This window comes from Heterodontus francisci, chromosome 27 (assembly GCF_036365525.1).
Source record: "Heterodontus francisci isolate sHetFra1 chromosome 27, sHetFra1.hap1, whole genome shotgun sequence".
Classification (NCBI taxonomy): Eukaryota; Metazoa; Chordata; class Chondrichthyes; order Heterodontiformes; family Heterodontidae; genus Heterodontus; species Heterodontus francisci.
The window spans coordinates 40,134,653-40,278,831 of NC_090397.1; the positions used below are offsets into that span (position 1 = coordinate 40,134,653).

The 144,179-nt window shown below is 42.6% G+C and overlaps 1 protein-coding gene across 1 annotated transcript; it reads left to right on the forward strand.

The window, feature by feature from the left end:
• Positions 1-24,332: 24,332 nt before the first annotated feature.
• On the forward strand, positions 24,333-89,641 carry panx2 (pannexin 2). The gene is made up of 3 exons (XM_068059734.1): positions 24,333-24,558; positions 79,734-81,137; positions 89,256-89,641. Exons 1-3 carry the CDS (start codon positions 24,333-24,335, stop codon positions 89,639-89,641), a joined length of 2,016 nt encoding a protein of 671 aa, XP_067915835.1.
• The last annotated feature ends 54,538 nt before the right edge of the window (positions 89,642-144,179 follow it).

Genomic DNA, 144,179 nt, shown 5'->3' on the forward strand with positions numbered 1-144,179 from the left:
ATATATTGATTGAGGGGATAGCAAAAGAGCAGGCATACTGACATCCTGGGAACAGGCAACCTATATTGCTACCATTGTGCCACTGCCACTCCAGTGAACCTGGGCACAACACTTTCTCTTATCTGCGAGAGCAGGCTGCAGACTGGAGTGACTCCTTGAAATCCCCTCTCTATTTGTTCGACCAGTCTGTTCAAGGTTGAGGCCAAACCCTGCATGGCAGCCATTTGAGTTTTCACCAAAGCTGCAAACGGTGGTGATCCTTTTGTGAGAGCCTGGCTGCAGCATCCCTGGAGGTGATTACAGATGTGTTGGCTTGAGCATGTAATGCATAACCTGAGAGGTGGAGTAGAAGTGAGAAGGAATGAGGATAGGGAAGTGATGAATGTAAAAGCAAGTAGGTGTAACATGAAGTGAGGAAGGACTGATGGAGCTACGGGCTGACAAGTCCCTGGGTCCTGATGGGCTTCATCCTAGGGTCTTAAAAGAGGTGGCTAATGAGATAGTAGATGCATTGGTGTTAATTTTTCAAAATTCACTAGCTTCTGGAAAGGCTCCACCAGACTGGAAAATAGCAAATATAATCCCTCTAGTCAAGAAGGGAGAAGGCAGAAAACAGGTGACTGTAGGCCAGTTAGCTTGATGTCTATTGTGGGTAAGGTTTTAGAATCGATAATTAAGGAGGCTATATCTGGTCGCTTAGAAAACCTCAAGGTAATTGGGAATAGTCAGCATGGCTTTGTGAAAGGGAGATCATGTTTAACCAATTTTGGAATTCTTTGAAGGAGTAACATGTGCCGTGGATAAAGGGGAGCACGTTGTCGCACTGTACTTGGATTTTTAGACGGCATTTGACAAGGAGCCACATAAAAGGTTATTGCACAAAGGAGCTCATGCTGTAGTGGGTAACATATTAGCATGGATAGAAGATTGGCTGGCTGGCAGAAGACAGAGAGTATGCATAAATGGGTCCTTTTCTGATTGGCAGGATGTGACGAGTGGCGTTCCGCAGGGGTCAGTGTTGGGGCTTCAACTTTTTACAATTTATATCAATGACTTAGATGAGGGGAGCGATGGCTTGGTAGCTAAATTTGCAGATGACACAAAGATAGGTAGGAAAGTATGTTGTGAAGAGGACATAAGGAGCTTGCAGACCGATATAGATAGGTTGAGTGAGTGGGCAAAAATCTGGCAGATGGAGTACAATGTGGGGAAATGTGAAGTTGTTCACTTGGACAGTAAAAATAAAAAAGCAGAGTATTACTTAAACAGAGAACGACTGCAGAATTTCGAGGTGCAGAGGGATCTAGGTGTTCTAGTGCATGAGTCACAAAAAGTTAGTATACAGGTACAGCAAGTCATAAAGAACGCTAATGGAATGCTATCCTTTATTACGAGAGGAATTGAAAATAAAAGTAAGGATGTTATGCTTCAGTTATACAGGGCATTGGTGAGACCGCATCTCGAATACTGTGTGCAGTTTTGGTCTCCTTGTTTAAGGAAGGATGTAAATGCGTTGGAGGTGGTTCAGGTTTACTAGATTGATATCTGGAATGAGCGGGTTGTCTTATGAGGAAATGTTGGACAGACTGGGCTTGTTTTCACTGGAGTTTAGAAGAGTGAGGGGAGACTTGATTGAAGTATATTAGATCCTGAACGGTCTTGACAAGATGGATGTGGAAAAGATGTTTCCTCTTGTGGGGGAGTCCAGAACTAGGGGGCACTGTTTTAAAATTAGGGCCTGCCCTTTTCGCACAGAGATAAGGAGAATTTTTTTCTCTCAGAGGGTTGTGCGACTTTGGAACTCTCTGAGTCAGAAGGTGGTGGAGGCAGGGTCATTGAATAATTTTAAGGTGGGGGTAGATAGATTCTTGTTAGGCAAGGGAATCAAAGGTTATTAAGGGTAGATGGGAGTGTGGAATTCAAGACACACAGGTCAGCCGTGATCTTATTGAATGGTGGAGCAGGTTCGAGGGGCCGAATGGCCTACTTCTGCTCCTAATTCGTATGTTTGTAGTGGTGGGAGGAGACGGTGGTTGCGCTAGTGGTAGTATTTGAGAAGGGAATGTTGTTGGGATGTGGTGTGAAGAGAGGAAAGGAAGAGGTCATTGTGTTTGGAATGCGAAAGAGAGGTGTTGTGTGACCTTGTGATTATATATTGAAGGATGTGATGGGTGTGGGGTGATATTGAGTTTGGTTGGGAAAAGTGTGTAAGAAGTGTTAGGTGCTTCTGAAAGAACTCGAGCATGAAGCGGTGAACTCAGATTGCTGCTTATGCTAGGTCATTGGACTTCTTTCTAAATTGAATCCATGGCTTTGGGGTGATGCTGATGGCACTGACCCTGTCAGCCATTTCTACCAAAGCCTGTACAACTGCAGTCCTGGGAATGCTTCTGCAGCTTGAGGGAAAAAGGACCTCCCTCTTTGCCCCCACTTCCTCTATTTGGGCCGCCAGGGAGGCTTATGAAAAGCAGGGAACAGACTTTTTACTCATCTAAGTGGCAAACAAATCCTCCAGAGATGCATTATGGCAGAAAATTGTATGCGTGATAATTGGTGGTAGAAGTCGCGGGTTTGAAAGATGCCGTTTAAGGAGCCTTGGTGCATTGCTGCAGTGCATCCTGTAGATGGTACACACTGCTGCCACTGTGCATCGGTGGTGGAGGGAGTGAATGTTTGAAGATGGGGTGCCAATCAAGCGGGCTGCTTTGTCCTGGATGGTGTCAAGCTTCTTGAGTGTTGTTGGAGCTGCACCCATCCAGGCAAGTGGAGAGTATTCCATCACACCCCTGACTTGTACCTTGTGCCCAAGGCTAAATATTGTCCAGGTCTTGCTGCATTTCTTGCAACATCCGAGGATTCGCGAATGGTGCTGAACATTGTGCAATCATCAGTGAACATCCTCACTTCTGACCTTATGATTGAAGGAAGATCATTGATGAAGCAGCTGAAGGTGGTTGGGCCTAGGACACTACCCTGAGGAACCCTTGCAGTGATGGCCTGGAGCTGAGATGATTGACCTCCGAGAACCACAACCATCTTCCTTTGCACTAGGTATGACTCCAACCAGCGGAGAGTTTTCCCCCTGATTCCCATTGACTCCAGTTTTGCTCGGGCTCCTTGATACTCAGTCAAATGCTGCCTTGATGTCAAGGACAGTCACTGTCACCTCACCTCTTGAGTTCAGCTCTTTTGTCCATGATTGAACTAAGGCTGTAATGAGGTCAGGAGCTGAGTGGCCCTGGCGGAACCCAAACTGAGCATCAGTGAGCAAGGTATTGCTAAGCAAGTGCTGCTTGATGGCACTGTCGACGACACCTTCCATCACTTTATTGATGATTGAGAGTAGATTGATGGGGTGGTAATTGGCTGTGTTGAACTTGTCCTGATTTTTGTGTACAGGACATACCTGGGCAATTTTCCACATTGCCTGGTAGATGCCAGTGTTGTAGCTGTAGTGGAACAGCTTGGCTAGGGGAGCAGCAAGTTCTGGAGCACAGGTTTTCAGTACTATTGCCAGAATGTTGTCAGGGCCCGTAGCTTTTGCAGTATCCAGTGCCTTCAATCGTTTCTTGATATCACACGGAGTGAATCGAATTGGCTGAAGTCTGGCATCTGTGATGCTGGGGACTTTAGGAGGAGGCCGAGATGGATCATCAACTCGGCACTTCTGGCTGGAGATTGTTGCAAATGCTTCAGCCTTATCTTTCGCACTGATGTGCTGGGCTGCCCCATCATTGAGGATGGGGATATTTGTGAAGCCACCTCCTCCAGTTAGTTGTTTAATTGTCCACCACCATTCATGACTGGATGTGGCTGAACTGCAGAGCTTAGATCTGATCCTTTGGTTATGGGATCGCTTAGCTCTGTCTATCGCATGCAACTTATGCAGTTTGGCACGCAGATAATCCTGTGTTGTAGTTTCACCAGGTTGACACCTCATTTTGAGGCATGTCTGGTGCTGCTCCTGGCATGCCCTCCCGCACTCTTCATTGAACCAGGGATGGCCCGTCGGCTTGATGGTGATGGTAGAGTGGGGGGTATGCTGGGCCATGAGGTTACAGATTGTGGTTGAGTACAATTCTGCTGCTGCTGATGGCCCACAGCGCCTCATGGATGCCCAGTTTTGCATTGCTAGATCTGTTTGAAATCTACCCCATTTCGCACGGTGATAGTGCCACACAACACGATGGAGGGTATCCTCAATGTGAAGATGGGACTTTGTCCCCACAAGGACTGTGCGGTGGTCACTCCTACAGATACTGTCATATACAGATGCATCTGCGGCAGGTAGATTGGTGGGGACGAGGTCAAGTATATTTTTCCCTCTTGTTGGTTCCCTGATCACCTGCCGTAGACCCAGTCTAGCAGCTATGTCCTGTAGAACGTGGTCAGCTCGGTCAGTAGTGGTGCTATTGACCCACTCTTGATGGTGGACATTGAAGTCCCCCACCCAGAGTACATTCTGTGCCCTTGACACCCTCAGTGCTGCTTCCTCCAAGTGCTGTTCAACATGGAGGAGTACTGATTCATCAGCTGGGCGGGGGCGGGGGGGGTGCGGTTGTAGGTGGAAATCAGCAGGAGGTTTCCTTGCCCATGTTTGACCTGATGCCATGAGACTTCATGGAGTCAATGTTGAGGACTCCCAAGGCAACTTCCTCCTGACTCTATACCACTGTGCCGCCACCTCTGCTGGGCCTGTCCTGCCAGTGGGACAGGACGTACCCGGGGATGGTGATGGCTATGTCTGGGGCATTGTAAGGTATGATTCGGTGCGTATGACCATGTCATACTGTTGCTTGACTAGTCTGTGGGACAGCTCTCCCAACTTTGGCAGAAGCCCCCAGATGTTAGTTAGGAAGACTTTGCAGGGCTACTGTGCTGAAAGACAGCAACATAATCTAAGTGCATTCCTAACTGCCATTAGTACTATGCACAGGTTCTTCTTGTCCGCTAATCTGCTGGCTGGAGAGTTTACATTAATAGGGAGGAGCAAGGCAATGGAGTGATTTGAGGGATGTGAACTTGTCCATGGACGCAGTCACAGTGCAGCACAGGGCCTGCAGTGTGAATACTTATGGAAGAATCTAAAACTGGCAACAAAGCCTCAATTGTCAGAGGCTGCATAGGAGATGGCCCTGGAGCTGCCATGTACTCCAAGGATGTTCTCATGCTTCCAATTCCATGCATTAACACATCACATATGTTGGATGTGGACTTCGCCGCACTTGTCACCATGTGCAGAAGCTGCTAAACAATGCACGTATGAAATGTATGAAAGAGCTGCAACCTAAGATGATATTCACTGCTACTCATTCTTAATGCAAATGCAAAAGGATCTAAAATCTTACGGGTGTAAATATTATGAAAGTGTTATATTTCCTCATGGGAAAGGAGACACTTAACAGAAGGCAAATCACTGCTATGAGGGAAGGACCTGCTGCGGTTCAGGAAGTCATCCCATTTTAAAAACCGGCATAGGTGCTCCAACAATGCAACTGAATAGTGGTGGCAGGTGGTGGTGAAATGGGAAAGCAAGTCCCCACTGAGGGTTTGTTCCCCTCTTTCTTTCCTTTCCCCCAGCACTGTAGAGGATCTAGAACTGCCATTCCAGTGGAAGACATAAAAATGGACAAACATAGTTAGGTCCATGTATATACATACTTGCATCATGACTGTCATCTGTGCAAGAAGGTCCTGAATATTGATATTTTCAGATACTTTAACCAGGAATGGGAAGGAATGAAGGAAGGGGAGCAACAAAATCTCTAGCCAATACCTATGCAGTCATACAAGCAGGCTTATGTATATGGCAGTCCACTGTGGAAGGCACTGGAATCCCATTGCCAAATGTCTTAAGCACAGTGAGAGCATTTCTCATGAATGCTTGACTGTTGCTTTGTTGACATTGGGAACAAGCCTTTCTTTACAAGCTGTAGATGCCAGTGAGTTAAATGGAGGTAACCATTACACTGAGATTCATTGGCTTTATTGGTGCCCAGAAGCCTGCTCCTCAATTGGTATGCTGAGGGAGTGCACAGCAGCAGCTGTGTAGCTGGCATAGGCACAGATGAGGCTGCTCTTTCTCAGGGCATTGGCACGTATATAAAATCTAGGCTCTGGTTTGAATAACAGCAGGGCAGAGCACCAGGCATCCCTGTAGGACTTTTTAGCCACTTATTCTGATTCGGACACGAAAATTACATGAATAATGGAGTGCACTCAAACTTCTAGATTAAATATTCAGCTTTATTATGTTAGCTCAAAATATATCAGAACATACAATAAAAACCTATACTGTACGATGGACTATTTAGCATGAATAATAAATTGTTCGAAATATGAAGCAAGTGAAATACATACAATCCTCCGCGAGCAACCAAGTTCACGTCAATTGTAGTCTTCTAGACTGACCAGGTCACTCCTTCCCTCCAGTTGCAACACTGGAGTTTTTCTAACTTTTTTTCTACCTTTATTCAGGGAAGGACAAGATATCATACTGACAGTGGCTTATGGTCCAATTAATATTCGTTTTAGGCCAAATGTCCAGTTACATGCTGAGTTGTTTGTTTGAGAAAGCCCGCCCTGACAGCGCTGATCTTCTTTAACCATCTTTCAGTAAATTTCCATGTTGGGGGTGCGTGGGGGTGGTTCCTTCCCCTCCGATATTCAGCTGGACTCGGCTGCATTAGCATTCTTCCAAACGAGTTTGTGTCTTTAGCCCGTCTGGTATTGTTAGTTGCTGGTGTCGTATCTGAAGTGGTCAAAACTTGTTAATTCTCAAGGTCTGTTCCCTCATTTCAAATGCAGATGTTTCATCATTGAACATCATGGCTTTGTTCAATTTGATAGCATTGGCTCAAAAAACAAGATTACTACAGAATACTACAGTTCAGCAAGTTTTAACAGAAACCACTGGTTTTTCCCATTGAACTGTCCTCCGCCTCTCAAGGCATAAGAACATAAGAAATAGGAGCAGGAGTAGGCCATTCAGCCCCTCATGCCTGCCCCGCCATTCAATAAGATCATGGTTGATCTGCCCCAGCCTCAACTCCTCCTTCGGGCTTGCTCTGCCTATTCCTCACCTCCCTGATATTTCAAAAATCTATCTACCTCCAAGGCATGATGATAATTTGGTTAAGCTTCAGCATTCTTTTAGTAAAGGTGATAAAGAAAATGTTTTAACCTCAGCGACTTTTTAAAAATTCCTTTATGGGATGTGGGCATCGCAGGCAAGGCCAGCATTTGTTGACCATCATTAATTGCCCTTGACAACTGAGTGGCTTGCTCAGTCATTTCAGAGGGCAGGTAAGAGTAAACCACATTGCTGTGTGTCTGGAGTCACATGTAGGCCAGACCAGGTAAGGATGGTAGATTCCCCTCCCTAAAGGATATCAGTGAACCAGATGAGTTTTTTTTATGACAATCGATGATAGTTTCATGGCACCATTACTGAGACTAGCTTTCAATTCCAGATTTTTTTTATTAATTGAATTTTTAAAATTGCAGCAGCCACCGTGATGGGATTTGAACCTGTGTGCCCAGGGCATTAGCCTGGGCCTCTGAATTACTAGTCTAGTGACATCATCACTTCTTGCTGAGGAACAGTTCTGTAAGTGCTGCTTGTACTCTGATACCTGACCAAGCAACCACCATTCATGTGTGAGGAATGACAGTGAGTGTAAGCAGGCTACTTGGCCATGGTTTGATCCTATCCTCTTCTAATGTGCACACGTATAGACTTTTGTAGTGATCAGTGGGAGCGATAAGAAGGCCTATCGGGGGCAGGCTGCAGTGACCGGGCCTCTGGCACGGGGTCCTGCACTGTGGCTCAGAAGGGAAGGAGAGAGAATGGGAGAGCACTAGTCATCGGGGACTCGATGGTGAGGAGTACGGACAGGCGGTTCTGTGGGCGCAGGCGAGACGCACGGATGGTTTGTTGCCTCCCTGGTGCCAGGGTCCGTGATGTTTGTGATCGCGTCTTCAGGATCCTTAAAGGGGAGGGGGAGCAGCCAGAGGTCGTGGTGCACATTGGCACCAACGACGTAGGAAGGAAGGGTGGCACAGATGTTAGAAGTGAGTTTAGGGAGTTAGGCTGGAAGCTGAAAGCTCGGACGGACAGAGTTGTTATCTCTGGTTTGTTGCCGGCGCCACGTGATAGTGAGGCTAGGAATAGGGAGAGAGCACAGCTGAACACGTGGCTGCAGGAATGGTGTAGGAGGGAGGGCTTCCAGTTCTTGGATAATTGGACTGCATTCTGGGGAAGATGGGACCTGTTCAAACAGGACGGGCTGCATCTGAACCAGAGGGGCACCAATATCCTGGGAGGGAGGTTTGCTAGTACTGTTCGGGAGGGTTTAAACTAGTTTGGGAGGGGGATGGGAACCGGACTTGTAATCCAGGGACCAGTGGGTCCACTCAGAAAGACAAAGAGTGTAGTGAGGTATTGGGGAAGGTAGCACTGTCACAGAGGACAGATGGGCACGGAGAAGGGTTAAAGTGCGTATACTTCAACGCAAGAAGCATCAGGAATAAGGTGAGTGAATTGAAGGCGTGGATGGGCACTTGGGACTACGATGTTGTGGCCATCACTGAAACGTGGATAGGTGAGGGGGAGGAATGGTTTTTGGAGGTACCTGGTTATAGATGTTTTCATAAGATTAGGAATGGTGGTAAAAGAGGTGGGGGGGTGGCATTGTTAGTTAGAAATAGTGTAACAACTGCTGAAAGAATTTTCGAGGAGGATCTGCCGACTGAGGCACTGTGGGTTGAGGTCAGGAACAGGAAAGGAGCAGTCACCTTGATGGGAGTTTTCTATAGGCCCCCCAATAGCAGCAGGGAGGTGGAAGAGCAGATTGGGAAACAGATTTTGGAAAGGAGCAGAAGTCACAGGGTAGTAATTATGGGGGATTTCAACTTCCCAAATATTGATTGGCAACTCTTTAGATCGAATAGTTTGGATGGGGTAGTGTTTGTGCAGTATGTCCAGGAAGCTTTTCTGACTCAGTATGTAGACTGCCCGACCAGAGGGGAGGCAATATTGGATTTGGTACTAGGTAATGAACCAGGGCAAGTGATAGAGCTGTTGGTGGGCGAGCACTTTGGAGATAGTGATCACAATTCTGTAGCATTCACTGTGGTAATGGAGAGGGATAGGTATGTGCAACAGGGCAAGGTTTACAATTGGGGGAAGGGTAGATATGATGCTGTCAGGCAGGAACTGAGGAGCATAAGTTGGGAGCATATGCTGGCAGGGAAGGGCACGGTCGAAATGTGGAACTTTTTCAAGGAGCAGATAGTAGGGGCCATTGATAAGCATGTCCCTGTCAGACAGGGAAGGGATGGTCATGTGAGGGAACCGTGGTTGACAAGAGAGGTTGAGAGTCTTGTTAGGAAGAAGAAGGATGCGTATATAAAGTTGAGGAAAAAGGGCACAGGCATAGCTCTGGAGGGATACAAGATGGCCAGGAAGGATCTGAAGAAAGGGATTAGGAGAGCTAAGAGAGGGCATGAAAAATGCTTGGCGGGTAGGATAAAAGAAAACCCCAAGGCCTTTTACGCGTATGTCAGAAATATGAGGATGACTAAGGGGACCGTAGGTCCGGTCAAGGACAATAGCGGGAGACTGTGTGTTGAGCCGGAAGAGATAAGTGAGGTTTTGAATGAGTACTTCTCTTCGGTATTTACGAATGAGAAGGGGTGTATTACTGAAGAGGACGGTGGGAAGCAGACTGGTAAGCTCGAGGAAGTGCTCGTTAGGAGGGAAGATGTGTTGGGGTTTTTGAATAACTTGAAGATAGACAAGTCTCCCGGGCCTGACGGGGTATATCCAAGGATGTTATGGGAAGCAAGGGATGAAATTGCAGAGCCGCTGGCAATGATCTTTTCATCTTCTCTGCTGACGGGGGTGGTACCAGGTGATTGGAGGGTGGCAAATGTTGTGCCCCTGTTCAAGAAAGGGAATAGGAACAACCCTGGGAATTACAGGCCAGTTAGTCTTACTTCGGTGGTAGGCAAGTTGATGGAAAAGGTGCTGAGGGATAGGATTTCTGAGCATCTGGAAAGACACTGCTTGATTCGGGACAGTCAGCACGGTTTTGTGAGGGGTAGGTCTTGCCTCACAAGCCTGATTGAATTCTTTGAGCAGGTGACCAAGCAAGTGGATGAGGGTAAACCAGTGGATGTGGTGTACATGGATTTTAGTAAGGCATTTGATAAGGTCCCCCATGGTAGACTTATGGAGAAAGTCAGGAGGCATGGGATAGTGGGGAATGTGGCCAGTTGGATTAAGAATTGGCTAACTGATAGAAGGCAGAGAGTGGTCTTAGATGGTAAATACTCAGCCTGGAGCCCAGTTACCAGTGGCGTGCCGCAGGGATCAGTTCTGGGTCCTCTCCTGTTTGTGATTTTTATTAACGACTTGGATGAGGAAGTCGAAGGGTGGGTCAGTAAATTTGCAGATGATACAAAGGTTGGTGGAGTTGTGGATACCGAGGAGGGCTATTGTCGTCTGCAAAGGGACTTGGATAGGTTGCAGTGCTGGGCTGAAAAGTGGCAGATGGAGTTTAACCCTGAAAAGTGTGAGGTCGTCCATTTTGGAAGGACAAACATGAATGCAAAATACTGGGTTAACGGTAGGGTTCTTGGGCATGTGGAGGAGCAGAGAGACCTTGGGGTCTATGTGCATAGATCATTGAAAGTTGCAACTCAAGTGGATAGGGCTGTGAAGAAGGCATATGGGGTGTTAGCGTTCATTAGCAGAGGGATTGAATTTAAGAGCCGTGAGGTGATGATGCAGCTGTACAGGACCTTGGTAAGGCCTCATTTGGAGTACTGTGTGCAGTTCTGGTCGCCTCATTTTAGGAAGGATGTGGAAGCCTTGGAGAGGGTGCAGAGGAGATTTACCAGGATGTTGCCTGGAATGGAGAATAAGTCTTACGAGGAAAGGCTGAACATTCTAGGCCTCTTCTCATTAGAAAGGAGAAGGATGAGGGGTGACATGATAGAGGTTTATAAGATGATCAGGGGAATAGATAGGGTAGACAGTCAGAAACTTTTTCCCCGGGTGGAGCAAAGCGTTACAAGGGGTCATAAATTTAAGGTGAAGGGTGGGAGATATAAGGGGGATGTCAGGGGAAGGTTCTTTACCCAGAGAGTGGTCGAGGCATGGAATGCCTTGCCCGGGGAAGTTGTTGATTCAGAAACTTTAGGGACTTTCAAAAGGCTTTTGGATAGGTATATGGATAAAGGAGAATGATGGGGTATAGATTAAATTGTCCTTGACAGAGGACAAAGGATCGGCACAACATTGTGGGCCGAAGGGCCTGTTCTGTGCTGTATGTTCTATGTTCTATGTTCTATGTTCTAACGAGTCTCAGCCAGTTTTCACCTTTCTAACCCAAGGATGTTGACCCACTTGCTCCGTCATAATTCCCCTTATGTATTAAGTAGCAATATCAACATATTTCTCTTCTTTCACCAATCAATGCTACAACCCACGCATGTGCCTGTGCTTTATTTTCCCGATTACAAGTATTTATATTTAACTATGTTTAATTCTAAAACAAAGCCAAGTACAGTAGGACTGATTTCAATCGTTCACCTACTAAATAAATTTTAATTCTACATCAATTAAAATCTGATTGTTATGCTAAAATGACTTTTATTACATATTGTAGTAAGGAACAATGTAACCAAATGCATCTGTATCTATATTCGGTTCAGTGCAGATTAATTTATATTATGTTAAACTCTTTCACAAAGTAAAAAATAAAATGTAACTTCATAAAAATATGAATATATTGAAATTTATGCAGTGAAAATCAATTTCAAGAACATGGGGCACATTTTAAGGTAGCGCCTAAAATGGGCACAAAGGGGCGGGACACTGGATATTCCTGTCCGAACCAGCTGGCACGCGGCACGTGCCAGTTTGAGGCATGTACCTCATTTCTATAATGCGTGTGAGCTGTCAGCACTACTCGTGCTTGTAATTGGCAGTTTATGCTTGGGTGGGGGGGGAGTGTGGGTGGTGCAGGGGTGTGGGCAGAGGAGATCCAGCAGGGTTCCTGCAATATAAAAGTAGCCTGCACCTCTTAAAGGGGAAGTGTCTTCGTCCAAAGGTGGATGTCAGTGTTGCTGTTGCAAGGAAAATTGGGTGCTGCCACAGCAGTGTTGCTTCCTCCCCACACCAATCACCCACTCCCCACTCCCACCCACCACTCTCCCTTCCATTTCTCGGGCAGTACCATAAAGGTCTTGGTCGAGGAGGTGACCAGGAAAATAGCAGTGCTGTTTCATGCAGAGTGCCCTGCCAGACAGTGGGCAGAAATAGCAGACCATACAAATGCTGGGAGTAGGGGAATTTTCACACCTCACAAGGGGTGGAAGAAGGTCGAGGGGATTAAAAATTAAAGATCGCATAATACTAACCCCAACCTGCCTGCATACACTCATACTGATGTTTTTATGGCGTGTGTTGTGTGCCGTGGCTGCGTTCTGCTCTCGAGAGGCAGAACAGTTCATTACAATATTTAAATCAGGCTGCTCCAATGCAATTGGGAGTCTGATTTAAATTTAAGGCTGGCCGGCAGAGTTTCCCATGGAAACCCTGCAGCTTAAAGTCTTCCATAGGCATATAAATAATAACAGGATAGTGAAAGGAGGGGTGGGGCCAATTAGGGACCAAAAAGGGGGTCTATGCATGGAGGCAGTGGGCATGACTGAGATATCAAATGAGTACTTTGCAGTTGTATTTACCAACGAAGAAGATGTTGCCAAAGTCATAGTGAAAGAGGAGGAAGTTGAGATACTGGATATGATAAAAACAAAATTGATAAAAAGGAGGTATTAGAAAGGCTAGCTGTTCTTAAAGTTGAGAGGTCACCAGGACTGGATGGGATACATCTGAGGATGCTGAGGGAAGTAAGGATAAAAATTGCGGAGGTACTAGCCATAATCTTCAATTCTCCTTTGATACCAGGGTGGACCGGAGAATTGCAAATGTTACACTCTCGTTCAAAAAAGGTGTAAGGACAAGCCCAGCAACTAAGGTCAGTCTGTTTAACCTCGGTGGTAGGAAAGCTTTTAGAAATGATAATCTGGTACAAAATTAACAGTCACTTGGACAAGTGTGGATTAATTAAGGAAAGCCAGCATGGATTTGTTAAAGGCAAATCGTGTTTAACTAACTTGATTGAGTTTTTTGATAAGTTAATTGAGAGGGTTGATAGGGTAATGTAATTGATGCCATGTGTATGAACTTCCAAATGGCGTTTGATATAATTCCACATAATAGACTTGCCAGTAAAGTTGAAGCCCATGGAAGAAAAGGGAAAGTGGCAATATGGATATGAAGTTGGCTGAGTGACAGGAAACAGAGAGTAGTGGTGAACGTTTTTTTTCAGACCAGAGGATGGTATACATTGAGGTTCCCCATGAGTCGGTAATAGGATCACTGCTTTTCTTGATATATATTAATGACTTAAACTTGGTGTACAGGACACAACTTCAAAATTTGCAGGTGACACAAATCTTGGAAGTATGAACTGTGAGGAATATAGTGATAAACGTCAAGACATCATAGACAGGCTGGTGGCATAGCTGGACACATGGCAGATGATATTTAATGCAGAGAAGTGTGAAGTGATACATTTTGGTAGGAAGAGCAAGGAGAGGCAATATAAAATAAAGGGTACAATTCTAAAGTGGATGCAGGAACAGAGAGACCTAGGGGCATATGTGTAAAAATCATTGAAGATGGTAGGGCAAGTCGAGAAAGTGGTTAAAAAGACATACGCCATGCTGGGCTTTATACATAGAGGCATAGAGTACAAAACCAAGGGAGTTATGATGAAACTTTATAAAACACTGGTTCGGCCTCAACTGGAGTATGGTCGCCAATTCTGTGCACCACACTTTAGAAAGGATGTGAAGGCTTTAGAGAGGATGCAGAAAAGGTTTATGAGAATGGTTCAGGAGATGAGCGACTTCAGTTATGTGGATAAAGCTTGGGTTGTACTCCTTAGAAGAGAAGGTTAAGAGGAGATTTGATAGAAGTGTTCAAAATTATGAGGGGCCTGGACAGAGTAGATAGAGAGAAACTGATCACATTAGCAGAAGGGTTGAGAACCAGAGGACACCGATTCAAGGTGATTGGCAAAAAAACTAAAGGCAACATGAGGCAAAACCTTTTTACACAGTAGGTGATCAGGATTTGAAATGCACTGCCTGAGAATGCAGAGGAGGCAGATTGATTCGTGGCTTTCAAAGGGGAATTGGATAAGCACATGAACAAAATAATTTGCAGACCTATGGGGAAAAGGCAGGGGAGTGGGACTAGCTGAGTTGCTTTTGCTGAGAGCTGCCATGGACACGATGGGCCAAATGGCCTCTTTCTGTGCTGCAACCACTCTATAATTCTATGATTCTAAAAGACAAAGATACTACAGTAAAGATTTCCACCCACCCTCACCTCAAAATTTTCTGGACTTCTCTCTCTTCAATAGACATTATGACAAGCCCACTGACTCCTACAACTTCTAGGATTATACTTTTGCATGATCCTGTAAGGACTCTACTCAGTTCTCCTCTCAATCAATGTTCCCTCTCTGTGCAGCAGTCCAGAATTTACCATGCAAGGGTCAAACAGGCCATGCACAAGGAGATGTGCGCAACTGCAGACATCTTAAAGGGACTGAGCAGTGCAACAAATGAGTCCTGCACAGAGAAAGGTCTAGTAAGCCACTCAGTTGCAAAAACAATCACCATTTCTCAAAAGCAAGGTCCTTAGATATGGGCCAAGGACCAGATCAACCCTATTGAAACCCACGGACAGGTTAAGGAGGAATTGCCAAATTGACCAGGATACTCTAAGTGCTGTTGAGAGTGTAGAATTCAGATTGGAGAAACTCACATAAGGAATGGTGGGAGATGTGGGCAGGGATTTGGCTGGCAGTGATCCATTTTCATACTTTAGAGAAGGAGATAAAATAAGTGAGCATTTAGAAACGCATGTGTTAATCAAAAACAAGGAGAAAGATTTGTGAAATGCAAGCTGGCTTTGCTAAATTTAATAGATTATTTGAAGAAGTGACTGATTGGATAGATCAAGGGATTGCAATAAATATGTTGTGTATAGATTTTTAGAAAGTGCCTGGTCAGATGTCTTAGAAGAATCTTATTAAAAATTCAAGCATATGCTACATTGAGTACCTTTGTTATCAGTATATACACGTTTTTTTCTCTATATATTTGGACTCCGGCATTGGAGGCATAATATCAAAATTTGATGATTACACAAAAATATGGGGTTTGTCAATAACAAGGAAGACAGTGAAAGACTTCAGGAGGTCATGAAAAGGTTAGTGGAATGAGAAGACAAGTGACTGATATAATATAGCCCAAATTGTCCTCATAATACCATGCACACATATTATCTCGATCATTTGTGGCACTCACAATTATGTGGCTGAAAACCAACCTTGCTCATTAACACTGCTCCGACTTGAATTCAAAAAAATGCAGAATGTGAGATTCCTCATTTATGCCCAGTTTGAATGGGTGTAAACTTGCATTCAAAGTGTAGGCACAGCAATGCCTGAAGTCATTATGCTGGTGTTTTATACTGATTTTTAATAAAAATTCTTATTCTTGACCTTCACTGTAATGCTTTTTTGTGCTATTAGAACATTAGAATAAAAAGAGAAAAGATTTTACAGCTCCCTTTCTTAACACGATGGGAGTTAAATTGATCTGCATACAGCCCGTCTTTCAGGTGCTGCATGGCCTCCCATGGTTGGAAAATGGTGTTCCAGATGCACCCAGACACCTCCAATGGGAACTGCACAGGTAGCAACACAGAAACCTGAGATGATGCACTTTGGTAGGAAAAATAGAAACATCACCTACAGCTTAGAAAATAAGAACTGAATAGGGTAGAAGAGGAAAAGAATCTAGGTGACTAAATCATTAAAAGCAGAATTGCAGATTAACAAATCAATTAAAAATGCAGCAAAACACTGGGATTTATTTCTAGGGTATAGAATTCAAAAGTAGTGAAGCCATGTAAACTTGTATACATCTCTGATCAGGCCACACTTCAAGTACTATGCACAATTCTGGTCTCCAGACTATAAAAAGGATGTAAAAGCCCTGGAGAGTTTACAAAAATGATTCGCAAGGATGATACCAGACCTGGGAGATTACAGCTATCAGGAAAGATTGAACAGGTTGGGGCCTTTTTCTTTAGAAAAGCGAAGACTTAGAGGAGACCTGATGGAGATCTTTAACGTTATGAATGTATAGAACAAAGTAGATGCAGAGAGAATGTTTAAACTTGTGGGAGAATCCAAAACTAGGGTCCATAAATACAAGTTAGTAACTAATAAATCCAATAAGGAAGTACAGAGAAATTTCTTTACTCAAAGAGTAGTAAGAGTGTGAAAGGTGCTACAACAGGAAGTGGTTGAGGCAAATAGCTTGGTGTTATGAATGTTGGCCCTCATAACATGATTATGTCTTAAAAATTGTGATTTTTAAAAGTTCAAGCTGGAATCCAGAGTGTTAGGTGACCTCACCTCCACTCTGCAAAAGGTTACCAGGACAACAGAAAACACAGACCAAAGACTGTCTTCTGAAAAACAGATTCTGCAGGACTAACACCTGAAGAACAATGGCTTTGTCCTCCTAGACAACCCTCCTAGGGTTGTAAAACAAGGAGGCAGTAATTGGGAAAATGCAAATGAGCCAGGCAGTTGTTAACGCCTGGGGACAATTGAAAGGCTCAAGTGGCTTTGTGAACCCAAACTTCTGGTCTCTGCATTTTGGAGCAGAACAATGAACTATTGACTTTTGAGTCCAGATAAATTTAACTGACTTTCTGAAGGCAAACAGGCTGCAAGAAGGGAACCTTGAGGCAAGCTGTAAGAGTAGACACCCAGTGGTGGCAGCTGGAGAGAGAGAGGGGGTGGGGGGGACCTGCTCTCTGAAGAGATACCACAAAAGGCTGTGAAGACTTGAACTGGTTTTGAGAGTGAAAGGTTAAAGAGGAATAAAGGACCTACAGAATCACTGGAAATCACATTATTCACAGATGTCTGGGTCAGAAGTGCTTAGAGAAGCGAGGGGAAAGAATACTGATTTTTAAGAAGTCTGGTAGATCCAACCCATTGCAACTGAGAGGAGTTTGTGACTTTTAATCGTAAAGGATTTCATCATCAAAAATAACTGTGTAATGCATAAGTGTGGTGTGAGGTTTTCAAGTGTTTGAATAAGTAAAGAAAATACCTTCATTTATAATTTGGGGTATCAGGTACTTACAAAGTACTATTTAGTTAATTGAGAATTTTGTTTAGTTTAGTTGTTATAATAAAAATCTGAAAACATGAAATCTTGTAGTGTAATTTATTAAATTGGTCTGGGGTTCATATCTCGTATTTTGCACGTTAACAATCTCACAGAGGTTGTAACACTGAGATGCTTTCAAAAGGAGACTAGATGAGTTCGTGAAAGAAAGGGGAATAGAAAGATATTCTGAAAGGCTGAGATGAGGTAGATGGAATAGGAGGAGATTTGTGTGGAGTATAAACACCACACAGACTAGTTGGGATGAATGGCCTGTTTCTATGCTGCATGCTCTATGTAATTGGTAGCATAGTAAAAGTACCGATGGGAGCATAACATTACAGAGACATTGATGCATTAAGTGAGTGGGAAAAACTGTGGCAGGGTGCCAGTGCCTGGGTTCAGGACATCTCCTCATGCCTGGAGAACTTGGAATCAGGGGAAGGATCCAGTTGTTGTTCACAGAGGAACCAATGAGATAGGTAGATCTAAGAATTTAGAAGATTGAGAGGTGATCTCATTGAAACATATAAAATTCTTAAGGGGCCTGTGAGGGTAGATGCTGGGAGAATGTTTCCCCTGGCTGGGGAGTCTAGAACTAGGGGTCACAGTCTCAGAATAAGGGGCCAGTCATTTAGGACTAAGATAAAAAATATCTTCACTCAAAGTGTTGTGAATCTTTTGAATTCTCTAACCCAAAGTGATTTGGGTGCTCAGTTGTTGAGTATATTCAAGACAGAGATTGATAGATATTTGGATATTAAGAGAATTAAGGGATTTCGAGATAGTGTGGGAATGTGGAGTTGAGGTAAAAGATCAGCCATGATCTTACTGAATCTCGGAGCAGGCTTGAAGGAACAAATGGCCTAATGCTGCTCCTATTCCTTATGTTCTCACGTTCTTGGATGGATTTCAACACAAGAAAATGTGTGGTCATCTATTTTGAACCAAAAAAAGATAGATCCCAGTATTTTTTAAATGGTGTAAAGTTAGGAACAGTGGAAGGCAAAGAGATTTTAGATTCTATGTACATAGATCACTAAAATGTAGTCGTCAGGTACAAAAAATAATCAAAAAGGCTGATAAACATTAGCCTTTCTTACTAGAGGGCTGGAATAAAGGAAATAAAGTTTTGCTACAGCTGCACAAAGCCCTGATCAGACCACATTGGGAGTACTGTGTACAGTTCTGGTCACCACCACAGCTTAGAAAGGATACATTGGTCTTGTAAAAAGATTGGAGCGCAGATTCACCAGAGTGATGCAAGTGCTCCAAGGATTAGATAATAAGGAGCAATTACATAAACTAGGCTTGCATTTCCAGGAATTTAGAAGGTTAAGAGTGTGTTGAGGTTCCTAGGATTTTTAAAGCAATTGTTAGAATAAGAAAGCGAATCTTTTTCCATTGGTTGGGCAGACTAGAATAGGGGCACATAATCTTCACACCGGAGCCAGGCCATTCAGGAGGAAGTTAGGAAACACTTCTTCATGCAAAATGTGGTAGAAGTATGAAACTTTCATCCACAAAATGCAGTAAATACTATTTCAATTAATAATTTTAAATCTGAGGTCGCTAGATTATTTTTCTAGCCAAAGGTATAAAAGGATTTGGAGCCAAAGTGAGTGGATGGAGTTAAAGTACAGATCAGCCATGATCTCATTGAATGGTGGAATAGGCTCGAAGGGCTGAATGGCCTACTCTTATTCTTACAATCAGGTGAGGCGGGGTCACAAAGCTGCCCTCTTGTCCGTCTCCTTCTTTGACCATGGGAGGGTTTATTCCTTTTTAAACAGTGGATGTGCTTACCACTTCAGTGAGTGCTTTACCTTTTACCTTTGTTATGATCATAAAAGAACCAATCAGACAGATTTTCTTGAGTTTAAACAAGAAGGAGGTGAGTTTATTGGACCTAACCAAAATCCCAATCTAAATAAAATAATAAAACTATACACTTTCACTCACATACACGAGAAACACCCACACACAAATAGATTACAGAGTGATGAGGAATAATTTGGATTGGATTAGAGTGCAGAACAAGTAAAAATAATATACAGTCTGTAGGGTCTGCTAAGTCAGTTGTCTTTTGGCTGTTGTTGTGGTTCCAAAGTCTCTGGCTGGTAGAAGTACTTTACAGCTGGCCCACCTGGTTCAGGTTTTTCTTGGAGACAGTGACATAAGTGGCTTTCTTCCCCAGTGTCTCTGTCTGTAGCAATGGTAGACTTGGATGGTCTGCAGTCAGAGACAGGTTTCAAAACTTGCAGTATATCTGTGGAAAGAGAGACACACAGCCCCACTGGGGTCCTGTCTGGTTAGGACTCAAAGCTTATCTGTGTAACAAAACTCCAAGTTTTACACAGCCTGGGGAGTCTGTCACATGGGGCTGAATTTTACCCTCGGTGGATGGCAGCCGTCCACCGACTGAAAAGTCGGTGGCGAACCAGCCTCCAACTGGCCTGGGGATCTGGACCGCATTCTACAGTCCCCAGGCCTTTAACTGGTTTGAGGCAAGACTTCCACCTCATTGAGACAGGAAGTCCCGCCAAAGGGAGCTGCTGGCCAATCACCGGAACCAGTGGCCACTGGTGGGACTACACCCAGTCATCAGAAGGAAGATGAAGGACAGCCCTGGAATGAAGGTAAGTTTTTGGGGCCTCGCCGGGGTTGATTAATGTAGGATTAGTATAAATGGGTGGTTGATGGTCAGCACAGACTCAGTGGGCCGAAGGGCCTGTTTCAGTACTGTATGACTCTATCTGTCTCCAATTCAATGTCCTGGAATGTGAGTTATTTCAATGCAAATTTTGGCTGCCAGCTTTCCTTTTTAAAGGTTTAAAGTAGATGAATTAAAAATCCTCATTTGGCATAGCATGTTTTCTTGACACTATCTTCCTGTATTGAGAGTGTAGATGAAAATTATTTCCACTGGTGTGGGAGTCCAAAACAAGGGGTATAACCTTAAAATTAAAGTGTGGCAGTTCAGGGGTGCTATGATGAAACACTTTACACAAAAGGTAGTTTAAATATGGAACTCTCTCCCCTACTAACCATCCCCCATCCCAAATCCCCTTTGTACAAATCACACACATTACCACCCTCTGTTACAGACCATCAAAGTGGTCTTGCCGCATTGCTGAAATAAAAGCCACCACAAAACAAGAATTCCAAACCAACTTTATCCTATAAACCATCAAATATTGCATACAAAAGTCAATTAATCATCCTTGTGCATTCCCTTTGTGCCTGTCTTGAAGGTGCCTTTATCTGACCCAGTGCTCTTACATAGTGCTTCCAGAATGGCTGCAGCATGGCTGATGGAAGGCTACTGACTTTCAGTGGGAGAGACCGCAGATGGCCCTGCAGGACACCCTCAAGCAGCTCTGAGCAAAGAAGGCCTGGCTTTGGTCTGCACTACCTCAGCATGGGTTGCAGCAATCTGTCTGACAGGCGACTGGAGGGGCATTGGCGGATTGGCAGTAGTGGGAGCAAGAATGCTGTCATCCTGAGAGAAGACAGCAAGTTCGTGCTCCACAGAGTCACTATCATTCCCCGAAGCGGTGCCTCAACAGTCCTAGTAATTTGCTGGAGTACAGGTTGCTGACTGCTGTGCGACCCTTAAAGCCCCTTTCAGCTATAACAGCAGCTGTCTGAGCCAGCTGGGCTTGCAATAAGCTGAGATTTCATGACCTTAGTCTGAGCTTCCACTGCAGCATGCAGACATTGGGTGGCTTCTGCTTGTGCTGCAATGGAAGCTGCAACATCGTCCTTCAGACCCTGAATCATGGTCGGGTCTACAGTGTTCTGATGGAGTCCACATCCATGCTAGAAAATATGGGCTCTAAGCTGTGTGCAAAGCCTTATGCCAAGTTGGAACTGGGCTCCTCTATGCACTTTAACAGTGACATTAGGCAGGCCAGCCAATCAAAGTTCCCTCTAATTTTCTTTTGGACTTCCAGTGATTCATTTAAGTGCACAGTCCCTTTAAACATTTTTTGTGTGGCCATGCATGTGCAGTAACTTAAAGGGGCCAACTTGTGCACAGTGTGCACGGGGCCTTTTGGGTTGCGACCATGCAGAGGATGCGACCATCCTCTATTAGCAGAACTCATGTGCGACCTCATTTCTGGGGAGCTGGCACCTATGTTACCCTTCCTCCCTGCCCTGGCTGCAAGCTGCTTGTGCCCAGTGTCTCACCTCATGCAGATTCTGCTTCTATGCTTCCCTATAAAGTATGTGCCTCAGGATGACAGCATTTGTGCTCCAACCACTGCCACTTCACTCATGTCTCTGCTGTTGTCTGGCAGCCAATTAGCTCAGACTGCTGCCACCCATGCCAGGGTGTTGCAGTCCAAAGCCAATATCTGCGCTGGTGGCTGTGAATATGAGATCGAGAAACAGTGTTTCTTCTTCTTCAGTGTCCTGCTCCTCTTGCACTTCATGCTCCCACATCAGTGCTTGACCAGGTGGCAATTCTTGGATTTCTGAAAAGATAAAAGCACAAGGATAGGGTTGGGATGAAGGAAGCGGGGAAGGAGGGGAAGAAAGAGGTGCATACTTATACCATCTGCAGCATGTAACTCAGAAGAGATTGTCGGATAAGGGGAAAGTGGGATGTGAGAAGATTAGGTAGGAACATACTGTCATCCTCTGCTTCAGCCCTGCTGCTGGCGATGGCCTCTGTCGTGGCTGCTCCAATGACGGCCAGTATCATCTCCTCAATGGGGGTGAGGGCATGAAGCTGTTCCTGTCCCCCACGAGTAAAGTGCTGCTGCCTCGAGTTATGAGCCACCTTGTCCTGCAAGAGAGAGGAAGGTTTGGCAGTGAGTGTGGTGTAATATGTTTGGGTGATATGCCTGTCATAGTTGAAAAGCTGGCATTGTGTATAAGCTGAGATATGGGTGTCAGGCTTGCAGCAGTGCTAAGTATTGAGATGAGGCTATGAAGTTGTGCTTGCTCGAGACTGTTAGTAGGTGAATGAAGGGGTGGTGGAAAATGGAGCATTTTATGAAGCTAATGGTTCACTTGTAAGGATATGGTGTTGGAAGATGCATTCACTGACCTTGATCATTCACGTGAAGTCATTAACTTTCTTCTTGCCCTACATCTAGGTCCTTGGGGCTAGACTGAGGGCATTGACCACCACAGCTACCTGTTCCACTGCCTTCTTAGTGCCTGTCTGGAGGGCCTCCTAGCCCCTTGAGGGAAGAGAACCTTTCTCCTCCTAAGTACCTCCTGCAGCAAGGCCTCCAGTGCTCCATCGGAAAACCTTGGAGCATGCTCCCTGGCCTGTTGCACCATTTCCAATCTTCTTTCTGCTCAGAGACTTCTGTAATCAATTCTGGCATCTGCTGCAGCCAGAATGCATTTCACTTTTTTAAGTGCCAGCTAGCTTTAAGTGGTGCTCGCCCCACACAAACGTAGGCCCCCCGGTGAGGCGAACAGCCACTCTCAGCAGTGCACTTAGCATGCCAGTGTCATTGAAATTAGCAGGCTTCTTAAAGTTTGTGTGCTGCCTGTTTTGCAACGAAAGGGCGCGGGTTAATCACGCATCGCGATCCCGTGCCCATGTTCGAATCTAATCCAATTTGCCCCCAAAATCTTTAAAGAATTCTTCTTTTTAAAATACTTGCATGGCCAAAGTGAATATTATAGCTTTAAGAGCTGTGTCCCACACCACTGTGAATACTGATAAAAAGGTGGGAACTGTGGATGCCGGTGCCAAATTTTCGAACCGAAATCTTGATGCGACTATCAGACATTTGAACAGCAAACATGCAAATTCATTTTTGTTTGTAAAATAAAATACTGTTTTAACGTCAGAAATGTGTTTCTTGACAAAATAACATGAAAGCGAAAAGACACGTCATGAGTCAGGCATGTTGTTTCCTGGAGACCAACCTGATTGCGTTTTTCACAAACGTGCTGCATGCGATGCTGAAGACTCCAGCAGCCATCTAAGATCGCAGCCCAAATCTCAGCGAGCATTTCATGGGACAGCATCCAAATGATTTGTTTGAGGGCGCACAGCACATGGGGAGCCTTAAGCCGCGGATGATTTACTATCTGATGTGAAAATAGACCTGAACCGAGCCTGGTCTTCTGGATAGCTGCCTGTCCAGCTGGGGAATGGCAGTTTCGCTGCAGTTTCACGTGTTTACCCCGCGATCCACAATGAATGGACAACACCCGCTGCGATAGAGCTGGCTATGGTGCTGAAACCAGTTGTATTCTGCAGCAGGCTTCCCTTTGCAGTTGCATTTGTTCCTGCTGCTTTGCACATCCGTCGCCGTTTGTAGGTATTTCCCCCAGTAATTCTGATCGGCTTGTTGAAAGTTGTCAGATCAACAGAGGGAACACCGCAGAAGGAAAAATGCATCATGCATTTCTGAATGATGAGGGCAAATGGTAAACTCGTTTTCTCAATGTAAATTCGAGTCACAACGGTGAAGACTTGTTCAGTCCGATTCATGAAAGAATGTCACCGCTGAAGATTTGAACCCCAGTTTTAACATTTCTAATCTTACCGACTCGGTGAGTGAAGGATACTTTATATTAGCCCATTTTTAAAGTTCTATTCATAACACGTAGAACAGTTTTTTCTTTTTTGGATAATATGTTGCCATAAGGAGCAGAGGATAGTTGGATTTTCTTTCCACACTTTTGTATGTTCATATAGTCAATACATATAATGTTTCACTTCAATTTAGTCAATGAAAACAGGGAGGAAATGAGATATACAATGTTCTACTTCAGCTGAATGACCTGGGATGTGCCTTGGTGCAATGATGTAGTGTTTTCCGCTAATTGGCGGATGATCTCAGTGCTAATTCTTTTTCCTGCTATTTGGCGTGTGTCACAATCTACATCTATGAACATGATGCTTTTTCTTAATATGTTAACAGAAAGCGATCTTTTGGGAAATCAGTCGCTTTCGAGCAGAGGAAGATCCAGCACAAGCCGGTTGTGGGGATCATATCTGCACTCAGTGACGAATGCACAACATCATAGATCACCAACCAGACATGGCTACTGCGCTATTAGCTGGAGAAAAGCTTAAGGAGCTGATCCTTCCGGGGCAACAAGATGAGAAAGGTTCGCCCTTTGCAGCCTTCATGGTTCAACTAAAGCTAGAACTCCCCTTCGACAGAGTAGTGTCCATCGGGACTGTTATTATCCCCATCCTCTTAGTCACATTGGTATTTACTAAAAATTTTGCAGGTAAGAAGATCGAGAAGTACACAAACTGTCATCATTGACAATCATTTTAAAACTGCTACACTAGGGCGGCATTCCCGGAACAAGTGAGGCCATTTCTCATGTATATTTGTGGTTATGCATGACGGAAGGTCCAGCAAACCCAACTGCAATTGCAGTTTACTCTTCTCTCTAATCTTATGCCCTTTGAGACGCTTTGCTCCGTCACACCCCCTGTTATTTAGAACTTTTATTGGGACTCTTTATTGTTGACATCTGACCTTCAAAATGAGCAGACCGTGGCAGTGATGCCCCTTTAAGGAGTAGGATTAAACGTAGACGACTGCATTATACGTTCTAAGCGCCCATGAGCCCGCCCTATCTAAAATGAAACAGTTTTAGAGGATGTAGGCTGTGCTTTAGTGCGTTTTTAATAGCAAGCTACTGAAACGCACAGTCCATCAAAACATTTCTTAAATAATGTCTTAGTTTCTTTGATTTTAAATCCCCGGAGCCAGTTTTACTTTAAAGGGGGATGTCTTCATGAAAAGTCTTTGCCAAACCTGTTTCTATTTGCGAAAGGTTAAACCGGAAGATCCGTGAGTCATTTTTGTTCTGATAAAATTGTGTGTACGTATTGCATTTTCGAGCAATTGACATCATTCTTTTATATGTTTGCAATAGGAAATAGGATTGCAAAACATTTTTAATGAAAAGTAACCATTTAAACACTAGCAAATTTACTCGTTAACTAGGGTAAGGAATCATGTACTTCTCCCTTGAGGGACTGTTTGGTTCAAAACTTCTAAGACATTTTACTGAGATTTGTAAACTTAAGGTTTTTAAAAATAAAATTTAAAGGCCACACAAAATAAAACAAATTTTCATCAATTCACTCCGCTGAAAAATAAGTCTACACTATTTAGCAGTTACAGTTTATACCAAGAACTTAACCTGTTTAAAATACCTCTAAAATTGCATAGGAAATCTTTCTGCAGTTCTGCACGTTATGGTATTAAGCAGTGAAAATCTACCCCTCAGTACAAACATTTATATTTCTTTTCACTGTCTATTTCTAAAAAAGACAAGAAAACTCTATAAGATAAAAACATATTACTTTAATTCTAAGTTTGTTTCATTTATTATTTTTAGTTTTGTAAAGTTTGTTATGAAGCCAATCATTAAACCTCCAAACAGGAAAGCAGTCCATCATTTAACCATTAATACTCAAGCAATAAACTTTTAAAAGAGGAGGGTATGATTACACACTGGTTAACATATTTGTATTGATTTTGTATGTTTTCTTAGCCTGTTATTTACAGGAGAGTACACTGATAGTAATGTTGTGCATTATTTTTACAGACATTTTACATGTTTCTGGGACATGGGTAATCCAGTCGAGACAGTATTTATTGCCCTGAGGGCAGTAACAATTAACCACATAATGCGGAACTAGACAGGAGTAGCAGATCCCTGTTCCTCAAGAATATTAGTGAAACAGTTGGATTTTTACAACAACTCACCAGCTTTCATCGTCATTTTCTGGTGATAGCTCACATCTTAGCAGATTTATTGAATTCAGTTTCATAACATGCCATGCTAGGATTTGAACTCACAATGAACTTCAGGGTAAAGGCAACATGGGGTGGGAGGCAGCAGTTGGATGCACAGGGACTATCTTACTGTTCCTGCTGCATTATTAGGGTTGTTCATTTTATTTGTGCTGGTGTGCTTATATTTTTCAGCTAGCTGCTCATGTGCAGGGGTGTTTGTGGAGTTAATGGTGGGTATTTGTGTGCATCTTGAGGAAGGGGACCAGTCTGCCTGATACTTTCCCAGCTCTTGTTGTTAAATGTACGTCATGATCATCAAGTTACATAGGTCCCACAGGTGGTTAATTTGCATGTTTGTGGTGGGAATAATAATGTAAAATGAAGCATTGCTACCTGCTTTCAGGTTGGTGATTCTGATTAGTGTAGGATCAATGAGAGTGGAGATTAAGCTGTTAAGTATGAAAGTAGGTGAGAATAAATCAAAGCAAATGGTTTATCTATGTATATGTTCTAAACCTAAGTAAGATTTGTTAATTGGTAGAAAAGCAAATAATCTATTGGTGGAAAAGTAGAGATTGTCAACTTGTTCCATCATGTGGTTTATGGAATCAATTGTGATTTATCAAACATAAAGTGGTATTCATTAATTGTTATAATTAAAACTTCAGGATTCTATTTGTGAATTTGTGGGCATAAATAATATTTTGGCTGAGAATTGATTCTATGCAGTAGCCCTTGAACCAATAGCTGCATTTTTCTGCCCAATGCATCTTGTGGCAGCAGTAAATTTTCATCGTATCCTAGTATATGAACAATGATTATTGTTACGTGCCAGAATGCATCGAAAATTAAGCTGTTGACCAAACAAAAGTATTCTTTTGTGATGCGGATGGCATAAATGTTTGGAGAATGGCAACTGTATCTAAGTAAAGCATTCAGGAGGTAAGTGGAAGATTCATAGTCAAAGGGGCTATGGTCTGAAGCATCTCTATTGTGGAACAATACTGGGCCGAATTTTCTGGTTGATGGCCAAGTCCTATTGCTGGGGCCAAATGCAAAAGCTGACCCTGCTCCAGCAGGCAGCGAGATCCTGGGGTGGCATTTTGCTGGTGGCAGCCAATTAAGAGGCCAGCCCCCAAGAACTGCCAGCCTAATCAGAGGGCGGGCAGATCAGCAGCCTAAGCAGCGCCACTGCGAGCTGTGGCCATTGCTGAGGCTGCACCACCAGGGAGAGGCCACCTCAATGGCGGAGCACCCTCAAAGAAAGGCAAGCTTGGTTGGGAGAAGTCAGTGCCTGGAGATCAGGGTAGGGGTGGGGAGTCGTGGTGTATCGGTGGCACCATTGCTGCGGGGGGGAGGGGGGGGGGGAGGGGGAGGCCATTGCAGCTGGCGGCCCTTCCATGGATCATGGAGCATCCATCAAGGAGGGCTCCCCCACCCCTGGGACCCACTGGGAGGTTGCCAGGATTTACCTGGCAGTCTCCCCATCCAGTGGCAGGCCCTTTCGATGCAGGGCAAATGCTCACAGGGCCGGGAATTGGCCTTTAATTGGCCACTTAATTGGTTCAACACCATCAAGGTTCCTGCCACTGGCAATATGCCATGGTGACGGGAAGATGTTGGTCTCCCCTCCCAAGCCTTTTCCTGCCATATTGCCAGCCCTCCCACCTACCAGCCCGTAGCCAATGGGCTGGGAAAGTTCAGCCCACTGAATCTAGAGGACTGAGAAAAGAGTTACTAAGTAGCTGAACACATTTTCTAACAGTAAAAGGGAAACAGTATGTCGTCTGGAAAGGTTTAATGATTTGGACAAAGGAAGCAGAAGATTGTATTCACTCATCAAGCAACCAGAAGAGGTCCTGAACCAGAGAAGGAACTCGCACCAGCTGAGGGGAGGGTGAGTTACTCAGCTTGGTAACCTGGGAATGGATTCGAGAGTGTGAGGCGAGAACACATTAGCTGAGTCTGGTAAGTATCTTCCCAAAGTATATGTCTCTGTAGACACATATTAATTGGACTGTTGTGAATTTTAAGCAAATGCATTTATCAGCTTTTGTTTGATGCAGTAGTATGCTACTAATAGTCATAGATTTTACATCTAATTATGAGATACTTGTGATACCTTTATTGCCTCCACAGATGCATTGGGTCAATTGGAATGATGCAGTAGTTCCCTTTGCAACATACAATGCATTGCAAAAAATGAACACCTTCAGAAGCACCTGTACAACAAGCACCAGCACAGAGCCTGTGGTACCTGCTTCAGTACAACTGAATGCTATACTTCTATGTGAACAGTTAACTGACATAGAGGATCTAACAAATGCCTATGGAGGAAGATTACATTCATTTCAGGTCATGAGAACTAAGTTATTGACTTGCAAGTTTCTATTGAACACTTACAGCATTACAGACTAAAGCTGCATCACTGAGCTTTGGGTAGCGCTGGACTCCAGAAGGCTGAAATCTAGTTAGTTTATATTAATTAACATAATGGCTGGAATAAAATCCTTAGTAACACCTAGATTTAACAATTAACTTATGCTAAATGTATCAAACCGTTCAGACTCTGACTATAGTCGTCAGTTGTCGCAGCAGGCTTTGTGGCTATGGGAGAGGTATTGCAGTCCACTGTGCAGTAAAGCCTGGGACATCAAACACAAAGTGAAGTCACATATTAGTAATTTATTGTGAGGCCTAGTTTGAGCATATTATTCCTGCAAAAACTGCTCCAAGTCTTTTCTTTTCCAAGGAGATGGTTGAAACCTTTCCTGCCCTGATGTACAGGCATCAAGTGCTGTTTAACCTTCCACCATCCCTGCACCCAACATTCTGCATCAAGATATGGAGGCAAGGTCGTCTGCTGATACTGCAATTTGCAAGGATCAGAAACAAATAGGCACTCAATTTCTAGCAGGTAAGACTTGGAAGTATAAAATATTGCTGTGCTTTTGCTGTAATTTTAATAAAGATATTTTCACATCATTTTATTATTGCCTGATTTACTGAATGGAGATTGATCTATAATTGGGTTGAAAAGAAATATATTACTCTCTTCATTTTGGTTAATTTTATATTGCGTTCGCTCAGGATATGGTGATAAACATGCACAGCTGTATGTTATATGTGACTACAAGTATAGTTTTATTGTTTGTTGTCCAGATTGTATGTTCTTAATTCATATTACACATTGAAGTTGTCAAGACAGTTTGTTGGCTGTGCCTTTAGATGGTCATTTGGGTGGGGTGAGGTAAGAGGTCTTGGATTGTGTTACTCTCATTGCAGGGTACTGGGGAGTAATGGAAATAGTTGCACCCATTTCTGGGGTGAAAACTGAAAGCTGTGGAGGTGAATATTAATTTGCAATCACAGATGCTCCATGGAGGTTCAGCAGATGGAAACTTTTAGTCGTCCTGGGTGGCTGCCTGTACATCATGCTCACCTTATTAAAATTTTCAAGTAAGGGCCATTCAACTGGTGAAGGACCCTTTTCCCAAATTGGATTGTGGGACTGCCAAATTTGCCTTTGTGCTGTGCCAGCCCTCAATTCCCCATCTCTTATCCAGACCGTCAGATGTTTGGTTTGTTGCTTGACGTAGAGGGATATCACTTGACTGTTTGCCTCATGACTCCTGACAGGAGCCTGAGAAAAGATGCTAACTAGGTTACAATGAAAACCATAAACCAATCAGTGCTCTGATTAAGGAAAACACTGGCATTCTAAAGCTGAAGCTCCACTACCTGGACACATCTGGAGGATTCAGTCATTAGAGTTCCAAGAAGGTGTCTAGAATCATTGCAGTCTGCTAAATTCTCCACAACTTTGCCCTACTAAGGGAAGAACCCATGGAGCCACTGCAGGATGAAGAAGTGGAGGAACAAGATGCTGGGGATGACAGGAACTCGAGGATGAACAGGAACAGCAAGGACCAGAAATGATGCCAGCTGTCGTAGCTCTGCAGATACAAGTCACCAATGAACATCTTCCATTTAATCACCCTCCTCCCCCCACCCCACCAGTACACCAGCAGTCCTTCCAATTATCGCAGCCACTCCTTATACCATCTGGAACAACACCAAAGCAAAGAAACTGCTGGACATCAGCAAATTGATTCATAACAGTTTATTTCATGACTCTTTACAGTGAAGTTTGAAAACTAAAAAACATTAACCTTGTGCAAGCCCCTAGTTCATGTGTTTCATGCTTAGCTGCCTATTCTAGTGTTCCTATGAGTTATTTCCCCAGTGGTAACAGATGGACAATCTCAAGGGGTGAGGGAAATATTTGTGGGGACAGTAGCAGGTGCAGAGTGTATACTGATGTTCACTGATGTGCTGTTTTGAGGAGAGTGATGAGAATTGGGGGAGGGAAAGCTGGTCAGCGCTAGGGCTGCTGGTTGTGCAGAGTTAAAGGGAGATTAAGAGAGGTGCAAATAGGAATCTTACCGTAGCCGCTCAAGTCATGTCATTGAATTTCATGTGGCAATGCAGCCAGGTTATTGGGTACAGTGCTTCTTGCAATGATCTGCTGTGCAACCTCTGCCTAGATAAGTCCCCAGGGCCTGATGGGATCTACCCTAGAATACTGAGGGAGGCAAGGGAAGAAATTGCTGGGGCCTTGACAGAAATCTTTGCATCCTCATTGGCGACAGGTGAGGTCCCAGAGGACTGGAGAATAGCCAATGTTGTTCCTTTGTTTAAGAAGGGTGGTTAGGATAATCCAGGAAATTATAGGCCGGTGAGCCTTACGTCAGTGGTAGGGAAACTATTAGAGAGGATTCTTCGGGACAGGATTTACTCCCATTTGGAAACAAACGAACTTATTAGCGAGAGACAGCATGGTTTTGTGAAGGGGAGGTCGAGTCTTACTAATTTGATTGAGTTTTTTGAGGAAGTGACGAAGATGATTGATGAGGGAAGGGCGGTGGATGTTGTCTATATGGACTTTAGTAAAGCCTTTGACAAGGTCCCGCATGGCAGACTGGTGCAAAAGGTGAAGTCACACGGGATCAGAGGTGAACTGGCAAGATGGATACAGAACTGACTCAGTCACAGAAGACACAGGGTAACAGTGGATGGGTGTTTTTCTGAATGGAGGGATGTGACTAGTGGTGTTCCGCAGGGATCAGTGCTGGGACCTTTGCTGTTTGTAGTATATATAAATGATTTGGAGGAAAATGTAGCTGGTCTGATTAGTAAGTTTGCGGACAACACAAAGGTTGGTGGAGTTGCGGATAATGATGAGGATTGTCAGAGGATACAGCAGGATATAGCTCGGTTGGAGACTTGGGCGGAGAAATGGCAGATGGAGTTTAATCCGGACAAATGTGAGGTAATGCATTTTGGAAGGTCTAATGCAGGTGGGAAGTATACAGTAAATGGCAGAACCCTAAGGAGTATTGACAGGCAGAGAGATCTGGGCGTACAGGTCCACAGGTCACTGAAAGTGGCAACGCAGGTGGATAAGGTAGTCAAGAAAGCATACGGCATGCTTGCCTTCATCGGTCAGGGCATAGAGTATAAAAATTGGCAAGTCATGTTGCAGCTGTACAGAACCTTAGTTAGGCCACACTTAGAATATTGCGTGCAATTCTGGTCGCCACACTTCCAGAAGGACGTGGGGGCTTTGGAGAGGGTACAGAGGAGGTTTACCAGGATGTTGCCTGGTCTGGAGGGCATTAGCTATGAGGAGAGGTTGGAAAAACTCAGATTGTTTTCACTGGAACCACGGAGGTGGAGGGGCGACATGATAGAGGTTTACAAAGTTATGAACGGCATGGACAGAGTGGATAGTCAGAAGCTTTTTCCCAGGGTGGAAGAGTCAATTACTAGGGGACATAGGTTTAAGGTGCGAGGGGCAAAGTTTGGAGGGGATGTGCGAGGCAAGTTTTTTACACAGAGGGTGGTGAGTGCCTGGAACTTGCTGCCAGGGGAGGTGGTGGAAGCAGATACGATAGCGACGTTTAAGAGACATCTTGACAAATATATGAATAGGATGGGAATAGAGGGATACGGACCCCGGAAGTGCAGAAGGTGTTAGTTTCGGCAGGCATCAAGATCGGCGCAGGCTTGGAGGGCCGAATGGCCTGTTCCTGTGCTGTACTGTTCTTTGTTCTTTGTTCTTTGTACTGGTGCTGGGAAACGTATCTTAGTAGCATTCTGCCATCTGAAGGAAAAAGCAGCTCCTTCCTCCTGGTCACTGTAGTGTTTGATTGATCAGGATTTGATTGTATCAGTCTGTCCACTTATCTGTGTTCACTGTGCTTGATTGCTTAAGCCTATGGGTGGAGCCTCACAGTTAAAAGTGAAACTAAAAGACACAGCTTGGATCTTGTACAGGAACACACTGACTGCAATGAGGAGACATGTACTGAAATTGTGTAAGAACTGATATAGTTTACACTGCTGTAAATAAACCAGATGGTGATTTACTATAAGTGTGATATCTGCATTGCTCTTAGATCAATCAGTTATACATACTAAATCCAGCAACCCGGCTTGAACATAACAGTCACCACCTCTACCAGTACTTCCAAAGTTGCATCAGAAAAGCAGACGGCCTTCCAACAGCACTTTTATCTGCCAGTTCATCTGCACAACTTTTATTTGGTTGACAGTAGCCAAAATGCAGCTACCCTTTAAGAGATGCAGGTTGCCTTTAAATGGCATTACAGACGCCTGATTTCCCACCCACTCTCAATCAGTGAGCTGCCAATAAACAGCACTAGTAGGATTGACAGTTTGCCAATCTTAATCAAATAAAGCAAAAGCAGCAATTTCACTCAGTTTAGATTAGATTAGAGATACAGCACTGAAACAGGCCCTTCGGCCCACCGAGTCTGTGCCGAACATCAACCACCCATTTATACTAATCCTACACTAATCCCATATTCCTACCAAACATCCCCACCTGTCCCTATATTTCCCTACCACCTACCTATACTAGTGACAATTTATAATGGCCAATTTACCTACCAACCTGCAAGTCTTTGGCATGTGGGAGGAAACCGGAGCACCCGGAGAAAACCCACGCAGACACAGGGAGAACTTGCAAACTCCACACAGGCAGTACCCGGAATCGAACCCGGGTCCCTGGAGCTGTGAAGCTGCAGTGCTAACCACTGCACCACTGTGCCGCCCCTGTTTCTGGTGCTATTTGAATTTTTCTCCCATGGTCTTGCCATGTGGGATGGCACATATATCTGATATTTGCCTCATTCCATTCTTCCATTTAGATTACCATGTAAGTGTTTAACCCATGTTTATAAAGGGAATGTTGTGACTCCTATTTCAATTCCAATGACCTTCTGGCCAGCCTGACATTTTCTACTTTCAGTAAACTTAAGCTCATCCAAAATTCTGCTGGCCGTATTCTAACTCACACCAAGTCTCATTCACTCACCAGCCCTGTGCTCACTGACCTGCACTGGCTCCCTATTCCTGAATGCCTCCATTTTAAAATTCTCATCCTCGTATTCAAATCATTCCATGGCTTTGTCCCTCCCTACGTTTTTAGCCTCCTCCAGCCCTATAACCTTCTGAGCACTCTACACTGGCCATGTCCATTCTCCCTTTGTTCACCCACCATTGACTGCCGTGCCTTCAGCTGTCTAGGCCCTAAACTCTGGAATTCCCTCTCCAAATCTCTCTGCCTCACCACCTCTCCCTTCGCCTTTAAGACCATTCTTTGATCACCTGTCCTAATGTCACTTTCTCTGACTCAGTTTTTGTCTGGTTACTCTCCTGTGAAGCAGGCGTGTTTTACTGTGTTAAAAGTGCTCTATAAATGCAAGTTGTTGTATGGCGGATCTTTTTTTTCCTGCTATCGGTGAAGATTGCAAAGCCATGTGTCAGGGGTCTCATTCCTAAGTGAGCAGTCCTGCAAAGTCTGGAAGATTGAGGCCTGTCATAATCTTTGATATCCTGCATGATTGTTCAGACAGTAAAATTTGGGAGCCCGTGTATTGGTACACTTGTCTTCCAACAGCTATCTGTCTGTATGCCCTGTATAGTATGGTGATCATATTTACAATAAGCCCAACAAGTTCTAGATTTAAAAAAAATACTTCTGTGCTAAGAAAAACTGACTGATGTATAAATATATATAAAGATCATCGAGTTCTGTTTTTATGTTACAGCTGCTCGGTATAATTTAATAAATCATTTTAAAGGGCATTGTTATAGGAACAGGAGTAAGCCATTCAGCCACTGTTCTGCTATTCATATGATCATGGCTGTTTGTATTTAAGTCCCCCCATCTTGGTTCCATACTCTTTACTACCCTTGACGAACAAAAATCTATCAATCTTAATTTTGAAATTTTCAATTGACCTAGCCCGAACAGCTTTTTTTTGGCAGGGGAGAGAGATTTAGATTTCCACTACCCCTGTGTGAAGAAGTGCCAGATTTTATGCCTGGTTGCCCAAGTTCTAATTTTAACGTGATGCCTCCTTGTTCTCAATTCCGTTATGAGTGGAAATACTGGATGGCCGCATTCTTCCCCACGCTGAACTCCATCTGCCACAGCTTTGCCCATTTGCTTCATCTGTCAATGTCCTTTTGCAACCTTCTGGTCCCATCTGCACTATTTACTGTGTCACCTACTTGATGTCATCAGCAAATCTAAGTATATGACTCTCTAATCATTCATCTAAATTACTGTGAAAAGCTGAGGCACCAATACAGATCCCGAGGGGACACCATTAGTCACATCCTGCCAATTGGAATCATACCCAATATCCCTATTCTCCGCTTCCCATCTTGTAACCAATTCCCTAACCCATGTCAGGAGATAGCATCTAAATCCATGTACTCTTATTTTTGTTAACAGTCTCATATGTAGAACCTTTTTGAATGACTTCTGGAAGTCCATATATAGGAAATGTTTAGATACACCTTCATCTATTACATTATGTATTTCCTCAAAGAATTCACCTAGGTTCATTAGACAAGCTTGCCCTTTGCAAATAAAAACAAGAAATGCTGGAAATACTCAGTGGGTCTGGCAGCATCAGTGGAGAGAGAAGCAGAGTTAACGTTTCAGGTCAGTGACCCTTCTTCAGAACTGGCAAATATTAGAAATGTGAAAGGTTATAAGCAAGTAAAGTGGGGGTGGGGCAAGAGATAACAAATGAGAAGGTGTAGATAGGACAAGGTCACAGAATAGCTGACCAGAAGGTCGTGGAGCAAAGGCAAACAATATGTTAATAGTGTGTTGAAAGACAAAGCATCAGTACAGATAGAGTGTTAACGGACTGAAAATTGAACAGCCGCAAGTACAAACATGAAAAAAACAGTGGGTAAGCAAACTGAACAAACTAAGATGAAATAAAATAAAATAAACACACAAAAAATATATAAAAAAAAAGAAAAAAAAAACTAAAAATAAAAGTAAAATGGGGGGCCCGTCATGCTCTGAAATTATTGAACTCAGTGTTCAGTCCAGCAGGCTGTAGTGTGCCTAATTGGTAGATGAGATGCTGTTCCTCGAGCTTGCATTGATGTTCATTGGAACACTGCAGCAATCCCAGAACAGAGATGTGAGCATGAGAGCAGGGGGGAGTGTTCAAATGGCAAGCAACCAGAGGCTCAGGGTCCTGCTTGCGGACTGAGCGGAGGTGTTCCGCAAAGCGGTCACCCAGTCTGCGTTTGGTCTCCCCAGTGTAGGGGAGACCATATCGTGAGCAGCGAATACAGTATACTACATTGAAAGAAGTACAAGTAAATCGCTGCTTCACCTGAAAGGAGTGTTTGGGGCCTGGGATAGTGAGGAGAGAGGAGGTAAATGGGCAGGTATTACACCTCCTGCGATCGCAGGGGAAGGTGCCATGGGAAGGGGACAAGGTGGTGGGGGTAATGGAGGAGTGGACCAGGGTGTCACGGAGGGAATGATCCCTTCGGAATGCTGACAGAGGAAGGGAGGGGAAGATGCAACTGGTAGTGGCATCACGCTGGAGGTGGCGGAAATGGCGGAGGATGATCCTTTGGATATGGAGGCTGATGGGATGGAAAGTGAGGACAAGGGGAACCCTGTCGCGGTTCTGGGAGGGAGGGGAAGGGGTGAGGGTAGAGGTGCAGGAAATGGGCCTGTCACGGTGGAGGGACCTGTCACAGTGGGGGGGATTCCTCGGTTGAGGAAAAAAGAAGACATATCAGAAGCGCTCTCATGGAAGGTAGCATCATCAGAGCAGATGCGTCGGAGATGGAGAAACTGGGAGAATGGAATGGAGTCCTTACAGGAGATAGGGTGTGAAGAAGTGTAGTCGAGGTAGCAGTGGGAGTTGGTGGGCTTATAATGGATATTAGTAGACAGCCTATCCTCAGAGATGGAGATAGAGAAGTCGAGGAAGGGAAGGGAAGTGTCAGAGATGGACCATGTTAAGGTGAGAGAAGGGTGGAAATTAGAAGCAAAGTCGATAAAGTTTTCCAGTTTGGAGCGGGAGCAGGAAACGCACCGATTGTCATCAATGTACCGGAAAAAGAGTTGGGGGAGGGGGCCTGAGTAGGACTGGAAGAAGGAATGTTTGACATATCCCACAAAAAGACAGGCATAACTAGCACCCATAGCAACACCTTTTACTTGAAGGAGGTGAGTGGAGTAAAGGAGAAGTTGTTCAATGTGAGAACAAGTTCAGCCAGGCGGAGGAGGGCGGTGGTGGATGGGGACTGGTTGGGCCTCTGTTCAAGGAAGAAGTGGAGAGCCCTCAAACCGTCCTGGTTGGGGATGGAGGTGTAGAGAGATTGGATGTCTATAGTGAAGAGGAGTATTTCCAGCATTTCTTGTTTTTATTTCAGATTTCCAGCATCTGCAGTATTTTGCCCTTTGCAAATCCATGCAGGCTCTCTCTGATCAGTTTATATTTGTCCAATGTTCTGTCACTCCAATAATAGATTCTAGTAACTTCCCTACAATAGACTCCACTGTGTGGAGTTTGCAAGTTCTCCCTGTGTCTGCGTGGGTTTCCTCCGGGTGCTCCGGTTTCCTCCCACATGCCAAAGACTTGCAGGTTGATAGGTAAATTGGCCAATATAAATTGCCCCTAGTATAGGTAGGTGGTAGGGAAATATAGGGGACAGGTGGGGATCTGGTAGGAATATGGAATTAGTGTAGGATTAGTATAAATGGGTGGTTGATGGTCAGCACAGACTCGGTGGGCCGAAGGGCCTGTTTCAGTGCTGTATCTCTAAACTAAACTAAACTAAACTAAACTAAACAAATAAGCCTATAATGTCTTAGTTTATCTCTCCTAAGCTTCTTAAATAATGGAGTGACATTAGCAATTTTCCAATCCAAGGGGTCAATTCCTGAATAAAGAAAGTTTGGAAGATCATGACCAGAACATCTATAATTGTCTCCCCAACTTCTTTTAATACCCTGGGATGAAAACCATCAGGCATTTGTTATGGACAGGTAGGAAATGGCATGGCTGGTTTCCACTGGTCATCTCCCAACTGACCACAGTTTTGTTTTAAATTAGTGTTTCTGCCCCTGTGTTTTGTTGCCCAAAATAACAGACAGTGACAGGTTTTCTTGTGAGTTTAAAGCCGAAGATTAAATATTTATTAAACAATAATGACCCGAAATGTTCACAACACCACCCACACCCGCATTCACTCTCTCAAGCACACTCAAGAAAAGATAGAAGGTAAAGGCTAAGCGGCATTAAGAACTCAAGATGTAAAAGTCTGTGGTTTTCAGGAAAAACCTTCGGGATCCTCTTTGATGCTAAGTTTTAAAGTTGCAGGCATGTGAGCTGGTTGTCTTGCCTTTGCTGGGTTGCTGAAGTCTCCTGGCAGTCAACACTTCAGTTCAAAGACAGTGCAGGTATCTTTTAGTTCAATTTTCGCAGGTGGAGGAGTTGTTCAAAAGGCACTTTCTTACTTAGCTGCTGCAGTTGATTTCCAACTCTTCTAAGCAGAGTTCAAATGTCTTAGCCGGAATTGATCTCTCTCTTTCTGTCTGGTGCTGGAATTAAAGATGGCTTTCAATGTTCTCTCTGTGGCTGGAGATCCCAAACTGATGGTCTTGATGTTCTTCTGACCTGAATGACTGATGACTCCCTTAGTTCTCCAAAAAGGTTACCTTTAAAGGTAAATTCATAAAGTGTTACTTTCACCCATGGGCTTTAGGTTTTTGGTGCCTGAGGGGCTATACAATGGCTTCTGATTGTAGCCCATTTTGTTAAGATGATGTCTGTTCACACTCTATTGTGGTAACTGTAGCTGGAGACATAGAGTCTGTGAGTGTCTTAGTTTCAGCTCGTTTTGTGGATAGTTCACACCCATGTGTGATGAGCTGTCTTGTTTCAATACAGACAGGGTTAATCAGTTTTAGTTCTTAGCAGACACAGATGTGTATTTTAGTGCAGGAGATGGTATTTGTCATGTGACTGTGTACTCCATCTTGTTGAAGGCAAAATGTACTAGTCTTTTTAAATTATTCCAATTTTTTTATAACTCCTCAGTTTAATTTTGTATTTTCATTGCTGCACTTCTCGTGAGCGTGACGTCCTGGAGATTTATTTACCTTTAGCGTCATTATTTTCTTTATTACTTTTTTTTTAACTTATTAAATCTAGTAAGTTTCTCCTCTTGATTTATTTGTATTCATCCTCATATCTCTGCTACTTTATCCTCATCCTTTACTGTGAAGATCAATATAAAATATTTAGCAAGTCTGCTATTTCTTGATGTTTCAATTACACCATCACCTGTGCTTGTCTTTAAAGGGCTCACATTACTCTGAGCCGCCCACTTTCTCTTGTAAAACCTTTGGTATTGTCGTTTGATATCTCTCACAAATTATTGCTCATATTCCCCTTTTGTAGCTCTTACTACTTTCTTTGTATTACTTTGCTGTTCTCAATCTGCGGGAGCTCTACTGTTCTCTGCATACATATAAGCCCTTTTATTTTGCTCCTCTGTCTTCATTTGTCAGAGGAACAAATGCCAACAATAATAGAAAGCCAAGGAAAATATGCATGTTCAGATTAAGGATACTAATGCAAATAAAAGGCCGAAAGCTGACTAATGATCTTTTGAAAGTTAAGCTCAAATGCTATTATTCTAATGTAATAAACATTAGAGATATACATTGCCAATGAAAATTGATGCATTGGCATAATAAATTCTTTATGAGCAAAAGATGGAGAGAAATAAAGCTGACAAGGTTTAGAATACTTAATAATATGACTATTAAAGTACATAGAGGAGTGTTGGTTATTAGTGAGGAATTAAATTAGTTAATGATCGGGTGGGGAAAAAAGATGGGATGAATGGTACCATGAGCACCATGAATCCTATGATATAAAATTCTATGAATTCTTCAAAGATCAAGTAAAATTGGCTTGGGAATCTATTACAGTACAAATACCTGTTGTCCAGAAACTCGAAGAAGTAAGGACCATATTACCTATGTTTACTCTTTTTTTGCAAAAATTGATAGAACCATAAATATTTAAAGAACAAAAGGAGGCCATTTATGTCTGACACCTTTTTATTAAAGCAATTCAAAATTAATCTCACCGTCTTGTGCTCTCCCCAAAGCCCTACCTTTGCCTTAGCTACTCCCTAAGCAAAAACATGCACTGCTGCAACTCTCTGCGTAAAGGAAATTCTGCTAACTTCTGTGTTCAGTCTGAGACTTTTTAAAATCTATTAAATCTCCTCTTGGAATTCTCTACTCTAATCAAATAGTCCCAGTGTCTCAAGACTCTCCACTATAACTATAAACCTGATTTTAAACTTGATTGAGATTCAGGCAGGTGGCGGCAAGGGGTGGTGGTTGGGAAGCTGTGGGGGTGAAGGTGAGCAACAATCCCTATCCCTCCACCAACCTGGTCAGTGGAGGCCTGACGATTTTAATTTCTGGGCCTCAACCGCATGCCACTGGTGAGCTGCCCTCCTGAAACATTAGCAGCGGGTGTGGAGGTTGAGGGTGGCAGGACACCACTGGGAAGGCTCATCAGCAAGAAGCTATGTCATACAGGATTGGGGGGGGTGGGGGTGGTTTCAGTACGGTTTCACTGGAGGGAAGAGGGAGGAGCCTAGGGCAGGTGAGGCCTAAACTTTCCTTGTGAGGCCTGCAGGAGTACTCCAGCTCCTGCTGGTTCCATAAGGAAAATAAATAAAACTTACATTAAATGACCTCTTCTGGTCCCGGATCCTTTTCATACTGCCTTCACCTGGCAGGAAATCCACAATGATTTAATGCTCAGGCCAGGTTAAAATTGTAATCATGGCCTAAGGAGGTCATTGAATTCTGATTTGCATCTTTAAAGAACGACCCCACCAGCTGCAAGCGGGTGTCCACCCTGCTTGTACAGAAAAGCAGATCAAAATTAAAGAAGGCAGGATCTGTAGGCAGCAGAAAATCACCCAGCTGGTTTTACCTGCCTACCCAGTTTCTGTCAGGCAGATAGGGTTAAAATTGCCCTTCATAGTTTCTCATTCCTGGATATGTGTTGGTACAATAACCTGTAGAAAGTCTGAAGTAACCTATGCTTACCACCGTCTTGAAAATTGCTTCAATTCAAAAATGGGTTCGGGAAAACTCACATAAAGTGGGGAAAACAGTTTTTGCTTGTTAGGGTCTTGGTTATGGCTAAACATGCACAATTATGTGGAAAGCGGGGTGGAGGAATGCAGTGGGCGGTAAAAACAAAAACTAAGTACTGAGCTGCAGGCCACACAAAGAATTAGTCAGATGAAAGAAAGCTACACTGCTGTATAAGGTAATGTCTATGGATGCTGTTTATATGCACATCTAGAAGGCATTCAATATGGTGCCACACAAGCGACTGTTAGAAAAAATTAAAGCATATGAAAATAGAGGCAACCTATTGACATAGCTAGGGAATTACTTAGAAGGCAGGCAGCAGAGAGAGAGAGGGGGATAATGGGTATGCACTCTAATTGGCTGGATATGACTAGAGGTTCCCCTATGGATCTGTACTGGCAGCTCAGCTTTTCACTATATAAATGACTTAAATGAAAGATTTGCGAGTCATATATCTAAGTTTGCTGATGACATCAAGTTAGGTAGCACAGTAAATAGTGTAGATGGGAGTCTAAGTTTGCAAAGGGGCATTGAATGAACTAAACTGTGGCAGATGGATTTCAAGTGAGGAAGTGTGAGGTTATCCATTTTGGACCTAAGAAATATAGATCAGAGTACTTTCTAAATAGTAAAAAGTTAGGAACTGTGGAGGGGCAGAGAGATTTAGGGCTCATGTACAGAAATCACAAAGCTGTGGACAGGTACAAAAGATAACAAGGTTAAAAACAAGCTAATTGATATTAGCCTTTATCTCAAAGGGGCTGGAATATAAAAGGGTTGAAGTTATGCAACAATTGTATAAATCTCTTGTGAGTTGGTATCTTTTTTATTATTTGTTCTTGGGATGTGGGCATCACTGACAATGCAAGCATTTATTGCCTATCCTTGTTTGCCCTTGAGAAGTTAGTGGTGAACTGCCTTCTTGAACCATCGTAGTCTGTTTGGTGTAGATACACCCACAGTGCTGTCTGGTAGGGATTTTGACCCAGCATCTATGAAGGAATGGTGATACATTTCCAAGTCAGGGTCATGTGTGACCTGGAGGGGAACTCCAGAGTATTGCATTCAGTTCTGCACATCAGTGAGGATATATTCACTTTGGAATGACTGGAGCACAGATGCATTAGAATGATAGTGGGGCTAAAAAGGATAAATTATGAGGCCGGGTTGTGTGGATAGGCTTGTATTCCTTAAATATAGATGATTGAGGGATGATCTAATTAAGGTGTTTAAGATGATTAAAGACTATGATAGGTTAGATAGAGGAAAACTATTTCTTCTGGTGGGGAGTCCATAAGAAGGGGCCATAACTTTAAAATTAGAGCTAGTCCAATTAGATATGATGCAAGAAAACACTTCTTCACTCAAAGGATAGTAGAAATCAGAAATCACACTCTTAAAAAGCTAGGCCAATAGAAAAATCCAAAACTGAGATAGATAGATAGATTTTTGTCAGGTAAAGGTATTAAAGGATATGGAACAAAGGCAAGTGAATGGAGTTGAAGTACATACCGGCCATGATCGAATTGAATGGCAGAACAGGCTGTTCTTTTGTTGCTATTTCAAAATACCACTAAAATATTTCACCTGAGCGAAAACAATGCAGAGAAGTTTCTGGTGCACTTCACAATTGCATTAACCATTGTAAAGTTTCTTAATGCAGAAGAAGAGTCTGGCTCAGGAGCACAGAGGGTACAGGAGTTGCATGAATTTCAGAACAAACAACCCAAGTTTCAGTTTTACTGTAATAGAGATAGCTACCTGGTCATGTCAGAAAAGCAGAGAGAATGTGGCAAGAATGCATCACATGGTCCACAAAAACCAGTAGAGATGGTCAACCATCTGCTCTGCACGACCAGTAATAGTGACGGTCACCACTGCCCTCAACTATGTGTCAAAGGATTCTCAAGACATCCCCAAGCATCATTTAGGAGTCGAGTATTTTTCCATGCTCTGCTCCATTAAGGAATCAACCGAAACCTGACATTCCAATATCGCTAAAGTATATGAGAGTAGATGTTCCAAATGTGAGGTGGGGAGGGAGACAGAGATTAGCTGCCTCAATTTCAATACCTCTAAAGTGTAATGTGACTAGATGTTTGCTAAATTGAGGCAGTTAATCTTGTCTCCCTCCCTCCATCCTCTCCGCCCTCTTCCTTCCCATGCCTCTCCCCTGTCCCCAGCATGCTGTGGTGTACAAATGTAGCTATTTGTTTACCTATGAGCAATCCAAAATTGGAGGATTGCTATTCCATTGCGGCGTAAATAGTATGGAATTCCTCTCAGAAAGTAACACACATTCATGCAGGATTCCTAGGTGGTGTGTATGATATGTTCATTCCAGGGCAATCAAATAAAACACAGCTGTTTAAAGGAGAAGGAGGAATGAGTAGCTAGCTGCTTCCAGCTATGGCTTTGCAGTGCAACCATGGATGATGTCACTGCACAACCAACAAATAATCAATATACCAAGGCACAGGGTTAATGCACTGAGCAGATGCTAAAGCAATTTTGAGTCATTTAGATTCATTACAGGGATCTTTATCATATACTGCAGAGAAGCTCTATAAAATTAAGCAGTATGTTGCATAAGGGGGATTTCAATGGATTTTAATGAAGAGCAATTGCAAGCTTTGGAAAACCAAGAAAGCTGTAGTGTGCAGCAGCAGGCTAGAAACTGCAAGATGGGAGCCAAGTGTAAGGTATCAAGGCCACCAACAGTAACCTGGAGGTGCAGTTAAAGAGGTACGTTTGAAGGAAGCTTTTGAAAGTGGAGGGATGTAAGTGACAATGTGAATGAGTTTACAGAGAACATTCCACTGTGCAAAGGCATAGTGGCTGAAGACTCTGCCAAAATTCTGGAGAAAAGTGAGCAAGGACATGAGTGTGAGACATAGTACAAACAAGGATATGGAGCTGCAGGGTTCTGAAGGAGTTGTACTTTGTATAGGGCAGAACTTATGGCAGCTAGTGAGAAAATCATTAGAGAAATCAAGCTACGAAGTGACTACGATCTAGGTGAAGGTTTCAGTCGTGACAAGGGAGGGATGTAGGTAAATTATGTTACAGGGCTGTAGCCCATTTCTTTCAATGTGCTCTGTGAAACAGATACTTTCCACATGGTCATACTAACAGATCTGGAACTGTTATAACACTGCATATTTTATTTTAGCTAAGAACTGCATTAGGTGTATTATTTTGTGTTAGCAACCTTTTTCTTAGGCTAATAAACTCTTAATGTTCTTCCACATGAAATCCGAACTACCTTCCACAGGAAGAAATATGTAATATCAAAAATTAATGGTGGAAATCTTCCCAGTCCTGATTTACCTCTCATTATACTTCTCAATTGGCTAAATTTCAGATGTTAATTGAGCATAAGTGTGCATAAATTATGGCAATGGAAACCTGCTTCACTGACAGCTTCATCTGAACTAGTTGAGGTTATGCTGCAGGGAACATCACTGCCACCAAAGTCAGGCGCCACCTTGCCTGTCAAGATTAAACTGACAGAGTAAACACAGTGCCATCAAGCCCTGAAAACAGATGAGTTCCACATGGAGAATTCAGCCTGTCTATCATTTTTAAGGCATTTTTCTAATGAAAGTACATACTATATATATTTCAGTTCATTGAAAGGGAGGCTTTATAAACCTAAAGAGCCCACTAATAATCTGCATCCTTATGTTTGATATGGTGGAAATGAATGGGTGTGCTTTATATATGATTTGGCATAAATGGTTTGTAAATCCAAAGTGCTGTTAGTGAGTGCCACATGTAGAAAAGAGTTTTTTTTTATTCATTCATGGGATGTAGGCGTCACTGGCCAGGCCAGCATTTATTGCCCATCCCTAATTGCCCTTGAGAAGGTGGTGGTGAGCTGCCTTCTTGAACCGCTGCAGTTCATGTCGGGTAGGTACACCCACAGTGCTGTTAGGGAGGGAGTTCCAGGGTTTTGACCCAGCGACAGTAAAGGAACGGCGATATAGTTCCAAGTCAGGATGGTGTGTGACTTGGAGGGGAATTTGCAGGTGGTGGTGTTCCCATGTATTTGCCGCCCTTGTCCTTCGAGTTGGTAGAGGTCGCGGGTTTGGAAGGTGCTGTCTAAGGAGCCTTGGTGCATTGCTGCAGTGCATCTTGTAGATGGTACACACTGTTGCCACTGTGCGTCGGTGGTGGAGGGAGTGAATGTTTGTAGATGGGGTGCCAATCAAGCGGGCTGCTTTGTCCTGGATGGTGTCGAGCTTCTTGAGTGTTGTTGGAGCTGCACCCATCCAGGCAAGTGGATAGTATTCCATCACACTCCTGGCTTGTGCCTTGTCCATGGTGGACAGGTTTTGGGGAGTCAGGAGGTGAGTTACTCGCCTCAGGATTCCTAGCCTCTGACCTGCTCTTGTAGTCGTGGTATTTATATGGCTACTCCAGTTCAGTTTCTGGTCAATGGTAGCCCCTAGGATGTTGATAGTGGGGGATTCAGCGATGGTAATGCCGTTGAATGTCAAGGGGAGATGGTTAGATTCTCTCTTGTTGGTGATGGTCATTGCCTGGCACTTGTGTGGCGCAAATGTTACTTGCCACTTATCAGCCCAAGCCTAGATATTGTCCAGGTCTTGCTGCATTTCTACACGGACTGCTTCAGTATCTGAGGAGTCACAAATGGTGCTGAACATTGTGAAATCATCAGCGAACATCCCCACTTCTGACCTTATGATTGAAGGAAGGTCATTGATTAAGCAGCTGAAGATGGTTGGGCCTAGGACACTACCCTGAGGAACTCCTGCAGTGATGTCCTGGAGCTCAGATGATTGACCTCCAACAACCACAACCATCTTCCTTTGTGCTAGGTATGACTCCAGCCAGCGGAGGGTTTTCCCTTTGATTCCCATTGACCTCAGTTTTGCTGGGGCTCCTTGATGCCATACTCGGTCAAATGCTGCCTTGATGTCAAGGGCAGTCACTCTCACCTCACCTCTTGAGTTCAGCTCTTTTGTCCATATTTGAACCAAGGCTGTAATGAGGTCAGAAACTGAGTGGCCCTGGCGGAACCCAAACTGAGTGTCACTGAGCAGGTTATTGCTAAGCAAGTGCCGCTTGATGGCACTGTTGATGACACCTTCCATCACTTTACTGATGATTGAGAGTAGGCTGATGGGGCGGGAATTGGCCGTGTTGGACTTGTCCTGCTTTTTGTGTACAGGACATGCCTGGGCAATTTTCCACATTGCAGGGTAGATGCCAGTGTTGTAGCTGTACTGGAACAGCTTGGCTAGGGGCGCGGCAAGTTCTGGAGCACAGGTCTTCAATACTATTGCCGGAATATTGTCAGGGCCCATAGCTTTTGCAGTATCCAGTGCCTTCACACGGAGTGAATCGAATTGGCTGAAGTCTGGCATCTGTGATGCTGGGGACTTCAGGAGGAGGCCGAGATGGATCATCCACTCGGCACTTCTGGTTGAAGATTGTTGCAAATGCTTCAGTCTTATCTTTCACACTGATGTGCTGGGCTCCCCCATCATTGAGGATGGGGATATTTGTGAAGCCACCTCCTCCAGTTAGTTGTTTAATTGTCCACCACCATTCACGGCTGGATGTGGCAGGACTGCAGAGCTTAGATCTGATCCGTTGGTTATGGGATCATTTAGCTCTGTCTATCGTATGCTGCTTACACAGTTTGGCATGCAAGTAGTCCTGTGTTGTAGCTACACCAGGTTGACACCTCATTTTGAGGTATGCCTGGTGCTGCTCCTGGCATGCCGTCCTGCACTCTTCATTGAACCAGGGTTGGTCTCCTGGCTTGATGGTAAGTGTAGAGTGGGGGATATGCCGGGCCATGAGGTTACAGATTGTGGTTGAGTACAATTCTGCTGCTGCTGATGGCCCACAGCGCCTCATGGATGCCCAGTTTTGCATTGCTAGATCTGTTCGAAATCTATCCCATTTAACACGGTGATAGTGCCACACAACACGATGGAGGGTATCCTCAATGTGAAGGCGGGACTTCGTCTCCACAAGGACTGTGCGGTGGTCACTCCTACCAATACTGTCATGGACAGAAGCATCTGCGGCAGGCATATTGGTGAGGACGAGGCCAAGTATGTTTTTCCCTCGTGTTGGTTCCCCCACCACCTGCCGCAGACCCAGTCTAGCAGCTGTGTCCTTTAGGACTCGGCCAGCTCGGTCAGTAGTGGTGCTACCGAGCCACTCTTGGTGATGGACATTGAAGTCCCCCACCCAGAGTACATTCTGTACCCTTGCCACCCTCAGTGCTTCCTCCAAGTGGTGTTCAACATGGTGGAGTACTGAGTCATCAGCTGAGGGAGGGCAGTAGGTGGTAATCAGTAGGAGGTTACCTTGCCCATGTTTGACCTGATGCCATGAGACTTCATGGGGTCCGGAGTCGATGTTGAGGACTCCCAGGGCAACTCCCTCCCTACTGTATACCACTGTGCCACCACCTCTGGTGGGTCTGTCCTGCCAGTGGGACAGGACATACCCGGGGACGGTGATGGCAGTGTTTGGGACATTGTCTGGAAGGTATGATTCCGTGAGTATGACTATGTCAGGCTGTTGCTTGACTAGTCTGTGGGACAGCTCTCCCAACTTTGGCACAAGCCCCCAGATGTTAGTAAGGAGGACTTTGCAGGGTCGACAGGGCTGGGTTTGCCGTTGTCGTTTCCGGTGCCTAGGTTGATGCCGAGTGGTCCGTCCGGTTTCATTCCTTTTTATTGACTTCGTAGCGGTTAGGTACAACTGAGTGGCTTGCTAGGCCATTTCAGAGGGCGTGTAAGAGTTAACCACATTGCTGTGGGTCTGGAGTCACATGTAGGCCAGACCAGGTAAGGACAGCAGATTTCCTTCCCTAAAGGACATTAGTGAACCAGATGGGTTTTTACAACAATCGACAATGGTTTAATGGCCATCATTAGATTAGCTTTTAATTCCAGATTTATGAATTAATTTCAAATTCCACCTTCTGCTGTGGTGGGATTCGAACCCATGTCCCCAGAGAAATACCCTGGGTCTCTGGGTTACTAGTCCAGTGATAATACCACTACGCCACCACCTACCCCATGCAGTTGCAGTGGTGTATATTCCTGTAAAAATACCATTTGTTTTAAAACACCACTCTGCCTGTTTTAGGCCGAGTTGGCAACAGAATTATACATTTCCAAAAGAAGAATGTTGCTTTGGGTATCTCATTTAGTGAAGTTTGGGTGAGAAAGCTTCCTAGAAGTAGGTCATCCCAGGAAGAAGGGCGCAGCACTAAGGCTGGTATGTGCATGCCCATGTAAGTGTAATGTGTTCAGTAATTCAGCATATAATGCAGTATCTAGGCAGTAAGAGAAAATATCCATGCAGTGTGTACTGGGAGTATTACTAATGTTATCACAGGTGTTTTCTTCACAGATAAAGGATTCTCATTGCATTCATTGGCAGCTCATAGGAGAAAAACATAAGAACACAAGAAATAGGAGCAGGAGTAGACCATATGGCCGATCGAGCTTGCTCCACCATTCAATATGATCATGGCTGATCTTAGGCTTCAACTCCACTTTCCCATCCGCTCGCCATATCCCTTGATTCCCTGAGAGACCAAAAATTGCTCTATCCCAGCCTTAAATGTATTCAACGATGCAGCATCCACAACCCTCTGTGATAAAGAATTCCAAAAATTCACAACTCTTTGAGTGATGTAATTTCTCCTCATCTCAATCCCAAATTATCGGCCCTGAGACTGTACCCACGTGTTTTAGATTCCCCGACCAGCGGAAACAATCTCTCAGTGTCTACCCTATGCAGCCCCTTCAGAATCTTGTATGTTTCGATGAGATCACCTCTCATTCTTCTACACTCCAGACAATATAGGCCCAATTTACTCAGCCTCTCATCATATGACAACCCCCTCATCCCAGGTACCAATTTAGTAAATCTTCACTGTACTGGCTCCATTGCAAGTATATCCTTTCTTAAATGTGGAGACCAAAACTGCACACAGTGTTACAGATGTGATCTCACTAAAACCCTGTACAACTGAAGCAAGACTTCCTTATTCCTGTACTCCAATCCCCTTGCAATAAAAGCCAACATGCCATTTGCCTTCCTAATTGCTTTGTGTACCAGTGTGCTAACTTTCTGTGTTCCTTGTACAAGCACACCCAAGTCTCTTTGAAAATCAGCACTTACAAGTTTCACATCTTTTAAAAACTATTCTGCTTTTCCATTCTTATGACCAAAGTGAATAATTTTACACTTCCCTACATTATACTCCATTTGACATCTTTTTGCCCACTCACTTACCCTGTCTATATCTCTTTGCAGCCTCTCTGTGTCCTCAATACAGCTTACCTTTCCACCTACCTTCAGCAAATTTAGATACATTACTCTCTGTCTCTTTAAGTAATTAATACAGATTGCAAATAGCTGAGGCCCCAGCACTGATCCTGCAGCATTCCACTATTCGCTGCCTGCCAACTTGAAAATGCCCGGTTTATGCCCACCTGTTGCTTTCTGTCCATTAAACAATCCTCTATCCGTGCAAATAGATTACTCCCAACTCCATGAGCCCTTATCTTTGCCTATTAACCTTTTGTGTGGCACCTTATCAAATGCCTTTTGGAAATCAGGGTATACTACATCTATTGGTTCCCCTTTATCTAACTGGAGTGTCTCCTGAAAATGCAGAGCATGCGCAGAGCAATTGTGGACGTCATCAGTGCATCTGAACGTTTGCCAGCTTGCCAGTATCAATGCACGCACTGACGTCAGGTGTAATAGCCGCGATCGCACCTCCATTCTCCCCAACAGTATCCCACTCCCGACTACCCGCTGCTACATCCTGCCTTGCTGCTTGCACCCCCCCCTCCCGCCACTAGCTTACCGCGTTGGCCGCTCACTCTACTCTTAAGCGCTCACTCCTTGCTTGCTTCCCACCCTCCCCCCCCCTACCCCTGAGCGACCGGCCGAGGGGGGGAAGCGGGGACCGAGTGGCCGAGGAGTGAAGGGATGACACAGGGACTGAGCGACCGAAGGTGGCGAGATGGGGACCAAGCAGCCGAGAGAGGGAAGCAGCGAGGTGGGGGGCGAGCACAGTCGCCGGAGGAAGTGCAAAGAGAAACGGCGATGGCGGGAGGGAGCAGGGTACTGTTGAGTTGGGATGGAGTTGGTGATCGCAACAATTGAGGGGCTTTAGGTTTAATTCATTTTCTGTATCAAATTGAGCAGCGCCATCTTTATTATTGGCAGCTGCCTGAGGCACCGAAGACATTTATGTTTCAGTCAATGAGGCGATATTTGCGCATGTGCCAGTACTGCGCCACCCAATGGTTACGTTGTCAGAAAACGCAGACTTATATACTAGTTACATCCTCAAAAAACGTAAATAAATTTATCAAACAGGATTTCCCTTTCGTAAAACCATGTTGACTTCTTTTAATCATACTGTGCTTTTCTAAGTGCATTGTTAAGACTTCCATAATAATAGATTCCAGCATTTTCCCAACGACAGATGCTAGGTTAACTGTCCTGTAGTTCACTGTTTTCTCTCTCCCTCCTTTTCTGAAAAGCGATGTAATGTTTGCCAATTTCCAATCTGATGGGACCATTCCCGAATTTAAGGAATTTTGGAAAATCATAGCATCCACTATCTCTGCAGCCATCTCTTTTAGAAGCCCAGAGTGTAGGCTCCACAAATTACATATATGCATATCCATGTCACCCATATAATAAAGAAAGGTTCACTTGGTGAAAGTAACAGCACTTTTGACGAGGGAGAGTCACCAGAGGTGACTTCAAAGAGACTCAAAATACTGAGTCAACTAGAAATTGCACAGTGAAAGTAAACTGATCATGAGGGACGTGGGCCTACTTATTGGAGTAACCAATGGGCAAGCCTAAAGTTTGGAACACCATGATGTAAGATAATGCACCCAGTGTACTATCAGGGCGAACCACTTAACAATATGTTGGCCTGGAGTTTCCTCTGCCTTTGCACTCAAATCCACCTGTAATCTGGATCCATACACATCACATGGCTTAAGAGACTGTGGAATTTTCAGCATAAGTGAGTTACGTACGTAACTAAAATACGCCCAAGTCTCCTCAATCTTTTATGTCTACGAGCCTTCCATCTGAGCAAACCTCCACTTACAAAACTAACCATGCTCTCAACTCTCAAATACGAGTATCCCCCTATTGCACTTGTTCAAGAGTTATTATTAATATGCATATTTAGTAATGCATCAAAACTTTAAGAAATAATTAGTTAATCCTTTAAGTAGTCCTAAAACACCAATTTCTCAGCTATTGCAACATAAAGGATGAAGTAGAGTAAAACATTCCTTGTACAATAAATATTGTCACTAATTGAAACATCATGCAAACTATGACAAGTCTGTAAACATGCTCATGATGATGCCTTATTGTTGAAATGCAGTGAATTAGTCAGCATGTAGACAAGATGGACATCACTCCTCACAGGATAATCACAGTGTCTTAGATTAGCAGCTCGCTAGTCAATTCTGTTTGTTGCTATGGTGATGGCAGTGGGGCCTGTTTCAAACGGGCCAGATGTAGTATTCTTGTCCTTCTGTCTGATGTGTATAGCATGTTGGTCAACTGTTTTTATTTATTCATAAGATGTAAGCACCGCTGGCAATTCCAGTATTTATTGCTCATCTCTAATTGCCCTTGAGAACATAGTGGTCTGCTCAAACTACTGCAGTCCATGTGGTGAAGGAACTCCCACAATGTTGTCAGGTAGGGAGTTCCAGGATTTTGACCCAGTGATGATGAAGGAACAGCGATATATTTCCAAGTCAATGTGGTGTGTGGCTTGGAGGAGAACTTAGAAATGGTGCCTGCTGCCCTTGTCCTTCTAGGTGGTAGAGGTCACGGGTTTGGAAGGTGCTGTTGAAGAAGCTACAGTGCATCTTGTAGATGGTACACACTGCAGCCATGTTACACTGATAGTGGACGGAGTGCCAATTTAGCCAGCTGCTTTGCTCTGCACGCTGTCAAGCTTCTTGAGTATTGTTGGAGCTGCACTCATCCAGGCAATAAGTATTCCTTTACACTCCTGACTTGTGTTTGTAGATACTGGAAAGGCTTTAGGAGTCAGGAATTGAGTCACTCACCACAGAATTTACAGCTTCTGACCTGCTCTTGTAGCCACAGTATTTGTATGGCTGGTACAGTTACGTTTCTGGTCAAGGGTGACCCAGCAGGTTGTTGATGGTGGGGAATTTGGAAATGGTAATGAATTTGAATGTCATGGGGAGATGGTTAGATTCTCTCATTGGAGATCGTCATTTTCTGGCACTTGTGTGGCACAAATGTAATTTGTCACTTATCAGCCCAAGCCTGAATGTTGTCCAGGTCTTGCTGCATGCTGGCAAGGACTGCTTTATTATCCGAGGAATTGCGAGTTTAACTGAACACTGTGCTATCAGCAATGTGAACATCTGACTTCTGGCCTTATAATGGGTGTTAGGTCATTGATGAAGCAGCTGAAGATGCTTGAGCTTCGGAAACTACCATGAGGAACTACTGCAGCGATGTCCTGGGACTGAGATGATTTGTCTCGAACAACCACCACCATCTTCCTTTGTGCTTGGTATGACTCCAGCCAATGAGGAGTTTTCCCCCAATCCCCATTGACTGCAATTTTACTGGGGCTCCTTGATGTCACAATAAGCTAAATGATGCCTTGATATCAAGGGCAGTCACTTTCACTTCATTTCTGGAATTCAGCTTTTTTGTCCATGTTTCAGCTGAGGCTATAATGGGGTCTGGAGCCAAGTGGCCCTGGGGAAACCCAAACTGAGTGTCAGTGAACAGTCACTGTGCTGATGGAAGGTGTCATTGACAGTGCTTTCAAGCAGCACTTGCTGATGCCTTTATCAATGGTAGTACTGTGCAGTTATAACAGCCAGATGTTTAGCCATGTTCTCAATGACTATACATGAGGTATATTCCAGGCATCTGAAGCACTGCTTCAGCAGCACAAAGTCCTGCAGAGTTAGGACTTTAGGCTGACTATGCACCTTATTGTATCAGACTCCTGGGCTGCAGATCTAACGCAGAGGTGTCATGAGTCATAACTGAAAAATATAGATCATATTACAGCATATTGCCTCTCTCACTTGGAATAGCTAGGCAATGTTACATTAGTGCAGGCTGAACGCATCAGTGATCCTCATGGGGGAACAGGCACAGATATGAATAACATTAGGTCCATTCTCACATAACTCCAGGCATTAAGGAAGTGAAAGTTATTTTGATTTCTTTAATGCCATGACTAGGTTGTCCGAACAATCAGTTAATCCTTGACTCCTCCCTGGAAGAGTCTTTCTCCCACTGAGACTGCAGGTGCTAACTGGTGTCAAAAATTGATAGATTGGTATATGGAAATTGTTACAAAAGTGCCTCTGTGTTTAGTTATGTATATTTTTTGAGGATTCATTTTTAATAGATTGAAGAAAGTTTAAACTTAGGGGTTTCAAAGGGGGTCATGTAAAGGCTACTTGAGTTTGAAAAACAGTCCCTGGAAATGTTTTTTAAAAGGGACACTGAGAGATATTGTGAGGAAAACAAGACTTTCTGGGAAACCACCTGACTTCCAGCTCAATAAACAAAAGAGAACTTTGGACACTTGGAGAAGTTGTTTACAAAGAAGTGACAGGTCAAGATTGATGGAGGTTAAACAGTTAACCTCTTGTTGTAGATTTTGCTTTTGAATTGTTTTGAGTCAGGGTTGAACTGTATAAAAAGGTAGAGAACTTCCAAGGAGAGAAGAGAACTTCCAAGGAGAGAAGAGAACTTCTAAGGAGAGAAGAGAATTCCCAAGGAAGGAGAGAAGACCACAACCCAGCTCAGCTTTCCAGCACCTCTCTAAAAGATCTTGAGAAGTCCACTGTGTCAACTCATCTCAAATTCTGTCTTTGAAGAAAAGCCTGCTAAATTAATTCTCAATGCCGCCTGAAAAGAATTGTTCTAAAAGTTCCTAGTGACCTGTCTACGTGTACTCGGAGGCCAGACTGTATGCCAGTTTAGGAACACAACATATCTCATCTGTTATTTCTTCAAGAATGAGCAAGTATTCAGCCCAAGTTTTTTTTTGTCTGTAATAGAGCTCCAAAAACAAAGATCCCTTTATTTTTCTGGTTAACCAGTATATATGTGTGTGTGAGTGCGAGGGACTAAAGTAAAAAGGGAACTTTAATATTTCAGTTGTGTGTTTATGCTTTACTTCATTAGTGGTTAAGACATGTTTTATAATAAACTGATAATTTTGTTGTTTATTAAAGAAACCTGGTTGGTGTGATTTATTCTGGGGTAAAAATAGAGTCTATGATTGACCGTATCAGTAACCGGGAAACTATTTAAATATATGTTGTGACCCGTGGAAAAGTGGAACTAGAATAACCAGTGCACTCCTCCCACCTCGGTCGTGACCTAATACAATACTTCCTAGATAGGGATGAAAACCTAAATAGCAGCACATCACTCAGTTGTCCCCTGTTCGTGTCTGGAATCTACCAGTGACACAGAAATGTTCACTGACAGTTGCTCAGATAACTCTTCATTAAGCAGATAGGCCAGTTCCATCACTACCTCCCTGGAGATGTCCTCAGCCTGGCAGTGCACTGCTTCTTTATTAGTAACCGAGTGCTGAACCTGAGCCTGAAGATGCATTCCTGTGAGTAATTATTGCAGGCTTTCCAGGAGTAATCTGTGCAATCTTCACTAACTGTATCAATGCTGCAAATATTCTTGATCTTCAGCTATTCAGCAGTAACATCTTTAATTTTGCTGGGGAGAGTAGAGTTCTGAGCCAGGTTGGAAAAATGGATCGCATAAAATAATTTATTTCTCCCAGCAGAAAAAGGCACCAATCAGAATTATTGGCTCCTAACAAGACAGTGAGCACTAACTATTGTGTTCACAGGATAGAAGATTGCAAATAGTGTTAAAATAACCGGCAGATTTTAACTGCCCTCATATGATGGAAACTGAGCTGTGGGCTTGGGGTTTGGGGGCAGATAAAATAACAGGAGTCAGTTACCCACACTGATCCTGCTTCCTTTCTATCATGTCCCCATATTAACCTGTTCTTTTGAGTAGGTGAGCAGACACCTGCAAAAAAGAAGTGGGGTCCAGTTTTAAATATGCAGATCAGGTCTAATGATATCATTAGGACTGAATCTGGATAATCAACCAAAGGCCTAAGAGAGTGTCAGCATTTCCATCAGGCAAAGCTTGCTGTCACCTGGATCCTGGGATAAAATAGGCCCAGCGATTAAATATTACATTTATTTTTCAGACTTCCTTTCAGGGCAGGAGGGGCAGGAACGCTGACTCCTGATTTGAGATCAAAACCCATCTCCCGAAAACTGGCCCCCAGTAAAAATTAGGGCTGTTGTGTGCATCTTTGGTGTATCTGTTGCACAACCATAACTTTCCTTCATGTCCTATGTGGCATTTACAGGAATCTTACCTTGGTACTTTTTTTCAAGTCATGCTACTTCCCCTAGACTTCCTATCAGTAGTGGACATACTCCATGATTTATCTTCCCCTAATTTTTCCTGCTGTCTTGTTGCTGTGGTGGGGTGGGTGAAGCAAAGGGGCTTTTTCTTGCAACAAAAACTTCATACCAATTTTCCAATATGTAGTCTGTGAAGTGGCTTTTGCTCAGCCATCTTGCTTCTCCACAGGTGAATTCATAAACTATTCTTCATTTATAACAGCTAGGTAGCTCGCTAAATGTTTGAGAAGTCTTGAAGAATTCTCATTATACCGGCAACATTTTGTGCAAATGCTGTTTTCATCATAGATCATCAATAATTAGCTAGTTATCCTTTTTTTCAAAGAAAGAGTAAAATACAGCTCTAATTGCCTGTTAAAAAAACTGGGTCAGATTAAATACAACCTGGGTCAGATCAATGAAAAGGAAGATGGTTCTGTTTCATAATTTCAGCACCTCCTCAAAACCCCACCGAAGGACTCGAGACTAGTAAATGTGATCCCACTCTTCAAAGAAAGGCATGGTATTAACTGAAGTATTTCAAAGTAGTCAGTCTTATATTGGTTGATTTGAAAAATCTAAAGAGCATGTCATGTGATAAGAACATAAAAACATAAGAAATTGGAGCAGGAGTACGCCATTTGGCTCTTCAAGCCTGCTTCACTATTCACTAAAATCATGGCTGATCCTGTACCACAACTCCACCTTCCTGCACTATCCCCATATCCTTTGATTCCCTGAGCATCCAAAAAATTATCAATCTCTGTCTTGAATATACTCAATGACTGAGCATCCACAGCTCTCTTGGGTAGAGAATTCCAAGGATTCACAACCCTTTGAGTGAAGAAATTTCTCTTCATCACAGTCCTAAATGACCGAACCTTTATTCTGAGTCTGTGATTCTAGAATCCCCAGCCAAGGGAAACATCTTCCCGGCATCTACCCTGTCAAGCCCCTTAAGAATTTTATATTTCAATAAGATCATTGAAGATCATTCTTCTAAACTCTACGGAATGTAGTCTACTCATTCTCTCCTCATGGGACAATCCCTCAACTCAGCAATCTAATGAACCTTTGTTGCACTCTCTCTAAGGCAAGTATATCCTTCCTTAGGTAAAGAGCCCAAAACTGTATATAGTACTCCAGATGTGCTCTCACCAAGGCCCTATATAATTGCACTAAGCCTTCTTCACTCTTATACTCCAATCCCTTCATAGTAAAGGCTAATATACCATTAGCTTTCCTAATTGCTTGCTGTACCTGCATGTTACCTTTCTGTGATTTGTATACAAGGGCATGCAAGTCCCTCTGAATTACAATATTTCCCAGTCTCTCACCATTTAAAAAATATTCTGTTTATCTATTTTTCCTAATAAAGCAGATAACTTCACACTTCTCCACATTATATTCCATCTGCCACATTTTGCCCACTCACTTAACCTTTCTATATAGAAGTCTGTATCCTTTTGAAGCCTTTTTGCTTCCTCCTCACAGCTTACCTTCCCTCCTAACTTTGTATCGTCAGCAAATTTGGATATATTACACTCGGTCCCCTCATCTAAGTCACTGATATAATCATCGATAGCTGAGGACCAAGCTTTGATCCTTGCAGTATCCTACTAGTTACAGCCTGCCAACCCAAAAATGATATGTTTATTCCTACTTTTTGCCTTCTGTCCATTAACCAATCTTCAATGCATGCTAATATATCACCTCCAATCCCATGAGCCCTGATTTTAAATATTAGCCTCTTGTGTGTCACCTTATTGAATGCTTTATGACAATCCAAATACACTACATCCACTTGTTCCCCCTTATCTATCTGCTAGTTACAATTTCAAAAAACTCAAACAGATTTATCAAGTACAATTTCCCTTTCATAAATCAGTGTTGACTCTGCCCAATCATATTATGATTTTCTAAGTGTCCTGCTAACACATTCGTAATAATAGATTCTAGTGTTTTCCCTACTGCTGATGTCAGGCTAAATGATCTATAGTCCTCTATTTTCTCTCTCCCTCTTTTTCTTGAATAGTGGTGTTACGTCTGCATTCTTTCAGAAACTAGGAAATTCTCAAAACCAATGCATCCAGTATTTCTGTAGCCACCTCTTTTCAAACTTTAGGATGTAGGCCATTAGGTTTAAGGGATTTGTTGGCTTTTAGTCCCACTAATACTCCAGTACTATTTCTTTATTAACATTAATTTTTCGAAGTTCCTCAATCCCACTAATCTCTTGGTTCCCCGCTATTTCCAGAATGTTTTTTGTGTCTTCTGCTATGACGAAAGAAACAAAGTGTTTGTTTCATGGCTCTGCCATTTCTTTATTCCCCATTATAATTTCTCCTGTATCTGCCTCCAAGGGACCCACATTTACTGTCACTAATCTCTTCCTTTTTATATACCTTTAGAGCCTTTTACAGCCTTTTTATGCCTCTTACTAGTTTATTCTCCTATTTTCTCTTTATCATTTCTTGATCATCCTTTGCTGAATTCTAAAATCTACCCAATCTTCAGACTTATTACTTTTCTTTACAACATTATAAGCCTCTTCCTTTAATCTAATACTATCTTTTAATGCCTCTTGTTGGCCACAGTTAGGCCACTTTTCCTACAGTGTTTTTATCCCTTACGGGAATGTATATTTGTTCCAAATTCAGAATTAATTCTTTACATGTTTGTCATTGCTTATCTACAATCATGATTTTTAATCTAGTTTCCCAACCTGCCTTTGCCACCTTATCCCTTTTACCTACATGGTTTGTTCAGATTTAAGGCTATAATTTCAGAATTAACTAAACCACTCTCAAGCTCAATATAAAATTCTGTCATATTATGATCATTCTTCCCTAGAGGCTCCTTTAATAAAAGGTTATTAATTTCATTGCACAACACTAGATCTAAAATAGTCTGTTCCCTAGTTGGTGTCTTTACATACTGATCTGAAAAACTATAAAAGGACGTTATCAGTATTCATTTCAAATTATGGAAGTCAAGTAAAGTAGCCAGAGTGGTTCAAAAAACGATAGGTCATGCCTCACAACCCCACTACAATTCTTTAATGGTAACTAAATGATTAAATGAAAAAAGACTTGTAAGAATATAGTGCCTTATCGTGTCTCTAAGAAATGTCTCAAAGAACTTCACAATTACTTTGATATACAGCCACTGTTAAGTAGGTAAGAAAGCGCTACCCATTGGCTGTAATTTAATTTATTTTGTTTATACTACACTCTATATTTTAAACCCAAGTAGGTTGAAAAATATAAATTATATATTTTAAAAGTTCAATAAATACAGCAAGTAGTATGAGCAAATGGAATAATCCTGGGGTTAAGGATTAGAGAATCAGGGGAGGGAGGTTCAAGGGCTGGAGAGGCTGCCTGTGATTTTCTGTCATTTACATGAAGATGAAAATTTAACCTATTTCTTTACCTTCTATGGGGTCTAACAAACCTTGTCTTAGATTAATGTTTTGCACTACTGTCCAATCCTCTGATTCCCACCTCCCTCTCCTTTTCTCTCTCTCCCTCCCTTTGAGAAAGTGTTGCTATATTACTAGGCATTGTTCTCAAATTTGTAATGTTTTGTTTGTTTTGATTCTATTCAGAATGTTGCTGTATAGAAATTTTGACTGAGTAGGCAACATAAATTGGACCCAGTTAAAAAGGCTGGATCTTGTAGACCTTTGGCCCTCTAATTTAGTTCAGCAAGAGAAATAAAGCACTCTTGGCAGATTTAATTTCTGACAAGGACAGTGCTCCTATAATACACTGTGAAGTTGCATTGGAACTGTTCTTTCATTCTTTGGAACTGATTCATGTCTGCAGTGAGTATGAATCTTTCATATTCATGAGGAACAGTTGTTACATGCCATTGGTGCAGAGTCCTATATATAGAATTTCTGACTGTTATGCCACACAAGTGGATAGTAAATAGTTTGTGAATTCATCTGGACTACTGGCAACAGAAAATGCCAGCTAAGAACACTACATAATTATAAAATGATTGTTCACTTAGTACATGACTGTTTAAAACTGAATGAATATCCCTGTGCCATCAGCATCTTGAATTTTTTAATAAGAATTTCTGACATCTGTATTTAGAGAACAGACGCAACATTCTATTTAGCTACATAGTGACTAGAAATGAATCTCTTAAATATGGTGACAGGATTATTGATAAAAAATAAGGTATTAAAAGTAATGTTTGTACTTTTTATATATCACTGCGTTCTTCTAAAATTCTCCATCCTAACAAAGACTTCTCTTCGCAATGTTCTTACTGTATAACAGAAGTAACTTGTTTGCCACTATCTTCCACTGCTGGGAACTGAGTTTGCTTACTGTGTACTGATAGATACTCAAGACCATCTAGGAGTGGGGCACATACACAGCATATCTAAATATTCACAAATTACAGTGGATAATTGCATCAAAAAATATGTACACCCCATGTACTTCAACACTGAATAAAATTCATTCACTTTTAGTAGTCCTGCACCCCGTCATTCTTTTATTGCACATGTGTTTGAAAGTAAAAGTGAACAGAAGATATACAGTCCTTAGCAAAAAGCTGAATAAGTAAAGCAACTTTGAAATAAAGTTCAAGAAAATGCTGGAAATGCTCAGTAGGTCAGGCAGCATCTGTGGAGTGAGGTAGAGCATGGCTACCTGACCCGAACCCGACGGGACCCGACGACATGTGTCAGATTCCGGTCAGGTCAGGTCGCTCTTCCGGGCCCAGCATTCAGGCTCGGGCCGGGTTGGCCATACTCTATCACCACCTCCAGTACATGGCTCCAATGTTAATGTACTTTTTGGACTTGAAAGGTTGTTTAGTTACAGTTTTTTTAAGCTTCTGCAGATAAGCAGCAAAGTGAAAAATGGAAGCTAGGTTGACTGATGGTCGGGTCGGATCGGGTCGGGCGCGGGAAAAAATGAAAGGACTCGGGCTCGGGTCAGATGTGGTTCTGTCGGGCTTAGGTCGGGTTTCATTTGCAGACCCGAGCCGGCCTTTAGAGTGAGGAACAGAGTTAACATTTTAGGTCGATGGGGTTATTGACCTGAAACGTTAATTGTTTCTCTTGTCCACAGATGCTGCCCGACTTGAATATTTCCAGCCTTTTTTGTTTTTATTTTAGATTTCCAGCATCCGCGGTATTTTGCTTTTTGTTTTTGAAGTAAAGTTCCTTGGTTGCAAATGCAGCCATTAGAAAACAATAGCGCCCAATCCTAGAATTCACTTGAATAACCAGACAATGAGACTCTCACATATCTGTCTTATTGGCCCTGATGTTAACCTAACCAGCCTGGCAAGTTTGAGTTGGAAGCCCATTTTATACCCTACCCTATTTTGTGCTCAATTGACTTCGGTGTTTATGTTTTCATGATGTGCAACAGAAGACTCTTCAACACTTTTCCCTTCTCTTATTGCTGTGGGAATAACTGTGAATTCTTGTTCTTTATTCATCTAATAAAGGCCATATCTGAACGAGAGCCCAAGGCTCAATTTCTGCTTGTGTCCCCTTCTTCTTCATAAATTTCTCATTATTTGCCTTGACCGAGCACAAAGCTATGCTTTACCTTTCTTTCCAATTTTAGACATAAGACCAATCTTCAGAAATGCACATAGTTCATTCGGACTTTTCCACCAGTATTGCATCACTTTTTGCTCAGGTCTACTTATTTGCTAAAAGTTGTAAATCGAGGAAATTGTGGATTGAGATTGTTTCTCCTCAAACTATTTTACATAGCAGAGATGTAATCCATCTTGGACAGTTGCACAAAATGGCCATAAGCGAATTAGCAGCTCCTTTTATACTCTGCCCAAGGAAACTGAGTTGCGAATTCGCATCGCCTGATTTGTACCACCACCCAAAATAAATCTCACCCCCTTCATATTGAAAACTATGAATATTCTTTGGGTTAGATTGAATTTGTATGTGGATGATTGTGGATTCAATTTGCTAGTTTTTTGGGATCAGGTGATATTCATGTGGGTTCATCAGCTGACTACAAATGTATCCTTGTTATCCAACTTCAGTGTACCATTGACAGAGCCACAGAGAAATCTATTGCATGGACTCCTATCTTCCTAGAATAAGAACAGAACCTGACCCAGACAACTGTCGGGTCTTCAGCCTTGCACCAGCATATGTTCTGAAGGACGTATCTGCCAGATTGGGACTGTGGCAGGTGATGCGGGAACCAACATGAGGGCAAAATCCCACTTGACCTCATCCTCACCAATCTATCTGTCGCAGATGCATCTGTCCATGACAGTATTGGTAGGAATGTCCACCACACAGTCCTTGTGGGGATGACGTCCCGTCTTCACACTGAGCTTACCATCCATTGTGTTGTGTGGCAAATGGGATATATTCAGAACAGATCTAGCAACTCAATACTGGTTATCCATGAGGTGCTGTGGGTCACCATCAGCAGCAGAATTGTATTCGACCACAATCTGTAATCTCATGGCTTAGCATATCCCTCACTCTACCATTACCATCAAGCCAGGGGATCAACCCTGATTCAAATGAGGAGTGCAGGAGAGCATACCAGAAGCAGCACCAGGTATATAGGCATACCTAACAATGAGGTACCAACCTGTCTAAGCTACAACACAGGGCTACATACATGCTAAACAGCAGAAGCAGCATGTGATAGAGCTAAATGATCCTACAACCAACAGATCAGATCAAAGCTCTGAAGTCCTGCCACATCCATTGTGAATTGTGGTGTACAATTAAACAACTAACTGGAGGAGGAGACTCCACAAATATCCCCATCCTCAATGATGGGGAAACGCAGCAGGTCAAGGCTGAAGCATTTGCAACCATATTCAGCCAGAAGTACCAAGTGGATAATCCATCACAGCCTGCTTCTGAGGTTCCCAGCATCACAGGTGTCAATCTTCAGCCAATTCGATTCACTACACGTGATATCAAGAAACAGTTGATGGCACTGGATACTGAAAAGGCTATGGGCCCTGACAACATCCTGGTAATAGTCCTGAAGATTTGTGCTCCAGAACTAGCTGTGCCCCTAGCCAAGCTGTTCCAGTACAGCTACAACACTGGCATCTACCCAACAATGTGAAAAATTTCCCAGGTCCAGGTACTGCCCCATCAGTCTGCTCTCAATCATCAGCCAAATGATGGAAGGTGTTGTCAACAATGCTATCAAGCGACACTTACGCAGCAATAACCTGCTCACAGACGCTCAATTTGGGTCCACCAGGGCCACTCAGCTCTTGACCTCATTACAGCCTTTGTCCAAACTTGGACAAAAGAGCTGAATTCAAGAAGTGAGGTGAGCATGACTGCCCTTGACATCAAGGCAGCATTTGACTGTGTGGCATTAAGGATCCCTAGCAAAATTGAAGTCAATGGGAATCGGGGGAAAACTCTCCACTGCTTGGTGTACCTATCACAAAAGAAGATGGTTGGTGGTTATTGGAGGCTAAATCATCTCAGCCTCAGGACATCGCTGCTTCTCAGGGTAGTGTCCTGGGCCCAACCATCTTTAGCTGCTTCATCATTGACCTTCCCTCCATCATTTGGTCAGAAGTGGGGACGTTCGCTCATGATTGTACAGTGTTCAGTACCATTCGTGACTACTCAGATACTGAAGCAGTCCGTGTCCATATGCAGCAAGGCCTGGACAACATTCAGGCTTGGACTGATAAGTGGCAAGTAACATTCGCGCCACACAAGTGTCAGGCAATCACCATCTCAAACAAGAGAGAATCCAACGATCTCCCCTTGATGTTCAATGGCATTACCATCACTGAATCCCCCACTATCAACATCTTGGGGTTACCATTGACCAGAAACTTAACTGGAGCAGCCACATAAATACTGTGGCTGCAAGAGCAGGTCAGAGGCTGGGAATTCTGCAGTGAGTAAGTCACCTCCTGACTCCCCAAATCCTGTCCACTGTCTACAAGACACAAGTCAGGAGTGTGATGTAATATCTTCCATTTGCCTGGATGAGTGCAGCTCCAATAACATTCAAGAAGCTCGACACCATCCAGGACAAACAGCCAGCTTGATCGGCACCCCATTCACCACCTTAAATATTAACTCTCTCCACCACTGGCACACAGTGGCAGCAGTGTGTACCATCTACAAGTTGCATTGCAGCAACTCGCCAAGCCTCCTTCGACAGCACCTTCCAAACCCCTCTACCACCTGGAAAGACAAGGGTAGCAGACACATGGGAACACCACCATCTGCAAGTTTTCCTCCAAGCCACAGGCCACCCTGACTTGGAAATATATCACTGTTTCTTCACTGTCGCTGGGTCAAAAACCTGGAACACCCTTCGTAACAAATGGACTGGAGCGGTTCAAGGAAGTGGCTCACCACCACCTTCTCAAGGGCAATAGGGATGGGCAACAAATGCTGTCTTTGCCAGTGACTCTCACAACCCATGAAAGAATTTTTTTAAAGTTAAAATAATGCAAGCCATTCTGTAGGACATATTGGCAGAGTACCATATAGTAATAACTTATCAACAAATAGCCAACATGAATTTAGAAATGGAAGATCCTATCACAGACAAACTACTCTTTGCGGTTGTCACAGATAATGTAGATACCGTAAGTACACTGGGGTTTTCAGCAGCTTTTTGATAAAGTCCCATATGAGAGGTTTCCAATTAAACTGCTAGCCGCAGGGATCCAGTGTATAACCTGGTGCTGAATAAGACGTGATCAGAAGTAGGAAATTGACATGTAGGCAGAATGGAATTTAAAATCCAAGAGGTACCCTTCCGCTTGTTTGCCAAACACATCTATTTTAACACGGCTTTTTCTTGGCTATCTAACTCAGGTAAGAGGAGCCTCATAAATATATACAAATCAGGGTCCTATCACTCAGATAAGACCTCAATCCCATTTTAATTGCCCACTGATATATTCAATCCTCTTTCTCAACAGATATTGATATTGATCCAGTGACCTTTCAAAGGTATCAATTAACTGTGAACCAATTGCTCTTTGCTGGTAATCTGTTCCACAGGTCTACTGTCCCGAAGGGGATGTTCTCTTAAACTCTAATGGTATAATTTGCATATTTTGTACCAAAATGCTATTGTTTGTGGAACATTTGATATTGAAGCAGTACTACATAGTTGGAGATGCCGTCTTTCAAATGTAACTTTAAACTGAGAACCCATCTGGCCTCTTAAGGAGGATGAATTCTATTACACTATTTGAAGATGAATGGGGGTGTTTTACCAGCAACCTGACGAACATCTATTCCTCCAACTCTATCACTAAAAATAGATTATCAACTCATTTATATTGTTGCTATTTGTGGGAACTTGCTGTTTTCAAATTGGCTCTTATATTTGTCTGCATAGCAACAGTTACTACACTTCAAAGATACTTCATTGGCTGTGAGAAGCCCATTGGAATTTTAAATGAATGTGAAAGGCACTGTATTAAATGTAATTACTTTCTTTGTATATAATAAATCTATTTAAAGGCCATCCCACTGAATCTAAATGGTAGTACCAAAATGAACAATTTTAAACATTCAGAAATGAGATACAACATTTGCAAATGAGTCGAGTGCTGTTTCTGCTGACTGTAGACTTTGAAAAAGAGTAAGTAGAAAACAGAGAAGAAAATCATATTTTGGAGGACCACTATATTTATTCAGTATAAGACATGTACATGTGGACTACCATCCTGCATTGGCAAAAATCACTAACAATGTTTTCAAAATCCAACCAGATTGTTGAGTGTAAAAAATATTGAATGGTGTTAAAAAGTATGAGATGGTTAAGGTATAGCTGGAAGGGTATCACTATCACCAAAGCAACAATCTCTTGTAGGGAAAAGGTGACACAACTCTTCAAGTTGGAGAGAGAGAAAGGGACCAGGTTGGACTGCGAATCTCCAGTAGCTCAAAAAATTCTAATATCTTTGAAATTAAGCATGGATATATTTAAATTGCCACAGGTTACTACTACATATAAATCATAATTAAAATGCACATATTTCTGTAAATAAAATCTTTACACATCTTAAAAATGAAGGCATTTTTTAGACCAAGGTATCACAAAAATTCAAAGATCTCACACAGTTATATTCACAATTTTTTGTACCCATGCAGATAATGTTCAACCTTCCAAAATGTCTGGATCACAAGAACCTAGAGACTACTTTGTGGTTTCACACAAGGCTGAGAGTCAGAGTATTTCACTGACCTAAGAACAAAATTCCCGATTACAGGACACCTGTATTTGAAAAGCCAGAATGTCAATAGTATAAGTGTTACATTATAGAATAATCTGAAACAGAAAAATAAACTTTTTAAACCCTTCCTCAAACTTTTTACAGCTGCAGGGAATAGTGAAGTCCTAGTTCAATTTTCTGTCTAAACTGGCTTCCCGCTGCAACAGATGCCCACAATGAATAAGAGCAAACAGCCAAGCAGATTGGCTCACATCCCCTATTAAACTTACTCGTCCAACCACCTCAGCAATGTTGCCTGTCAGACCTGTGAAAAGACATCAGATGCAGGATCTGTCAAAACTATGGTGGCTGAATTGCCTCATAACTCATAAGACAGACCATGGGGAGTTTCTAAGCTCTGCTGCTTCAGTCTGTTGCTCTAAACCAAACAGTATAGAGCAGCTGACATTTACAAGACATGCTCATCAGCCACACATTGAAAGAAAGTAAAATTATCTTTATACCTTTCTCCATATTGTATGCCAATTAAATTTGTTAAAAAACTGAAATACGAGAATCCTATTTGTATTTTAACTAATATAGAAAATATAGAAACATAAGAACAGGAGGAGGCCATTCAGCCCCTATATAGCCCATTACCGATTAAAAATCTATTGATTTCAATCTTGAAAATTTTAATTGACCTAGACCTTTTAGGGCAGCAAGTTCCAGATTTCCACTACCCTTTGTGTGGAAAACTGCTTCCTAATTTCACTCCTAAATGGCTTAGCTCTAATTTTAAGATTATACTCTCTTGTTGTGGATTCCTCCACCAGGGGAAGTAGTTTCTCTGTATCTAGCATTAATTACCCTCAACCTTCTAAACTCAAGGGAATACAAGCCAAGCTTGTGCAACCTGACCTCCTAATTTAACCCTGGTATAGTTCTGGTTAATCTGTGCTGTGCCCAGTCGAAGGCCACTATATCCTTCCCAAAGTGCACTATCCAAAACTGAATGTAATACTCCAGATAGGGAATGAGCAAGGCTCTATACAACTGAAGCTTAAATTCCCTTCCTTTGTAATTTAACCCCCGTACATGCATTATTCTGGGAAATATTTGAAGTAACTTTCAAAAGTAATATGAGTGAGAGCTTTGTGGATTGTTGTACACTGAGAAGGTTCTGTAAATAATGGTATATTTGTAGAGGGAAAAGGGAAGATGTAGGCAGGCTTGTTAATGAAGATTCAAAGTTAAGTGAAGGTCTTCTGTATGAAGATAACATCAATGTTTCTTGCAGTCAGCAATGGATTTCTCTTCACGGCCTCTTCAGGCATCTGTTGCTCCAATCACTGCTCATGGGCATTTTCTTACTCTGGGCCTCCACAGAGAGGCATTTTTCTGAGGCAAAGTTGTGCAACATGATCACTGAGGCCCAAGTTGATCAATATTGTATGGAGTCTGTTGATAGCGTTAACAGCTAAAGTTGGTCACCTATTGAATTGACTTTGAATTTGTTTTGCAAAGCAAGATTACTAATTTAATATTTAATTACTATCAGTTTTGTAATGTAAATTTACACCTAATGCATTACTTACAAAACTGATAGTAAGCCAGCACTAAAATGTAAATCTTGCCAAATAGTGGGACAGCAATGGTTAGTGTGGAAAGTAAGGAGAAATTACTCTTGACGTGACTCTTGTCATACTTGATATGGGATTGACTGAAGCTGAGTTGGGAGCTGAATTTTCGAGGGTTCCCGAAGGCAGGAACAGAGTGCTGTGCGAATTTCAAGGCACTAAACCCAGTGCCGGCAATAATCACCAGGAGGGCAGGACAGGAATCCCACTCTCCTCCAAACTGTGGCCAATTAAATCAGTCAAAAAGCTCGTTAAGAGCTTGTCAAGGGATGACCTTTAAATTTTTAAACAAGCAGACAGGTAGCCCATATCTTCAGCTGAAGGCAGGCGGGTAAAGAGTGGGGAGCCAGTGACGGCTGCCCCAGGGCACCACCCCAACCCCATAAGAAGGTCACTGGGACAAAGGGGGAATGGGCACTTGGTAAGGGGATGCTCTTGGTGCCGCACAGGTGGCAGGGAGAGCAGGCACTCAGCGTCCAATCTTTGAAGGGGGTGAGCACCACCACCCCCCCCCCCCAGCATCATGGGGGCAGAAGAGCAGGGGGCATGGCTGCCAAGGGCAATTGGGCAGCCACTTGCCCAGACGGAAGGCTCTAACTGGCAATGGGGGCCCAACTGTCAGATTTTGAGCCCAGTGGTGATGAGGGGCAACATCCTCTGCAGGAAAGGCAAAATCATGGGCATCAGGAGGGCATGGGAGAGGAAAGAGGGGCAGGAAGGCAACAGAGGTCAAACCCTCAACACGGGATCTACTGCCGAAGACGGAGCTACCTGGAGATGATCGCGAACCAGTGCTTCAAGAAACTGCAGCTCTCCAGGCAGATAGTCACAGTGCCCTCGTAGCCGAAAACCTCGCACCTCACAGCGCAGGTCACCATAAGCTGCCAGTGGCCATCAAATTCACTGTGGCCTTGAACTTTTTCACTTCTGCCTCCTTCTAAGGATCAGTTGTGGACCTTAGTTGCATCTCAAAAATGGCTGAACAACACTACTTCTCACTGGTCACTGACACCCTCTTTCCCAGAGTTGGACAGCACATTCATTTAACGAGAGGCACAGCCTTGCAGGGACAGAGGGCATTGGATTTTGCCTCCATCGCTGGATTCCCCCAGGTGCATGGCATCATTGATTGCACCCATGTGGCCATCATGGCACCCAGTGACCGGCCAGTGAGATCCATCAACAGGAAGGGCTTCCACTCGCTCAATGTTTAGCTGGTCTGTGACCATAGCAACAGCTTCCTCCGTGTATGCACTCACTTTCCTAGTAGTTGCCATGACTCCTTCATTATCTGCCAGTCCAGGCTGCCTCAGGTCTTCACTTCAACCCCCAAAGTGCATGGATGGATCCTGACTCCTTTATGGGAGCCCCAGTCAGAAGCACAGAGGCGATAGAACCAATCCCATCTGCTCAGCAGACAAACCATTGAACAGGCTCTACGGCCTCCGAAGATGCGATTCTAGTGCCTGGGCCGGTCAGGTGACACCCTCTAAAACCCTTCTACAATGGTCTTGATCATTGTGGTGGTCTGCTGTGCTCTCCATAACATGGCCCTTCAAAGAGCTTTGGATCTTTAGGATAGTGAGTCCCTGGAAGGAGACAGCTCAATGGGGGAGAAGTAGGAGGTGAAAGAGGAGGAGGAAGAGGAGGCGGAGGGAGATGACGCTGAACAGAGGTGTCCCTGCTGCACAACGAAGTGGCCTCCTCCCGCCACCCTCCAGGAAGAGGACCTCCTTCCTCTCCCTCACAGCCTCCAGCATTTGATCCAGGTCAGCATTGATGAAATGAGGGTCTGCCCTGTCCCAGGTACCAGACCTCTGCTTCCCCTGTGACATCTTGCTTCCCTCTGGTGCTGTGGAAGGCTTTGAGAGAAACCGCAGATCTCTCTCCCAGGACAACCACCAGCCTCCGTGATGGCTACCATGGGGTGTCTAAATGAGTCCCACACCTCATCTGACCTGCCTCCTTTCCCATGCCCACTGGCTCTAAGTGGACAGGAAACCCATCTCTATATTAATTAAGGGGGCTTACTGCTGTTTGAATGGCATTCAGAATATTAGTAAAAAGTAAACCATCCCTTTAGGCCTTTAACATTAAGAGACAGTCCAGTGAGTTACCTAGGATCTTTCTAAACTTTAATTTTAAAGTTTAAAAGCTTTGCACCAGTTAAAGTTAGAGTGAAAATGATCTGAAGTCAAACTCTTAAAAACTTAAATCATACTACAGAGTTTGTATGTAACTGACACCGTTGAGAATAGTTTTCCAACTGTTACAAAATTTAACACTAATTAAATTTATAATTTTCTTAAGATCGTAAAATAATCAATTAAACTCAATCATTTCAAAATAATATTTAAGGTTTTTTCTTCACAGCCCTAAGAAAAAACTAATATACCTTTTAATTCAATTACATTCTGAATGTTGCCATTAAATACTATAACACTGCCCCATTGGAAATATACATAGAAACTCAGGAATGTTTCTTTTTTTATTTTGGAGGCGTTTGGAAGAACTCCAGCTAGTACTGGAAAGGCACAGCAGCCTAACTAGCAGTATTAAGAGTTCCAACTAAAGTGTTGCTTTCTCTCTCCCTCAGATGCTCTTAATCTCCTGGCAGTTCCCATATTATGCATCTTTATTTAAGTTTCCAGCACATGCAGTTTTCATTGTTTCTATACGTTTGCCATGTGCAGATGTGAGAATTAAGGAAAAATACTGCAAATCTGTTGGTAATCTTCCTGCTGGAAAAACAATAACTCTCTCAAACATTTATCAATAAAATTGATTGGCAAATATAGCTGTATTTTATACTTTCTCAAGTAAATGTGGTATTTCCTGATTATGAAAATTCACTGGTTAAACAATGTTTTGCAATAAACCCATAATTCCATTCCAGTCCAGTTACTGTGCCTTTTAATACAAGCAGCAGGAGAGATCAACTGTCTAAGGCACAAGTGTCAATTATCTCCTCAACCATGTCACATGATTAACAGCAAATGACCTTAATATGCATTCTCCTTCATTTCTCAATATGTTGGTCCTGGATCTATTTTCAATGTGTATGAGAATGGTTCCAGGGATGAGTATCTTCAGTTACCTGGATCGATTGGAGAAGCTGGGGCTGTTCTCCTTAAAGAAGAGAAGGTTGAGAGGAGATTTGATAGAGGTGTTCAAAATTATGAGGGGTCGAAACAGAGTAGATGGAGAGAAACTGTTCCCATTGGCGGAAGGGTTGATAACCGGAGGACACATTTGATGTGATTAGCAAAAGAATCAATGATGACATGAGGAAAATCTCTTTTATGCAATGAATGGTTATGATCTGGAATGCACTGCCTGAGAGGGCAGTGAAGATAGACCCAATTTCAAAAGGGAATTGGATAAACACCTGAAGAGAAAAAATTTGCCGGGCTACGAGAAACAGGCAGGGGAGTGGGATTAGCTAAATTGCTCTTGAAGAGAGCTGGCGTGGAGTCAACAGGCCAAATGGCCTTGTTACAGACAGGTAGGAAACGATAGTGGTGGTTCCCCTTTCCACCTCTCAACTGACGGCAGACAGTGTTTTTATTAGAATTGTATCTTAACCCTTGGGCATTTTAATGGTCAATAAACAGACAAATGACAGGTTTTCTTGTAGGTTTAAAGAAAGATAAATATGAAACAAAACCTGAAAATTTGCAACTCCACTCACACACACACACACACACACACACACACATACACACACACACATACACACACACACACATACACACACACACATGAGAGAAGATAGAGATTAAAAGCTAGCATGCATTTAGGTCTGGTGTTTTTAAAAAGAGTTTGTTGTGAAATCTTGTTTGTTTTCCTGGGAGGAAAATGTAAACAATGCGGGCCTGTTCTTCCTTTTCTCCTGGTTCATTAGAGTTAAGCTTTGGAGAGTTTCAGGTGGATGGTTGCTTGGCTGCAGATTTCTTTGATTAAATCTCAGTTACAGTCCGTTGACGAAGATCCTGCTTCAATCTCTCAGATGGGGAGTTTTCAAAGGTCATCATTTCATCTCTGTCTCTAGGTAGCTTATAAAGATGGTATTTGGCGGGATCGTCTTGGCTGGAACAGATCTCTCTCCGCTTCCTGGCTGCTGGCTTCCCAGCTCTGCTTTGGCTTTCTGCACAGAAAAGTCTCTCTTTTTTTTAAAAAACCTTATCCGGCTTGGGGTTTCTGTCAGGTGACCAAAGTTGCTCTCCCCTTGTGTTTTCATACAATGTCTGTGAATGTGTGAACATTGTTAGAAAATGGTGTTTGAATGTTTCTCATCTTGCTAAAGTGGTGTTTGGTCATACTTATTATCCTGAATTTGGATCTGGAGACTCTATGGGCTGTATTTTACCAGCTCCCCGACGTTGGGGATCGTGGCGGGGGGGCCTGGAAAATACCACAGGCCTCGACGCTGGGAAGGCCCTGTCCTGTTTACTGGCAGCAGTGAGGCTTCGTGGCGGCATCCTACCCCACCACCCCCACCCCCGGCCGCTCTGTGACAGGACCATCATTAAAATATTTAAATCTATTTAAATTACTGAATTAATACTTAACTCGCCGTGACAACAGTCCTGCTGCAATATTCCAGCCAGTTTCCAGAACTCCCATGCCTTTGGATCTCCATTCAGGGATCCGAGGCAGAACTGGTTGGGAGAAGGGAGCAGGTAAGTTTTCAGGGCGGGTAGGGGGTGCGGGGGAAACCATTGCAATTGGTGGATGGGATGGTGGTAAGGGGTTGAAGGTTAACGTGAAGAAAGTTCGGGGGGGAAGGTTGGGATCGAGTGTTTACTTTTTTGTGGGGGGAGAGGGCAATTAATAAAGTGTGTAGTCATTGGTCGGTGGGAGAGGGGATTGAAACTTTTAATAAACTTTTCCTTTTAGTTTTGCAAGTCAGGTAACTTTAAATATTTAAATTTAAATGAAGGGCTGGAAGCTTTTGAAGTTCGCCGCTGAGATCCACAGCAAAGCTTTAAAAATTCAGGCCTATGAGTGTTCAGGTCATTGTTAGTCCAATTGGTTGAAAAAGGTAGCCATTAACATGGAATGGGGCTAGTAGCATTTCTAGTGCTTTCTTCAAGGCTGGTCCAGGCATGATGACGACTTCAGTCTCCAGCAGTCTGTGTATATTCATCTGACCTCTTACTCCATTTTGTGTTGTAGCAAAAGTGTGTCCAGTTTTGGAGGTTAATTCATTAGTTCATTTTCATAGTTCATAATTGCTCATTACGTGAGCATGACAGCCTCCTTCTGTGCTGTATTCATTCTATGATTTGAGATATTTTTGAATAGCAAAGAGGGGGAAGAAGTGCTTCAATCTACATAGTATTCTTGATCAAAAGTGCAACGTATCTATAGCATTGCTGGATTTCATTGTTACTTTCGTGTAGAACTCTAGGAAGCTGTTATTTCTGTTTTTCTAAAGGATACAGTCAATTTTTCTGACATTGTTGAATAATGAAAGATTTTTTCATTTTTCAAAGTAAGTACCTTTCTCATTTTACTTGCTATTTTGTGATTACAGTTTTGTTTCTGGTGCAAAAAGGTTACTGCAACCTTACAAAATGTGAAGGCGACATGCCTTTATTTTTCCGGTCTCGTACACTGGAAGTGCTCACAGACACTGGCTGTTGTACAGCCTTACCAAATCGGTCATATATGATCATTCTAAATATTGGCATGTTTTTTGAGACTGGAGGGAAAGCTTACCTGGGATTTTCAGGTGATGCGAATTTGAATTCAGTGGGAACGAATCAATAACTGCACTGAAAGGCATGTCCTTGATAGCACTGCAAGTGAGTAGAAGAGCCATATGAAATGTCTCAAGTTCAATCTCCAGGCTGCACTGAGTTAGTTCATCTCAGTTTGGGCTGACTTCATCCCTGTAATTGCAAGGGAACACTGGGCAGGTAGCTGCTGTGTATTGTCATTCAGCAATCCCTGCTGGAAGTGTTATGTGTGTGAACACAACAGTATCAGGGTTAGCTGTGATGTTCCCTGTAATAGCCTACTGGCCCTTACTGACAAACCTCATACGTTAAGAATGGCAAATCAACGATGAACAGTGCTGCAGAATTGTACCGAAGCATAGTGTCATGCATCAGTATGGAAGGGTAGAAATTGTGAAGAGAAGTTTAAAAAATTGCAGAAAGCACATCACATTGCGGGTGAGCAGGGTGTATGTAAGCAAAGGGAGAAAAGGCTACAGAGCTTAGGGGCCAAGTTTTCAAAGCCCGCAGGGGGCAGGAACCACTGTGAGTGCAAATTGAATATCATGTTCCCGGAGGTCGGCACTTGCTCTCATCTCCTGCAGAACGTGATGTTGTTTTTAAATTGCAACAGACAGGGAAAGTACGCCCGTGTCTAATTAATTGCCTGTTGAGCTCATTAAAGAGCTCATTAACAGTCTTCTCAGTTTCAGGGAGCAATTTTTAAAGGCTGGGAATGGGGAAGACGCCATGGTGGGGGACACAACAGGGTTGTGAAGACGTGAACAGTGTGGAGGGCCATGAGGACAATGGGAAGGGCTGACTGAAATAAAGTAGAGGCAGCAAATAAAGCTCAGCTGCTTCAGATGTGCCTCAGAGTGGCTCTTACTGCAGCTGGAAGAGTTGAATTTCTCAGTGGTGAGTGGCAGGAAACTGGAGAGGGATGTGATCAGCAGCCCAGCTGAGGGAGTTCAGATAGGAACAGGCCAGGATGATCTGTGGCAAATGCAACCTCCTGGAGAGCAGAGCAGCACAGTGAGGGGGCTGCAAGGGGAGGAAGGCGCTACCGAAGATATCAGGTGCAGAGCCTAAGAGTCAGCTACCTGCAAATGGCAAAGCGCCAGTGCCATAGGAGGCTGCGCCTATCCAGGGAGATGGTCTCAGCCCTGCGTGCTTTGATCCACAATGACCTGAGGCCTAACGGGTCCCATGGCAGTCCTCTACCTACAGCCGTCAAAGTCTCAGGTGCCCTGGGATCAGCTGTGGACCTAGGTGGCATCTCACAGTGGGCATCTCATCAGGCCATCAGGCAGGTCACGGATGCACTTTTCAGGAGGGCAGAGACTACACCCACTTTGACATAGATGGGCCTGTACAGGCACAGAGGGTACTGGATTCAATCTCCAGATCCTGTGTGACATCTCATTTCCCTCTGGTGCTGTGGAAGGCAAATCTCTCCCTCACGGCAACTAGCAACTCAGTAATGGCTGTCTTGGAAGTCGAGACTTGATCTGACCCACTGCCATTTTCAATCCCACTGGCTCTAAGTGGACAGGAAACCTGTCTTCATGCCAATTAAGAGCTTTCCCGCTTGAAAATTGCAATCTAAATCAGCTTCCCAGAGGTGGCAGGTTTCAGACCAAACACCAGACCCAGTTCCTGTTGCCCACCTCCACTTTGAAAATCTAGCCCCTAGGTGTCTCAAAAGTCAAAAATACAGGAATAAAACAGAGGAATTATGTACAGAGAAAGGAATAGGGAGAGGAATACAATATGTGTGTTGGCTATTCCCAGCTGATTGTTCAAAAGGCCATTACAGGATGAAAGTAAACAATGAAGAGATTGACCTTTACAGATGAAACCATGGAATCATTTTTCTATTCTTTTCATTTTGGCTAAACTATTTGGACATTGGTAGAAATAAGGAAGTATTTGTTACTCCCAGTTGGGCACGGTGAGAATATTAGTTTATATGGATTTTTCCACACTTTTGGGCTCCATTTTGTGGTTAAATCAATATTTGGGTGTGTTGGCCCTGATTGTTATACAAATTTTAAATTGATTTAACAGAGTGCTGATAATGCATGAAGCCTTAATAATTTTCTTGGAATTATAAGTACCAGACCTCCAATCTACATTTAAAAATGCAATCCTAGTCTTTCTCTATTTTTTTTTATTCATTCATGGGATGTGGGTGACACTGGCCAGGCCAGCATTTATTGCCCATCCCTAATTGCCTTTGAGTGGCTTACTAGGCCATTTCAGAGGGCATGTAAGAGTCAACCACATTGCTGTGGGTCTGGAGTCACATGTAGGCCAGACCAGGTAAGGACAGCAGATTTCCTTCCCTAAAGGACATTAGTGAACCAGATGGGTTTTGACAACAATCAACAATGGTTTCATGGCCATCATTAGACTAGATTTTTTAATTCCAGATTTATTAATTGAATTCAAATTCCACCTTCTGCTGTGGTGGGATTCGAACCCATGTCCCCAGAGCAATACTCTGGGTCTCTGGGTTACTAGTCCAGTGACAATACCACTACGCCACCGCCTCCCCCTGATTTTTATCTGGTTTGTAACTGGTTTATGCAAATTGTTAGGTGTTTGCTGGTTCTACAAATAAATGTGTCTGATATAGATTTTTTTGTATGTGGTTTACTCATTTTTAGCTTCTGGCTTGTACACATTGATTTTTTTTTGCAATGTACATGATTTTCATGTGTTTCTTTGTATGATTTGTTTCTTTTTATTTTAAAAACAAATTCATCCCCTATGCTTTGTGAAGTCAATATAAATATATATTTTCTTGAACTATTTTAGTGATATTTCTATTGAAGTCAATGGAAGTAAAAATTGGGAGTGATATAAAATGGGCTGCTGACTTGCTGACCCATTTACACAATCACACAAAGTCAAGATCTAGCCTAGTGTGTCTGAGGGAAAATATAGCATAAATTCTGGGAGTTGAAATTAACATTGAGGTTAATCTTTTATTTTTGTTTCTTCTCTGCCCAATTTCCCCTCCTCCTTTCTCTCCTGAAGTCAAGGTCCAATTTCATACACACCAATCAGTACCTTACCCGAATGAGCAATGTTCACATGTGAACTCTTACAGTGAATGTTGGTAGGTTATTCAACTACAAAGAGTTGACAGCCAAGGCTGATCCTGCTCTCACTTGCATACATGGGAACTTCCAGCAAAGGAAACTGTATAGCAATTAGAAGCAGGAACCCTATCTGATTTTCCCCTCAAAGACTTATGGTGTTGAAGCCAATTGTTGCACCTAACTATTGGCCTGGTTGAGATTACATAATTCAGCAGACTTTGCATCTTCCTGGTCTACACTGCCCAGTTACTCACTGGATAAACTCCCTTATTCATCAAAGGAAACATGTGATTAATTTTTTTAACATTTGCCCTTTCCACACGTTTAAGAATTCCAGTGCTAATGATTTGTTTTGTGAAAAATCATCCCAGTAAATAGAAAGAATTATGCAAGTATCTTATCTCAGAAATTAAATATAAAAGCATTTCTTGTCAGTGAGAATAAAAAATAATTTAATATGCTGATGCAACTTTATCAATCACAAAATTTTATTTTATAAAATACCACACCAGCAGTGAGGAAGCATATAATATGCATTACAGTCCCACATATATTCACAAGAAAGCACTACTTCCTTCTTTAGAATTTACATGATCTAACACACAATAGAATTGCAAGAATGAAAGGGAAAATATACATCAATTGGCATCTAATGTGCATCAGAAAACATTTTGGTGCTTTGATCTATCATGCATTCAAGCGTGCATCAATGGTGACTCCATTACACTCCTCAATAGAAGCACTAAACAACCAATGGAAACTAATAGACTGGTAGGCAACACTTATTTTGAATTAATTATGTTGTTTGTCTAAAACAAAATGGGAAAGCAGATAGGAATTCTCAGAAGACATATATGCCTTCCAGTAATATCGCCACTGGTGTATATTATTTCACAACTAATTCACCTGCTTCTGTTCACTGCTGCATAATTAATAAGTACTGCGGTGCAAGCTGCTTAACATCCCATAATTCTACAAGAATTCCTGTTGCTGCAAAGTGCAAACTAATGATTGCATTAATTGTTACCACAATATTCATTGCTACTCAGCAAAGGCTCCGCAAAACAAACAAGCAAAATTTTATTAGCATAAAGGATGATACTATATATCATGTCTAATCTCTATTTGATCACCATAGCTTTCATATAACTATAAAAATGTGAAATATAATTTTTCACTTTACAAAATCTAAGTACATTTAAAAATGCCTGTGTACTGATTGGGCTACTTTATGAAGTAACCAATTTGTTTACATTTTTCTTTGCTGGTGCAATTAAACTTTAAAACAAAATTGTCTTCTGCTTACATTATGCAACTTCCCTATCCAAACAGGCGGCTGACTTTCTCTGAGATCATGCTAATGGTGCACTGAAACTAAACAAAGATTGCACAACAGCAGTCTTCAATTCTTTCTCTGACTTTTTTGTCGCTCCTCATTGTCAAATGCTTGGTCTCCCATAATGGCATTAATGGGATCATTAACTCACCAGGTGGAGGATTACTGGATGAATGTCCATCCTAACATTGTGCAAAGAATTACAATGGAACTCTGCAACTTTGCTTCATTTGTGCTAAGTTGTTTCTCTTAAATGTAAATGAAGCAGTTACCACACAATATATTTACTCAGAAAATACATTTTTCTCCTTATTTACACTTTTATTATTACTTTATTTATACAATCTTATTATTTATTTTGGGATGAATTAGCTTAAACCAAAACGTTATTCATGAGAGAAGAAAAGCTGGTAAAATTTGTGCCAGCCAACTCTTTCCTAACTGCTCATTTTGCTGCATGTCACATTGTGTCCAGGTGTCATCACATGTGTCATCTGACTGTGCTGCTCTAATGACTGTCTAAAACTGGCAAATTGTTTCCTTAAAAGTCAAAAATCATTAGCCAATTCTATGAAGTAGCTTTTCATTTTCACAGGGTTAGATTTTAGAAAATTCACTCAAATATTAAATTGTACTAGCAACATGGTCCACAATTTGAACTTTATTTGTGATGCCCAAAACATGTACGATGTTTCCTTTCATTAGCGATTGTGCATTGTACTCATATCATCCTGTTGGAGAGACTATAACCATTTTTCAAGGTGCACTGATCTTGATTGCTGCATCACTCACAAAATTACTTTGGAGCCAGATAATATTGGTGTTTTACAGCTATTTAATTAAAAATACATTTTTGAAAGGAAAGCACGCTTTACAAACATTGGTTCTTGCAGCGGAGGAGAAAATTGAGGTATCCAATTTCAAATGGCCCAGTTTAAAAAAGAATTTCCAGATTAAATTATACACAATGCCAGGACAAAACATCACTCATCCCAGCTTACTACACTTTATATGCTGCAGTTAAATACTGAATTGCTGTTCATGTTATATATTATAACCATGAAATACCACACAGTTCTAGTCAATTTTAAATATCTATGTCGTATTTCTAATTAACATATTCATTATTGACATTTTCCAGAAACATGATTATTTTTGTGCTTAACGCCTACCTCTGCAGATGAATTCAGAAATACGCAGATCTGGTTAATTTGTAGTAATTTGGTTGACGAAAGACGCATAAGCATAATGCTACATTCTATGAACCACACATGCAGAGAGATCTCCTTTGCCCTCACACTTTCTTAAAGTTTTTGATTGGCTTGGAGCTGTAGGCACAAAGGTAGGTGATTTATTTTTCACTACATGTCGTCTTGGTACCCCCAGAGTAGAAGCCTTTCTGTGCACAGTGCCTGGACTTTAATGTGTATATACTTGCTGACAATCAAGTGAAGGCTTTCCAGGTTGTCACTAGCTTAATTTTAATTTCGCCTCGTTTTAAAGGGTTCTAATTTTGGACTTTCTTAAGATATTAACAACCAACCGACTTCTTAGGTAACCTAATTTAATCACTACACTCCCCTTTTTAATAGCTTAGGACTAGTTAAGCTATTTACCAATGTCTACTTTCTTGCGTACTCTATTAATATTCACCTATGTATGATGACAAGATTTGATGTTACCTGACTAAAAGGCAGCCCAATTGCACTTGGTATGGTGGCTAATTCTTGGTTGTTAAAAAGTCCTTGCTTCCTTTTTAATTCTGGATAATTTACACTATGGATCACTTTATACCACAGAAAGTCTGCCTCCTAACAGCTTGGTGTGGTACTATGTAGACATCTACTTTGAAGGATCTGTGTCATGATTGCGTACATGCGGGGATGAAGATCAATTGCAGAGATGTGACCCTCCATAACTGTTAGATGTCAAAAGTATTTCATAACCACATATGAAATTTTGTGTGGGGAAATACTGAGACAAATATCAAACCATGTAAATTTGTAATGATCTAGTGCTCAATCATTCACGTTTCCCCAACGTTTAGAGGAGTTGTTCGTAAATACCTTTATAACATTAACTATTCTTCAGAAAAGATGCTAAGTTCAGCAAGTTTCCCTAGGTTCTAGCTCTCGGAATGAAGACTAAAAGCCAGTAATATCCCCAAATCTGGGAAAACAAGCAAAACATTTTAGCAACGAGGATTCACTAGTGCATCAGGAAATAATTTAGCGTTTATTAAGAGTATGTTGCTCTAAATACAGAAAAGGTTTTTCTAAACCTTTTTAAAAGGTTAAGTGTACACACAGTTTCTTAAGACCAATTAAGCCACAATCTAAACGACTAAGACTTGGCAGGACTGCAACAGAGGGAAAGTAGACCTTTAAAAATCTCTGTGACAGGGCAGAATTGAGTAGAATCATTTAAAAATTGGCTTAAAGGCCAGATGTCAACATTTGGAAAATGAAATGTAATATAATTGATGGAGTTATTTAAAATATTTATTTTACAGAGCACATTTGACAGGTTAAAAAAAAACAACCGTGACTTTTCTCTCTGTTATACAGAAGAATCGATATATTGTTACACGCCGAACAATTTCACCCGTGACCAGGCTTTATACGCCCGAGGATACTGTTGGACTGAGCTGAAAGATGCTGTCCCTGGCATTGAACCGAGTCAGCGGCCATCCCTTTTTGAGCACAAGTTCCTGCCCTACGCATTGCTCGCCTTTGCCGGTATCATGTACATCCCTGCTCTTGGTTGGGAATTCCTGGCCTCGACCAGACTAACTTCGGAACTGAATTTCCTGCTTCAGGAGATAGATAACTGCTATCACCGAGCTGCCGAGGGACGCGCTCCTAAAATCGAAAAGCAGATCCAGTCTAAAGGAGCGGGCATCACAGAGAAAGAAAAAAGAGAGATAATTGAAAACGCAGAAAAGGAAAAGAGCCCGGAGCAAAACCTTTTTGAGAAATACCTAGAACGGCGAGGGCAAAGTAATTTCCTGGCCAGGCTTTACCTGTCGAGGCAGTTGTCAGTTGTCTTTCTAAGTATCATCCCAATTACATATCTATGTACTTACTACGCGAATCAGAAACAGAATGAGTTCACGTGTCCTTTAGGGGAGCCTCCAGACATGTCCAGCAGTCAGATGCTGCATGTCCATGTCAATTGTAAACTGCCTTCGGTACAGATGCAGCGCATTATCGCCATAGTAGACATTGTTCTGCTGTGCATCATAAACCTTATCATTTTGATAAACCTAATCCACCTTTTTATAGTTAGAAAATCCAACTTTATATTTGATAAACTACACAAAGTTGGAATCAAGACGAAAAAACAGTGGCAGAAATCGCAGTTCTGTGACATAAACATTTTAGCTTTGTTTTGTAATGAAAACCGCGACCATATCAAATCATTGAATCGCTTGGATTTTATTACAAATGAGAGCGATCTGATGTATGACAACGTTGTCCGGCAGTTACTGGCAGCTCTGGCCCAGTCCAACCATGATGTTACTCCAACCATGCGGGATGCCGGGATCCAGACAATTGACCCCAGTGTCGACCCAGCTGACATAGATGCCAACGAACAACTTATTATAAAAAGGCCCAGGAAGAAAATGAAGTGGATTCCAACCACAAATCCACTGCACCAGCCTTTTAAAGAACCTTTGACTGCCTTGAAGTTTGAAAACAATAAAGGAGAAAAACCCAAACCTGTGAGACGAAAGATAGCAACCGATAGCCTTGCAGCTCCTCTCCTGGACAATAAAAGTGAGGGAAACATTACTGCTAACAGCGAGAAAAAGCATAGTCGGCACTTGTCTTTGGATGTTCATCCGTGCATTGTTAGCGCCAAAAAGACCACGTCTGAAAATCAGGAAAGTTGTACATCTAAGAGTCAAGAGGGAGACTTCTTGCACTCAGAAGACAATATGTTGGCACATGTGGCATCTCCTATCAAAGGTGAAGTGTGAGTTTACTAAATACTAATTTAGCCAAAATAACCTTAAAGGAATGGATAATTGGAGAGTAATGTTTTGTTACTTGTATTACATGGAGTTTGTGTTTCTGCACCCTGATATTATGCATATTTTATACACCATACTTTGTTGTGCAAGTTCCAGATCCCAACCTAATAGGGCTTTAACAAAGAGATTTGCAATGAGACAGCAGAAGCAACACACATGGATGAAGTTGTGGTGCATGACATTTACAGAGGCTGGAGTTGTAGTGAATAATGAGGCACTAAACTGACCCACTTAGGTGAACAATGCCTGCATCAGCAATTGCAGAGCTAAAAATGATGATACAGATTCCAAACCTGCGCCAATAAGAGTGTCCCTTTTGTACACAAAGTAAATTATAATTCTTTGAAATAAATTATTTTTATTCTTACACACTGAATGCTATAGCATTTGACAAATTAATGGTAGTTTGCAGTACATATTCAAGAAATATACAATTCAATGTATCTGCAATGTAAGGGAAGTGCCAACATTACAACATCTGGTTGTGGGTAAATTTTAATTGATTACCATTCAAACAGACAAAACGTGTACTCTTCATTTCCAGAAATGTGTATTTTCTCATAAACATGTCATTTGTGATAGGCAATTCTTCATGTTAAAGTTTCTTTTATTTGTCATGATCAGTATCCATGTTGTGAACATTATCTAAATCAGGGTTGTCCAACTTTTTCGGGCGGAGGGCCACATTACGATGTTTGGTCGGCCTGGGGGGGGGGGGAGGGGGCGCGGTGGTGCTGTGAGCAAATTTCAAAATTAAAAATTTATCTTACTAATAAAAACAACAACAAATGTACATTTTTGTGAAGAAGCTTTAAATGAGAAGACTAATTTATTGACTTACTTTCTATATTGAAAACTGATTTAGTGACATACCTGGCATTGTTTTTGCTTGCACAAGTAGTCAGTGTCTGCCTGCACACATCTTGTAGCGATACAGAATATTCCGGATAGATATCTATCTGTCAGGAGTAATTTTGATCGCTCTCTCTGTCTCTGTCTCTCTCTCTCCCTGTATTTCCCCTTCTCTGTGTTGTTCCCCCCTCTTTGTGTGGTCCTTGCTCTGTGTCCCCCCCACCCATGCCCCCGTTCTCTCTCTTGCTTCCTCTTTCTATCTGTCTCCCTCTCTGTCTGTTTTCCTCTCTCCCTCTGTCCCCCCTTCTCTCTCTTGCTCCCTTCTCTCTCTGTCTCTCTCTCTCTGTTTTCCTCTCTTTCTCTCTCTCTCTGTTCCCCCTCTCTGTATCTCCCCTTCTCTCTTTTTTTCCCTGTGTCTCTGTTTTCCCCTCTCTCTCAGTCCCCCCCTCTTCCTGTCCCCCTCTCTCTGTTTTCCTCTCTGTCTGCTGCCCCTCTGTATCTCCCCCTTTCTGTTTTACCCCCCCCCCTCTCTCTCCCTGTCCCCCCTCTCTTTTACTGTCTACCTCTCTATCACCCCCCTCTCTGTATCTCCCCAAAAACACCAAATCTGTCCGACGTTGGGAGGTGTGTTCCTGCTTTGGCAACTATCAGCTGTGAAACTAACAGCGCAGTGTTTTTAAAAAGGCCGCTCTCCAAGAAGACGACAAAGGGAAATTTCCTATCTCCAGTCAGGGAGCTCTGGTGAGGATGAGGAACGGGCCCAGGTACAGTTTACACCCACGAGCTGGATAGAAACCTTTGGCGGGCCAGATCCTGGCCTGCAGGCCATGTGTTGGACAACCCTGATCTAAATCATGACCATTGATATTATCTGTAAATGTTCTTCTTCCCCATTAAGTGTGTTATTTCTTTTGGTTTTCTTTGTTGCATTTGGTTTATTTTTTGCTTTCCTAGATTGACGATCATATTATGCAAAATTTCAATTTTCTTGCAGTCACAGTCCACCCAAAAAAATCTACCCAATCAGATTCCAGCAAAAATAAGATAAGCCACTGAGATGGTTCCTCACCCACCTCACTATGCTTAAAGATAAAACATTTTAGACAACAAGTATATAGAGAGTTCACAGAACAATCAGAAATGTACTTATAAGCTTGACTCACAACAACTTCTCATACCCGCTCCACATGCAACACAACACACCCTTCAAGTTACTGACCATTCAGGTCTACTGATACCCCCGCTCCCCCATATTACATAACCTCTACCCGATAAACTGACTCTCATGTCCAGAGACCTGATGTGAGAAACATCATATAAACAAGCAAAATGTGCACACACAAAAGTCAATTTCTGATGAGCCACCATGTGACTTTGACTCCAATGGATATGCAAAAGAAGAGGCTTCTCTAGTCATATAATATTCCGTGCACTCCTGAGCACTCACAGCACTCCTTCACACTGCATCAGCTTGATGTGCTTTCTCTGTGCCACACCATGAGCCTCATCCTTCTCCCTCTTGCTGTCCATGCTACATCAGTGGCCCCAGCTTGCTTCCCTCCAGTGCTGTTTATGGTGCATTAGGAACTCTGCCCTGTTCCTCCATCAACCACCCAACCCACTCCCTTTCACTGTGAGGTCTTCTTCAAAGAAAAGAAAATTACTACAGATTTGAACAGGAGAAAGAGATTAAAGAGAAGAAGATGGGAGGAGAAGAAGGAAAATAGAACAGAAAGTGAAGAAATAGGACACAGCAAACGGATGTGAAGAAGAAAAGAGAGAAACAGAGGAGGAGAAGGAGAGCAAAAGAATCATAAGGCCAAATTTTTATTTTTGGACAGGACTCCCATCATCGGGATAATTTCTGGGTCCCAACCTCACACAGCACTAGTGTAACATGCATGCCATGCTTTTTGAATAGGTCAATTAATGGCTAGAGGGCGTGATCATTGTCCAATTAAGGATGGTACACGGGTTCCCAATGTTGAAGGACCAATAAAGGAACCCCTTAATTGCTTTAATTGACTACCCACTGCTTGTGTTGCTCCTCCAGCCCAACCTCTTTGAAAATAGTCCATAGGCAGGAAGATGCCGACAAAGCAGCACGCTGCTCTCCCATGGCAACTTTTCTGCCTGCCCACCTCTGGATCCACCCCCATTGGGCTTTGAAAATTCAGCCCTTAGAATCATAAAGTAAAGAAGGAGGCCATTTAGCCAGTCATACCTGTGCCAGCTCTGTGTAAAAGCTATGCAATTAGCTTCACTTCCCGATTGTTGTCCCATAGCCCTGCAACGTTTTTCATGTCAAGTGTATGTCCAATTCCTTTTTGAAAGTTATTATTGAATCTGCTTCCACCATCCTTTCAGCGAGTGCATTCCAGATCACAACAACCTGCTGTATAGAATAAAATCTCATCTCTCCTCTGGTTCATTTCCAATTACCTTAAATCTGTGTCCTCTTGTTACCAAACCTCCTGTCAGTGGAAGCAGTTTCTCCTTATTTACCCTTTCAAAATTTTAAACACTTTTATTAAATCTCTCCTTAACCTTTTCTGCTCTAAGGAGGATAATGCCAATTTCTCTAGTCTCTCCACATAACTGAAGTCCCTCATCCCTGGTACCATTCTAGTAAGTCTTCTCTGCCTTGACATCTTATCTAAAGTGTGGTGCCCAGAATTGGATACAATCTGTCAGCTGAGGCCTAATTAGTGTTTAGCATAACTCCCTTGCTTTTGTACTCTGCAGCTATTTATAAATTCCAGAACTCCATATACTTTTTTTAGCAACCTCATTAACTTATCCTGCCACTGTGGCTCTAAGACAGAAGGTTGTGGATTCAAGTCTCACTCCAAAGACTCCAGCACTTTAGGACATCCTGAGATTGTGAAAGATTTTTCTTACCCACAGATTTATGAATATGAACCTTCAGGTCTCTGTTTCTGCGGCTGCTTCAAAATTGTGCTATTTGTTGATATAAGAGAAACAGGAAAGACAGAAGGCAGAAAAAGCAGCAATGTGAAGGAGAGTGGAGAAACAAAGAACGGAACAAAAGTGGAAGAGGATCTAGAGGAACAGAAAGGGAAATCAAAAGAAACACAAATGAAGGAGGAGGCAGGGGAATAGAGATTTCTTTTGGAAGCTTATTGGGATCTGAATCCAGAGCTGGAGGAGTAGAAGAAGGCTATAAACATTTTTGGTAAAACCCAACAAAAGTTTCGGAACCACAGATTCGATCAATGACAGGCCTGTTCTAACCTTGCACAACAGTGCGTCACCGATGATCGGACTTCTAACTTTTTAACAGCAGCTCTGTAGCCCAGAGAACAGGACGAAAAGGGTTAGTAAGGGAGACTATGGGGGGGAGAGAAATGAAGATAGTCCCTTTTGAGCAGGCAGCAAGAAATGAGAGGAAAAGGTAGCATGATGTGGACAGATAACATGTTGCAGGGCAAGATTCTGTTGAATGGGGACAAAGGTCCTATTGAACTGGAATTATGTTGTGGGGGATGGGGGCTGAGGCACAGTTTCCATTAGGGCTTAGGGCCCTTGTTATAAAACTTACCAATGTTGCAGAAGATCCACTAGTGGGTACAATACATTTTGAGCACAGGTCAAGGAAACATTTGAAAATTATAATGTAACAGCTCTGGTTTTGCAAATAAAAGAGATATTGGACTTTGTTGGCCCATGGCGCTGGCTCACACGCATCAACAGCACAGAGCAGGGTTGCACCAAGCTTTAAATTGGAGTCCTTTCTCTTAATTTGAATAGGTTACTGGCACATAGAAAAGCTGGTCCCGATTGCATGGACTATAGCGTGCTTGATTGAGTAATGCAGAAACAGGGCAGGCAGCAACTCATTATACAAGGGTGCACTATATGGTGCTGGCAGAAAAATGGACTAATTGTTCACATTGGCACAGGTAGAGGTACATGAGCAACTATGCTCCATTTAATTCTGTAAAGCTGCAGGTCCTACAGTAGAATGTGCAGCAAAGAAGAGTGGTCCTATTTGGTGCTGAGTCAATGCAGTCACACAACTTCCTTCTAACAACCTGAAAATAGGGAAGACATGCAGTGGCATCATTTTTTAAAGTTTGTTCTCAGGATGTTGGCATTGCTGGCAAGGCCAGCCCTTATTGCCCATCTCTTCTTTCCCTTGAGGAGGTGATAGTGGGCCCTTGCACCTGTTACCCTTGTCCTTCAATGTGATGAAGGTCGTGGATTTTGGAGTTGCTACCAAAGTAGCTCACAGTGTGCCCATGGTGTAAGGAGTGGATGTTTAAGCTGGTGGGCGAGGTGCAGATTTTTGGTTTGCTTTGTCCTGGATGCACATCTTGAGCTTTGTTGCAGCTGCACCTAGACAGACAGGTGGAAAATATTCCATCAGACTCCTGAATTGTGGTGGTGGAAAGGCTTTGGGGAGTCAGAAAGTGAGCCACTCGCTGCAAAATATCTAGCCTCTGAGCTGCTCTACTAACCATGCCAAATATTTTGCTGGTCCCATTGAGTTTCTGATCAATGGCGATACCCAGGATGTTGATATTGGGGGATTCACCGATGGCAATGCTATTGAATGACAAGGGAAGATGGTTTGGCTTTCTCTTGAGGATAGTCATTGCCTGGCACTTGGTGACATGAATGTTACTTGTCATTTATCAGTCTAAGCCTGGACATTGCATAGATCTTTCTGCAAGTGGACAGTTTATTCTCTGAATATTGGGAATGGAGACGAACACTGCTATCATTAGTAACAACCCTACTTCAGAAATAATGGTGGGAAAGCCATCAATGAAGCAGCTGAAGATAATTCAGCCAAGGGCGCTGACCTGAGGAATTCATGGAGCGATGTTCTCTGCTCTTGTAGCATTGATGTAGTTCAGTTCTTGCACCCATGTTTGTACATCGGGTCTGGAGCTAGGCGGTTCTGACAGAATTGGGCATCAATGAGCAGGTGATTGGTGACTAATTGCCACAGATAGCACTGGTGATTGCTCCTTCCATCACATTGTTGATGAATAAGAGTAGACTGATAGTATGGCAATCGGCCAGGTTGGATTTGTCCTGGTTTTAGTGGACAAGACATAACTGGGCGATTTTTCACTTTATCAGGTGGATGAGTTGTAGCCGTACTGAAACAGCTTGGCTAGAGTAAGGTGAAGCTCCATTTAATCCTTACTAATTTTTGTGAGACCTATCAAGCAAGGAACAATCCTAAGTTGGGAACCGCCACACCTTCCAGGAGATGCTATTTGAAGCATTCTCCACAATCATTGCATTTTTGTATAGACTTTCATTTTTCCGAAGTTGCATGGTGCACATTCTTGAAAGATGATTTTAAAAAAAAAAATCGTTCTTGGGATGTGGGAATTGCTGGCAAGGCTGGCATTTATTGCCCATCCACAGTTGCTCTTGAGAAGGTGGTTGTGGGCCTTCTTCTTGGCCATCAAGGGACAGAAAAGATGCTACGGTATCCAAGCCAAGGTTAGGCTGTCTCATTGAGGTCATAGGTACAGACACTGTTCTCCTAAAAGTCATCTACTTGGTGTATCTTCTCCTTCAAACAATGTGGGCATTGTGGAATGCCTCACAGTGAAGGCACCACGACTGTTTCCTAGATTATGGTCACAGTGTATTCTGGCTAAATCTAGTTATGAGTGGCTAAACCAGTTATGCATCAGATACACTCAATTCTGCACCCTTTGGACTTGAGGGAGTCATGATAGAGGCCATACTCAGGGGAATAACTGACCTGGGAGAGAGTAAAGGTTTAACTAGGGATAGGATCATCAAAGATGGAGGTGAGAGAATGGTGAAGCAAATTGACAGATGAATAAGTATTGTGGTAAATGGAAGGCCAAGTTGTAGGCTGTTGGGAGTTTACAAGTGTTGATGTAAGTGATTTGGGGAGAGTTTTTCTCTGGGCTGGATGCAGAATGATGTGGCATTGAAAGGGATAGGGGAATGTTTGTGGTGGTGGATACAGGAAGAAGTGGTCAGAGATAGCCTTGTCAGCGATGGAGACCATGGAAGCAGAGAGGCCACAAATGATGACAAGACCAAGGGGGTGCCTATGAATATGGACAGAAGAATTCATATGGCAAAAGAATATCTCCAATCAGGACAATTTCTAATAGAGTTTTAATGTACTTAGATGGGAATTTTTTTTTTACTGTAATCTCTAACCCTGTATTTTCCTTTAATTTTTACAGAACCCTTTCTCTGTGTATCAACAGTTTAATTTAATATACCTAGGCCAAGATTTGGGACACATTTTATGTTCTCAGGTTTTGGCAATGGTCAGAATTTGCAGTTGTAATGACAGTGAAACTGTCAGCACTCACCATCATCACTGTGTAAAGCTTTTGGTGTCTGCACAAGTGCAGTTAAAAATAGAAGTCCAGAAGTTGCTGCCACTGATACTTCGCTCCTCCATAAGGTGCTCTGTTGCAGCCTTTGCAGATGTAATCAACACAGAATCAGTGATTTGATGTGAACTTCAACTTTTTAAGCACTATTCTCGCTGTAAAAACCATTGAAGATGTAAAGCATTGTACAACGAAATGTATTTGAGTTTTTAATGGTATAACTACTGATGAACAACCTCACTATCCCTGAAAAACTAATTTTAATTACAGGGACTGTCATTCTTTTAAATTCTTTTAAAGCTTGCTTATGATATTTCCACTTCTACCTTAATCCAATATATATGACCCAATCTTCATTTCACTTTCTGTAAAAGAATTGAATTATAATCCCTTCTTTTTACTTCCTGGTTTGCTGTCTGTGAGAATTTTTCAATCTGATTGGGTGCTCAGCCTGCTTGATGACTTTACTGTTCCTGGATGCACAGATTCCCAATAGGTGGCACCAGTTTGAAAGTCACTTCATAATATGAAAAATTGATGCTCTGGAGCCCGTTAAATCCTTTGGGCAGCTTTCTTCAAGGTTAGCAACAAGCACCATATCTTTGTCACTGACTGCAAAATCCAGTGTTATGTAAAAAGCTGGTGTATGTCACTTCCCTATAATTTGAAGTAAAGAACAAAAAAAGACATGCTCAATGGGTTGTGCAGTATTAACTTATAGCTTTTGGTTATCTAAATGCAGATTGTAATGGTTTAAAACAATTACAAATGTTGAAAATGTTTTATGCTTGCTTTTCATGACTATCTGAACTCTAACAAGTTATTTCTCATAGATAGTAATCTGTCTGAAGGAGGTGCTACAAGCAATATTAAATATTCATCAGAGAGCTGCCTGACACTACCCGTCAGTAGAGCTTATACTACCAACCATAGGAACAACTTGCCTACTGTAGCAGTTCCATCCAATCTACTTGTAGAAAAGGATGTCTGTGAAACAAAGTCCCAGTTCAACCGCAACCCTACCTATCCCCTAATCAACATCCAGAACATCCCAGCACTCTATGAAGACCACGAGGATGAAGCATTTCCCTCCAGCTTGCTAAATGCAAAAGTCACTTCCTCCGCTAATGCAGAAGATCTACCTACACGTTCACCTGAGAAGATATTGCTCGCTACTTTTGAAGACCCTATAGTAATGGTTAGCACGATAGAATATTAGCAAATTAGATATGCAGTAGAATTAGTTCTTTCATATGGCTGATATTACATCTTTGGAAGATGACATTGGCACAAGTACTAATCTCTCCATCTGTTTAGGTAACAAAAATATAAAGCAAATAGTGTTCTGAATGTGTCCACATGAGCTTCATTAGATGCAAAATTGCTAATGGGCATGTTTTCTAAACCAGAAAGATTATCTTTAAATCAACAAACTCTCGAGATTCAACAAATTTTATGGTGCTTGGCTTTACTAATTGTAACTTGGGTTTAAAAATCTATCCTAAAACTGCCAGTAATGCGATACAACAAAGAAGTGATGGAATAACCAAACAAAGTTTATAGTCAGACAGTTAAAGGAGTGTAATTAGCAAGGTCTTGCTGTCAGAAGGCATGAGCATACCAGTGCTGTTGAATAGATACTGACACAGAGAATAGAACAAAGCACTCTTCACTGGTTCGTTGTTCGAGATTATACCAATAAAGAACCAATAAATGTTTACACAATTTATTTTTACACATCTTTTAGTAGTATATCACTACATTAGCAGGAAAACTACTTCATTGCACAAAAATGCAATAAACAGTAATAAGAATCACAAAACTCCAAAGCAGCTGTAACTTATTTACTTTTTACTTCTACTTTTAAGGATTTTTACACTTTGGATTTTATTTCCTAAAAAATGTATCTTAATCAGTAGAGAAACACTAGATTTCTGTATTCCATTTCTTATGAAACATAAATAGACCTGTTGTATAAGTAAAGGATAGCAATAATTTTTGTCAATATATATTTATTGTAAATATTGCAGTTCTAATTACCACCATTAGTATAACATACAAGTCTTGGTCATTGCCTCTATAATTGATCTGATGATAGAGATAGAGATACAGCACTGAAACAGGCCCTTCGGCCCACCGAGTCTGTGCCGACCATCAACCACCCATTTATACTAATCCTACGCTAATTCCATATTCCTACCACATCCTCACCTGTCCCTATATTCCCCTACCACCTACCTATACTAGGGGCAATTTATAATGGCCAATTAACCTATCAACCTGCAAGTCTTTGGCATGTGGGAGGAAACCGGAACACCCAGAGGAAACCCACGCAGACACAGGGAGAACTTGCAAACTCCACACAGGCAGTACCCAGAATTGAACCCGGGTCGCTGGAGCTGTGAGGCTGCGGTGCTAGCCACTGCGCCACTGTGCACACACCTTTGCTGTGCTGAGGTGCACTTGGTTTTCAAGTGGCTCGTCCAATATAGTAATTCACTACTTATTACTATGTCAACCTTGGCTCAGTTGGTAGCAGTCTTACCTCTGAATCACAAAGTTTGGGGTTTAACTCCCACTATAGGGCTTGAGCACACACATTCTGGTGCAGTATTGAGGAAGTGTGGAAGTGTTACCCTGTTGGATGTGCTGTTTTTTGGATGAGATGTTAAACTGAGGCCCCGTCCGCCTGCTCAGATGGATGTAAAGGATCTGTGGCACTGTTTTGAAGACGAGCAGGATGTCATGACCAATATTTATCCCTCAATCAACATCTCAAAAAGCAGATTATCTGCTCGTTATCACATTGCTGTTTGTGCGAATTTACTATGCGCATATTGGCTACTGTGTTTCCTACATTACAACAGTGACTACATTTCAAAAGTACTTCATTGGCTGGAAAGTGCTTTGAGATGTCCGTTGGTTGTGAGAAGTACGATATAAATGCAAGTCTTTTATCAATGATTTTTTTCACTAACTATTGATAAATAAATTCTGTGTATATAACTTTAACTGAATACCACTCTTTATAACACATAATGCATATTCACACTAGAAAGCTCAAGCATCATAACCATACACTCCACCTGGTCTTTCAAAACATTCTAACAAAATCATGAAAATACATGGTTTTGAAACATGGGCTGGGAAATTGGTATCGTGCTGAGAATTGGTGTGAGTGGGCAGCCCATCTGCAATACTTGCTTGAAGATAAAAACCTGAGGCTCACTGGAAATTGGACTGGGTGTCTTATCTATATAATACCGCAAGATGTCTGCAGTATTGCTGTGTAGCCCTTCCTGTTCCTCCTGGTTCCATATGAAGGTAAGTAGAGAAATGAAAATATAACTGTTCTTAAGTAACCTCCAGCCGTCACTTTAAGGACAGACAATTGGACCATCGTAGACCCAGAAATATTGAGCAGAATAAGCAAGGCACATGATCCACCCAGTTTTTACTGAATTGGGCATAGTGTCCTAAATCAGGTATCGGGTCCCCAATTAGCATATTGAAAGAGTCTAATGTCTGTTTTAGGTGGGCACCTGGGCATGGGAAGGAGCCAATTTGACCTTGTTGTTTCCAGGTTATCCAACATGCCCAATTTCAGTAGGTATCACTGGATTAGCAATCAACCAGGAAACCTGGTTTATTTTTCCCATTCCTTAGCCCAGGAACATTGGTTCCAATAACAGTACCAGTAATACTGCGTGATTAACTCAACATAATCAAGGACTACCATTCAGGACATACATGGTTCAGTGCCAACCAATGAGTATATTTACCCACTAAGAAGGGCAAGGTAATGATTGTTTCAGTTATGATCACGGGACATGTACTGCTATGCGGTCTTTCATATAGTGTTGGCTACATTCCCTCTGCGATTAAAAAAGGCTGTAATAAAAAAATTACTTCTTGGGAAGATGGTTTTCCAGAGCATTATTTCGAGTAGAAGATGGGGGAGAAATTGGGACCTGTTTTGCACTTTTTTTATGTGTAAAATGGGAGAGAAGTGATCCATTTTGTGTGCCTATGTCCCATGCCCAAAGGGTCTTGAAATATATCCAAAGGCAAAATGGCTATGGGTGATGTTCAGGTGTTCCTGCTGGGCATTAAGCCCCTTGAATCTGCTAATGAGAGGCCAAAGGCCTGTTTATGGACCCTACTCTGAAATTGGTCAAAAACTAGGCTCAGAGCTTCCACTGCAAAAGCTTCAACTTTTCAGGCTCTACAGCAGCCTAACCAGTAGTCCTTAAAAGGACCATCATTGGACACCAAAGACATGGTAAGTAAACCTGTGCTTCTCCTCGCTCTACAGCAATACGGCATTCACTATCCCGTCACATTTCCACCCCCACCCCCTCCAAAACTTTCAGGACCTTCCTCAGGACCAGTGCTGGCATTTGAACCAGCTGTGCTTGCTCTATGCTCAACGGGTGCCCAAAGCTTATTAGTTTCATGATAATGAGGCCTGAGGACTAATTTCAGGAGATTGGCCTGAGGTCAACAGTATGGTGCAGTCACACTACCTGTTTCCTGTTCATTAAGCAATCTCTTCCCCAATGTTTTAATAAGAAACATTTCCAAATAGATCATATGAAGATTTTTTTTACATCTATGTGATTAATGAAAAATTAAATAGCATTCATAAGCGGCATGGTAAGTGTCGTTTACAATCTCATATATAAATACAGTGCAACTCCACTTTTGCAAAGAGCCTTATTCAAGTGATAAGCACACATTAAATGAAGGGTCACAATCTTCCCAAAAAGGTGTTGAACCACCATTTTTTCTCATTTTTTTACAAATGCACAACATAATCCTGTAAGTGATCTTGAAACAAATCATTGTATAACGTGCACATGTTGTCATCATAATGAAAATGATGCATGCCCTTTCTGTTTCTTCTCCCTTCCTAAACCAAAAGAAAGGTTTGCCAAATTTCATACAAACAGTATCATTTTAAGCAACAGAGGTTGTAAACCTTAGGCTCGATCAGCTGTCAGAGCTAACATAGAAACAACAGCCTAGAAATTACTGCCACCAAGAGTGTGAACACTTAATGAGTTCTTGTAAAACTCCCTTCTTTACTATTTTACTGGAGGTGTTAACCCATTTACAAAAAAGTGAAAGCCTCCATTATGATAGAGAGGAATTTGATACCAGTGTGTTAAGGACTCATAGGTTACTATTTTGCTGACTAATATGCCTAGTTTAGTGTGTCAGTCATAAGTGTTACCAAGTGAAATAATTCTATGACTGAGAGTCCAAATGACTGAAAAACTCCATTAATTGTTAGACATGGCACAGTATGATCCAATCAGCACTAAATACTTAAAGTATCAAGAAACCAAGCTTGCCAAAAATTTTATGGGATTATCTATCAAGAAAATTTTTTTATAATGCAAGCACAAAAGAGAACAATAGTCTTTGCTGCAAATACTAAACACACAAGAAAATATTCATTGATGCATTTTTGAGAAAAAAGTCTAGAATTGCCTCCTTTGGCACAACCTGGAAGTTAGACCCGAGAATATGCCCAATGTTGCCTCTTTTTTCCAATGACGTCACGCCCAAGTATCCTCCCAAACTCATTCGAATACACCCAAAATTAAAATGGACAGGTATGGACATAAATCAGCATAAACAATCTGGGTCCAAGGTGATGGTGGCATAGCGGTACTGTCACTAATCTACTAATCCAGAGGCCTAGGCTAATGCCTTGGGAACACAGGTTCAAATCCCTCCATGGCAGCTGGTTGAATTTAAATCTAATTATTCAGTTGAATTAATTAATAAAAATCTGGAATTGAAAGCTAGTCTCAGCAATGTTTCCATGAAACTATCATCAATTGTAAAAACCCATCTTGTTCACTAATGCCCTTTAGGGAAGGAAATCCTTGCCTCGTCTGGTCTACATGTGACTCCTGACCCACACCAATGTGGTTGACTCTGAGCTACCCTCTGAAATGGCCTAGCAAGTCATTCAGCTGTGGTGGGAAACATGCTGGACTTGGCAGCAATGCCCACATCCTGTGAAAAGAATTTTAAAAATGCCAAACTCAACAGTATATTTCTTCTTTGAGCTTTAAAATTTAAGTTTCAACTTATTTAATCATCATTCATGCATATCAGCTACAGCAAGTTTAAGAACCTGCAACCGGGGAAGCTTTTCAATTTATAATGTGACACAATTATGCCATAAAAATGCATTCAAAGAAACAGAGCAGATCTCGGTGGGGATACATTTTTTAAAATGCTCAAAAATCTGCAATTAAAAAACAAGAAAAGTCAGTTTGTTTCCTGTTGCACCTGAAAATCTGATTACAATGCTGAGAGACTCCTGAACAAGTGCAATCAGAGGATATTCACATTTTAGAGGCAGTGGACAAGCTAGTTTTGTGGCTGAAATTAGATCAGACAGAGGATTTGATGGATGGATAAAACAAACTGAGGAGGTTTGTGTGTATTCTAGTTACGCAGGTAACCCACTTACACCCAAAATTCCCTGATCTTTTAATACCTATAATTGGTTTGTGCCCAGATTACAGAAATATCTGGGCACAAATGCAGAGGAAATTCCAAGCCAAAGTGTGTTTTAAAAATATGGCTGTGTAAATTGACTAATGTTCAGTTAAGGACAAACTACGATATTGGAGTAAATTATAAGAAATAATTTATAATTAATATTAGAATTGAAGTATTAAACTTGTCTGCTCATTTCGATAAGAAGGTCTCAAATGAAACTGATATAAAGAAGCTAAATGAGCATTGAATTAATAATGTACAGGCAAATAACAAGTCTTGTCATGCATCTAAATTCTTACAAAGGCTGCTTTGACAACTGGAGCAAATCATTTTCAATGCTCATTTAGACTGGCTGTAGATTTTCTTTCATATACCACAAATTTCTTCCATTATTTCATTCAAGAAGAGATTGGAGTCTGACTCCATGGACAGTGTTTGACAATAAGTAATAAATAAGAGAAGAATCCAAAGTGTGTGAGCTATTTATGATACAGGTATAACAGATAGCTTTTTGTAGCAGATAACATTTTATAGGCACTTGGAAACTTGGAACTTATTTTTCAGCATTGGGAATGGAACTGTTTGTTGCAACAGCTCCTGTATATTACTGAACCTCTAAGTTTGAATTTAGCAGCCACATTTTGTCCAAACTGTATTCTGTTCCTCCATTCTGTGTGTGTCATTCACAAATGGACTTACGTTCCTTAGAACTGTGAATTAATTAATTAATCATCAGGTGTGTACATCTGTCCTTTGATACTTCATCTTTGTATTAGGTATTTAGTTTCAGTCCTTTCCTGGTAGACACTGTTGTTGCTGAAATCTGTTTGTAACATTGAGCAGATCATGGAAGAATATTCCCAATAAGACAAAAGTCGTGAAAGGGATTTGTGGAGGGCAAACAGATGATCACCAAAGAGACCAGTTTTTAGATCTTCTTCAAAAAAGCAGACACGTGCTAACTACAGACAACAAAAGATAGCAAGAGGTAATCTTTTCATAGCATAGTAATCACCAAAAAGAGTGAAGGCAAAATTCAAACAACGGTGTGGAGAAAACAAATTTAGGACAATGCATACCATTCACTTTCAATTCATTAATAACTATAAATGCTTATGTTTTAACAGCATAGCAGACACAAATAAATTGTTCCAAAGAAAATTTAGTTAAAGGTCCATTGGAATTGTGAATTTACAACATGACAATAAATCAGTGTTCTAAATTACTGACATAGAGAACAATGTTGCAACACTGAACTTGATAAGCCCAAGGAAGAGAGAGTTGGAGCACTGGCTGCCTCCCATACTTCTCCATAGTCAATGAAACTTTCCATAGCCCTGGAAGAACTAACATCAAACACTCTACACAAAAGACATGAGACCAGATGCATCCTCAGCAAACTCAAAGAGAATCTGTTCCTAAAAAAGTTAACAACAAACAATGTGATTATAAGATTCAATGAGTAGATTGCAAAACTCCAAAAGAAAAACACAAACACAGATAGAATAATCAGCACAATGACCAAACTGCTGACACATGAAAACGACTGGACACAAATCAAGAATGCCAAATCCATTTAGGTGAGAATTAAGAATACTGAAAAAAGAATGGTTAAAGAAAGCCCTCCACATTCACTTCAGAAAGAATTTATTAAACAAACAAAAAATATCACACACCAACAAGAGGCAAATGGTGCTCAGAAAATATAACACTGCAAGTAAAACATGGAAATGCTTCCAGAAATATAATACCACAGCTTTAGAAAGCCAATATCTTTGCAACAGAAATGCCAATTGAGAAACTAAAAATAGACTACCCAAACAAATAAAAGCTGTAACAATATGTAAGTAAATGGACTGATCTCAGTATAAGAAAGCACCATTACCAATGAGATGATCATCCCCACCAATGAGAGATTGGGACTGATTTTAACTCTGTGTAAGTGAATGGGTTTTGAGTGAGTTACAATCTCACCCATTATCTCACAACTCTGAGGAGTGCAATTAAATAACTGTAAGCATATGAGAATTCTTCCCAAAGCTGCCACTAAAATGTACCAGATAAGTTGAAACCTGAGCAACCTTGTTTCAACTTTATTGAAGATAGCTTGAACATGACAGCTACAGAATACATATATGAATTTGGGCTTAAATTGATAGCTATAACAATAAACCATTGCCCAGTCGGCTACAGAAATGACTTTGTTGACAAGACTGAGAGCATCTATTACACACTAGGTTATTTCTGTAACCTAACAGCATTTGTTTAAATAAGGGAAAATTGTTTTCTTATCAATTTATGGAGGCTTTGGTCTGTGCCCTGTGACATTAATGAATAATAGTTACTATTTTATGGCCTACTGTTGTAATTGACTGAAAAGATGAATAGCAGTCAGTTGCGGAAGTTACTTTCCAAAATGCAATCACCTTTCAGTCATTCACATTTAGCACTTTATGCAACAAAGTAATAATGAAAGAAAGGTGTTTATGGATATATATGTTAAATGATCAAGTGAAATGATCACCATTGGAAACTATTCGACGATTACTCAGATAAAATGGTATTCACATGAAAATGAGGAATATCATGATCTTAGCTGTTACATTAACTAGCTGTGCTGTGTTTTCTGTTAAATTAAGGATCATTACTAATGCTCTAAGTTTGTTATTAGCTAGACCGAACCTCAAAAGAGGTTCATTTTTAATATATATATTGCAATTTATTGGTATATGTATTCAAAAGAGTGATAGATCCTTTGGTTGGGTGCTTTATTTGAATGTCTACACTGAATTGGCAGTATCTGTGTGTCAGATTACTTGTTTTGCAGCAGTGACATGATCTGATCTGCCACTGATGGAAGCTGCATGTAGAGCAGTTCAGGCTTGACAGTGGGATAAAACTGATTTAGCTTATCCTCGACAAATGTTCAGGAATAACCATCTCAGATTCGGAGTGAACTCCTTTGGTTTTATTTCACAGCTAATGTGGGCCAGATTTTATTCCCGCAATGGGGGTCCCAGCAGTGCGCCCGAAATTGGGTGGAGAACCCACCTTGGCCCACTGTCGGACCCCCATTGTAATTTAACAACAGGCAGCAATTTAAATGCCCACTGCCGGGGATGCTGTCCCTTGAAGGGATGAGCGCCCATCTCCAGAAATGCTGGCCAATCGGAGGGCCTGCAGCTCTGTCGTACTGGGAGTGGTGGCCACTGCTGGTACTGCAGGAGGCCCGCAGAGGAGAAGATAGAGTCATAGAGTTTTTGGCTGGAATTTTACGGTGGGCGGAGGGGAACCGCCCACCGACCGAAAAGCCGATGGCGATCCCGTCTCCACCGGGCCTGGGGATTCAGGCCATATTTTAGGGTCCCCAGGCCCTTAATTGGTCTTAGGCGGGACTTCCACCTCATTGAGGCAGGCCGGGCCAGCAGCTCTTAGTCCCAGCAGCACCACAGGGAGTGGTGGCCACTGCTGAGACTGCAGCCCAGCTGAAGAATGAAGATGTCGGGGAGCACCGGAAAACAGGTAAGTTTTTGGGGCCTTGCCAGGGGCAATCGGTCAGTCCCCGTGAGGCAAGGGGGGGTCGGTTGGGGAATCGGGGGTGGCCACCCGTCAGGCACAGGGTGCCCAATCAGGAGGGCACCCCTCCCCCAATTCCATCAGAAGGCCGCCTACTTTTATCAGGTGGCTTTTCTGAGGCCTTGGCTGCCCGCCTGCCAACCGTAAAATCCCTGTGGCGGTGGGTGGAGGCCCTTAAGTTGTCGTTAATTGGTCACTTAAGGGCCTTGATTGGTTCGGGGCCGGCGGGCCATTTCTCACCGCCGCTGTCCTGTGTAAATTGGTGGCGGTGGCAGGACCGGGTCAGGAAGGGCCCCCCCAAGCCTCCCACTCCATTTGACACACCCCCCCACCCTCCCAACCCCGCCAGCAGCCTGCTCTTTGGGGGGCATAAAATTCCGGTCATAGAGTCATTTACAGCACAGAAGGAGTCCATTCAACCTATCGAATCCATGCCGGATTATCAAACAAAAGATGAAAATGCTGGAAACACTCAGCAGATCAGGTGGCATCTATGGACAGAAAAACAGAGTTAATGGCCAGAATTTTACATTGGGCAGGAGGCCCCGCCCACCAGCCAAAAAGTCGGAGGTGAGCCCACCACCACCGGGCCTGATGATCCAGTCTGGGATTGTTCGCTTCCCAGGCCCTTAATTGGTCTTGGGCAGGACTTCCATCTCTTTGAGACAGGAAGTCTGGCCTAATGGAGCTGTTGGCCAATCAGTGGGCCGGCAGTTCTTAGTCCCAGCAATGCCACCAGGAGAGGTGGCCACTGCTGGGACTACACCCAGCCATTGGAGGCAAGGGGAAGGACAGCCCCGGAACTCAGGTAAATTTTTAGGGCCTCACCTTGGACAACCGGCCCGGCCGCAGTGAGACAAGGGGAAGTCGGTTGGTGGGGGTGAGTGTGGTGTGCGTCGGGGGCGGTTGGGGCTTCAGGGGAGGCCCTCCGTGGGGCACAGGGTGCCCAATCAGGAGGAGTCACCCTGTGCCCCTAAGATAGCTGCCTGATTTTACCAGGTAGGGTTCTGGGGGCTTTTGCCATCCGGCCGCCCAGGGTAAAATACCCGTGGCGGCAGGAGGAGGCCTTTAAGTGGTGACTATTGGCCACTTAAGGGCCTTGATTGGCCTGGGGCAGGCGGGCTGATTCTCATCACCGCCGCCCCGCATAAAATTGCAGTTGGGACGGGAGGGGGTTGGGAACGGCCCCGCCGCCCACTCAAGTTTACGCAACCCCGCCACCAGCCCGCTCATTGGTTGGCCGTAAAATTCCGGGCAATGTTCCAGGTAAATTATCTTTCATTAGAACTGACACAGATGGTAACAGAATGTCGAAACCCAAGGACACGTGAGTCAGGCAGGCTCTGGCGACAGAATGGGGGTGTGGGTTGGTGAGGTGGGGGGGGGGTTCTTGCCAGAGGGGTGGCCATAGATTTCCCCCAAAGGAGGGACCCCCCCCCACCACCGACCCAGCTAAGAGGCTGCCTGGTCTCACCTGACGGTGTCTCCATGCAGTGGCAGGCCCCTCCATCATCCACAAAATTGGAGTGGAGGTGGGGCCACTTAAGGGCCTCAATTGGCCTGGAGTGGCAAGCCTGTCTTTGGCCTTCCTCGCCGCGGACAAAATGGCAAGGAGCAGGACAATGTCGGGACAGCACCACTTGCCCTTTTGTTTGTGCCAAAGCCTCTGTTCCTGTCTCCAAGGGCAGAATAAAATCCCACCCATGGTTAGAAATGTTATACAACTCAAATGAACCCATCCGTCGACAATATGTATGTGTAGACAATGGTTTAGATGTTATCACAAATATAATTTCAGTCACATTTGCTTGATATTTACAAATTGCTGATAAGGAGTATCAAGTGAAGGTAATGTAAACTTATTTTGTTCTTGAATTTGCTACCATCTCATATAAAAATTCCAGAAGAGATGAAGTCTGAACAGCCTTTTCATATTCCAAAAAGCAAATCTCACCATCAATACCTCTTTTGATCCCAACTTTTTATGCAGCAATTGAATTTACTCTGGTGGTGCTAGGAATTATGTCAGCTGGAAACTCCTCTTTCCTACGATGTAACTGTATCAATCTTAAGTTCTTTAGCAGCTGATTGCTCCAAAACATTGGCCTGTGGAGCAATTGTTTAGCCAATCAGATGGTACTTCTTTTCAGCTATTCTCAGCTCCAAAATAGATAGTTGCAGCAGAAAAGCAGAGGCAGTACATGATTTGAAACAGAAAGAAAACTGTGGGGGAGGGGATTAAACTTGGTGAAAGATTATAATTGGAAAATTAAAATTAAAGTTGAATTTTTAAAAAAAGAACAAGGATAGGAGTGACTATGGGAAAAGGTATGCAGTTAAATATTCATTTTAATAGTCTAGCCTCAATATAACAGTAATAAAACTATTGCTGTTCTTTGAATAACATTATCGTTGTAATATTAGTGTTAATACCCTCACAGAATTAGGAGCTGAAAACTTACTAAACCATGTGGCCAGCAATCTTAAGGTTAAAAACTAACCAGTTACATCGCATTATAATAAACTTTGTTTTATTGAATTCCTGGTTGTTAGCAGCATACTTTTTATTAAATGGTGTTGACAATGATTTCGATGGTGATGAATTATTTAGAATGAAATGCAAAGGACTTTTCCTTCTTGACCAGGATGCTGTTAGTTATCTCCTTAATAACCCCTCCACAACTAGATTGAGTTTAAATATATTTTAACCTCAGTTTTACCATAACCAAATTGTAGAGGTTCCAGCAACCGGAAGCAAATCAATGGTTCTAAATACATATAAATCACAAAGCTAAAGCTTCTCTGAACTTTAAAAACCTTAGTTGAGAGTGTGGGAAATGGTATAGAATTTAGTGCAGTGCAGGTTAATGTTCATCTAACTTCGTTCCTACATTTTAGGCCAATGCCTGACATATGACTTCTGCTGCCTGCGCATGTTTAATCATTTAGCAGGGTTTTGAAACCCAACAATCAGAGCTTTCATTCAAAGTAGATTGAAAAATTCTTCGGTTGGGTGAGATGTACCAAATTGCATGAAGGAAAAGCAGAAATAAGGACATTAAGAGAAATAAAGTCTAATTAGACATATACACTTAAACAGTGTGCATGGTTAATAGAAAGGAGAAGTTGCTTTCTGTCATATCTGCATGATGTGCACAAACTCTTCCCTGCACTCCATCAGGCTGTATCCCTTAGGGCTATTATGCCAAACATAATCACAGCAAGTAGAGTTAAAATTAAAGAAGCCAGAAAACTTTGCAAGTAGCTGAAGCATCGAATACTATCACAAAGCTGTATAGTTTATATCTTCATGTTTTATGCTACCTCTGCTGACCTGTCCAGACAGGAACTGTCTTATAAAGCTTGCAGATTAAATAAAGGTGCATGTCTTCATGTACTTACACTGAACTATAGATATAAAAGTGTCGTCAATGAATGTTGGAATACTAATGTAATAGTATGGACTTGAAAATAAATATATAAAATCAATGTATTAGCACTTTTCAAACTATATAGTATCAATTGTCATTAAAATGTATATATACAATATATAATATATATAATATAGCACATTATTTTAGTTAAATAATGACCTGCTATGATGCCTTTTGACTGAATAAACAAAAACATTTTAAAAAAACAAATCGATTGTTGGTTCTTTTGTTTGGAGCAATGCTTTTAAATGAATCAGCTGCCATCTGATTGTTGTGAGACATTTGCTGTCCTACCTCTTTGTCAGCTCCCCAGCACTTGTGTGGCCACAAAATGATAGGCTTACCTAGTCATCTGACTTAGGCTTCAGATCCTGCAAGAATATGCTTAAATCACAAGCAAACCAATTCGTATATGAACCAAAACCTGGCTCCCTATATCTACCATGAGTGGAATAACATTCTACATGATCTTCAACACACTAATGACCATCACCAAGAAATGCTATTCTATTCATGGCATACATAAGGGCACAGCTTTCACTTAATAGGAAACTGAATCTGCTTCTGGAAAATACCTATTTGCCATAAGACCAAAATAAAAATGACTACAGCAAAACCAGGCAATATACCAGCACTCACCCTGTGCACAACCCTGTCTTCTATTTGTTTTAATTACCCTAATTCATTATGGAACACAAGTAGAGCACCCACATCGCTGCTCATTGATAGTGTGGGGGAAAGGCCAGGACTAAGCAGTTGATAGGTAAGGGAGCTCCCACTGGTACAACTTAGATAATGGCCTGGATTTTGTGGTACTAATAACAATGAGGCTGTCAGCTCTCACCATTATTACAGGGTAAATCTGACAGCAACCTCTGGCGTCTGTACGTGAGCAGTTCCATGCAGAAAGCCATTAAATGCTAAAATCCGGAAGTTGATGTTGGTGATTGTAAGACGTAACCTTTCTACCCCTTAACAGGTTACTCTACTGTTCGAATACAAGAATTACAAGAAATAATTAGGGAAACCTCAAAGCCCAAATTAAGCACTAATGTCTTGACTAGGTTTGGTAGGAATACCAGTTAACAATACAGAACACCCATTAGTCACAAATACAATATACATAGGGCTGAGTTTAACACCACCCCGGCAGGCCAGATGGTGGCATGGGGGCGGCGTAAAATTGAGTGGGAGGCTCCGGGAGGCCTTCCTGCCCCACTCCCACCTCCGGCCAACTTTACGGCGGGGGCGGGGGGAATGGCCTGCCAGCCTGAGGCCAATCAAGACCCTTAAGTGGTCACTTAATGGCCACTTAAGGGCCCTCGCCCGTCTCCATGGGTGTTTTACCCGTGGCAAGCGAGCGTGCTGGGGACGTGAAAGGCCGACCAGTGATAGCTGCTGGCCTTTCTGCGCGCCGCGTGGCTGCCATGGCAGTCGGGTACAGGGTGCCCGATTAAGGGCTGCCCCCTCCTCCAACCCACCCCCAGGACCCAAGATTCTCCCCCCACTTCCCCCCAAACGACTACCCTTGCCTCGCTATCATGACCAATAACCCCCCCCCCACCCCGGCGAGGCAAGTCCAACTTACCTGAAGTCCTGGCTCCATGGCGTCGGCTGGGCTGCAGTCCCAGCAGTGGCCACCACTCCTGGTGGTGCTGCTGGGACTAGGAGCTGCCAGCCCGCTGATTAGCTGGCAGCTCACTGAGGCGGGACCTCCTCTCTCAAGCTGGTGGAAGTCCCACCTCGGGATAATTAAAGCCCAGGGACCAGTAAAATATGGGTCGGTTCCCTGGGCTCGGCGGAAGTGGGTTCGCCACCGCCTTTTACGTCGGTGGCAAAGTCCCGTCCGCTTAAGGTAAAATCCAGCTCATAGGATCACCCAGTGAGTGGTCAGCTCCTATTGATCATACACTTCAGTAACTGACCAAGTTGCTTGGTTTAAGCACCAAATCACTATTTGCAATGATTTTTCTTTCCAAGGTGGGGAGGCTGTTTCATTGACAAGATCGTACCATCCTATTAAAATCCAGCTTAGGTTACAATTGTCCAATGATGCATCTAATTCTTTGTTCAAACTATGATATTAGAAACTGCCTTAACGATGAGCATATGTTTACATTTCCTTCAGTAATTCCATCACCTCTCATAATGTTGCAGATACCTTTACGATTTTTACCAGCAAACACAATAGCAGCTTCCTTTCCCAGTCACACAGACATTTTAAAACCACAGGACAATTAAACAATCTAAGTTGCTTAAATTACTGACTTCTTACAAACTATTGCTTAGAGAATTTCTAGTTTCTCTGCACTTCAAAAGAAGGCAAACACTGATGTCATCAATCAATGACAATGTGTCACTTTCTCACAACTTTTCAAAACACTTTGGATCACTTAGGGCAGCTAACTTAACATTTCTTAAAACATATTCAGTCTCTGATGTTCAGGTTTTCAGTCACTATGGCTCCATGATTTTGTGTACGTGAAGCTTCTCCAAAGCTCTAACTCAGAATCATAGCTTTGAAGTATGTCTGCTTATTGCTTTCAAATCAATTTTTGTGACTTTCCTGCTTTTTTGCTAAACATTCCATAGTCTTAAAGTGTTTGTTTTCACAAGTGACTCTGTTTATCTGTAATGAAAACAGCTTGCAACTGTTTACAAGTTACTTTAGCTCAGAAAGCCCTTTTGACGTTTGCAATGCATGCTGGTTAGGTTCGGTCAGTTTTCTGTACACCTGTATACAGCATAGCTTCCTGTATTTCATTTAAACTATCGTGCTCCTGGACTGGATAGCCTTGCAAGTCTCAACCACAAATTTCAATGAAAATCATAATACTGTCCCTTACAGTGACACCCTGCTCCTTTATGGGCTGCGCTGTTAAATATTTGCCAATGGACTCTGCACAGATATTACTGTAATTTTATGAACTTGGGTAACCACCCAGTTTTCTCGCACTAAAGACAGATGAAAATGTTAGGGCATGTGCAATATTACTAACTGAGTTGTTAAAGGCATAAGTGATAATTATTGCTGAAAAGCTCATGATACTATTTTGAAGAATAGCAGGGGAAGTAACCCCACTGTCCTGGCCAATATTTGTCCCTCAATCAACTTCAATCAACGTCTGAGGATTGGGAGTGTTTTAGAAACTAGCAAAGGGCCACCAAAAAGTTGATAATAAAGGAGAAAATAGAATGAGAGTAAACTAGTCAGTAATATAAAAACAGATTGTAAGAGCTTTTACAGGTATATAGAAAAGAAGGGAGTAGCTAAAGTAAACGTTGGTCCCTTAGAAGCAGAGACAGGAGAAATTGGGCAGTAACCTAGGGGCTAAAAAGAGTGAGGAAATTAGGGAAATTAATATCAGCTGAGAAAAAGTATTGGAGAAACTTGAGGGACTAAAATCCGACAAATCCCTGGGACCTGATGGTCTAGAATACTAAAAGAGATAGCTGCAGAGATAGTGGATGCACTAGCTATGATTTTCCAAAATTGCTTAGATTTGGAATTGGAAGTTGACAAATGTTACACCGCTTTTCAAGAAAGGAGGGAGAGAAGAAACAGTGAACTAAAGGCCAGTTAGCCTAACATCATTTGTTGGGAAAATGCTGGAATCGATTATTAAGGAAGTCTTACGATGCACTTAGAAAAGCACAGTATGATTAGAACAAGTCAACATGGTTTTACTAAAGGGAAATCCTGTTTGACAAATTTATTAGGTTTTTTTTTGAGGATGTAACTAGTAGGGTAGATCAAGGGGAAACCGGTATATCGTAGTATACCTGGATTTGCAAAAGGCATTCGATAAGGTGCTACACAAAAGGCAAGATAAGGGCTCATGGAGATGGGGTAATATGTTAGTATGGATAGATGATTGGTTAACAGATAGGAAGCAACGAGTGGACATAAACCAGGCATTTTCAAGTTGGTAGGCAGTAAATAGCGGAGTGCCACAAGGATCAGTGCTGAGGTCTCAGCTATCTACAATCTATATTAATGACTTAGATGAAGAGACAGAGAGTAATGCATCTATGTTTTCTGATGATATAAAAGTAGGTGGAAATGCTGTGGGGAGGAGACAGAGAGGCTGCAAAGAGATATAGACAGGTTAAGTGAGTGGACAACAAGATGGCAGATGGAGTATACTGGAGGGGAGTGTGAAGTTATTCACTTTGGTTGTAAGAATAGAAAAACAGAATATTTTTTAAAAGGTGTGAAACTTGTAAGCATTGCTATTCAAAGAGACTAAGGTGTGCTTGTGCAAGGAACACAGAAAGTTAGCATGCAGGTACAGCAAGCAATTAGGAAGGCAAATGGCATGCTGACCTTTATTGCAAGGAGATTAGAGTACAGGAATAAACAAGTCTTGCTACAGTTGTGCAGGGTTTTGGTGAGACCACATCTAGCGTAGTGTGTGCAGTTTTGGTCTCCACATTAAGAAAGGATATACTTGCTTTGGAGGTGGTACAGTGAAGGTTCACTAAATTGTTCTCTGGGATGAGGGGGTTGTCATATGAGAGGCTGAGTAAATTGGGCCTATATTCTCTGGAGTTTAGAAGAATGAGAGGCATTCTCATTGAAACATTCAAGATTCTGAAGGGGCTGCATAGGGTAGATACTGAGAGATTGTTTCCGCTGGTCGGGGAATCTAAAACACGTGAGTACAATCTCAGGGGCCAATCATTTAGGATTCAGATGAGGAGAAATCACATCACTCAAAGAGTTGTGAATTTTTGGAATTCTTTACCCCAGAGGGTTGTGGATGCTCCATCGTTGAATACATTTAAGACTGGGATCAACAGATTTTTGGTGTTTCAGGGGATAAAGAGATATGGCGAGCAGGCGGGAAAGTGGAATTGAATTTAAGATCAGCCATGATCATATTGAATGGCAGAGCAGGCTCAATGAGCCATATGGTCTATTCCTACTCCTATTTCTTGTGTTCTTGTGCTCTTGTATTGTAGAAACCAATCTGAGTTGTTTTCCATTTTTCAATTTTGTTCAGATTGTAATGGAAATTTCTGATGCTAATGTGAAATATAAATTGATTAAACCAGTTTCATCTGCAAAAAAGCATGTCAACAATTCCATTAAAATTGTATCATGCGAATACCGGGATGGTAGATGACAATCTAGATGGACCTTAGTCTTTTTTCATCTAGCAATTCCTATGTTCAGGAACAAACTATGTGATATTGATGTACTTTGCAAATTATTAAGGGTATTATTATAATATAGGCTTCAATTAAACAAATGAACTAGACTTAATGGATTGGAATACTTCATGCAATTCTGTGCTAAAATGGAATTCCATTCAGAGATGACTTGATCTGTACAGAGGGTTCGGTCCTCTCATATTCAATTACATAATGGGATATGTGCTATCTTCTTGGAGGCAGTAACCCATTTATTTCAAACAGGTTAACACTTCCACTAAAATAAAAGAGAACTGAACTTCAGATGAATGTACTTGTATGCCAATATTGTTCTGCACAATTTTAAGAGCTCATTGAGTTCAACTGCCGTCAGGATCTCAAATCTATCAGATTTTATTTAGCATTATTTTAAGACCATAAGAAAAACTAACTTTAAATACAAAATTTGAAAGTGATTTTTGTGCTACACAACCTCTGCAGTATTAATGCCAGTTCACTACATAAAATGTTAATTTTCATATTGCAGCTTTACATGGCATTGAAAGACAGCATAATAGAACAGGTGAATTGCACTATAAACCTTAGTAATTTTTTTAAAGTTTAGCTTCATGTAAATTAGAGCGCCTGAAACAATCTGATCTGACATGGTTTTATTTTAAACAAGCCTGGATGAACTTATTGAAATAACCACCAGAGGACGCTCCAGTTAAATAAATCATACATAAACCACATTCGAGCAAACTCCAGATTTACTTCTTAAGATTATCATTATGTATACTAACTATTCTTTGCAAGAATTAAATGCTTGTAATCAGAATTTCTCATCCACAGGTGTTACAAAAATTTCTAAATTCACTTGTAAAAGCCCTTCAAAACACTCCCACAGGGGATGCTGAGACCAAGTGGGCCCACATCAGAGACACCATCTATAAGTCAGCTTTGACCACCTACGGCAAACATGTGAAGCGGAATGCAGACTGGTTTCAATCTCATTTTGAAGAGCTGGAACCTGTCATAGCCGCTAAGCGCATTGCACTGTTGAACTACAAGAAAGCCCCCAGCGAGTTAACATCCGTAGCACTTAAAGCAGCCAGAAGCACTGCACAAAGAACAGCCAGGCGCTGCGCAAATGACTACTGGCAACACCTATGCAGTCATATTCAGCTGGCCTCAGACACTGGAAACATCAGAGGAGTGAATGATGGCATTAAGAGAGCTTTTGGGCCAACCATCAAGAAGATCACCCCCCTCAAATCTAAATCAGGGGACACAATCACTGACCAATGCAAGCAAACGGACCGCTGGGTTGAGCACTACTGAGAACTGTACTCCAGGGAGAATGCTGTTACTGAGACTGCCCTCAATGCAGCCCCGCCTCTACCAGTTATGGATGAGCTGGACGTACAGCCAACAAAATCAGAACTCAATGATGCCATTGATTCTCTAGCCAGCGGAAAAGCCCCTGGGAAGGACGGCATTACCCCTGAAATAATCAAGAGTGCCAAGCCTGCTATACTCTCAGCACTACATGAACTGCTTTGCCTGTGCTGGGACGAGGGAGCAATACCTCAGGACATGCGCGATGCCAATATCATCACCCTCTATAAAAACAAAGGTGATTGCAACAACTACCGTGGAATCTCCCTGCTCAGCATAGTGGGGAAAGTCTTTGCTCGAGTCGCTTTAAACAGGCTCCAGAAGCTGGCCGAGCGCGTCTACCCTGAGGCACAGTGTGGCTTTCGTGCAGAGAGATCGGCCATTGACATGCTGTTCTCCCTTCGTCATTACAGGAGAAATGCCGCGAACAACAGATGCCCCTCTACATTGCTTTCATTGATCTCACCAAAGCCTTTGTCCTTGTCAGCAGACGTGGTCTCTTCAGACTACTGGAAAAGATCGGATGTCCACCAAAGCTAATAAGTATCATCACCTCATTCCATGACAATATGAAAGGCACAATTCAGCATAGCGGCGCCTCATCAGACCCCTTTCCTATCCTGAGTGGCGTGAAACAGGGCTGTGTTCTCGCACCCACACTGTTTGGGATTTTCTTCTCCCTGCTGCTCTCACATGTGTTCGTCTTCAGAAGAAGGAATTTTCCTCCACACAAGATCAGGGGGCAGGTTGTTCAACCTTGCCTGTCTAAGAGCGAAGACCAAAGTACGGAAAGTCCTCATCAGGGAACTCCTCTTTGCTGACAATGCTGCTTTAACATCTCACACTGAAGAGTGTCTGCAGAGTCTCATCGACAGGTTTGCGGCTGCCTGCAACGAGTTTGGCCTAACCATCAGCCTCAAGAAAATGAACATCATGGGACAGGACGTCAGAAATGCTCCATCCATCAATATCGGCAACCACGCTCTGGAAGTAGTTCAAGAGTTCACCTACCTAGGCTCAACTATCACCAGTAACCTGTCTCTAGATGCAGAAATCAACAAGCGCATGGGAAAGGCTTCCACTGCTATGTCCAGTCTGGCCAAGAGAGTGTGGGGAAATGGCGCACTGACAGGGAACACAAAAGTCCGAGTGTATCAAGCCTGTGTCCTCAGTACCTTGCTAGGTACCTTGCTACCTTGCTCTGAAGCAAGGCCTGGACAACGAATATCAGCCAAGAGCGACGTCTCAATTCATTCCATCTTCGCTGCCTCCGGAGAATACTTGGCATCAGGTGGCAGGACCGTATCTCCAACGCCGAAGTCCTCGAGGCGGCCAACATCCCCAGCTTATACACACTACTGAGACAGCGGCGCTTGAGGTGGCTTGGCCATGTGAGCCTCATTGAAGATGGCAGGATCCCCAAAGACACATTGTACAGCGAGCTCGCCACTGGTATCAGACCCACCGGCCGTCCATGTCTCCGCTTTACAGACGTCTGCAAACGAGACATGAAGTCCTGTGACATTGATTACAAGTCGTGGGAGTCAGTTGCCAGCGATCGCCAGAGCTGGCGGGCAGCCATAAAGGCGGGGCTAAAGTGTGGCAAGTTGAAGAGACAGCACCTGTGGAAGAGTCTGTCACTCTAGTATTGGCCTTTATAGCCACTCCAGGCGCTGCTCCACAAACCACTGACCACCTCCAGGCGCTTACCCATTGTCTCTCGAGACAAGGAGGCCAAAGGGAAGAGAAGAGAGAATCAATTAGAATGACAAATTTCACAGTCATGTCAATGCTGGAGATAAATGCTATAGGAAATAGACCTAGTGTGGTTCTCATTTAGTTGTTTCTAAATTATTCTGATGTACAATCAAATTACATACACATCAATTTATTTAATGTGTTCTATATGGAGAAATCCATTGAGAAAGGTTCACATTGTGGTTGGTAGTTCAAATGATACCAATTGTTCTGGAATGGCTACTCACTATTCCAGGATCATCTAGGCTTCTTTTCTCTACTGCAAACCGACTTCTTAATCCCCTCTCCTCTGCCCTGTCCACCCTCACCTCCAACAATAAGTGCGAGGAGTTCATGGACTTCTTTGTCACTAAGATAGAGACCATCTGATCAGCTGCCTCTGCCATGTCCCTCCCTTCCACGAGCCCACCTGGCCAAACTTCCTATAATGCTCCCCCTCCACCTTAGCTCTGAATGCACATCTTTCCCTCGTTTCTTTCCTATCTCCCCTCATGCCCTCTCTGAGCTCATCTTCTCCATGAGACCAACCTCCTGGTCCCTCGAACCTATTCCCACCAAACTGCTGATCAGCCAACTTCCCCTCCTGGTCCCCATGTTAGCTGATATTGCAAGCAGCTCTCTCTCACTCTCTTAAGCTGCTGTCCTTCTCTCCGTTAAATCTGCCATCATCACTCCTCTCCTCAAAAAACTAACCCTTGGACACAACCACTCTTGCAAACTACCATTCTGTCTCCAGCCCCCCTTCCTCTCCAAAATCCTCCAACATGCTGTCACCTTCTAAATTCATTCCCATCTTTCCTGGCGCTCCATATTTGAATCCCTCCAATCAGGTTTCTGCCCCTGCCACAATACCAAAACAGCTCTTATCAATGTCACAAATAATATCTTATGTCACTGTGACAAAGATAAACTTTCCCTCCTTGTCCTTCTTGACCTGTCAGTAGCCTTTGACATGGTTGATAACACCATCGTCCTCCAACACCTCCCCACTGTTGACCAGCTGGATGAGACTACACTCACCTGGTTCCATTCTTATCTATAATCATAGCCAGAGAATCATTTGCAATGGCTTCTCTTTCTGCTCCCGCCACACAAGTGCTGGGCAAGAGAGAATCTAACCATCTGCCCTTGACATTCAGTGGCATTACGATCGCTGAATCCCCCACTATCAACATCCTGGGGGTTACCATTGACCAGAAACTGAACTGGAGTAGCCATATAAATACAGTGGCTACAAAAGCAGGTCAGAGGCTAGGAATCCTGTGGCGAGTAACTCACTTCCTGACTCCCCAAAGCCTGTCCACCATCTATAAAGCACAAGTCAGGAGTGTAATGGAATACTCTGCACTAGCCTGGACGGGTGCAGGTCAAACAACACTCAAAAAGCTTGACACCAGCCAGGACAAAGCAGCCTGCTTTATTGGCACCCCATCTACAAACATTCACTCCTTCCACCACCGACGCACAGTGGCAGCAGTGTGTACCAGCTACAAGATGCACTGCAGCAATGCACCAAGGCTCCTTAGACAGCACCTTCCAAACCCATGACCTCTACCACCTAGAAGGACAAGGGCAGCAAATGCATGGGAACACCACCACCTGCAAGTTCCCCTCCAAGTCACACACCATCCTGACTTGGAACTATATCGTTGTTCCCTCACTGTTGCTGAATCAAAATCCTGGAACTCTCTTCCTAACAGCACTGTGGGTATACCTACCCCACATGGACTGCAGCGGTTCAAGAAGGGCACCTTCTCAAGGGCAATTAGTGATGGGCAATAAATGCTGGCCTAGTCAGCGATGCCTACATCCCATGAACAAATAAATAAAACACGTTACCTCTCGTGTCCTCCAAGTATCTATCCTTGGCCCCCTCCTATTTCTCACCTACATGCTGCCCCTCGGCGACATCATCCAAAAGCACAGCGTTAGTTTTCACATGTACACTAAAGACACTCAGTTCTACCTCACCACCATTTATCTCAACTCCTCCACTGTTATTAAATTATCAGACTGCTTATCCGACATTCAGTAATGGATGAGCAGAAATTTCCTCCAACTAAATATTGGGAAGACTGAAGCCATTGTTTTCGGTTCCCACTCCAAACTCCCTTCCCTAGCTACTGACTCCATCCCTCTCCCTGGCAACAGTCCGAGATTAAGCCAGTCTGTTCGCAACTTGGTGTCACATTTGGCCCTGAGATTAGCTTCTGCCCTCATATTCGTGCCTTCATTAAGGCTGTCTATTTCCACCTCTGTAACATCTCCCAACTTCACCCCTGTCTCAGCTCATCAGCTGCTCAAACCCTTATTCATGCCTTCGTTACCTCTAGACTTGACTATTGCAATGCACTCCTGGCTGGTCTCCCACATTCTACTCTCTGTAAACCTGAGGTCATCCAAAACTCTGCTGCCCGTGTCTTAACTCGCACCAAGTCCTGTTCCCCTTTCATCCCTGTGCCGCTGACCTATATTGGCTTCTGGTCAAGCAATGTCTTGATTTTAAAACTCTCATCCTTGTTTCCAAATCCCTCCGTGCCTCGCCCCTCCCTTTCTCTGTAATCTCCTCCAACCCCACAACCATCCAAGGTATCTGCACTCTTCTAATTCTGGTCCCTTGTGCATCCCTGATTTTAATTGCTCCACCATTGGTAGCCGCGCCTTCAATTGTCTAGGCCTCAATTTCTGGAATATCCTCCCTACACCTCTCCTTCTCTCCACCTTGCTTTCCCCCTTAAGACACTCTTTAAAACCTACCTGTTTGACCAAACTATTGGTCAACTGACCTAAATATCTCCTTTTGTGGCTTGGTGTCATACTTACTTTATAATACTCCTGTTAAGTGCCTTGGGACATTTTATTACGTTAGAGGAACTATATAAATATAATTTGGTGTTGTTAGTTAGTTAGTTTGTCAGCCCTTACCTTGGTGGCAAAGGTGTAACAGATAAGAGGTGTCACAGTTGGAAAGGAATATCAGATCACAAGGTGATTTCCCCTAAATTGCCAGAGGCAAAGTGTGACTGGCATCCAACACAAATGGCCAACTCTGGTGGAGCACCAACTCCAGCTTCCCCATAAAGCCAACAGACTTCCTTCAACATTGGGGAAGATCTGAAGCCAGAAAAGTAAAGCTACTATCACAACTTCCAAACAACTTCACATGGGGTTATTATTGTGTTGCCACTGATGCTCTTAAATCTGCTCACGCTGTATATGGAGTGGATTCCAGAGCACAAGAAGCAAACTACATTCCAATATACAGCCTCTCATCTCTGAGTCAGAAAATTGTGGGTTTAAGTTTTACTTCAAGACTTGCATAATCTATGCTGCTACTTCAATGAAGTTTTGACAGGGTGCAACATTGTTGCAGGTGCTGCTTTTCAGATGAAACATTAAGTTAAGGTCCTGTCCATGTAAGAATCCTGTGGCACTTTTATTTTGAAGAGCGGAGATTTCTCCCAGTATCTTTGCTAACATGCATCCTCAACAAATGCCACCAAAAAAAATGAACTGAACATTCATCTCACTACTGCTAGTGACATCTTGCTGTGCATGATTGGTTGTCACTTTTGTGTAGAAGAAACAACAATGACGACACTTTAAAAGTAATATAAAGGCATTGGGATATCCTGAGTATGTGAAAGGCACTATGTGACTGCAAGTTCTTTTTATCTTAGAATTTATAAACTATAAACCGAGCCTTTGCTGAGATTTTGGTATACATTTAGGATTGAACGTAGACACTTTGTAGCCTATATCCCATTATAAGTTGCATTGATTCATTGAACTATTTGTGAGTTTTTGCCTTTATTCATTTAAAAAAAAAATAAAGACAGCTCATAACGTTAGGGAATAAAAAGCAAAATGTCACAGTTGCTGACAATCTGAAACAAAAACAGAAAATGACAGCAGGTCAGGCAGCATCTGCGGAAAGAACACAAATCATTTGACGTTTCAGGCATTGATCCTTCCTCCGAACTGAAAGATATTATAGATGAACAGCATTTAAAAGGAAATGGAGAAGGGAATAGGCAAGCAAGGGAAACATAAAACACATACTCACATGCATAATGACCACACATACAGGAAAATAAATAGAATGACCTCTGAAGATATTGGAGACCCGACTGTGAAGCAACCCTAAGTCGCACAGCAAAAGAGAGCTGGGTTAACATGCAAAATGAAAATAATATTAGTGAAACACACTAGTTAATAATTATAGTTACTGATGCATAGTTAGACTGAGGGACTTCCTTTAGCCACTTCCCCTAGTGAAACACTCTCTGTTTGAACAAAATTAATTTTTGAAATAGTTTTCATTTGAATTGCTAAAGTTTGTTTGGTATTTTTTGGGGGAAACCGTAGTACTTTTATTGTTATCAAGACTCGCAAGCTGGGTCTTCCTCCCTGTTAGGTTGCTGTAGTAACATCACTAGTAAGGAGTTTCTCCATGTATCCAATACTGGGTCCATAGGAAACAAGTTACTTTAGATTAGCTGAAGGTCAATCTCGACATGCAGGGCAATGGGAAACTGTGCAATATGGGGTCTGAGTGCAGATCCTAGCTTGAAAACTGATGATTCTACAAATAAAATCAGACCTCCCACCTTCATAAAATTTCTCCATAGAGATTGGCTCATGCATGCTGGACCTTGTGAAAACATGAAAATGTTTACCTATTAATCAAACAGAATCAATGTTATCTCCTGCTTCCACTTGCATTCTAATTAACAGCAGTGGTCTTCGTTCAAATGAAGCTGCAAAATGTATTATTTATTCATTCCTATGTCACATTAATAATAAAAGCAATCAGCCTAATAAGATCATTTCTGTAAATACACAGTAATTCAAATGTCACTTAAAGACCTTCTCTAGAAATTTCAGCTGAATGTATTGTACATTTGCCCTAAATTTTGTGCACCTCAAGCAAGTTTCAATTTTTTTAACCAGTTATTGATTATTCAGTTAAAACTGGATTTCGTCAGCTTTGTAAAATTGTGATTCATTCTGGTGCTGAATTTTATTGAAGTAACACGGCTGCAAAATGTATCTCCACATGATTTCGGTTGATGTGAAAAGTAGAATTAGTGCTGCTCCTGATCACCTCCAGTGTGGCCCACGCTGATCATCATGCTTTGAGGGATGATAGTACGCGTATTATGTGCGTACACTGAACGCACGCAGAGTGGGCAGAATGTAATGCTAATTTGATGCTCAACTTGCCATTTGGATGTTGCCACTCTAGTTAACGCTCCCTGCCCCCCCCCCTCCCCGCAGCACTATTTAAAGGTATCACCATCCAACTTGCAGCTGAGGTGCTTTTGACTATCTACTAGCTGTTGCAGAGTTAGCAGAAGTACTGGGTTGTTGAAAGGTTGATTAAGTTAGAAGGCAGTGTTGCTGGACTTTGAGAAGGCATAGTGTGCTTCTGAAAGGCCTCTGAATCCACCATTTCCTTCCAATCATGGGGGCTATAGTTGCAGCTCCCCTTGGACTTCATGCTGTGAATACCTGCTATCCTAGCGACAATTATGATTTGTTCCTCCTGCGCCAGTCTGCTGTTTTAGAAGGCGGCTGTTCGGTGACGAGGGCAATCCACTGTACACGTGGCTAATGACTCCCCTCCACAACCACACCACATGGCAAGTGCTCATAAAAGGAGAGACATGCTGAATACTGCAATGAGGACATCATGAAGCAGACCATCAGTATCCTGAAGCAACAGTTCTGCTGCCTGAACCCCTGGGGGAAGCTCTCCTGTACTCACCAGAGTGGTTGTCTCGATTTGTGGTGGCCTATAACATCCTCCACAACTGGTCACCATGACGGCACAGCTCTTACCACCAAAGCTTCAGTGACAATGACTGTTGTTGAAACAATACCTTCATCCTTCTCTGTTTCATCATCTTAATCATATTCAATCAGTCAACTCCTCATATAAGACTTTGTTGCAACAACACTTCACTGTAGCAATTCCTTAGCTAATATTTGTACATAGATAATATATTGAACATATATTATGTTGCTGCAATTGGTCTGTACGCTAAATATAAATCACATTCAAAGATTTATAGCACAAGCAGGTTTCAGTAAACACATTTGCCAAGCGTTCTGTTCCAATTATTTATTACATTATTTATTACAAGACAAATGGAAGGAACAGGTCATTTCAAGTTTGGATTGTATCTCTTCTTTCATTAAGATGTCATAGTTCAATGCATTATCGGAGAATATATATCAGCTTTCCTTCATTCAGAAAATATAACAAACTGATCATTCTGAGAATCGACTGAATTCCAACTCCAAGTACAACTCTTCACAATTTTCAATCAAAGCAAAAAGAACATTTATTAGATCCTCTGGTGCATTCTGAGACAATGTCCTGCCTGTTCTCTTGGCATTTGTCATTGCAGTTGCTTCTATTTCTCGGCATTATAGTTAGCAGTGGATTTATCTTTTGGAGGATATGGAGATACCTATAATGTGTAGTGTGCAATATACATCTGCACAGAAAGAAATGAATATATTAAATCATTTGTGTATTATATGGCATCAGAAATTAGGAAAGGCCTCAGAATGTAAGTGTGGAGATGAAAGGGAAACAATGGCCTTCACCGTGTTCTTTTTACACATTTACACATAATCAACGCAATTAATGCTTTTCTGTTTTTAATTATATGAACTAAAAAGATCAAAGGCAGGCAGGGGTGGTTTCAGCAGATCAAAGGGAGAAATGTGGCAAGTGGAGCCTGGTGGAGAAGACCAAAGGCGGCCTCCAATCTTTGGCAATCTGGCTCTCAAAATCCAAGCAACTCTGTCCTATGGGTGTTTATACTTTTTATTTTCTAAATTGTCCTGTTTGAAACTTGTGGGTCTGGAGGTTTGGAAAGAGCTATCTTAATGCAGCTTTACTGGTGTCTGAATCCTAAATCAGGACACCAAGATCTTTTAGCATCACCAACTATAGGAACATGGATTTAAAATTTAAACCTGGCCCTTGAAGATCCATGGTATTCACATGCCTGGATCACTAAAGCCAAAAAGCTTGGCCGCCCCCCGGAAAGAGTATGAATCAGGTGATTGTTTATATCGGAATGTCCCTGAACTGATCCCAGCTTAAAACTTAACTCAAACGTCCTTCGTTCCAAGATTGGTGCATAGTGCAGAATTTCCTGGGTTTACATTAGCAACCACAGGTAGGGATTCAAGCAGATGTTAACCACTTTGATCTGCAATTGCCACTGCAAATGAAGAGTTAGAAGTTTTTTTTTGTACAGTGGAGGGTTAGAATGTAAATTCTCTGCCACAAAATATTGTTGAAGCAAGGTCCATTAATTTTTTAACACCTGAAAGGAAGAGAAGAAGTTTTTCGTTAATACTTCGGATAAGACAAAGGATGAAATTAAACTGCGGAGCAGGACAGCTTTGAGATAGGGTGAATCAGAGAGAGAGGTCGGGTGTGTATATGTGCCGGCATATGACCCTGTGTGTGGATCTCAGGATGCAGCGAGAACAGCAGTCTGAGGAACATTGTATATATCAAAGATAAATGTAATCCTGGGTGGATTCAAAACATGAAGGATGGAACTTCAGTTGGAATCCGCGTGTAATAAGTCGAAGCCAGAGACAGTTACTGAGGAAGGAGATGTGGCTGTGAAAACGAGTTTTGGTAGACACCTTATCAAACACCAGGAAGAAAATGGAAAGCAATGAAGGTGAACGAGGTAAAAGAGACAAACGGAAATCCGGTTGGAGAAAAGATTCTGATGAAAGGTCACAGACCTGAAACATTAACTGTTTCTATCTGCACAGATGCTGCCAGATCTGCTGAGTATTTCCAGCACTTTCTGTTTTTATTTCAGATTTCCAGCATCTGCTGTATTTTTCTTTTCTTTTATTCATAAATTCTCTTAAAAGGGAAGTAGATGGTTGCTTGAAATAAAAAGTAATATTAAAGCATATAGGAAACAAGCAGAACAGTGGGTATAGGCTGGCTGGATCACGTGGAAAAAACTACTGGGACAGTCTTGATGGACAAAATGGCCTGCTTCTGTGCTGATGCGTCGATCATTCTCTGATTCTTTGTGCCGGAGCTTAACCCATAATTACCCCATTAACATCTCACACTCAAAGAACAAAATTAAGAATGGAGCCTAGGTTTTCCAATTTTGGCGTAATTTACAGTCATTGACAGGATATAGGCAGACGGAAAGGGAAGTATACTGTCTACACGTGATTCTCCCAGACTGGCTCATTGGCATAGCAACAGGTGAGTGGTGGGAGCCACTTTGTGTGTGAGTTTAAAGGGATGAGAAGAATTTAAAAGGGAATTACCCAATTGGGAGGGCTGGAATTCTGAAAGAATTCTGAGAGTTTCAGAAGTCACCTCAACTCATTAAACACCTTTGCCAAAGGTAAAAGAACATGACTATCTTACTGGCACACAAGTATCCTTATGGACTTGATGGGTTGAATGACCTGTTTCTGTGCAGTAACATTTCCGGAACCATAACATCTGCAGAATATTACCAATTACGGAATAAATGCACTATAATTTCTTCATATTTCTTTTCTCCAGTAAATTTCCTGGATCTGATTTAGCTCACAAATTCTGCATCCTAATTTATTTTATGGTCAACCGAAGGCATTATCAGTGTTTTATTACCTAGGCAAGGTCATTTTGCCAGCTGCCAGCTATTGAAACTTGCAAGAAATCTATGCTGGTGGACATCTTCTGCTTTTCTAAGCAATTTGCTGTTCTATTTTTGGTTACCTTATTATCAAAATGATAACTCCTGTTAAGTAGGATTTGCCAAATGGATACTGAGAGAACTATATAAAAAAATTATTAAATATTAGATACTTCATCTAAGCAAGTTCTTTTCAATTCTGATCACCTGCAATACTGACAGTTGCTATTCTAGTAGATTATCTGGGCTCAGCTGTGGCAACTGAAAAAAAATTACATTTTAGCAGATTGTTTTGTCAGACACTACAATTTCTGCAACCTACAGCTACTTTCCATGCAGCAGTAAAATCAATATATTGCACAATATCTTTCCACACTGTTTCATATAGCATTCTGAATGAACAACTGAAACTGCAGTTAGTGAGATTATATACAAGCATTCTTTTCCTTAAATTGCCAATGTTATGAAGGCTGATTTATATAAAGTCATAATTACTATGCAAGGGCAATAATTATTGTTGGAAGCTCTGTGTATAAATGGGCAACATTTCTAGGCAGGCTTAGAAATAGTTGACTAGTTCAAGATTCATTCGTTGCTTGGTAACAAGGAGCTTCTTATAATTAAATTGCTGCTGCTGGATGGTGAAAAATCATGAAGAATGCTGCCAATGTAACTGGTGCACAAGCCCATGACTGCATCAAATATTGAAGGGTGGAGGAAACAAGAATGTAATAGCCACCCCCCAGAGTGGAGACAGGCAGGCAGTGAATCTAAGAGCACAAAGCTCAGCTCCTTTACCTGTTTCTGGAAAGCACATTATTGTGCAATACACATTTCCCCATGAACGCAGTGTGTAATAATGTTTATTTCCAGTAGAAGATAATACATTTTTGACAGGGGCAAAAGAACAAAATAGGACAGATATCACTGTCGGTAATAATACTGGATGAATGCTTAACACAATCATTTGACATTCCTCTGTTACTTTAATGTAAGGCCATTAATTGGTTTCTTTTAAGTTTATCCTGTTAAGTTGTATTACCATGCATAGAATAATATTTAACTTCCTATTTCAGCTCTCACTAATCCTTCAAAACAAAGCTATATTTGGCTGGAAATGTTTGAAAAGGGTAGAAAGGGCATAAATAGGAAATCAGAACTTTTTGGGGGGTTGTGAGTCATGCCTCGAGCATACAAGACAACAGTCAAGATTGAAAGGATGCAAAAGTACAGTACCTACTTAACTAGGTTGGAGAGGTAGCAGAATGCCAGGTTAAATTGATGAGGAATATTGAGAAGAGTGACAGTGTTAATACAAGGCTTGGAAAAGCATGTGTCTCCGCAAAAGGGTGAAGAGTCCAATTGGGTGCAGTGTCTCTGTGGACTGGTCCAGAATGTAGGTTGCTTTGTGAACTGGTGGAGGAGGTGGGCTGAATGTGCAAGAGCAACTGTTGAATTAGCTTCCAGTTGAAAATCCAAACATCACTTCTTTTTCCTTTTATTTAGATGAAAAAGCTGACAATTGTAAGGTATGAAAATACTTAAAAATAACCAAAATGGATCTTTCTTAATGTAGAAATTCAACATTTTGCCAGGGAGCATCCCTAGAACTCTTGTATCATCAATTTTGTGCTTTCAACATTTTGATTTTCTCTTCATATGCTTATGGGATTGTTCTCTCTTATACAAAACAAAGGAATATTGTGCACACCTACCATTTAAGTTTAAAAAAAACCTCTTGTTTTAATCTCACAGGCCCATTCTTTTGTTGATAAAATTTTTGAAGTTATTGGTCAGTTTTCACTAGATTTTTTGTAGTTATGTATGTAGACCATTTATATTACATCAAAAGCAATTCTGTAATACAACCAGGTTCCCTTATCATTGATTCTGCTATAAACATAATAATGGATTTAATAACAACTGGAAAATGTGCAAAGGCAAGATTTATGCATGCAAGGTAGAGTTTCCGCTTTGGGCACAGTTGGCAATTCGGGTGCAAATTGCACTCAAAATTCTCCTAGTTTTCTGAATTGATTTTATGGTTCAGGTTTCTGCTCAAACTCATTGCATAATCACAAACATAAAACTGTCCATGAACCAGTGTTATAGAATGTAATTTTTTAAAAATTGTTTTTAAAATATTTCTTGATTTAAGAGTGCTAAATATGTGCAGTTTTATTAATAGAACTAAAAATAGGTTTATCACAAAAATAATCACTTTTAATCAGAGTGCCTAGGCCACCACTTGTGGTTAATCCAATTTTAAATAATTGAAAATGACTTTTAAAAGAACTATACAGAACTCACTTATTGGTTTTATTGGTGTGCAGTTTCTTGGGAAATTAAATATTAATATTTAAAAGCTGTTAAAAACCCTTGGAACTGCTTAGTTTTAAAAGCCTCCTTGAAGCCCTGCAAGTGGGCACTTAGGCTCACGTAAAGTGCAGTTATTGAAAATACAAGAATTCAACCTGAAGAGTTATAAAAATGGACTTTTCTTTTTAAAAATGTGGACAATGTGCTTCAAAATAGTCACCGAAAGTCAAAATACCTGGCCTTGTATATTCAAACTGCCTTAATGCCTGCCAAGGACAGAAGGATACATTCCAAAGCTAAGAGGTGTCAATTACACCCATTGAGACATTTTTGAATTGAATGGGTTCTTCTGAAACAAAGAGGGTGACCACTGTCAGTTACTACAGGGAGGAAGATCTATGTCTCCCAACAGAGGCAAGATGTGAGAGACTTTCAGCTTAAAAAGTAGCTCTCTGGAGAGAGAGAAAAAGAAACAGGGTAAATATCCCCAAAGCCTGTCCAGCCTAGAGCTGGGTGAATTCCAGCAACATGGTGCCCTGCTGTGAATCCTACACTTCAACTTGTGTAGCAGAGAACTGGAAGAGAGCCCCTGTCTTCAAACTGAAATTTCAACTAACAGAGAACTCTACAAACAACTCAGGCCTGCAACTTTAAAGAGAAATTGACCTCTGAGAAGATTCAACAGGTTACCATGAAACCCGACAACCTACCTCACTTCAAACCCCTTACCTCTTTTCCTCTCGATCTCTTCTTGTGTGTGTTGTATGAGTGAATGCGTGTGCAGGAGCAACTGCAACCATTTCGGGAGTGAATATTTGCTCAATAATTAGTCAATCTTCTGTTTTAAACCTACAAGGAAACCAGTCGCTGTCTGTTTATTTGACAAATAAAACACAATGTGGTTGAAACCCTAATGACAAAAATACTTGCTGCGGTCAAATAGGAGGCGAACAGCGGGGACTTACCCACATCCCTCACCACGTGGCCGTAACAGCACACTGAGTGGGAACTTGCCATGGTGATTAATTCGATCTAGAGGTATGTCCAGTTTAGTGTACGGTGTTGTATGATCACCTTAAGAGTGATGTCCCTTTAAGAACTCATTATACTAATAACTAAGTAGCAGGATGTAATCATGTGACTGGAAGCCATAGTCACTCAGCACTGTAATAACCTGGACAAAGGTTCTGTATATACTAGTTTAGCTGTTATGAAACCTTTAGAGATCTTCAAGGAACTGAAATCCACGTTCCTCATTGTGCTGCTTAAGGTAACACAAAGAACACACAACAGATGGGATTGGATTCCAGCAGAATGTTTTTAAACTAGTGCAAAAACTCAGTTTGTGCTGAGTGTAACTTGTGCTTGAAATTTCACAATCTTTAGCATTAGTTTAGTCGAATTTGAGTAAATTGTGCTGGAAATATCAGCACAACGTAGTGGAAACTCAACCCCTGCAGTTTCTTCTAAGTTACACACATATTTTTAGTACAACTTGCATGTCTGAAAATTTTGTGCATGTGCATGTGCATGTAGCAATTCTGTGAGTATGGGACAAGGAATTTCTCCAAGTCATTGAAAAGTCAGAGGCTGCCAGACCTGCTGAGTGTTTCCAGCATTTCTTGTTTTTATTTCAGGGAAAATCTATGTTGGACAATACCATTTGAAAATGCAACATTGGCCTATACTTTGGCATGACAGTTTGGCATGCCCATTAACAAAGCAAAAATGCTCCAAAGGACTGGCTGGGCACTTTTACAATGTGTCATCACAATAGGAAGCCTGATTCCTATGTCTTCTCTTGTGAGGAGAGAATGAAATTCAAATTCCCATGCTTGTGCAGTTTCCAACCATTGCCCAAGTGGCAAATTAGTTGCTGGCAAAACAGAGGAAAGACATATCTCACTTTAGCATTATAAACTACAGTGATAAATCAGTAACAATCTTTCATACACCAAGTTATAGCATCAAGAAGACTGCATCAGGTTCATAATTCATAAGGTTATAAATTTGCAATGAACTATGTTGAAATAAATCAATCATCCACGTTTAACCAAATAACCAAATCAATGTTTATGCTGTTCTGTAATAGAAGATCATCTTCAGGCCATATAAGGTAACCGTAAAATTCTCGTGGACAGAGAAGGATTTGGCATTCTCTAAGTGAAAAGAGCAATCAGTTAGATAGCCTTGAAAATGGTACAGATGTAAGATTGGAATTTGTGTTTTTAAATTTAAGACAAACTGGCCAAGAGTTTACGCTCTGGGCACAATCAGCGATCTGGGGGCAAATTGTGCTGAGAACTGTGGTAGTTTTGCAAAGTTAATTTGTTGCTCACGTTTCTGCTCAAAATCATTTGGGTATCACCAAACATCAAATCTTCTATGAACAAGCGCAATCAGGCAGCGGTTTAGGATGTAATTTTTAAAAAATTATATGTAAAACATTCATTGATGTATTTAAGATTGGTAACCTGGTGCAGTTTTTTTGACCAGATATTAGAGTTGTAAAGATGGTGAAGCTGTCAGTGTTCGCTGTCATTACTTGAAACTCTCAGCAACTTCCAGCATCCGGATGTACACGGTACTGGAAATCCAAAAATTGCTATCAGTGGTTCCCTGTTCCTCCACAGGGTACACCTATGAAGTCTCTATCGACAGCAATCTTTAAAAACTACTGAATTGATGAGAACTTCCCCTTTTACTCTGCAATTTCACAGTTAAAAACCCTGAAAAGGTTATGCCTTGTTAATTAGGTATAACTAGGTTATTTAACGGCGCACTAAGTGATAATTACTGCTGAACAATCTTCTTGACCCTGAAAAATTAATTTTAAATTTGTGTAATGTCAAAATTTTCCATTAGGACAAAGAAATCCATAATTTTATAATATTACAATTCCATGCCTTTATAGGTGAAGAGGCCACCCCAAGATCTGCTAGCCAATCAGATGGCCACCAGTTCTTCAGTCCCAGCTTCGCCACCAGGAGCGTTGGTCACTGCTGGTACTGCAGGAGGCCTGGAGCAGCAGCTATGGAGTAGGCCTCGGAATTAAGATGAGGGGGGTTGTGCTTGCCAGGGCCACACAGGCAGGCCCCAGTGAGATGGGGGGTGGGGTGGCCAGTCGTTAGTGAGAGCGGGGTGGGATCTTTCTGTCGGGACAATTCTTGCCACCAGGGGAGTCCTTCATGGGTCATAGGGTGCCTGATCAGGAGGGGCCCACCCCTGAGCCCGCAGGGAGGTCACCAGTTTTGAATGGGCACCTCCCCACATGGCGGAGAGCCACCCCCCCCCCCCACCACCCACAACCCTGCCGCTGTTAAAATACCAGCAGCGGCAAGAAGCGGCCCTTACGTGGAACTTAATTGACCACATAAGAGCCTCAATTATCCTCTGGGTGCGTAGACCCCCCCCATCCTTGACCTTCCCTTTGCTGGTAAAATGCCATGGCGTCGAGAAGGTAACAGGTACTCCTGCCCCCGCCTTGCCTCGCCATTTTATGTCCCCCCACTGCCTCCCAGCCTGTCCCTACAGGGCTGGTAAAATCCAGGCCAGAATGTCTAGTCCACCACCTGTGAGTAACCCAATTTTAAGTAACTGAAAATGACGTTAAAAAACTATACAGAACCATTTACTAGATAGATTGGTGTGAAGTCCTCAGTTCTTTAGTAAACCAGAATAATAATATTTAAAAGCTTTTAAAACATGCCTACTAGAGCCCTTGCACCCAAAAATAAATGCTAAATTTTAAGAGCCTCTTTGAAGAGCTCAATTAGTGGAAACACACAATGGTGATTAATTCGATCTGGAGGCATGGCCAGTTTTGTGAGTAGGGTGGCTTCCAGTGTGGTGTTTTTTAAACTAGTGCAGACCTCATTAAAATCTTTTTACTCCGTTTTCCACTGGGCAGTTTGGGAGGCAGAAGCCGGAGACCAGTGGCAACAAGCCCTGGCAATTCAGAAGTTCAGGGATTAGTTGCGGGGTTGAGGGGGGGAGTGGCAGGGAGTCTTGGAGCACAGCAGCAAGGAGGGAGGGAGAGAGAGATCGCAGGGATGGAGCTATCACAGGGAGGTGGAGAAGAGATCGCAGAGAAGCAATCGCGGAAGTGAGATCTGATCATGGGGGGAGATAGAAAGGAAGAGATAGTAGGGGAAGAGATTGTGGGGGGAGAGCGATTGCAGGAGGAAAGCTTGGATCACAGGGGAGAGTTGGCAGGGGCAGAGGTCACGGGGGAGAGATCAATTACAAGGAGAGATTGCAGGGGAGAGATCGCAAGGAAGAGATTATATTGCAGGGAAGAGACTGGATCATGGAGGGAGAAATTGGATCACTGCAGAAAGATTGTAGTGGGAGGAATTGTGGGGGAAAAAGTCGGATTGCGAAGGAGTGATCACGGTGGGAGAGACTGCGGGGACAATGATCAGATTGTGGTGAAGAGAGATTGGATCACAGGAGGGAGAGATTGCCGGGGAGAGAGATAATAGCAGGTTTACTTAAGCAACCAGGGGAAGCACTCCGGCTCTTCCTGGCCCACAAGCAGTGCTGTAAAAAATCTTATCTACTGGATCTGGCTGCTCCTGTCTCCCTTTAGCTGACAGATTTCCTGAGCCCTGTGAAACCCGGCCTGCAGCTGTTAAACTGAAACGTCTACCAAAATATGAGAAAGAGACTCTCATTACATTATAATCACTGATCCACTTCTCCCATCAGGTTTAATCCTGAATTAGGCACATTCACAACAGGTTGGGGTCGGGTGTCATATTTTTACCAATCTAACCCTGTTGACCTGATCCATTCCTGTCCGTTATGGCGGGGTGGGAGGGTGGGGTTAAAATTCACCCTTTGAGTCTGCAAGTAGAGAGCAAAAGAGTGCATGTTTTCTAATATGATATCCAAATTTAAATTTTCCAAATGACTAATCAACATTGATACCAAACTGTCTGCCAAGAATTCCTGAATAGCATCCATCAGATATTACCTGGCATGATATCAAATGGCTGAACCATTCTGTGACCCAAGCCTCATTAACATGTCACTGGAGAGCTGCAGGCACCAAACTTGGTGCCCCGCTGCAGTTCACCAACTTCGGGAAATTGGCTGTTTCCTAACCTGAGCCCCCTGGCGGGTCGGACCTGGGAATTGGGGAGGGAAGAAATTGCGGGGTGTGGGGGGGCCTCCAACAGGTCATCAGTGAGCTTTCTGTTCTTTCTGGACTAGCCAAAAATAATACGTGCTGTACCTGTATACTAACCTTTTGCGATTTATGCACTGGAACACCCCGATCCCTCTGCATCTCAGAGCACTGCAATCTCTCACCATTTAGATAATATGCTTCTTTTTTATTCTTCCTGCCAATTTCACATCAAGTCACTACAGTTTGTTCTTAAATTTAGAAATTTGCCACTTTTAGTACAACTTCACACCGGCTTCTTTTATGTCTATTATTACAAGTGTAAGCCACCTGGAAGTGCACGTGCCCATCTTATAGTGAGGTGCATTGACACTAAAGTGCTGTGGTAGAAGAATCAAATCCTTTGCAGGGGCTACGGATTCAAGAAGTGTGCTGCCAAGCGATTCAGATACAGTAATCCTAAATTATAGCTTTCAACAAGCTGTAAAAAGGAAATTATTAGGATAAAACTCATTAACTACTGCATGACAATAATTTAGTACATAAAATCCAACACAGCTTCGGAAGGGAAAGATCCTAACTGAACAACCTTGTCTTTTTTAAGGAAATGGTATTCTCAGTGGGCACAGGAAGACTATTTCACAACATAAGATTCTCAAAAACACTTTGATAAAAATAAATCTTGTACAGAAACTTAAAGCAGTGGTAATTCAGAGAAAAATTAGATGTGAATAAAAAATTGACTGAAGGATAGGAAGCAGCCAGTACTCATTAAAGAAGAGCTTTCAAGGTGCAGTACTGGACACCACAGGGATGAACAACTTTGATTCAGAAATTGAACTGTCCAATTTGCAGATAATACTAATTGGTGGACCAGTTGTGCTGAAGGAAGCAACCTACGGTCTCCAAAATGAGTTAGATAAAATTTGAATTAGAAAAAATAAACTCCCATGGAAATTAATGGCATTAGATTAATTCAAGATACCGTTGGACAATGCAACTTGGGAAGTATTTTGGGGATAATTTGAGCTGAATAATCCCCTTCCTGATTTTTCTGATCTGTAACCTGATTAGCTGATTCAAAGGTGCATGAGAGAGAACTATTAAGTGGGTGAGTGAATGAATAAATGGTTGAACAGCAAGAGAAGCAAAGGTAAATGAGACGAAATTGAGAACAGCAATAAAGAAATGGGAGAGGTTGGGTGGGGAGAAGATGAGAGTAAAAATGAAAGCAAAGAAAAACAGAAGCAGTGAGAAACAGAAATGAGAAGCAAAGAAAAGAATAGCAAGAAAAGAGTAACTCTTAAAGTAAACTATTGTGACTCACAGATGTTATCACTTTGGATCAAAATCTTTTCGACGTGCATGAAAGAAGGGATGAAAACACTTAGGCAGGGAATTTCCTTGGAGCTTCACCAGAAGTGTGGCAAAAAACCCAGCTTACCCACATAAATGTCACCAAAGTTAGAGCCGCATAGCCCATGCAAATTCAAGGAAATTCCCTGCCTTAGTTGCCTAAGTATTTTTATTTTAGGGTCACCAGCTCTAAGCTGGCAAGAGGCCATGTTTAAAGATGCTCTGTTAGATTTTCTGACCATTGTTTATACTTAGCATTGAAACCTGGAATTTTCATAGGGATTCTCCAGCAGGAGGTTGGTGGAATCCCCAGAGAAATGGCATTAATGATTAAAAACAGCCACTTGCGTCATTTCTCTGGAGATTCCACCAATCTCCTTCTGAAGATGTGGCAGGAGATCGGCTGAACTGCATGGAGGTTCAAGGCCTCCATATCCTCACCATTATAAGAAATTGCACAGCCAGCAGTATAACTCAGGATTTGCCAACTGCCTTTCACACTCTATAACTACTGATCTCAGACCAATGGTGTAATATAACTGTTTTCATGCAGTGTCATTTCCTGGAACAAAGGTTGTAAGGCTTCCTTGCCGTTGCTATTTATACACTGAAAAGAATGCAACATTTTCTGTATTACTAACTTGGACAATACAATTTTTGTATTTTTGGTACAGTATTAATCCTATTATAATTATACAAATATAATTTGTATTGTCTGCTGTAAAATAAAAACATGAGTAAAAGTATCAGAATACCAAGGGCCTAAAAATCAATGCGTCACATCTTAAGTTGGTCAGGAAAGAACTTATCCAATGAAAGCAAAATAAGTTCAGTAGTTCAGAACGTTCCATGATAATGTAAAAAAAATTAATAACTTAGTGAAAATAACAGCACCTGCTTCATTGATTGTTGCATTTTGTATAAGTCTTTGGCTTATTGGAGTTCATTTCGTAATGATGCTCCCCAAATGATGTGACCTGTTATCAATTACCAAGGCAGGCTAATGAGTTGCTTATTCTTTACAGTCTCAGTTAGCATTTTAACCATCTATCATCTCAGTGCTTTCTTTTTAAGATTGTGTGAATACTCTTGAGATACACCCTAGTAATTAATTAATCCAGTTGATAAAAACTTCTTTAACTGAATGGTTAGTAATCATTGCTTATTACTTTTTCTTTCTCAACTTAATATTTGAAAATATTTCATTGTCTATGAATGTTTTCTATTCCAGTGTAAATTATCCTACACATTTCATTGTTAAAATCCATCTTCTACTCCAAACTCCAGCTGCTTAACTGATCCAGATCCCACAGAATGCTATTAATGGCATCTATCCTCATCATCTGAAGATAAAGCTATATGTGTCAGGAAGTTTTATAATGTTGCAAGAAACACTGGGCTGGAGTTTGTTCTCCCCCAGGCATCAGGATCCATGGTGGGCGGGGGCCTGAAGATGCATCCGGGAGAGGGCCGCCATGCACCCTGAGGCTGGGAGGGCCCAACCTGAAATTACTGGCGACAGCGAGGCCTCGTGGTGATTCCCACCACCCCCCCCCCCCCCCCCCACCGCACGGCCATGGGACCCCCATTTAAATATTTAAATAAATTAAAATTAATGAATTCATGATACTTACGTCACCACCTGATGTCCCACTGCGATCTTCAGCCCGGGAGGTTGGCATTCTTGTGCCTCCGGATCCCCGTCCGGGGAAGCGAGGCACCACACTGATGGGGAGGGGGGAGGAGATACGTTTATCAGTACAGGGTGGGTGGAATGGTTTCAAAGTAACATCACTGGTGTAGGGGATGGTGAGAAAGGTTTGAGGTTAAAGTTTTTGTAGTTTAGGGAGGGAGAAGGTCAGATGGACAAGGTAAGTGGTTTGGCGGGGGGAGAGGGCAAATAATTATTTAATTGTTATTGGGGGGGGGTTGGAAGAGGGGCAGAAGAAATGTCTTTATTCACTTTACCTTTAAATATTTAAATTTACCAGTAGGGCTCAAAGCTCAGCACCGGCACACAGGCAGCTGATGCCATTGCCGGGGACAAACAACCAGCTCTCTCCATGTGATTGGGGGGAGACAGCCCACCCCGGCTATTTAAATGAGTCACCATACGGAAGGTTGCAGCACAAAAGATTCAGCCCACTATTTCCCATATTGTTCCAATATTCAGGCACAGAACCTGTAGTTATGGGACTCCACAAAATGTTAATCAAAGTCTTGCCTGTTTTCTCTTAGATTCTAGAGTATATGCAGTGTGGCACAAGTGCCCTACACACATCAAATTTATTATGCTCTTTAGAACAAGTCCTTTACTAATTACTACCTATTTTATAGGTTCCCTGTACCAAAATGGCTAGATCCTGAAATTGTCTAGATCCTGAAATTGTCTATGCTGTTCATTTTTAAAGACAATGTAAAGAATTTATTCAATTTCTTTGCTTTATCCTGATCCTCATTTCTATTGGACTTGTTCTTAAAGGATCTCTCTGGTTTTTTATCTTCCATCTAATACATACATAAGTCTTTTATTAAGATAGTGGAAAATGCTATAAACTATCAACAGGTCAATCAATATCAGTAAAGAGAAAAGCTGAGTTAATATTTTGATCATACAAAAAAAATTCACCTACTGCGTTTCTCCTGCATTTTACATTTTTGTCTCAGATTTACAACATTTGCAGTGTCTTCCTTTTTATTTAAGAAACAAAGGATAGCTTTTACTGCTGTCTGTAGTCTGCATTTTTATAGCCCTTTGAACTCTCAATATTGATTAACTTTAGATGACCCTTGAATGTCACCACGTCCTCACTATTATTTTTTTCCTGAATCTATCAAAAATCCCGCTGATGGTTAAGGTTTTTATAATCTCTTTATTAAAGTTACTCACTAGAAATGCAATAAAATATTATTCAATCTATCATTCAAGTGTTTATCTAATTTGATTCTCATGACAGTCTTTATTTTCATGCCCCAGGAATGAATATAGAATGAAGCTTTTGTGCAGTGCTCTCTTTTATGGGAGTTGATTGCATCTCATGTGAAAGTAACATAGTGATAAAGATCAGTCAATGTCAATCCTACTACTGTCACCGAAAACAGAATAGAGATTCTAGCTTACTAATGATAGCATGCTTCTTTTCCAAAGATAACATTTTGATGGCACATACACAAAAGGAAGTGTTTTCTTTTGTTACAACAGCTAAATTGAAATTAAGTCTGATTCTAGTTGTTCCTCAGATCTTTTCTAAATGCATTTATCTGTACAGTGCAACATGTACAGCTCATCAGCAAACAAGTTTCATTAAATATGCTAAGCACTGTGATGGAAACCACACCTGCCAGATGGAAATATATTAATTTTGTCATACGGAACATTATTTGAACACTTACCGGACATTGTACATAACTTGTTTTAAAAAGACCACAGAACAGTGGCTGAAAACATGGCTGCACATTTGCATTCTAAAAGACAGTTGCTTGGAGAGACAATGGGAGTACCCCCTGATTCAATTAGCCAGATGGGTTGTGTCAATAGTGATGATCAAAAGACATTGAGAGTCATTGACTGTGTAAGAGCCAGCATTCCGTCCCCCAACTGAGCAGTAGCAGAAAGGTTTTAATCAGGTCTTCCCAGACTTAACAAAAATCTAACAAGTTAACTTTGCGGTTGCAACCAGCTGAATGGGATCCATGCATCAAGAGCTGGTGATGTTGGCACAATATGAAGCCATTATTTTTTTTAAAAATAGCTAATGAATGCATTTCTTTTATAATTTAGGAACTATTGGGTTTAGCATAATATGATGATGATTCTCTAATAATGTCAACGACATGTTTATTGAAAGAATTTGCTGTTAAAAATAATTTTGCATGTAATACTTTTCGTGTAATGGTGGATTGTGAAAGTTGAAGGCAGAAAACACTTATAGTGGTTTGTCACATGAAAAAATTGTGCTAGTTGCATCTCTCGAATGGAATTTGCCTTTATATCTCCAGAAATGCTGCAGGGCAACATATCCTGGAAACTCCCAGTCACATATCAGAATGCAAAACAATACCATTCAACAAAGATCAAGAATGACTCAACAAGTTTCATTTATCCAAGACACTATGCTATCATAGAAGCATATTTTCTAAATGAAAATAGATTATGGTTTCTTTTACTTTCGATAATTTTTTATTTTAAATTCACCACAGCATGTCTCTGCAAATCTTATATCATGTTTATTTTACCTGCTGTACATCTCGTATGCTTTCCTTACTGAAGTGAGTTGTGCCAACCAGGTAAATCTTGCAACCATCTTCAGTGCAAAGTTCACTTACAGTCCTTTTTATATTCGGCCTCTTCCGTCGCATCTTAATCTTTTCAATCCAAGTCCTATCGATTTTTTTGCAAGCTGGAAGGTAACAAATTGCAAAAAACTTACAGTTTCCAACATAGGAGAGTTTTACAATGTCTGTTGTATAACAGTGAAATCCAAAGATGGACACAGTTGCCTGTAAATATACTACTATTAACATAACAGTAAAAAAAAGTTTCCCAATAATCAACTGAAAATTCATAACTTGTGAACAAGTTTCATTAAATATGCTAAGCACTGTGATGGAAACCACACCTGCCAGATGGAAATATACTAATTTCGTCATATGGAACATTATTTGAACACTTACTAGACATTGAACATAACTTGTTTTAAAAAGACCACAGAACAGTGGCTGAAAACATGGCTGCACATTTGCATTCTAAAAGACAGTTGCTTGGAGAGACAAGCTTGGAGTGTCTGATAAGCTTGGAGGAATCCACAAACCTCGCAGGAGAAGCTGTTTCAAACAGGGAGCTAGTCACATGACTAACCTGGAGCTTTTTGAATTGTGCCACATAGAAAGGAAAGAGACTGCAATTGAACTTAAAGAAGCGAGCACCCCCCCCCCCCCCGCCCCCCCCCCTGTCTTTCTCTCTCGTGCAAAGTTCCAGGGACCGACAAAAGTAACTTAAGCCTCAAGACAGAAGACCAGCGAAACAAGTTTGAAAGTGTACATTGGCCCCAGTGAGAACTGCAAGACTTAACTTCAATCAAAGACTTTACATCCAACCCAAAACCAGTAACTGAACTCCATTAATTACTTCAAACCTTTCCCCTTTAATTCTTTCTCCTTCTCTGTCTCTTTTTGTGTGTGTGTTTATCGAGTATGCATGCTAGCATGGTCGTGTCACATATTTTTAGTAGTTTTAACTGAGTTAGAGTTTTTAGGTTAATAAGCTTACACCTTTCTTGTTTAAATCTGAGAAAACCTGTCTGGTTGATTTCTTTGCAATTACAATTAGAGAGCAGTGAGTAAGGACTCACTGAGGGGAAGCTAAAAACACTGTGCTTTAAAAGTTGAACCCTGTTACAGCCGAGCCAGGAATAGGCTGAGAGGGAAGCCCTAGACCCCTTCCTCACCTGGTCGTAACTGCACAGTTTACATTTTCACCAATATTGCTCAGATGCTTCATGGCACTAGTACTGCACTGCAATGTCTGCAGTATGAATTATCTCTGTGATTCTATTGTGAAAGAAGGAAAATTAGGGACTGAAATAGCTCTGAGATCGGTTAGTATTTCACCTGTGCCCCAGTAATTTCAAAATGGGAGCCTTGAGCATCTTTAGGGAGAGATATAAGAGGCAATTTACAAGATACTATAATAATAAGGATTATAGAAGGGGTACCAGTGTACTGAAAAAAAATGTCAAACAAACTTTTTATTACTTGTTTACAAATATATTGCACAACAACTTAAATCGCTTCAAGACCACATCAGGTCACTTGCATGAGACATAGTCATGATGAAAATAGATGTATTACTGTCTTGATGTTTTGCTCTGCCTTTCATTTCACACTCCTTGCTTTTCCACTATCTCTCCATCTCTGTCTCTCTCTCATTTATTCTAAAAGAATTGCTTGCCACACATTTTTTGATTGTTTCTTTAATGTGTCATCCACTTTTGTGATAATTTCAATTAAAGCTACTGAAGAATTAAAGTGAATATTTTGTTTTTAAATGATCCCCAGAAATGTTTAATTAAAGGGTAAGTAAAATTGACAGGTCATTCATGCACAATGTGGACTTTTAAAACTGAGAAGTGACAAAATTAGCTGTGAATTATAGGGACTTCCCAATGAGTGAATTGAACTACATGCTCCATCATTTCTCCCAAAGAATGTACCCAGCTGCACATGATAGAGGTACTGTGTTGTGCTGTTATGACAAAGAAAATGTAATTAAATTTATTTCTGCTTGTGGAATTTAGGGATAGTTTATACTGAGGCACACAATTAAGTGAAACCAAGCCTGTCTTTCTTTCCCTCTAATATATAGAATCATAGTATGGTTACAGCACAGAAGGAGGCCATTCGGCCCATCATATCCATTCTGGCCATCTTCAAGAGCAACTCAACAAGTCCCATTCCTCCGCCCTTTCCACTTGGCCCTGCAAATTTTTTCTCTTCAAGTGTTTATCCAATTCTCCTTTAAAAGTCATGATTGAATCTGCCTCCAACACCCTCTTAGGCAGTGCATTCCAGATCCTAACCACTCTCTGAGGCAAAAGCTTTTCCTCACATCGCCTTTGGTTGTTTTGTCAATCACTTTAAATCCGTGTCCTCTGATTCTTGACCCTTCCACCAATGGGAACGCTATCTACTCTGTCTAGACCCCCTCATGCTTTCAAACACCTCTATCAAATCTCCTTTCAACCTTCTCTTCTCCAAGGAGAATAACCCCAATCTATTCACATAACTGAAATTCCTCATCCCTGGAACCATTCTCATAAATCTTTTCAGCACTCTCTCTGAAGCCTTCATATCCTTCCTAAAGTGTGGTGCCAAGTTGAAGCTGACCCAATGTTTTATAAAGGTTCATCATAATTTCCTTGCTTTTCTACTCAATACTTCAATTTATAAAGCCCAGAATCCCATATGCCTTAGTAACCACTTTCTCAACCTGCTCTGCCATCGTCAATGATTTGTGCACATGTAACCACAGGTCTCTCTGTTCCTGCACCCCTTTGGGATTGTGCCTTTTATTTTACAAAGTAATTCATGACAACGCTACTTCATCGGATAACGTCATCAGGATGCGCCGCGTTGCGCACATGCGCAGACGGTGTCATGCCCCTTGCGCATGCGCTGCGGTCCGACTCTCCAGGACTGATTTGCGCATGCGCAAAGGACGCGTTACGCGCATGCGCACACAGTCTATTCATCTCTGCGCATGCGCTGCGGGCCAACCTGCCGGTAAGGTTGTGCGCATGCGCAGATGACGTCATCGCGTTATTTCGTCTTCCTCCTGACGCGCCAGTTTGGCCTCTGCGCATGCGTCAAAGCTTCGGCGCGACTTTTTGAAAGTGGAAGGAGCGGAGGTTTCGTCGGGCATCTTATCTGAATTATTTATTCGTTTTGGAGACTTGCTTCATTTTTATTTGACACAGGAGATTGTTCCAAGGTAAGTTGCTCTGCCTTTGTAAGTTGCTCTGAAAACATTTCCATTGTCTGGGCCACCGCATGTTCTCCAGTCCCTGTTGTGAGTTGCTCTGAAAACATTTCCATTGTCTGGGCCACCGCATGTTCTCCAGCCCTTGTTGTGAGTTGCTCTGAAAACATTTCCATTGTCTGCGCCACTGCAGGTAGCAGGATGAAGGCACAGTGACTGTGATTTCTGGCGCCAAACAGTACACACTGCAGATACATGATGGCCAGGTTACCTGCAGCTGCATCTTCTTCATTCAGACTTTGTTGCCCTGCAAACGTGCTGTTGTTGTGCAGAGGCATCTGGGTCTGCCTTTGGACAGGCTCACCCCCAATTGTCGCTGGCGTGCATCTTAGACACCAACGACGACAGGCATGGCTGCTGCCATTGTGATTACAGAGGAACAGCCAAGGCCCCTCAGCCACAATGAAAAATACCGCTTGCTTTCAGATCAATTGTACCAGCTGCAACAGGCCGTTCTGCAGAGTGGAACGGCAGCATTCATGAGGAGACTGGACTGGCTGCGGCAACAGACTCTCCGCTGGCAGCAAGGACTGGCTGATGAGATGGAGCCATTTACTATGCCCAACAATTGCCCGGAAGCACCTTCGGATGGAGGTGGCCGCGCGCTGGACATCAGTCACGTGTCACAAACCCTGGATCCTGAGCGTCTCACCCCCTGGCCTAATGATCTGATGGACCATACATATGCCTACCTGTTCAAATCTCCACTTCCCCTACCTGCGGTACCCTCTCCTTGCTGCTCAGTTACACAGTCACCTGCTCCTACACCCATCAGGGCAGTGCACATGGACACACAGTTACCTGCTCCTACACCCATCAGGGCAGTGCACATGGACACACAGTCACCTGCTCCTACACCCATCAGGGCAGTGCACATGGACACACAGTCACCTGCTCCTACACCCATCAGGGCAGTGCACATGGACACACAGTTACCTGCTCCTACACCCATCAGGGCAGTGCTCATGGACACACAGCCACCTGTTACCCCATCCGACGTTGAAACAACCATGCAGAGCCTTGTGAGACTCCGCAATTGCCAGTTGCTGCCTGTCAAGCAGAGAGGGCGTCCAAAGGGGTCAAGCACTTGGGGAACATTCAGCAAGAAGAGACTGAGCACTAAAAGAAACAAGCATGCCGTGTCCAGTGGTAGCAGAAATGTGAATGCTCTTGCTGTGAACACAACTGGTGATAGTAGTAGGCAGGATTAAATGGGAATGGATGGAAAGACGCACGAGTAACATAACCACTGGCAGGGAACTGCTGGGCTAAATGGCCAGCTTTATGTTCATAGCCCAAAAGAAATGTGCTTCTTTTCCAGCACCCTCACATCATTTATGTTTTCCCTGAGAGCAGCATTGAACCATCACGAGATAGGGGCAGTAACATCATCCTGCCTCCTGCAGCTGAGGTGGGTACTAAGTGATTCATTGGCGGTGTTATCAGTACATGCCTTAACCGCAGAACACAAAGCATGCTCAACAGTAATTTCATTGGAGGGAGGGAAGCTCTGACACTGATGTTCTTTCCTTATTTTCTTTCATGTAAAACGTGCCCTTGAGAAAACAATCCTTGACACTTAAGGACGGCATTCAAGCAAAGGAGGCAGTGCGGGAGAGGACGCAAGGATGTGATGATTCCTGCATCTGAGGTGGGTAATAAGTGCTTCATTGGCGACGTTATCAATTGGTGCCTTCACTGCAGAACTTAAAAAGGTGTGCGCAACAGTAATTTCAGTGGATGGAGGGAGGCAAGCTCTGACTCTGATTTGCTTTTCTTGTTTTCATGTAAAACATGCCGTCGAGAAAACAATCCTCGAGACTTACGGTCAGCATTCAAGCAACGAAGGCAACTGGATCATGCTGCGGAGCTCATCACGATGTGAAAAGGAACATTGCATTTATGGATGAATTGGGAATGAACATTGGGATGCACTTGGGGAACATTCACCAAGAATAGATTGAGCTCAGACTCTTGTGACTTTGCCTTCTTCACATGGACAATACAGTAGTGGAATAGAGAGCCAAGCTTTTATTCACCACAAGGCTCTCCAGGAACAATCTCTTCAGCTGTGCATAGCAGAGAATCGGCCTGTCTGTCTAACGGGAATGCTGGACACAACACTCATGTATCCATGCACAGCAGTTCCTCAGATACTTAATGAACTTAATAAAACTTTTCAATAATTAAACCCAGAATTGTTGAGGTTTTGTTTTGCATGCTATTTCCCCGACTTTGCAACTGCACTTCAGATATTCAACTATGGTGGGGGGTGGGGGGGGCATAGGGAGGGGTGTTTGAAGAGGGGGAGGGGTGGGGAGTGCGGGGAGGGGTGGGGAGAGGGAGCATGCAAAATGCAGGGACCAAACAGTTGCAATGCCTGAAGTACTGAGGAGATTTAGAGAAAGCAACTGGGTAGGGGAGAAAGCAACTGGATTGCGCATCCGCAGCTGGAGGGAACGGCTGAATGGAGAGGGCCGGAAGCGAGAGGCCGTAGAGAGCCGCGGGGAGCGAGCGTGCGAAGATCTTTGTGTCACCGGGTCCAGGGACTGGCCAGTAAGTCTTTTGCTGCACTCCTCTTCCGTTCCGCTGCTCCCCCCCCACTCTCTCCCCTTCCTCCCTCTCCCCCCAGCTCTCCCCCTCCCCCTTCCTTACCCCTCCCTCTCCCTCTTTCACCCCCCCTCCCTCTCCCTCCCCCCCTCCCTCTTTCTCCCCCCCTCCCTCTCCCTCTTTCTCCCCCCCTCCCTCTCCCTCTTTCTCCCCCCCTCCCTCTCCCTCTTTCTCCCCCCCTCCTCCCCGGCACCGCTACCGCTGGTCTCCCCGCGCTGCTCTCCCCGGCCCCCGCGCTGCTCTCCCCGGCCCCCGCGCTGCTCTCCCCGGCCCCCGTGCTGCCTTTCCCGGCCCCCGCGCTGATCTCCCCGGCCCCCGCGCTGATCTCCCCGGCCCGCTCCACTCTCTCACTCCGGCCATTGTATTCTGCCACGTGTTTGTTAGGTTTCATCTCTGTGATTTTTTGAATAGCGCCATCTTTGGTCCTGGCAGCTGCAACAGTCGCTGGCTATGACGTTTTCGTGGCACATGCTGCATCTGCGCATGTGCCAAAACAGCGCCACCTACCGATCGCGTTGTCAACAATTGCGGTCTTTATTTTATATTGCTTCTCCTCGTTCTTCCTACCAAAGTGTATCACTTCACATTTCTCTGCATTAAATTTCATCTGCCATGTATCCACCCATTCCAGCAGCCTGTCTATGTACTCTTGAAGTCCATCACCGTCCTCCTCACAGTTCACAATACTTCCAAGTTTAATGTCATCTGCAAATTTTGAAATTGTGCCTTGTACACTCAAGTCTAGGTCATTAATATATATTAAGAAAAGCATTGCTAAAAATAGAGACATGCTGTCGAAGCTTTTCGTCTTGTACTCATCAGTTCTACCTGGAAGAATACCAATGTAAGGGGAAACAGCAACTTTACACTGTATGAGAAGAAAGTGCTGCTTGGTTGGCAAGCGAACTCTGATTGGTAGAGGTGTTGCCATGGAGAATGCACCAGTTTATGGTGACTGACAGTTAACTGCCAAGGTTTGTTTGAAATTTAAACCAGGCAGCTTGACTCTGATTAGTCAAGGCATTGCCCTGAGGAATGAACCAGCAAATGGCTGTCACTTATTTTGTTTAGCTGAAACAGGCACAATGTTTGTACATGTCCTTGCTGTCTGCAAAAAAACAGGGGCCTGTGTACTAATGTATGTAGCTTCCAGTAAGAAAAGCAGTGGTTCTATTACTGGCCTGTGTCCATTTAGCTAGCTCAGGTAGAGCTTCTACAAGACTTACAAATGTTTCTCCAATTATTCACAAGATCCAGCACCTGTCCAGCAAATACCTGTAAAAGCAAATGCATGTAAATTTATATCAATATTAAACAAATATGCCCACATGTCCATCATTAATGGCCTGAAAATTCATGTAACCGGTCAGCCAACGGTGCCTGCTGTTCGTTAGACCTGCCATTTAATCTCCATGATATATTACACTGCAAGTTGCTGGAAGTGAGAGGTGGAAATGTCACAGCAAGGGAAACTGGGCATCTGGGATCTGATTGAACAGGACAAGCAACTGTCTTTCTCCTTAACTAATCAGATTGAAGGATTCTTAAATGAGCAGTGCAAGATCTGAACAAGGAAGTCGAATGGTGAATTCAATGTCAAATCAGGTACAGAAAGGAAAATTACAAGAAGTAAAGTAAGATTAGATTAAGAATGAGAAAAAAGACAGAAAGAGATATAAAAATTTGATTTTTTAAAAATCTCCAAACAATGATTAAAAGCTGAAGGAATGAGACGCCACAGTTGAAATAGTTTATTTTCAGGACCAGAGAGGTTGACTGTCAGTAATTAACACTTACCATGTTGTTAAAAGGGTCCTTAGACTTGAAATGACAACTTTCTGTGGCAAGTTTGTTTCATTTCTATTGTGCAAGTACAGGAACTTCACGCCATTCAATGCATTTCAATGGGGAGCCAGCATTGTCGACGATACCTTCCATCACTTTGTTGATGATTGAGTCTAGATTGATGGGGTGGTAAATGGCAGAATTTAATTTGTCCTGTTTTTTGTGGACAGGACATATCTAGGCAATTTGCCACATTATCAGGTAGATGCCAGTGTTGTAGCTGTACTGGAACAGTTTGGCTAGGGGTGCGTCTAGTTCTGAAGCACAAGTTTTACTCGTGAAATGATCGAGAATGAGAGGGCACAGATTTAAAGTGATTGGCAAAAGAAGCAAAAGCAGCATGAGGAAAACTTCTTGCGGCATGTGGTTAGGATCTGGAATGCACTGCCTAAGAATGTGTTCGAGGCAGATTCAATAGAGGCATTCAAAAAGGAATTAGAATGTTATCTAAAAAGGAAGAATGTGCAGGGTTACTGGGAGAAGGCAGGGGTGTGGCATTAGGTGAATTGCTCATTTGGACAGCCAGTGCAGACACGATGGACTGAATGGCCTCCTTCTGCACTATAAAATTCTATGATTCTGCTACAGCTGATGTTGTCAGGACCCATAGCCTTTCCTGTGTCCAGTTCACTCAGCAGTTTCTTGATGTCATGTGGAGTGAATCGAATTGGCTGAAGATTGGCATCTGTGATGCTGGAGACCTCAGGAGATGGCCAAAATAGATCATCCACTCAACACTTCTGGCTCAAATGGTTGCAAATGCTTCACCCTTGTCTTTTGCACTGATGTGTTAGGTTCTACCATCATTCAGGATGGGGATGTTTGTGGAGCCTCCTCCTCCCATTAGTAAACACAAAATTACTGCGCTGTGACAATAAATAGCTCCAATGATTTAATGGTGAACTGCTAAGATTTAGGACCCATCAATAGCCAATGAACAAAAAAATCAACTTACAACTTTTTTTTTATATTTCCAAAATATACTTTATTCATAAAAATCTGTAAAAAATACATTACAAAACAGTTCCATACAGCACCAAGTCAAAAAATACAGACAGTGCAAAGGAGATCAGTTTCCTTCAATACAGGTTCAATGAGTTGCCTCACCACCCTTCCATTTCATTTTTCCTGCCATATTGTGCAGAGGGGATGAGACTTCGGGCGTGCAGGAAGGATCTGACGGGGAGGGCTCTTCTCACCACCAGCCAAGCTACACCTTGGTGCTTGTTTGAAAGTTCTGGTGATGAGGCATTCCGCCAAATGACTTTGGCAGTCTGCTCGGGGAACCATCCGACAGGATCCACCATCTCCTTTTCCCGTAGAGCCTTGAGGACATTCCGTGCAGACCACTGCCTAACGGATTGGTGGTCAAAGGTGTTTTTTCGCAGAAACTTTTCCACGAAGGATAGGTGGTACGGCACAGTCCAACTGGATGGAGAGTTCCGTGGCAATGTGACCAGGCCCAGCCTTCGCAACACCGGGGACAAGTAGAACCTTAACACGTAGTGACACTTGGAGTTTGCGTACTGGAGGTCGACACACAGCTTGATGCAGCCACACACGAAGGTAGTCATCAGGATGAAGGCGATGTTGGGTACATTTTTCCCACCCTAATCCAGAGGTTTGAACATTGTGTCCCTCCGGAACCGGTCCATTTTGGATCCCCAGATGAAAATGGCTCGGGTGACCGCCACAGCGCAGGAGGGGGTATGGGCCAGACCTGCGCCACATACAGCAACAACGTGAGCGCCTCGCACCTGATGACCAGGTGCTTACCCATAATGGAGAGAGGTCGCTGCTCCCACATGCTCAGCTTGTGTTGTATCCTGGCGACTCGCTCCTTCCAGGTTTTGTTGCATGCCCCGGTCCTTCCAAACCATATCCCTAGCACTTTCAGGTAGTCTGACCTGACGGTGAAGGGGACAAAGGATCGGTCAGCCCAGTTCCCAAAGAACATGGCCTCGCTCTTGCCGTGGTTAACTTTGGCTCCCAAGACCAGTTTGAACTGGTCGCAGATGCTCATCAGTCTGCGCACAGACAGCGGGTCCGAGCAGAAGACGGTAATGTCATCCATGTACAGGGAGGTTTTAACCTGAGTGCCTCCACTGCCTGGGATTGTCACCCCTCTTATGCTCGCATTCTTCCTAATAGACTCAGCAAAGGGTTCAATACAGCAAACAAACAAGACCGGGGAGAGAGGACAGCCCTGTCTGACTCCAGATTGGATCGGGAAACTTTCCGATTCCCACCCATTGATTGAGACTGCGCTACTGATGTTTGTGTAGAGCAGTTTGATCCAATTGCAGATTCCCTCCCCAAACCCCATTTTGGAAAGCACGTCCATCATGTAGGTGTGCGATATCCTGTCAAAAGCCTTCTCCTGGTCCAGGCTGATGAGGCAGGTGTCCACCCTCCTGTCCAGTACGGAGGCGATCGTATCCCTGAGTAATGCGAGACTATCAGAGATCTTCCTGCCAAGTACAGTCCAGGTCTGAACAGGGTGAATCACCAACTCCAGAGCAGACTTGACTCGACTGGCAATGACTTTTGACAGAATCTTGTAGTCAGCATTAAGCAGTGAGATGGGCCGCCAATTTCCGATTTCTGCCCTCTCCCCCTTCCGCTTGTAGATGAGGGTGCTGATGCCTTTCCTCATGGATTCTGACATGCTGCCGGCAAGGAGCATACTCTCATATACTTCCAGCAGGTCCGGGCCGACCCAGTCCCATAGGGCCGAATACAACTCAACCGGTAAGCCATCGCTTCCGGGTGTTTTACTCGTCTCGAAGGACTTGACGGCCTTTGTCAGCTTTTCCAGAGTTAGCGGCTTTTCCAGTCTCTCCCTTATGCTGTCATCTAAGACCTCTGTGATAGATGACAGGAAGGACTGGAAGGCTCTGCTGCCTGTGGGCTTCGCGTCATACAGCCCAGCATAAAAGGATTTGCCGATCCTTAGTATGTCGAACTGCAAAGACGTTACCGAGCCATCCTCTTCCTTCAGGCTGCTGATAACAGAGCTTTCTCTCTGTACCTTTTGGAAGAAGTAACGCGAGCATGCCTCATCCTGCTCAATGGAGTGGACTCTGGACCGGAAGATGATCTTGGAGGCCTCCATGGCAAAGAGCGAGGCCTGCTGGTTCTTCACCTCTTGGAGGTCCTCCTTGACCTCGACCCCCATTGTCTGCAGCCGGAGCAGATTTTGCATACTTTTCTGGAGTTGGGACATTTCTCTCTGTCTCTCTCTCGCCCTCTGAACACCTTTGAAGATAAAGAACCTCTTGATATTCTCCTTGATTGCCTCCCACCAGTGAAATGGAGACTCAAAGAGGGGTTTCACGGTCCTCCAACCTTTGTAATCCTTTTTGAGTTCCTCAACGTTCTCTGGGGTTAGCAGTGTAGCATTGAGCTTCCATATCCCCCTGCCAACCAGCTGGTCGTCCTGTAAGTGACAGTCAGCCAGTAAGAGGCAATGGTCGGAGAAGAACACCAGTTTGATGTTGGTGGATCTGACCGTGACAGCACAGAACATAAACAGGAAGTCAATCCTGGAATGGGCAGACCCATCCGTTCTTGACCATGTGTATCTACGCTGTGCTCCGTCTACAGGTTTACTGAAGACGTCATGCAGTTTGGCATCTTTCCTGTTTCTATTAGGAATCTGGACATAGTGTCCAGTTTGCTGTCATCTCTGCCGGATCATCCAGCTGCATCAATGATGCAGTTGAAGTCACCACCTAGAATGACCGGCCTGGACGTCGCCAGCAGCAGTGGGAGCTGCTGGAAGACGGTCAGCCGCTCTATGCATTGAACCGGGGCATACATGTTGATCAACCGGAATGGAGCATTGTTGCACATTACATCTGCTTCGAGGAGGCGACCGCCCACCACCTCCTTAACTTCGGAGATGGTGAAGTTACCTCCCCACAGCAGAATACCCAGGCCGGAGGAACGGGAATCATTACCCCCAGACCAGATCGATGGTCCGTGGGACCACCATCGCAACCATTGCCTGTAGGTGCTGAGGTGTGGTATTCCACACTCCTGCAGAAACAGTAGGTCGGCTTTGACCTTGGCGAGGTAATCAAGGTTGAAACATATCGCGTAGTGGCTTTAATGCTACGCACATTAATTGAAGCGATCCTTATTCCCATTTTTTAAGTTAGTTGTTGCTTCCCATACCATTTGTCCTTGCTAGTCCCAGTCCTTCGGGATGTTCCTGCATACCCATAGTGTACGCAAGCTGTTTCACGTTCGTTGGGCGCAGAAATCCCTCCTGGTTTTTCATGCAGGGTTTGTTCCGCTGGGATGACATCGGGGGGGTCTTGTAGGCAGCAAGGAATGGGCTGTCCTCTGCTGTTCCCCTCTGTTCCTCCTTGAAAATATCACTGCTCCCGGCTTCCCTGCGCTGGGGTGCACCAGACGTGTCTTTGCTCTCGGTG

What these genes read in the sequence shown, in the direction of transcription:
- panx2 (XM_068059734.1), top strand. Translation starts at nt 24,333, where the DNA reads ATGCACAACATCATAGATCACCAACCAGACATGGCTACTGCGCTATTA. An exon ending in ATTTACTAAAAATTTTGCAG is followed by an intron (nt 24,559 to 79,733) that starts GTAAGAAGATCG and finishes TCTGTTATACAG; the next exon opens with AAGAATCGATATATTGTTAC. An exon ending in TGTGGCATCTCCTATCAAAG is followed by an intron (nt 81,138 to 89,255) that starts GTGAAGTGTGAG and finishes TATTTCTCATAG; the next exon opens with ATAGTAATCTGTCTGAAGGA.